This window comes from Pezoporus flaviventris, unplaced genomic scaffold (assembly GCF_033815535.1).
Source record: "Pezoporus flaviventris isolate CSIRO_AGI_PZ_B2104156 unplaced genomic scaffold, CSIRO_AGI_Pfla_v1 ptg000083l, whole genome shotgun sequence".
Lineage (NCBI taxonomy): Eukaryota > Metazoa > Chordata > Aves > Psittaciformes > Psittacidae > Pezoporus > Pezoporus flaviventris.
Window position 1 is genome coordinate 4,368,470 of NW_026892631.1, and position 121,896 is coordinate 4,490,365.

At 44.2% G+C, this 121,896-nt stretch overlaps 4 protein-coding genes and 2 long non-coding RNA genes across 10 annotated transcripts in view; 1 reads left to right on the top strand and 5 right to left on the bottom strand.

The window, feature by feature from the left end:
* Nucleotides 1-19,352, bottom strand: part of ACBD3 (acyl-CoA binding domain containing 3) — a 19,917-nt gene extending 565 nt beyond the window's left edge. Inside the window, exons 1-8 of one of the 2 annotated variants that reach the window (XM_061475510.1) lie at nucleotides 19,035-19,352; nucleotides 11,601-11,742; nucleotides 10,442-10,582; nucleotides 9,508-9,666; nucleotides 7,336-7,510; nucleotides 3,835-4,027; nucleotides 2,398-2,682; nucleotides 1-1,516 (exon numbers count right to left, since the gene is read on the bottom strand). The exon at nucleotides 1-1,516 is cut by the window's left edge and continues 565 nt beyond it. In XM_061475510.1, the coding sequence (XP_061331494.1) occupies nucleotides 1,305-1,516; nucleotides 2,398-2,682; nucleotides 3,835-4,027; nucleotides 7,336-7,510; nucleotides 9,508-9,666; nucleotides 10,442-10,582; nucleotides 11,601-11,742; nucleotides 19,035-19,290 (1,563 nt within the window). In that variant the 5' untranslated portion in view covers nucleotides 19,291-19,352 and the 3' untranslated portion in view covers nucleotides 1-1,304. Of the gene's footprint in view, nucleotides 1,517-2,397; nucleotides 2,683-3,834; nucleotides 4,028-7,335; nucleotides 7,511-9,507; nucleotides 9,667-10,441; nucleotides 10,583-11,600; nucleotides 11,743-13,148; nucleotides 13,172-19,034 lie in introns of those variants that run through there. The other variant, XM_061475511.1, reaches the window with a different exon arrangement.
* A 5,609-nt stretch (nucleotides 19,353-24,961) lies between these two features.
* Nucleotides 24,962-28,135, bottom strand: LOC133280661 (uncharacterized). The gene is made up of 3 exons (XR_009747260.1): nucleotides 27,241-28,135; nucleotides 26,806-26,901; nucleotides 24,962-25,169 (listed from the first exon to the last, which is right to left on the bottom strand). It is a non-coding gene; the product is annotated as an uncharacterized LOC133280661 (long non-coding RNA).
* Nucleotides 28,136-31,756: 3,621 nt separating this feature from the next.
* LOC133280660 (uncharacterized) lies at nucleotides 31,757-43,183 on the bottom strand. Its single transcript, XR_009747259.1, has 3 exons — nucleotides 43,043-43,183; nucleotides 33,809-34,039; nucleotides 31,757-33,376 (listed from the first exon to the last, which is right to left on the bottom strand). It is a non-coding gene; the product is annotated as an uncharacterized LOC133280660 (long non-coding RNA).
* MIXL1 (Mix paired-like homeobox) lies at nucleotides 42,758-43,966 on the top strand. The gene is made up of 2 exons (XM_061475579.1): nucleotides 42,758-43,093; nucleotides 43,175-43,966. The coding sequence occupies exons 1-2, from the start codon at nucleotides 42,806-42,808 to the stop codon at nucleotides 43,619-43,621; spliced, it is 735 nt and encodes a 244-aa protein (XP_061331563.1). The 5' UTR covers nucleotides 42,758-42,805; the 3' UTR covers nucleotides 43,622-43,966.
* Nucleotides 43,967-45,961: 1,995 nt separating this feature from the next.
* On the bottom strand, nucleotides 45,962-82,907 carry LIN9 (lin-9 DREAM MuvB core complex component). 4 transcript variants are annotated; one of them, XM_061475578.1, is made up of 16 exons: nucleotides 82,801-82,907; nucleotides 74,112-74,144; nucleotides 73,012-73,106; nucleotides 69,233-69,325; nucleotides 67,813-67,824; nucleotides 67,226-67,359; nucleotides 64,124-64,249; nucleotides 59,270-59,427; nucleotides 58,027-58,160; nucleotides 56,963-57,082; nucleotides 56,687-56,788; nucleotides 51,508-51,588; nucleotides 49,295-49,420; nucleotides 48,848-49,030; nucleotides 48,641-48,738; nucleotides 45,962-47,387 (listed from the first exon to the last, which is right to left on the bottom strand). In XM_061475578.1, the coding sequence occupies exons 1-16, from the start codon at nucleotides 82,877-82,879 to the stop codon at nucleotides 47,282-47,284; spliced, it is 1,680 nt and encodes a 559-aa protein (XP_061331562.1). In that variant the 5' UTR covers nucleotides 82,880-82,907; the 3' UTR covers nucleotides 45,962-47,281. The 4 variants fall into 4 exon arrangements, with proteins under 4 accessions (XP_061331562.1, XP_061331560.1, XP_061331559.1 ...); XM_061475576.1 differs by lacking the exons at nucleotides 67,813-67,824; nucleotides 69,233-69,325 and having other exon boundaries at nucleotides 67,226-67,356; XM_061475575.1 differs by lacking the exons at nucleotides 67,813-67,824; nucleotides 69,233-69,325.
* Nucleotides 82,908-88,724: 5,817 nt separating this feature from the next.
* On the bottom strand, nucleotides 88,725-120,597 carry PARP1 (poly(ADP-ribose) polymerase 1). The gene is made up of 23 exons (XM_061475581.1): nucleotides 120,457-120,597; nucleotides 117,049-117,211; nucleotides 116,119-116,237; nucleotides 114,876-115,090; nucleotides 109,769-109,865; nucleotides 108,027-108,143; nucleotides 106,995-107,171; nucleotides 106,449-106,590; nucleotides 104,805-104,945; nucleotides 103,879-104,121; nucleotides 103,059-103,127; nucleotides 101,917-102,049; nucleotides 100,852-101,047; nucleotides 99,462-99,590; nucleotides 96,110-96,193; nucleotides 95,203-95,325; nucleotides 93,978-94,106; nucleotides 93,146-93,244; nucleotides 92,464-92,616; nucleotides 92,067-92,194; nucleotides 91,653-91,714; nucleotides 90,446-90,560; nucleotides 88,725-89,091 (listed from the first exon to the last, which is right to left on the bottom strand). The coding sequence occupies exons 1-23, from the start codon at nucleotides 120,574-120,576 to the stop codon at nucleotides 89,010-89,012; spliced, it is 3,036 nt and encodes a 1,011-aa protein (XP_061331565.1). The 5' UTR covers nucleotides 120,577-120,597; the 3' UTR covers nucleotides 88,725-89,009.
* Between the last annotated feature and the right edge of the window lie 1,299 nt (nucleotides 120,598-121,896).

Here is a 121,896-nt window from a genome sequence, read left to right on the forward strand (position 1 = left end):
CATCATTTGCCATGGAACTGTACATGCTGCAGCTAATCAATGGAAGTCTTACTGCAAGAACTCATCTGAGAAACCCAAAGTAACCGTTTTCTTCCAGTAACAAAGTGCATTACCCACACAGAGAGCACTTACACAAGTCATCACCCCCTGGGGTACAGGGCTCCAAGGAGAGTGGATTCTTACTGCAGCCTTAAGCAGCCACCTGCATTTTTCCACTATACAAAATATGAAATGCCCCAACCAAACCATATGGAACTGAGATTAAAGCTACATTATTATCTGTATGTGCACTCTGCCTTTCTGCAGACAGTTACAGATTAAAGCAGGAAGCCTGCACCCAAGTATCACCAGCTCAGACTAAAACGGACTGGCAGTGATTTCCATAGTTAGTGCAACATTAACTCCTATACTTTATCAAAGTGACTTACTGCTCTTCAGATGCACAACGCGCTTATTCAGGTCTTACAGAAACAGACAAACCAGAACATTGTGCAGAAAACTGGTTTCAGGTTTGTAGAGATACGTATTTTTTAGTCTACCCCATTAAAAACCCACCAAACTTAGAAACAGTTTGTGCCCTGGTTCAAAGTCAATTGCCTCAAAGAGTTACTTTTTATTCTAGGGTTAGCAGCGGGGCAGAGAGATTAAGGTTTTCCTTGTTACATATACTTTTAATTGTCATTCAGAAGAGGTTATTTGCTGTACTTTCAGGATGCTCTTCATCCTTATCTTAGCCACTACACTGGTTTCAGGAACTGAATGTTTCTTTGATGAGGACAGAAGCGAGACAACTTGTTTCTAAACTGCATCAACTTAAAAGTTTCAAGTTTTAATGGTGTAAAAATCTGACATTCAATTACAGTTAAGAGAAACTTGCTACACAGCAAACTGCATCCAAATCTACCAGTTACTGATGGGACTTTAAATGAACTGTTAACAAGTTATTCAAAGCATCCAGACCTGGAAACATCAGATCACCCAGCCAGTGAGCCAGCAACTCCCTCCCCCTTTTTCATGAGGGTTTAACAAATGCAACTGATGCGACCTTAGCACTGGAGCCAATGACTTCCATTGGTTAACTCCAATACCCAAAAGAGCTAGGGAGATCCTCTGTTAAGCCCAATGCAATATGCATTAGTGTCATGGAGCAGGAAGATCCCAGTGTCTACTTGTTAGAAGTTCACACAAACCATACAGATACAGACAGGATAAAACACAGACTCAAAAGGATCCATTATGCCTGAAGAAAATTCCAACTAAAATGACATCTTCTGCACAGCCCAGCCTCAGACACAGCCACACCTTTATCTAGTATAATAAACTCTGTAGTAAACTGTTTTTGACCTCCATAGAGAGTAGGAGTTGTCAAATTTAAGAAGATAAACTCCTCTCCCTGGGTACTGGTGGCTGCCAGCATACACTTCTTCGTGACAGTCTCGTCTGTACACAGGCACTATTTCATCGAGCTGAGGCTTGTTGGCATTCTTTTTGGCTTTTTCTTCACTGCTAGCATTTTCTGCAAGGGCAAAAAAAAAGGTGTCAGTTAACATGGGTGGAACCTTTACAACAGAAAGTCAGACTGATCTGTGGTGCACAAGACACTCTTTGTTAGTTAGAAACCAGTTGGGCCGAAGGGGTTCATACAGAGGCAGTGGCTAAAGCATTCAGAAGCAGGAGGCACAGTGAGCACTTTATCATGGATTTTACAGTTTGATATTAAAACTCTCCAAAACCAAAGCTCGGTCAGTTTGCACAGATGCCAAACTGCATGAAAACTCCAGTTTTCATTCAGACAGTACCCAACACTGACTGATACTGACCCCACATACACACTACTGTGATTACTCAGGGGTAACATCCAGAAGGCCACAGCTTCTTGTGTTAGAGCAATTCCTTCCAAGCACGTCACTTGCCCATTTCAAAATGGTTTTTCCTGGTGGTATTTAGGCTCCCTCATAGGCAAAGGCTGTGACCTGTGTCCTGGCCACTACCAGGAACTGCTCTATTAAAAGCTGCCCTCTGAAGCCTCAAGGGAACTTCCTCCATAGAAAAGGCTCATGAAGAGCAGGGCAGGATACTGCTTAAGGTTTTCAGCATGCAGATCCACACTATGCTCTATTATAGCAAGGGTTTCAATCTAGGTTACTGAACAGCTGAGCTGGACACAAGGGCACACTAAGGAGTAAGTAAAGCTTAGGAAAAGGATGTCCCCACCCTCAACTGCTTTAACTGTGACCACATAAGGTAACTGAAATTACTTCCAGAATTGCACTTCCTATTGCAAATTGAAGAGAAGATTCCAACTAGATGGAAGTTGGGGGAACTAGGACATCAGTTATGTTTTCCCCCATGGCAAGCTCTGCAGGACTGGAAGATCATATAAATAAGCACACTTACCATCTTCTTCATCCTCATCATCACTGGATTCGCTGACATGCACACTGACTGCAGTATTAGGGGAGTCTGTCCATTCAAAATACACCCCAAAACCAATGTCATAATTGTCTGTAGCAAACTCCCAGAAGAGGTAAGAGCCCTCCTCATGAGTTGGTACTCTAACTGTAACAACTTCTCCTCGGCCCACTGTGATCACAGAGTCTGCATCCTGCCGGATTTTCTCCTTGAAGTCTCTTATCTGGGGTCGTGTCCACATCGATGGGGCAGCTATCACTGGAACAGAATCTGGAGAGAGGGGAGGAAAGACTCCAGTTAAGCTTTGTTTCAGCTACTTATGCTGCATGCTTGAGTGTGCCTTAGGGACACTTGAGCACCACAAGCATCAGAGTTGCTTCCAAGTTATTTTTACTTTTATTTCCTTAAGAAACACCTTTTCATGGTTGAAACTTGCACAAAATGCAGTGCAAGTTCAGATATGACACTGCACATTCAAATCCTACCAGTTTACCCACCCACCATACTTAAACCAATAGTGCTTACACAGAAAACTCAGAAGACTAATTTACTGTGACAGGTGATGGGGTTACATTGCACAGAACCCTTCACTGAAAGGAGTTTTAATGTGACAGAACCAGAGGTGGTATATTTGTGTAGAAACTGTCAGATCCTGACTAAAACAACTGGACACCTCATTAGACAGACAGGGACCATGCTAGTGTTGATTTCATACTGGGATCCAAAAAGTCTCTAGGGCTTGCAGCAACCTCACCTAGTGGCAGGTGTCCCTGCTCACAGCAGGGGGGAGGCTGAACTAGATGAGCTTTAAGGTCCCTTCCAACCCAAGCTGTTCTATGGTGTTGATTCTATGCTGATTGTTGATGAAAGTACAGAGGTAACACTCAGAAATAACAGCAATGAAAGCGCTACTAGGAGGCAACTTTTCCTGTTCCCTTTCCACAGCTTCCTAGGAGCTGAGGAAGGTGGGAAATGGGGGGGGGGGGGGGATAGCAATCTGGACTGTATGTAAGTAGGGCAGCATTCAGAAAGAGTAAGAAGAATTCAGCTTTATTTTCATCTGCAAGGATAAATCATTCAGTTTTGACCAAGTTCAAACAAGACCAAACATTCTATATTACTGCACAAAATGCCTTTCTGCTGTAACTTTCATACCCCTTTCCTTCAAGTCAAGGGTAAAAAGAGGTTCTGGATCCCGTCCACTTGGCTTGAAATGCCTTTACCGTGTCCTCTTTCTCTCCTCACAAAGGTGAGTTTTGCCTGTGCAATACTGTACTCCCTTGAGAGAGCCTGGACCCAGGAATCAAAGCTAGCTTTTGCATAACCCAATGAAGCCCAGCAAAGAGCCACAGTAACCATACTTCAGATCCTAAGAAGAGCTTTTACTATGTATTTTTAATTAAGGAATCTAGACAGCCCTACCTTTTGGTCCATTTTCCAGTGCTTCTTCCAAAACCTCTGGATCCAGCTCCTTTTCAGGGCTGTCTGCATGGGTACTGGCCTGCCCGTTAATAGACGGGGTGTCCCCTGGGGCAGGTGAATTTGCCTTCGATGCAGTAGTCAGGGGTGTCCCTGTCGATGCCACAACCACCTCCTGCTGTTTTTGTAAGGCTGCCTAAAATGACAGAAATTAAGTCAATAAAACCAAACCATCCCAAGATACCTTCTGTTGGAAGAGGGAGACAGAAAGACACTTGAAAGAATCTCCCCCTACACCCCAGGAAGAGGCTCAACACAAAAGCCCATAAGCAGCTTCCATTAACCACTGATAACTACATCTACTTAGTATCTGGGGAAGTGAATTCACTCTGTTCTAAGCTGGTGGACGCAACCTGAGCAAAAAGATTCAGCCTCCAAGTTAATCTGGGCACACACCACAAACACTTAACTGGGGAAGTTCTGCATTTCAGTAATTCCTAGAACATTGCTTTCAAAATCAAAGTGATGACTTGTTCGCTGGTTTTTAGCAGTGGGCTCAAAGGGTTCTAGCCCGAGCTCATCCAGGTCTGAAAGAGCTAGAAGTATTTGAGGTCTATTAAGTACTGCCAATTTGTGACTTAACTTGCTCAACAGGGCTCTCTATCAAATCCACAAAGGCAGTTATTTGATATGAAAGCAGGATGCTCAAGAGCCACAACGACTGCAAGTGATCTGGGAGAGGAGTTATTAAAGCTCAGAAGTGCATCTTTTAGAACATGACTCGCGTACACTGAAGCTCTTTAGGTGGAATTTATCATGCTGTCCCTGTACAAAGGATTAAATACACCTAAAATGAGATTATACAAGGTAACAACCATCCTTTGGATTTAAGCAGGACATATTACCCCTTTAGCTTCAAGGCTTATTCCCCTGCTCCTAGTTATCAGTACAGAGCGATTATACATGTTTCTCTGTGGGGACAGGGAAGAGGTATAATTCACAGTACCATTCTTTAAAGAATAACTTAATACACACATGACTTTGATGAATGAACAGAACATGGTATGAAGACAGTACAGTCCAACATTAGTTAGATTTCAAAGCTGAGCAATTGAACCGGTGCTGCCCAGATCCACTTTCTACTACAGTTCTATACAGTGAGTCAATGTAAAGTGGCAAAAATTTTTCTAGACAACTACTGCATACAGCCCTTCCAAAATTAATGGCATCATAAGCTGATCCATAGCAACTATGACAGAACAGCGCTTTTTAACTGCAGCCAAGGTGGCTGAGATACAGTGATCCAAAAAAAGAGTATTCCTCAGAAGCCTTCAGGAAAGTCTGAAGCAGAATTAGGTAATTTTAGCTCAGTTGCATGCTGCTTTTTCATCCTTTCCTTTACAAGAGTTGTCCAAGTAGAGACGTGAAACATAAGCTTCACTACCTAGCAGACTTTCTATCTTGTAAGCCACTATAAAGGAAAGGCTGTTTTGCCCAGGTCTTGGAGGACATCAGTCTTCTGTAGGTAGAAAGCAGACAGCAATGACTGAAAGAAGCAGTGCCTGATAGCAGTGAGGAAAATTGGCAGCAGTGTCTCTGACACCTCAGTCTCAAGGGAGTAGTATCAATTACAGAAGGGCAAGACTGATGAGGCTATAGCTTTTGCTTACCACTAGGACACCAAAGCACTGGTACTAAGGTGTCATTAAGCTTCAGGAGTAACTATAACAGTGCAAGAAGCCTCTGACTTTCCTATACCACTTCAACTGCACCAGATCACGGTTTGGCTTGGAAGGAACCTTTAAAGATAAGCTTGTCCAACCTGCCTGCCAAGGGCAGGTACACCTTTCACTAGATCAGACCGCTCAATATTCCATCCAATCTGATGCTGAACGCTTCCAGTGATGGAGCATCCGCAACTCCTCTGGACAACCTGATCCAGTGTCTGGCCACCCTGACTGTAAACCAGATTTCTTCCTTATGTCCATCTAAACCTAAGCTCCCTAATTAAAATCACTGCCCCTTGTCCTGTCGCTGCAGGCCCTTGCAAAAAGGTCCTTCTCTATCTTCTTTATAAGCCTCCTTCAAGTACTGAAAGGCTGCAATGTCTCACCGGAACCTTTTCTTCCCCAGGCTGAACCACCCCAACTCTCTCAGCCTGTGCCCATAGGAGAAGTGTTCCAGACCTCTGAGCATTTTTGTGGCCCTACTCTAACAGGGCTATGTCTATCTTGTACTGGGAACCCCAGAGCTGAAAGCAGGGCTCCAGGTGGGATCTCCTAATAGCCTAGTAGAGGGGGAGAATAACCTTTCTCCCTCAGCCTTCTGGCCACGTTCCTTTTTATGCGGTCCAGGATCCAGTTGGCATTCTGGGCTGCAAGAGCCCATTGTCACCTCATGCCCAGTTTTTCAACCACCAGTATCCCCAAATCCCATCTGAAGGGCTGCTCTCAATCCCCTCATCCCCAGTCTATACTGATACTGGGGGCTGCCCTGACCCAGGTGCAGGATCTTGCACTTGGTTGAATTTCATGAGGTTCCCATGGGTTCATATGGCTTTCTTCCTTGGACAGTTCTTCGCTGAGCACAGCCACCTCATCAGAGCACATTATGACTTAAAATTCAGTAACTAATTTCCTGTTAAGTCTTTAGCTCAAGAACAACAGATCTCAGGCTGGCAGCTATAGGCCATTTAAGATTCAGGTCATGCTTAGAGAGGTCAGACATACGAGAGTCTGAATTCTGGCTTACATCTGCCTAAGACAGTTACAGATGGACATCTCTGAACTTTAAAATAGCTTGAGAAGTGAATACAGCACTTTTGCTAGAGATGCAAGATTCCCCTCAACAGAATTAGCCTTCTAAGCTGAAGCAAAAAAACCCTGCAAAGTAGTAATGTGCTACCTCCACCCATTGATACCAGAAATATAAAAGTTTGTCCTCCCACCCAAATCACGAGGGAGCAACGTGATTAGATACTGACGTGAGACAATAGATGCAAAAGGAGGGAGAAATCAGTAGTGCTCAAGTTGGCAGGGACGAGCGCTCTCAAACCCAGCAGTGACACGACAGTGCTGCAAACATGTTCAGCTGGAAACACATGGCTGACCAAAGACTGCTGCTCTGCACAGATCTTCAGGGGTGATACGTACACAGAGAGTCACTGGAATAGCTTTGTTCATGCTCAGGTGCACTGGTATGTTACCCCCATTAAATTACACACACAATCGATGCTGCAGCAGAGCGTTTCACATTTGGTCTCCAAGAATAATATTGAACCAAGTAATTACTAATGGCTGCTTCAAGTTTTCTTAACTAACTGCTGCTGCAGAAAACTACTTGGAAGGATCAAATAATGGGGCTCTCGTGTTTGAATCTGAAGCAACATTAGTCACTAGGACACTACCTCCCCTTGTAGCAATTATCTTTTCAAGGAGACAAGTAAGCACCCCCCAGAGACAGCCTGGAACACAAAATTCAAGTTTCTCAGCTGCTTGGCCATACCTGTTGCTGTGCAAGCTGGACTTGATACAACTGCTGCATGTACTGTTGATAATGCTGCTCCTGGAGCTGCCGAATTAGGATCTGCTGCTGTTCGTAGTTGCCCGGATACTGCTGGGCTGCATACTGCTGGAACTGAATGGCAGTCTGGGAGTTCAGTGCTGCCATTATCTGTTGCCTAGATTGGTAGGAGGAGAGTATGAAGATTACCAGCAGCTAAGGGTATTGGGGAAATCCCTGTATTTAAGTCATTTAAGTGGCCTCAAAGACAGCTAATTCAATTCCTGCAAAACCCAATTAAGACAAATCTACATAATAGAGCAGAACCCATAGCCAAAGCAAATGTGAACTTTGCAAAAAAAAAAAAAAGCTGAGAATAAAAAGAAGGGAGCAACAATTTTTACCCAATGCTTGAAGAAACAAAAGCTCTTACATAATTCTCAATCTGCAGTCTGATCAAGAGGTAGTGCTACAAAAAATGCATGACTAAATTACTCAAACAAGCAAGAGAAAAGACCCACATTTGGTTTCTCTAGAAAACATGCAGAAACCATCCTTCTAGCAGCCCTTCTGCAGGCAGTGGTAAGGCCATACCTGGTGTGGACAGCACAACAATGCTTTCTGGTCCATCAAAGAACACACCACATTACTATCTTAATTTCCCAGGACATCATGCAAACAAATACGAAAAGTGTGACTGACTGTGGCCTAAATCAGGAACAAAGGTCCTGCCAAACAGGGCATCTGCACCTGCAATGAACTCAACTGCTGAAACTTCAGGAGGAACACATAAGTTACTTGTGCACAGGCTCAGTTTTGCTCCTCTTTCCAAAGGGCTAACAAAAACTCTACAGTAAAATTACTAGCTCGCTCCAGGGTTTGTCTCGCATGTTATATCCACCAGTGACAAACTATCAATGCTACAAAAGAAGGAAGCAGCATCACACAAATGCAGGTGTAATTCTTTCCTCCCCACTCTTCTTCCTACGCCAAAAATCATCCTTTAAAAACTCCAGAATTAGACTGGTTTAGTATACTAAAGGGCAAGGCTCAATTACTCTTCCCCAAATGATGATCAGTTTAGATACACTTGGCCTGTATATACATACCCACATTCCTTTACTGTCTCAAGTCTTTATCTCTGTAACCTGCTACGATCACTTAATACACATCTGCTATTCATGTTTAAAATAAAACTCTCTTAACTTCAAGGCGTACGTCAGCTCTTGTTACCTAGCACTGTGCAACAGTTCCTGTTGTGTTCTCTGTTCATTTATGTCTGTATTTGACACTCCTCTGGCTCTCACCATGTTAAACAAACAGCAAAACTTTTGGACTAATTATTTGCTCCCTCCTCAAACACAGCAAACACAGGATCTACTTCAGAGCCACCTCTTGAAAAGACATCTTTCTTGTGGAAAATGGTTGGTTACTGAAGAAGCTTTGATGATACAATATTTTCTTAAATATTATGTGTGCAAAGCTAGATCCACATTTTCAGCACATAGAGATGCGATGGGAACAATGAAATGTAACTAGAGCTGTACACTCTAAGTAAACAATTTAATTCAGGCTACAAACAGAGGTTTAGTGCATTTGACCATGAATGCTGCATCCCTTTTAGAAAGGTGCTAAGATCCAGTGATTGCCATTGTACAAATGAGACCTGCAGACACTTCACATTTCCTAGAAAAGCAGTACGTTTAAGGACATAGTGTTGGGCTACCCCATTAGGAAATTCCAGCCATGCATTCAAAACACCCCACTGAACTGCAGTTATCCCTTTTTCAAGGCTCCATCTCCTGGGAGAGGATAGAAACTTTCAAGTCACAGTTCAAAAAATGCTTCCAGCTGGACATTTAACTCTGCTCGGCTGAGTGCAGCATTAATCATTTAAGAAGCAGAGCAACAAGTTTTCATGAGGTGCAGCCCTTGAATCCAAAAACCTCCAGAGCTTCTCTTTAAACAAAGCTTCCCTGGCACTTTGATCTGAGAAGGCTGCATACAATAACGTGCAAGGATAATTATTCTCTACATACTATGACCCTCTCAGCTAAGGATGAAAACATCACTGCCAGACTCGAGTGCTCTGAACTTCAGATATTCAATCCTAGCATAACTATTTAAACAGTTAATACAGTTGTCTCAAGTGTGTTGCTTGTTTCAGCTACTCACTTCTGTTGTTCCATGCGAAGTCGTTCCTCCTCTATTCTCCTCCTCTCTTCTTCTTCCCTTCTAAGTCTTTCCTCTTCATCTCGCCTACGTTTTTCTTCTTCTTTTTGTAAACGCTCACGCTCTTCCTCTTCGCGCCGCCTTCGTTCTTCCTCTTCTCTTCTGCAACATCCACTCAATAAGCTACTTCAGCATTCCTACAATCCTAGGATGAGTTATTTTCAACATGCTGTAACCTGCCTTTTGCCTACCCAATAAGGTTTTTCGCCTGGTATCATCTCCTCCCACTTAAATTGGCCTAGAGAAGCGTCTTGTTGGACACAAGAAGAAAACATATCACTGCTTAGTTTTACTGCACTCCACAGTATGACAACAAGTGTAAACTCTGTATTATAATTTGGTATTTAAACCTGTTACTATACTATCTCTAGCAGAGAACAGTAGAAGAAAATTGCCTGGAAAGCTTAAACACATCTCCCAAGCTTTAACATCTGTTCAATAAACACACGGATACCGTATTTTAATAATCAGACGATACGTAAATGACAGTAGAAGATAGCCTTTGTCAAGCTGTGAGCCCATGCTAGAAGAGGAGTTTAAAGCACATGACAGTTTCATGTTCTGTGTATGGTTAGTCCACAGGCGTATTGGTGCAGACACTGGGAAGTGTGTACTTCTCAAGCAGATGACAGTATCAGCAAAATTAAAACAACTCTTTCTATTCTAGGAGTCTTCACCTCAGAGGCAATCATTCATTACTGGCAAAGTAAAAAGGCTTAAAAGAGCCTTTACCACTGCTCTAAGTGGTAGCAGAGCCACCTCAACCTCAAGCCCTTCTCTTCCCAGGACAAATTCAGCCTAAGCTAGCTGTGATACTGTCCATAGGTCAAGAGTTATACGCTCCATATTCTCCAACATCAGAGGACTCAAACATTACCTTTTCTTTTCTTGTTCTTCTTTCTCTATCTTGTGGGAAGTGACATACGTTGAAAACAAGTGACAGCACCTATTCAGGAGCTTAACGAATTCTGTCATAGCTTTTTGCTTTGACATGTTTCCAAGGGCAGCCCATTCCTTCCTGAGAGAGAGAAATCAGCTGAAATAACAGAAGGCTCAACTCTTTTGAAGTCAGCAATGAACTCTGAGAACCCAGCAAAGCAAAAAAAGTTGGGAGACCAAGGACCAAAGTTTATCATACGCAGTTTCAGAGCACCAACAGCTTTCTCCCCAAAGTGCTCTCCTCTGCCTGCACCAGAAGAACTCCTTCAGACAGGCATAACTCGGTGCTTAGATGAAATCTCATACATGCCGTCAACCCTACTTAGAATTCTGAACTACATCCAAAAGCTTCCCAGAAAACAAATGAACCTGAAATACTTTTCTACCCTCCATCCACTCTAGTTTGAGGGAAAGAATGCATACGTTTTACTGGATGAACAAACATGGTAACAACCACTGATTATAGCGCTTCAGTTAGTTTAATGCCAACAGCCTGGTTCTTCCTAATGGAAAGCTACATCCATCTAGGCAAAAGCAGTGCACTGGGTCCAGCTCCAAGAAGCCAGTGCTGCGTTGCACATTACCTTCCCACTAGAAATAGCAACAATGAACACTGCAAGCACAGCCTGAACAAGCACAGCAATGCACGAGAGACACTGGGAGTGGCCAGATCTCACAAAGGTTTACTCAGAGTCTGAAGGCATCAGGTATCTGAAATCAGAAGTTATCTTTGGTGAAGGCTGCTACCACTGGTGACAGGTTTGGTGTGCTGTAACCCTGGTGTGGGGGTTAGGATGAAAAATGGCCCTGCACATTAATGCATAGCCACGAAGCCTCACACTGCTGTGAGAAATTGGACTGTCAGCACAGCAGCTTTTCCTAATGCGGTTCAAAAAACCCAATAACCTTCTGTTAGCACCTTTACTGAACTGTGACTCAGATTTCCAAGATGCATTTGAAGAGGCCACTTTCGCTTTCCACTACCATACACACGTATCGAGGCAACCCACATACTTGTCTTCTTACTGCGGAAACTGGATGTCATCTTCAGACAGGAAAAGCAGAGTTAAGACCAAGAAGAGCACCAGTCCTTTTACCTTCTATCATTCCCCAGAACATCAAAGAATCCAACTTCAGGGCAAGTGTCAGGGTTGCAAGGTCCCAGCAGAACCTGCTTGTGCAGTGCCACAAGTTTGAGTTTTTCTTCGTATGTTGGATGAAAAGCTTTGCCATCTTTTTCTGTAGGACAAAAACCAAAAGACAGTTTCACTGTTGTGATTAATTGATTAGGCATGGGACAGCAAAGAACATTTTGTATAACCACCACCATTTCCTTCATAAAAAGAAGAGTAAAAGTCAAGTCACAAAAGGTTAGACAAATTCAGATGAAGTATAGACCTGTCCAGAAGAAACATACCTACTTCAGCTGCTGAAACTGAATTGTGATGTGTTTTTCATCATACCATCCAGTCACACTTAGCTAGCAAGTTATCACATAAATATTTACGATAATTAGTTAAGCATCATACCACATGGATCTATAGCCCTGAAATACTTAAAAACCTTAACTGAAATCAAATGTCTCTGCCAAGTCTGCTGTAGAGTGGCTAGGAAGGGGTTTCCACAAAGAAAGAAGTGATGTTAACGTTACAGATTGCTCTCCTTTCGTGTTCTTCGCCTCAATGGGAGTGGAAAAAGCAAGCCTTCAGGCAAGGAAAACTGCAGAGAGGGAAAATGAGAATTAAGCGAGAGCTTTCCTTGAGGGAACTGGATTGCTGCACTTTGCCAAGGCAGCTGGAATAAATGAAAAGTCTTAGAGGTGACTCCATCAGCACCAACGTGCATAGAGAGCTCCAGCTGCAAGACACAGGCAGCGTAAACCTGAACATAATCAGAATTCCAATGGCTCCACTACAACACCTTCTGAAGCAGATCTGGTTAGATCCTGCCAGGCACTTACTGGTAAGAAGAGACTTGCGTTGATCTAAAATTATACATGAATTAGTCAGCTAGGACTTATCTCAGCACATTTAAAGTGTCAAAACAAATCACAGGAAAAAGCACCGCTACACGTAATTACACTGCTCATTAAGAAAAGACCTTTTTCTTGAGCAAGAAAACAAATAAATAAGCATAATCTCCTTTTGGAAGGGCTGAAATGAGGGAGTTATTACCAGAGGTAAGCAACAGCCATTTCACATGACTGTACTACTAACTGCTCCCCATGAAGTCAGGAACTGCAGGCAGAGCTGCCGCGCGTTTCCAGCTCTCCTCCGGAACAAGCTGTTTACAGCCCTAAACTGAACAATCCAGCTCACACCTGAATTCTAGGGCTGACATTTACATGCAGCAAAATTGCTCAGTTGATGCTTGTGAACAGAGTTATTAGGAGGAAAAGCAGCAAATCTCAGAGCGAAAGAGAAGGGGCAATACCTCTATTATGGCTTACTGAGAAAATCCAAGTGAATACTTCTGAAAATCAGAAGCCAACCCACAGAGAAGGTGTTTACAGCAAGAAGCTGTATTTTCGACAGACCAAGTTCAGCACATTGCTGGTCTTGGATAAAACATCAGGATGAACCACACCATCTGTTATGAAGCCAGAACCAAAGAATTAGGAAGGTAAACATTTAATTACTTATTACCCATTCTTAGAGGACCACTTCACTCTTCCAGAATCTCAAGCATTCACTCTTCTCCCACTGTCGCACAACTTAACAGCAAATATAGCTTCCAGCTTCAAAAAACCAGAAGCCTTTCTCTACAAAAATATCTACTTCCAAAAATACCTGGTGGGGTGGAGAAGAGGGGGTTGCAAAGACTGAACCAGACTCTGCTCAGTGGTATTCAGTGAAAGGATAAGAGCAACAGACACAAACTGAAATATGCCCCATCCCTGGCAGTGTTCAAGGCCAGGTTTGACAGGGCTTGGAGAAACCTGGTCTAGTGGAAGGTGTCCCAGCCCGTGGCAGGGGGCTGGAGCTGGATGAGCTTTAAGGTCTCTTCTAACCCAAACCATCCTGTGATTCCATGATAGGAAATTCCACTTAAGCGTAAGAGCGATTGGTTGGTTTGCTTTTTTACTGTGAGAGTGCTCAAGCCCTGGAACAGGCTGCCCAGAAAGATTCAGAAGTCTCCACCCTTGGAGATATTCAAACGCCAAACAGACGCAGTCCTGAGAAACTGGCTCTGAATACAGGGGGCTAAATTCTACACTCTTGAGAGGTCCCTTCCCACCCCAACAAGTCTGTGGTCTTTAAGAGATGCAAATCTTCGTGTCCAAATCTCTCCCTGGGTCTCAGGTCTCCTGCTCTCTGTCTTTTCCTTAACTCTTCACACTTCATATTTAACTGGGAACTTGCTTATTAGGTAGCAAGCGCTTCCCTTAGCCTCAGTGAACAACATGCCCTTTGAAATCATACTTCATATCCTGGGGCAGTGTGCTTAAAAGCCAGTCCATCGATAAGGGTACTGCACTGAAGTTTTCCCAGGCTTCTGAGCCAAGTATGTATCTCAAGGGGGTCCCTATGGCATGATTTACCTTGCACAACCTGCATACCTACAACTGTCTGCCAAAACCCATAGCTATTTGCTATACCAGACCGCTACCTAAGCCAGCTAACATCATCAGTACTTGAACTTGCTTCTGAAGAGGGTTAAAGGGAATAAAAACGTTTCCCATGCTGTACACCACATATCTGCACTTTCACAGAACAGAGAAGTCAGACCTCAAGCCTTAACTCTAAAGAGAAACCAAAAGCCTACATTTACAAAGAGTGGCAACCCAAGGGAAGAACAACAAACATGCTAAGTAAGAGAGGAAAATAGACAGATGAGAAAAAGTATGAGACAGGCATTCAGCAACTTGTAGATAATGCAGATTAAAAGCAGACTCTCAGCAAAATATTTGGAGCCGCTCAAGAGAGCGCAGTTGTACATTAGCTATTTTTCAGTCGAATTCTTCAGCATGAACCACAGTATATAATCCTTTCAAAGATTTGGAATTGTTGCTGTTAAACCGAACCAGAGGACCTGAAGCCATCTGCAGAGTCAGATATGCCAAAACCAGCATTAGTGAGTCCAGACAAGTAGAAGCGCCAAATTTATTCAAGCATCCATGAATGTCCCATTTAAGTATTACCCACACATCTAATATAGCTGCCAGGAAGCTGAAGAACATCAAAGAGCTCTGGGGAACACACTGAGAAATCCAAAGGATGTGCACAGCAGTAGTGTGGCAACTATACGTCCCTCCCTATGCCACTGCTGTGTCTGACCCAATAGGGTCAGAGAATGTCTCAGCTTTCTTACAGATCAGAAGACTTCTTTTAGCTCAACAGAACCCAGCAGCATGTGCTCACAGCCCAGAAAGCAATCCCTTGACAGTGCCTTCTTTGTTTAGATGCCTGCAAAAGAGAGATCCACTGAGGGCAGCTCAGCTGAAGAACCCTGAAAACCAGTACTTAAACCATTAACGACCCTCCTTATGCTACAGGCACTTCGCTGACCACCATTTGTGTTGGCATGCAAACACAACAGAAACTGAAGCTATAACTAGCAATGAAATGCAGATAACAGAGGCTTATGTCACTTGGTGGCACTGCACCATTGACATGAATTGGTATAAAACCACACATTTAGACTCAAGGGAGTTTAAGAAACACGCTTAAGAGACTGCATCATGTTACTTCTAATAACTTCAGGTTATTTCTTCCCCTGTAAGAAACATGGCACAACATGCAGCAGTTTCCACTCCCAGCTCCACCGACTGCACTCACTCTAAATGCCCAATTCCCACGGGATGGCATTCAGCAGCGTCATCTAGAAGCAGCTAGAAAACAGTTTGTGAACTGCAAGTTTTTCACCTTGTAGCTCGTAAAAGTAGAAGTCTCACATTAATGCTATTAACTGGTAAAGTTTTAACGAGCAAGACCAAAACTGAGAAGCAGGAGAACTGAATCACTGCCTGCAGAATCCAGGACACACCTACATTCCTAATTCTCCTCTCCTGAGGACGTTCTGCATCAACCAAACCAGTTACCAATTGGCCTTTCCAATTAAATGTGATCACAGCTCAACTTCACATCAAACATAGATACGTTACAGGGGTTCTCACACTGAAAACAAGAGCCTGCTTAACTCATGAACTGCAGTCATGCCATCAAATTAATCCTGAACACAAAAGTGAAGTCAAACAATTTAGAACAATGTATTGCTGAGGTCAAAGATGCATTCTTGTTAGGATAAGAGGAAGTAACTTGGGGCAGTCAAACAAAATCAGAATACTTAGCATACCAGGAGAGCTTTTAGATACCAAAATGATATGGTTTGCATACTGTCTACTCAAATGTGGTGCACTGCAAATCACTTCAGACAGTGCATGAACACTTCAGGGACTGTCATACAGGAGAGGTTGAGTGCAATGGTACTTCAACGACAGGATGTGGAAAACCATAAAGCCATTTGGTACTGGAAGAGATTTGCTGTCGGAGCTGTGCAAGGCACACCCTCCTACAGCAGGACACAGCTCACACCTTAAACAACTTACCTTCCCTGGCATAGCTCCTACCACAACAGGATAAGCCACCAGCGACACTTCTGTTCTGCCAGCTGCCCAGGACACATAATTACAGACAGTCCAAGAGAGAAACACATGCACCCCTCTCAATAACATGCCTATGTTCTCCACTATACACTGGATCCTGCACAGTGGAGCAGCTTCTTAATGCCAGCCAAAATGCCGGTTGACTTGAGCTAGGCTTGAAGGAGCAGCAAGGGAAAGAGTGCGTATTGTGAGGAAGGCTCTTGTTTTCTCACAGAAAAACAGACTGAAACACTATTAACCATCAATTTTCTATGCCTCTGTTATTCTGAAAAGCTTTCTTCACAAGCCATTATGGATGGTACAAAAAGCAAGCACACATCTCCTGCACAGCCTAGGGCCTGATGGTTGAAGTGACCCAGGGTCAAGCATTTTAGATCTGCTTTTGTCTTTATCAGAGACAGGATGAAGTAGCTTTTGAGTCTCCTCAATATCTTAGCCTAGTTTCATTTGTGTTTTTCACATTGTTCATGTGCACTCCCACCCTGTCTTTGTCTTCAAGCAATTCTGTTACATGCAATACACCACCACAGACAAGTGTTAGCAGCCATTCTAATACGCAAACCCAAAGTATTTTATCAGATTCGACTTTCCTAGGAAGAAAGTGCATGATGAGTTACATCCACAGAACTCAGTCTGCCCAGTGAAGCAGAAAGGAAGATGCTTAACTAGAAATTGCTGCTTACCCTCTGACCTCACACAGGGACTCCTCTAGTATCCCAACCCAAGCTCCTTCCACCCCAGTCACCACTGTTAATCTAGATACTACTGCACTGCACTGCCCTGAGTCACTTGTTTGCTCTGTAGTAGCTGTGTGAGTAAGTAACACCATACACTGAGGCGTGGATATGAACTAGCTCTAAGACAGAGTTTTCCAAAGACACCTCCCCTCTCCAAACCAGTATGGTTTTCAGAAGAATGATCAGAAACAAGATCTCAGCATTGATCTATCAGCCACGGGTCAACCTTCAGATCCCCCATATGCTGCTCCTCGAAGAAAAGGAGAAATCCGTACTTGTTCCTTGGCATCCACAAGGCTGCGAAACAACCATGCCCACTCCCACAGTTGTTCTGAAACAGGATGCATGAAAACCATTTGGAAACGAGACCGATTATTTTCAGAGCCATGCAGATATAGAACAAGCTGGCAGAATCAGTGATCTGAACTATTACAAACCCCTGTAACTCACCACCACAGCTATAAATAAAACCCCTCGTGTTATGCCACCTTCAGCAAAAAAAAATACAGATGAAAATACAAGCAACGACTTCATGTGACTTATCCCAGCCATAAGGAAAGAGGAACGAGGTCTTCATTTGGAAAGTCTGATAACTCCGTACGGCATGGAAAATCCCCTTCTTCGGAGCAAAGCCATGCTTTATAAGAAATTGCAGAAGGTTAAATGAGCAGCAGTAAGTTGAAACATACTGAAATTAAGCTTTTAATAAAAGGAAGGCAACAAAACCCCCACGGCTGAAACAACAGAGCCAAAAAACTGAAACCTAAACACTCCATTGAAGAGGAGACAAAGGTAAAACGTAAGTGCCATTAACACATGATACCCAATAGGCAATAATGCAGATAAGCTCATTCACAATGTGTAATTTTTACACTGTAAATACAGGTTCCAGTAGAATATTAAACCCAAGACAAAACAAGACCACAGCTGACCGAGACAAGGGATTTGCTACTGCAGAGCCATTTCCTTAAGCATCATGTTTTAAGAATAAACGCTCATTAAACGAAAGCAGAACTCTTTCAAGCAGCTTGAAAGGAGAAAGAGACAGAAATACAATGCTACCACAACCTGATCCCTGGTGGCAGCAGCAGCTTCTGGCACAAAAAAAGAGGAAAAACATGAAGACCCTTATGGATCTTCTAGTTTAAAAGAAAGTACCTCTCTACGTTAGTGTGCTAATAAAAAACCTGCTTTGCAGAAGGGCATCAGAATAGGGTCAAAGAACGAGTGTTCACGAAACCTGCTTAGAGCTTTAGAAGCTCCTAACCACTGCCAATGTGCAAGTCAGCCAAAGTGAAGAAAACAGACAACTCTGTCCTTGCAGCACGGTGTCCACCTGCCAGTGTGCTTGCCCTCAAAAGAGGCAGCTCTCCTGCAGGAGTCATCTAACAACCGACCACCACAAGAGTGGCCTCTCCAAGTGCAGGCACGTCGCTGGGCTCCCAGCTCTGCGCCCCGTGCTCAGCGGCAGCTGCCTGAGCTCCAGCAGTGACACATGGCTGCGAGGTGCTCAGATGCTGCGGCACAATGGAGCGCTAGAGTGAAGACAGCTCTTCCGTCGAAACCACAGTCCATTTCCTCCTCTTAGGAAAGCAAGTGTGGCAAGGTCCCTGCACAAACAAACCTGGCTGCAGGGGATCCCGAGACAAGCGCTCCAGCTCTACACCCTGGGTGTTTTATGGCTCCCTTGCCCGGCTGCCAGCTGGAGTCCTGACAGCACTGGAAGCAACGAAGAAGCGAGCATCCTGTGGATGGCACAGCACCTCACGCCAGCACCCGGGCTGTCAGCAGACCCGATGGCACTCAAAGCGCACACTCTTCGCCTACGCTTACACGGGTTTTCCTCACATGCCACAAGCGAGGATTCCTCCTTTTTGCTCTGTTTTTAGACAAACCCTCGGAACTGCCTCCCCAGCCCCACGGAGCGGGCACACGGCCCTTCCCTCGGTCCCCTGCTCGGTCTCACCTTCCTCACCAGGAAAACCGCATCCCCACAGGCCACCTCCGACAGCCGTGGCACGAAGCTCGCCGCAGCCCGCTGCGGCCCCGACCCCCGGGGCCGCTTCTCCCTGGCTCTCAGGGGACCCGGGGCTCCGGCCCGGCGGGCAGACGGGCGACGCCGCGGCTCAGGACTCAGCCCGGTGCCGGCTGCGGGTGTGCGGGCCGGGCCGCGCCGCGGGCGGACTCACCCTTGAAGAAGCGCAGCGCCAGGCCGTACAGCTCCTCCAGCGCGAAGCCCCAGCGCCGCTCCAGGCTCAGCGCCGCCTCCTCCGCCTCGCCGCCGGCCTCCGCCTGGCCCGGGGAACCGGGGCCCGCTCGGCTCCGCCCCGCCGCAGGGTCCCCCTGCTCCGGCCGCGCTTCGCAGTGCGGCACCTCGGCGTTGGGGCTCAGCGTCAGCCCGTCCACCGACACCTCGAGCCGGTCGGAGCTCAGCACCGCCGCCATCCTCCACCCGCCCGCCCTCCGCCTCCCAGCTCCGCCGCGGCGGCCACGTCCCGACTTCCGCTCCCCTCCGACCCGGAACATCCGCACCAGCCCCTGCTCCCACCCCTGGGCTATAGCCGCTCCCAGCTCCGCCCCTTGCCGGTGGCCGGTTGCCGGCGCCGCAGCCGGTTGGTGCCCGCCTGAGCCGGGCCCCGGGGCGCCGTGAGGCCGGCCGGCCGGCCCTGCAGCCCCTGAGGTGCACTGTGCCCCCTCTCCGTGCTCCCGGCGGCTGGAACTCGGCTCCCAAGGCCCGGGTTACACCCGCGGGTGTCGGCCTGCCCTAGCCCGTCGGGAATGGGGCTGGAAATAAACCCATATCCTAGCGTGCAGGAGAGCACGTTAGTGTTTGGGGTGTGTGTGGGGAGAGAGTCGTGCTGTTTGATTGCTTTATATAAAGGAATGATGATTTTTCCGCAGCAGGCCAAAAGGCTTCGGTAGAACGGGGGTCTGACACTGACCCCCCTTGCTCCTCTTGCAGGAAACAGGCTTCAAGCCTCGCACAGGAAAGAAATGAGGCAGAGAAAGGGAAGAAGAGTGTAAGGCAATCTCTTCTCCAAGAGCTGTGTCTGCAATTAGCACACTCCCTTGTGACCATGAAACACCAGTCGCTGTGACACCGTTACCGTGTGCTGCGCGGCGAGGCAGTCCTCCCAGCCCAGGGGGTTTATTCCCAGAGGCTCCTCACAGCGTTTTGGGAAAGGCTGCATTAGCACGAGGTGATTTGGTCCCGTTTCCCACCCAAACGGAGATGGAGGCTGTGCCTGCCTGGTGGTTCCCAAAGCCGATGCAAAGGAAGGGACCTGTGCAGCTCTGCAGCCTTCACTGAATGCAGCCCATTGCTGGGGTTATCTGCAGTCAGTCACACCGCCCTGGAGTTTATGTACCGTGCAAGGGAGCTCCAGATCCATCTGCTAATCTCTCAGGAATGCTGAAGAGATTTTTACTGTCACGCTTACAAAGTGCTTTGAAGCCTCTCGGTGAAACGGAGAAGAAATGTGAAGCTTTAATTTAAAGTACTCTATTTCCCATTAGTATTTTGTGAGTGAGTGCCACACAGGGTGCTGTTGACTACAAATGGGGCAGAATTTGATGCAGATGATAAATCATCTAAGCTTCAAAAGGCATTTTACAACCAATTGGAAATCTTTTGTAGTTCCTTCACTAGCATTTTGGTTTGGTTTTGTGGTTGGGGTCTTTTTTTGATTGAGGACGCTGGCACAGGGTGCCCAGAGAAGCTGTGGCTGCCCTATCCCTGGCAGTGTTCAAGGCCAGGTTGGACAGGGCTTGGAGCAACCTGGTCTAGTGGAAGGTGCCCCTGCCCATGGCAGGGGGTTGGAACTGCATGAGCTTTAAGGTCCCTTCCAACCCAAACCATTCTACGGTTCTATGACCAAATATAACACTGTCTTCTTTGCCCTCTGATCTGACTTCTTGGTGCTATCTCATGCAGCACACTTACAGCAGGACGGATGATTTTTAACTCCTCACACATGCCTGCTTTACAAGTCTGTCTCTTCGGCATCAGATCCACTTTCATTTTGTTAGTCCATTTCTATAACCACTTACATTAAAATGTCTGTTTTCAAAGCTTTGATACGACGTGTTTTCTGCTTGGCTTGAGCAGTCTGCGCTTCATAAGTGTTTTCTTATAGCATCAATTCTACGGTTTAATCCTTTGTGAGATTAAAGTTCCTGCTTTAACAAACTGAACTCTTTATCCTAAAATAAATCCTTTGAGTAAAAGGAACTGAAGTTCTCACTGATCCCTATTGGATTTTTTATGTTTCACCAAAACAGAAGGAAATATTTACTTCATTTTATACACTAGCAAAACCAGCCCTTAGTCTGCCTGTGTGTTTGGAGGCCAAGCTAAATCCAGGATGCTCCACAAGCATCTTGCTTGACAAGCTGATTTTGGGAATACAGAAAACTGACTTGCCTCCTGACAGGCTCTCTCCCATAGCAAACATGAGACTATTCCTTTCTTCTTGTGCCAGCTTTGCTATTCCGTGCTACAGACACGCGAGCTGGTGCCAGCGGAGCAGGTTTCTCCATGAAGTGCAGCGTAGTCTCTTGGAGCTATCCCAGCTGGAATGTTGAAATAAGACATCTCCGGTAGCGTTGTGCCTGACTGAAGCATGGCCAAAGCACAGCGCTGCAGCCTGCTCTGCCTCTGTTCAGAGAGCCACCAGGCAGTGCAGAGCTCTCTGCCTGCCTTCCCATAGCACAGCGGTCTGGTGAGCACGGAATGATGTGTTACATCGACTTCCCTGTTTCATGGTGCTTCCAAGTTGCATTTATCAATACAGAAACTTGCTGTTACGCAGTGGTGTCAGTAAATGCTGTGATGTGCGACTGGTGGGCAAGCTGTGTGCATGATCAGGTATAGGGAGGGGAATAGGTGTGAGATGATACATTAGGAAAAAGAGAGGTTCAGATTTGGAGAGGAGTCAGGAAGTCCTGATCTGGGATAATGTAGTAACAAAGTGTTTCCCAAATGATGGTGACAGAGAGTTTCCAATAGCTTGAGAACACCCTTAGCTCAATTCACGTGCTGAGTTCAGCCAGTAAATTGTTCATTTATATCTTGTGAGAGCTGGTATTGCATGTGAAAAGAAACACAGAAGAAATACAAGTCCCAGAGAGGCAGTCTAGTCCAGCAACAGTGCCCTCCACTAAGAAATGTAGACCTAGAAACTTTACATAGAATAAAGCAATTCTTTAATTGGAGCTGCTGAATGTTTTAACAGTTAAATACACCAGCCTACTCACTGCAGTTACACAGTGAACCGTGAAAATGTTCATAGAGGACTCGTCTCACTTAAACAACTCTTCTGCTCTCCATGGTGTTTGCAGGTACCCTGCCTCTCAGGCACCCATGGGTGACTCCTGGGTGCTCCCTGCGGTGGTGGCTGGCCTTTGGAGGAGTTCCACTGGTGTGCTGGTGGCTAACAGAGAAAGGAGCCCTGCTTTGTAAGACGTGGCCTAACGCTGGGTTTGCTTGAGCAATGGCTGCTAAATACTTGGTTATCTCAGGTGAACACCCCCGAGCAGCTGGGCCTGGCACTGTGCTATGGGCTCAGAAATGCAAATCATTCACTATGAAAACACTGCTATCAGCTTCTCAGGCACGGCTACATTAAATAAACCAGGTGTGAAGATCACTCCCAGCCCTAGTGCTACTGTACCAGCCCAAAGCTGGGAGAGAGGAGAGCGGCCTGCCTGGGAGGAGAGGCTATGTGTATCTCTGGGAGGGGGACCAGCTTATTGGAACAATTACATTCCCCAGGGTTTGGCAATTGAATTACATTTGTAAATAGCATCAGGACTTACCTTGTCCCAGAATGTGACAATTCTGTTCCTCTTTTTACTGTCTTTGGTTTGCATTCATCAGAGTTGGACTGGCTGAACAGACCAGGGCCAGAAGGAAGAAAGTGTTCGAGTTCTTTTACTTTAAATTACTTCATCTTTGTCTGTCTGTCTGTCTTTCCTTAAAGGATGGATACGAGGTGTTTGGTAAGGAGCTGTGCTTACACTATAAAACCACCCATGGATGCACCGGTACAGCATAGCAAACTCCCAACTCTACTAGCAACATGAAGGAAAACAAATTTCATTCGTGCTTACGTCTGTACCTTGCTCTGGCTGATATAATCTAGACTAAAGAGCATATTTTTTTCCCCTTATAGTACTTTTGATCACAGTAATTTCATAGAAATTGATATTTTGGGTGGTTTTTTTTGGAAGCCTGTTGGAAAATAGTCTTTGTCCCAGGGGTTACAGCAAACCTGCCAGTGTTGCCCATTTTGGTCACTCCTCAACCTCACCTACCACAAAGGCCAGGGTGACCCTATTGTATGTATGACAGACAGCAGATCTTCACATGTTCAGGACACATTAAACTCGAGGATGACAATACAACCATGTGCAGCAAATTGGGTTTGGACCTATTGAGATTGGCTGCTCTGGACAACAAAGGGTATAATACCACCACAGAATTCACTGAGAGAAAATTCTCTGAAGGCATTTAAATCTCTCCTTTTTCATTACCACTTGTTTATTCAAGTGTCATATGTCTGTGGAGAAAAATAAGCCAACTCAAGGTTTTACTTTTCTACTTCCCAGTTAAGCAAGAGAGCACTTGGAATCCACTTGTGCAAGACCTCCACCATCCTCTCTGGATCCTCCACCATCCTCCTCTGGATGGAGTTGTGTCAGTTTTACTAAGAACTAATGAAAGCTCCAAAACTAGGTAAGAGTTAAAAAAAAGAGAGAAAGGTGGTTTCCCAAGTAGAAACCTTTATGCAGTTTGGGTAGATGCCTGGAAATAACCACAACTCCATTCTCCTTGTCCATTAAAGCATGGTCTAATCTGGCCTGGCACCCAAGAGCAAACAGCGCCGTGTGCTTCATGTCCTGTTGGACAACTCTGATTGTACAGATAGTACAGCTGCAGTTTTGCAGATGGCATGAGGCTCCTTCTGGAACCTCCCTGCAGCAGGGTGGGTAATAGTTGTCTGCTTTGGAGCTAACACCCTTCACTGTGCTGCTGCCGTGCATTTGTGGTGACATTGACTTCATAAATGATTCCATGAGGTGCAGAACAGCAGTTAATTGGGAGTAGGGGCTGGCAATGTGTTTTTAGCCATGTCAGCGAATGAAATGGGGTTTATTGACAGAGTGCTAGAGCAACTTGTGAGGAAACATACACATGCTAAAGTCCATCTTCACTAAATATTCCCATTTTGACCGGCAGCAAACAGCCCATAGCACGGACCCAGCTGCACCAGCTACAGGTGATCATAAAAGAACAGCTCAGTGTGATAAAACAAATGGTATCAGTTTTGGTATCTTATGCTGATACGGCTGAATCTGCAGCACCATAACTGTGCAAACAATCACGCCTTTTACAGGCACACAAGCCGAGAGCAGTAGTGCAGCACCGTTATCAAGGAGTCTTTGCTAAACAAGAGAGGGCCAGGAATTGGAGCACTTCCTGAATTTAACCAACTCCTCTAATAAAGTAATTTTACACAAGAGAGAACAGGGAAATCGATGCAATTAGCAATAGCATTTCTGGCTATCTGCCCAGAAGGAAGCTGTGAAGCAACAGCCACCTGAATGATTTCCATCCGTGTCAATGCAGAGCACCTATGGATGCTCTTTTAAAACACCTCCAGAAGGGAGTGGTGCCTCTGGGTCAGGGTCTGACCCCAGCTAGGATGGGTCCCCAAAGGAGATGGCACAGCCTTGCCCTGAGCTCTGGTGTTTCAGACACATCCTCCTCTGTGGTGTGCCACATACCAGCTTCTTCCCTCCCGTGTCCTTTCCTTTTGGCTTCATTTTCAAATGAACGGTATCTACCTTCTGGCCTCCAAGCTGCCCAGAAGCATGGGAAATGATAGGCAGAGGGGATTTCTTTGTGAACTTGCTGGTCCTCCTGCCTGTCTCCTGGGAAGAGCAGGGCTATGTGTGTAGGACCTGGTGCTATTCATGTCACTCCTTCCAGTCAGCAAGCAGGATAACGTACCTTTCAAAAGCACGTGTTAAACCTGCCCCTCTTCATCTGATCATCAGATGCACTCTTTAATGCAGAGCATGCAGCTGCTTCCCATCTCTGGCTCACTTGAGTTTTTTTTTCTCCTGCTTTGGGTTAAATTGAGAATGAGTTTTCATGCAATGGCTGCTGTCAGAAGGAGCTGCCCCAGTCTGCTCCCAGTCACACGCCACACACTCCCATTGACATCCTTGTTGCCAGCTCTTTGGCTCGTTGGACCTCTTGGCAATCTCCTTCACCTTATCTAACAGGCAAACAACCATTTGCTTCCTAGGCTGATTCTCTGCTGGAATAGAGAGCAAGCCTGGTTCACCAAGGGGTCAGGAGAGCACTGGCGGCAGCAGGAAGGCAGGATGGGAAACAGGATGGGAGCAGGTTTTCTTTTTGGGTAGCTTGCAGTTAGAGCCATGAGCTAATGCCAAATAGTGGTGGATGTTCTCCATTCACAGCTGCGTTCTCCTGCCGTTCCCCTTGTGCTGAGCCTAGCAATGGGGTGGCTTCAGGGTGAGTTGATTCAGCTGGCTGATCTGGCTGGAAACTCCTCATTTTCATGGCGCAGTTCACCTCTGTTACCGGCCAGAGGAACAGATTCACCCTGTGGCCACACAGCCGTTAGATGCAATACAAGGAAAGCAATGCAAACAGGAAACAGGCAGCAACTAGCTTGTAGATCAGCTCAGCTGTAATGCCAAACTGCAGCCTATGGAGCAGCCACACCAGCCCAGCCACTCTGCTGTTCCTGCAGTCCTCTGATCACTGGATAGTTTGCTTCCCTACCTGTGGTCCTCCACTCTAATGAGCAACTTTCCAGTGCATGAAGTGTATTTTTATCTCCCCTATTCTGTGTGAGCAGAATTGCACTCCAGCAGGCAATTTCAACCTCTTCGGATATGTGGACTGCTAGTGGAGAGACAGATCCTGCACAGCAGGACTGAATCTATTGGCTTCCATTCCTCTGTGGCTTTTGTGGACCTTGGAAGTTGCTCGCAGTGGCAACAACTGTAGACTGACATCTACAGCACAGAACAAGTGCTGAGAATCACACAGGTCCCATCAGCCTGGCAATAGTGTTTTGACATCATTTTCTTCTCTTGTTTTATTTCTTTTGCATCAAGGATTATGAAATCAGAGCAGGTTATGGACAGCTAGGCTGGTGAGCAAAAATGGAAGCTTTGAGCTAAAACCTCCACAATCCAGTTTCCTGATGGACAGCACAGGACAAATAGCTGAGCCAGGACTTTCCGTTCTCTCTGCCTGTGAGGAGGCTGTCCTCACAGGAGATAAGAGTAACATCCTTTCTTACAGAAATAATGCAAGATCCGTTGCTGCAAGTTTGTGCAGAGGCTGCACTAGTAACAGTTCCTCTTGGAGAGACTGTGGCTCCTCTCCCGATCACTGCAGAAGGCTGGGTTCTGATCCAACTGGGTTTCAGCGGCAATACGTAACTGAAATGCAGCCCTCACCCTCTCTTTCCCTCTCTTTGAGCTGGTTTTATTCACTGATCTGGTTCACAGCCCAGACCTATAAGCAATCACAGACTCATGTAATGGTTTGTGTTGGAAGGGACCTTAAGAACATCCAGTTCCAACCCCCTGCCACGGGCAGGGACACCTTCCACTAGACCAGGTTGCTCCAAGCCCCGTCCAGCCTGGTCTTGCACACTGCCAGGGATGGGGCAGCCACAGCTTCCTTGTGCAGCCTGTTCCAGCTCCTCAATACTGTCACAGTGAATTGAGTCAGTACAAGTGTCAGGGTTGCGAGGAGAGCAGTGTGAGTGAGTGTGATGGCAAAGGGAGGGTTGGACAGGATCGCCTTAAGCTGCCCAACCCTCATTTTTTATCAAGCCAGAGTTCAAGACTGGCACATTCAGGACACCTTAAGCCCCTTTGGCTTAAAACATGTGCAGTTTATTTACACACCTTCTGGTTAGTATCTTGCTGATGCTTGAGAGGAATTGCTGCTGATCAGGTCCTATGCTTAGGGAGACGTGAACCCTCTTCCTTTCACAGGCTTTGCTGCAAGATAATGAAGTCTTTGAATGAGGAAGGTAATGACATAATCATAGAATCACAGAATGGTTTGGGTTGGAAGGCACCTTAAAGCTCATCCAGTTCCAACCCCCTGCCGTGGGCAAGAACACCTTCCACTAGGCCAGGTTCCTCAGAGCCCTATCCAATCTGGCCTATATATTAACATATAATTTACAGTACTCATGGAGTCACCCACTGGGGACCTCATCATGTATCTCCTGTAAACCAGGGGCTGGGATGACTGGCACTTGAGGGAATTTCATCAGGGAAAACCAGAGCAAGGATTCCCAAAGGAAAAGCTTAACCAAGGTGTTTACACCTTACCAGCCAGCTTTCTGAACTGTATTCTCAGGAGAGAGGTATCTGAACGCCTGATTCAGTGGTGATGTGCTCCTACACACCAAGCCTAAAATAGCAGAGGTTAACGACACTCAGAATGCCAGTGCGAGGCCCCCGAGATAAAACGCTATCATGATGAAAGGAGCAATTCTCTTGCTTCCTTCCGTCTGCAGGATCTGTACACGCTGGCCTCCACTTCAGGAGCCTTACCAGTGCAATTCTGTGAGTTAAGAGCTGGCTCTTTTGCTGACATAGTCATGCTGATAAAAGCCCTCGATTAGCTACAGCTATACAGACACGGGCAGGAAGAGCGGGTCTTTAACCTCACCAAGACACTCACAGCAAAAGGAGCTATCTCCAGTATAGACAAACCCGTGGGCTCAAAAGTATGTGAATGTAGTATCTCCTTTTGTGTGCTGTTTCTATTACAGGCCTCCATAGAGTGCCCATCATTGGAATCGTTGAGTAGCCTTTACATAACAGCAAAACTACACTGGCTAGAGAACAGGCTCTGATATTCCCAACAGCAACTGACATTTCTTTCCAGATTGAAACACAGGGAAGGAATTCTTTGTCAGATGGAGTCCCAGACATCACTAGTAATGTGCCCAGTAGCCCGTTAGCCACAACAGACAGCAGGTTCTTGCTAATCCCCGCTATTCACAGAGAGGGCAGCAGCAATCTGTGCTGGTTGAACCTTATCGCTCTGGTGCAAGATGCCACATTCGGGTCAGTAGCTATTTGTTCTGAGCCCCTCACTACACTTTGCATGAACAATGTCATTATCTAACTCTTCATAACAGAACGACCCAGTGCCCAGGCTTTAAAAGTCAGCTCAGGAAGGGGCTGGTCCTGATTCAGATGTCAGCTCTATCATCACATTCACTGCAAAAAGGATCCAAGTTTTCAATTCACTTTCTTTTATATTAGCAGGAAAACATCTGTTTTGAAAGAAAAGTAAGTTTGTTTTTTCCCCCCCAGTGACACATTGCAAGATCCTGCCTTCTCATGCCTTGCAGGAGTTAGTTTGATGATTCCTTCTGACACCCTAAAGCTTCAAGACTCTACAAAGAGGTAGTGAAAGGATTAAATGAATTACTTGGTCACCGTGGAAAGTCACGGAGTCAGAACACCAGGAGCCTGAGGTTTCTATGGCTATTGTACGAGACAGACAGCTTCATCTTGTCACCTGTGTAGGACTGCAGCACTGTTTTCTTTACTTCTTTGGACAAATGGGCTCATGGCCAATGATTTATCAGTCTTACTTCTAGAAGTGTGGAAGCCACTTAGCTGTTGCAAAGCCTCAGACAAATGTAGACAAAAGCTTTGCAAGAAATCTCAGCTGTCCCCGTTTAGAATGGAGGCTGCTCAACATCTAAAGAACTGAGCTCTTGGTTATCAAGGGATATAGTAAAATCTTCAATAATCTGCAGACTTTCAGAGAACAAATAAAGGCTCTGGCTGGGAAGTTACTGAATGCCCAAGGATTTCCAGTACTCCGTTTCCTAGGTGCCATTAAAAATCCACAACCTTAAATCCCTCAGCAACTCAGCTTCCCCTGTGATACCATTACGTCCACATGGCTGGACACAAAAAATGTGCCAGCTCGTACCTGAGAGCACAGTGCTACACGCTGTAGCACGTTAAATTAATCTCTGTCTGCTGACACAAGTCACCCTTCTTCAGCATCACTTTATTTATACAGCCATACAGCGTGTGCGTGCTAGTGCCCAGAGTCACGGCCGAGCCCGTCCCATGCGGGATGTGTTTCCATCCCAGCGGCTTTGCCTGATGCCAGATCATTCCTCACATTGCCCAACTGTCCTGTCACCTTTGGTAACAGCCGTGCTGGCAGCCAACCATTTCCTCGCAGACTGGTGAGCTCACTGCTGCTTCAGACCTGTGTCAGGGGAGTTTAAACAGCGCTTAGGAACAGGCTGTTCTTCACTCACACTACAAAGGCTCTGTCTGCACTACAAAACCAAACCCAACCTGCCTGCAGCACTGCAGCCACTTTGCACTGCGTAGTCTTGTCCAGGATGCAGGAGGGACCTGGTGCTCAGGCTCTGTGAGGCAGGAGGGTGCTGTCCCTCAGCCTGGCTGGTCCCCACTATAGACCCCACCAAGGCAGGGCTCAGCCCAGTGGGATTTCAGGCAACCACTACAGCAAACTGGGCACTCGTGAGACTCACATTGCTACATGAAGTTCTACTGTCGTTCACTTCATAGAATCCCAGAATGGTTTGGGTTAGAAGCTCATCCAGTTCCAACCCCTGCCACGGGCAGGGACACCTTCCCCTAGAGCAGGTTGCTCCAAACTCCATCCAACCTGGCCTTGAACGCTGCCAGGGATGGGGCAGCCACAGCTTCCCTGGTTCTGTTCCAGTGTCTCCTTCAACCTATTCCTGTGTTTCACTATCCTCACAGTGAACAGCCTCTCTCTGTTCATTCTAGATTCATAAATCATGTTCTCTTAAACAGTCCTGCTGTTAAGGAAAATTCTGGCCTGCTTAGTGTGTTTTCAAATGTATGTGGCCACAATCAGCTGAGGACAAAACCAGGTTTCAAATGATGGATAATACTTTGCTGGACTTGCCCCATGCAAGAGCTTAGATTGTAACTGGAAGTGAATACCAACCAGTGGAAACGCCCGAAGGAGAGGTCTGCTGCCCTGTTGTCACTATGTAGGGATTGCTGATAGCACATAGTCAAGTGCTAGGTGAAAGTCAGGCCACATTGAAAAGCCAGATAAAAATACCTTTCCAGTAACAAACTGCATACAATCACCCAGTTTGTTTCACCTTGAATTCCTCCTGCTGTCGGGGGACTTCATGTCCCAAATTCCTTGAACTATATAATAAGATGATTGCTATAATGTTTTACTTTGGTTGTGTGCACATGAAATGGGGCAGACTGGTAATACACCAGAGACTGTGCAGAGCAGCAGCTGTTACACTTCCAAAGAGCATTACTGAGCTTTTTATAGTTGGCTGCAGTTGACATCATGGCTAAATAGAGTCTCACTCTAAAATATATTCCACCCAGCCTATGCAGCCTTAAAGCCATGCATTGCTGGAAGGAGATGGGGTCACAGGAAGCAGTGCAATGCCAGCATGGAGGTAAAAGCCTGGGGATGTGTTTCCTTCTTTTTCTGTGTCCATTAGAAATGCTTTTGAAAGACTGATTTGAAAGAGAGAAGAGAGTATGACAGCGTGAAACCTCTCATCTCAGGACCCAGCATTCAAACCTGGCCCAGGTCAGTGGTGGTGGTCCTAGCGAGTTTCTAGGGGTTAGTCCTTCACAGATGACTGTCCAGACCAAAAGAGACCAAGTGCTTCTACACTGCTACCACCAGTGCCCCTGTGATGCTGCTGGAACCTGTGTAAAAGCAGCTGCATGGTAAAATCCATTGGTGAGGAGCATCACACACCCAAACCCCTTCCTAGACCAGACCAGCAGCTTGCAGAGCTTCCAGGAGAGTGCTTTGCACCATACTCACTGTTGAGAAAATAATGGAACTGAGTTTGGGGGAACCTTATCCAGAACTTGAGGGTATTGAGGATAATGGTCCCCAAGGATGACACCTGCAGCACAGACCTCCCAAATAAAACCTCTGCATTGCTTTAAATGCTCGCAGCATGGCACACCACTGCCCTGAGGACCTTCTGCAGTAGCACAAGGGAGAACAGTTTGGGAACAAGTCGCATAAACCTGAAGATGGGGACTCACCACACCAATTCTGAGCAGCTCCTGCCTATATGCTGCAATCTCTGTAGCTAACACGAGGGGATTAGGGACTGAGGAAGGAGTTTGGGCTAGCATGGCCCTCCACACTGCAATGCTCCATGAACTCATCTGATCTACTACAGCATGTAAAAAAACCACATACTTCCCCTGCCTGCTAGAGAGGTACAGGATGAGATATACAGTGTGCTTCTTCCCTATACCTGCCTGGCATTTGTGTCCAGATAGCAAAGATACCAGCCTGTGAAGTTGAAATCACACCTACTAATCCAGTATTTTCCCCCAAAGTATCCAAATTGTTGCCTGGGTTCCCTCCAGGCTCCCTTTTCTCTTTCCATCATCTCATCTGTTGGCTGATAACAGATGTGATGGTATCAGGACAGGAGCAGCCGCTGTGACTGCTGTATGTAACTGGTTCCATTCCACATGGGATATTCAAAAGACACTTTTGGCTCAATTTCTTTCAAGGGTGCTGCTCAGGGGACTGCTCATGTGGTACAAGACATGCAAACGAGGGTACAATAAGATAAGGGAGACTGGAACATTGCCAAATGAAGGTTTAGTGCAGAGGTTTCACCAGTGCTGATCGTATGAGCTCTAGACCCCAGAACTTCTAAATCCACCCTGTGTTTGCGTGTGTCTCACTATCTATACTACTGTGTTATTGGGCATACTCCATGGGAATGGCCTGGGCTTCCTGCAGTACCTTTCACACGCACTGCACCTCCCTCTGAGTCTGTGATGGAACAGCGTTTGGTTTTCAGCTATGGCTTCCCCTAAGATCCTAAAAGACCTCATGGGGAAACGTCCATGTGTTTCTCTTTCCCTGGTCTGCTCTGTTTCATCCTGTAAGGACCCACCATCCTGGCAAGAAGTCCATTTAAAAGGCCAAGCTAGGGATATCTAGCCTACCTTCTGCAACATGGGAGGAGACGGAGCATCACCGCAGTCCGAGAGCCTTCCGCAGGCACTAGTTAGATGGCATGCCAAAAACGTCACGGGCAGGAGTTACTGGCACAGCCCCTCTCACAACCTGTTTACCGGCTCAAGGGAGTGATGGCACAATCTGACCTTAAAACCACATGCACACAAGCCTCCTCTATGCTGGAGAATGCCCCATCCTCACAGCCAAGTGCATCAGCACGTACCCAAGTGCAGCAGCCAGGAATGATCAGCACTGCCTTCCCCCTTCCAGAATGCCACATGAACTTCTCCAACACGTGACACCAGCAACCATACGAGTCCTCCCCAGCCTCACCCCGAGGTTGTTGCTGCCCTCTTTATGCTGTGCTCCCAAGTGGCACTCTACAAAGGGACCAGCAGACAGTGTCATACCATCTCCTCATCAAGGCACATGTAGCCCATTTGCTTCATGCAGGGCAAGTGAGAACGGTGCCCTACAGCATCCTCACGATGCTACCAGTGCTGCCCTCTGCCCTTCTGAGCTGTAATAAAACACAGTTTTAACAGAAAAATCTCTATTTTAACAAGCACTGCTTGTTTCCTTCAGGAAGGAGGTGCAAAATAACACTTTGCTGTAGAGCAGCAGCCACACTAGGAGTATTTTGTTAATAAATAATAGGTCATCATCAATAAATAGGTCTAATGGAGGCACATCCTCACTAAAGAAGTGCCAGCCAAAGCAGGTACACTTCTGCTGCGCCTATCTGAGGCACTGCTAGCTAAGGTGTACTCAGCTTTCCCCTTCCTACTCATACCAGGCTCAGTGGTCAATTCCTTAAATGGTCCAAACATCACCCAGAAAAACAATGGCAATTATCTGAACTCTGGCTATTCTGCAAGTGCTCCAGAGAGCACTTCCTTTGATGATTCATGATTTCTCTGGGCTTACATGGAGAAAAGCAGCAACCCAGACCCACAGACAGAGGCAGGAGCGACTCTCCTTTTGTTGTGAAGAAAAAGTAGATCATTCCTACCATGTGATGTGGTTCATGGTGTCTGCATCTGCTGAAAACAGCAGCAGGAGGTTGAGGAGTGATCCTGGGAAGTGTGGACAGGGAAAAGCGATCAGGCAGCCCTGCAGTGACCCGGTCTGCTGCAGCTCTTTGTGCACAGGCCTTTTACATGGTCCTAAGTAAAACTCTCACCTGAAACCAGCCTTTCCACATTGGTCAGCCAAAGGAATCTGGTGAAGCTGCAGTGCTGTTAAGATTAGTTAATGGCCTGGAGAGCAGGAAGCTGGCACCGATTCTGCTCTGGAACAAGGATCTTCTAGGAACAACCCTGTGTGTCTCTGCCAGCGTGCCATGCACATTCCCTTCAGCAACAAGGCAAGTTACAGTGGTATTTGACGTGTACGTTTGGACAGCCCAGGCTCGGCTATACCCTGTTAGTAGCAACATGTTGCTGTGGAAAGCTGAAATGCAAAGACCACCTTTGAGATGAAGGAGGTCTGGACACTTTGTTAGGATCATTTACTGCTTTTACCATAGTATTTCTTGGGATTGCGGATTAAGCATCAGTAAAGAAGAACTTTTCTCTTCCTTTTTCACAAGGAGACACGTGGAAAAGATGAGGGGTGATGGGTACAAGTTACTTCTGGGAATATTCCAACTGGGCACATAAGGAAACCTTCTCCATGAGAGCAATCAGCCACTGGAATAATCTCCCCAAGGAAGTGGTAGTTTGCCCAGCATTGGACAATGTTAAGATTCAGTTACACAGGGTGCAGGGACATCTAGTGTAGGTCATGCTTTACCTAGAAAGGTTGGACCAGATGATCCTTGAGGTCCCTTCCCACCTGGGATTCTAAGATGCTGTGAACTGATGAGGGAAGAGTGCAACACACAGGGGTTTGCTGTGTGGGTCTTCATGTCTCACAGGTAGAAATTATCCTGGTCCCTGAAGTAGGAGCCTGCTCCATGCAGCCAGTGGGAAGATGACCATTTGTCTGAAGAGATGCAAACCCAAGCTCTGTGTGCAGGGAGGATCAGTCTTCAGTCTGCCAGGATTTTCAGTGTCAGCAGGTCCCTGCTTCTCCTGCACTGCTCTGTACACGCCAGCGCTCCTGCTGCCTTATCTGGTAAGAAATACAAAACACGGAGGAAGGACAGTTCAAACAAGAGATATTAATCAAAAGCAACTTCTTATCTCCTCAGTTCGGCCCTTTGCAGACCCTGACTTCTTCTATCCTGGCAAGATCTGAGAGCAATACATCCTTTTTGAGATGCTAGACAACGACGAATGCTGCTGCGCTGGCACTGGCCAAGACACCCAAGGTACAAACCACACAGGTGATGTTATGGTTGACACTGGTATTGTGCCCAGTTTCACAACTTCCAGCCACTGGCATAAAGACTTTGCCTACAGCCAATGCTTCAGGCATTGACAGTGAGCCCGAGGGTGGGGACAAAAGACAACAGCAGCGGTGGAACTGCAAATAGAAACCTACATTACAACACTGCTGCACTCTTTCTTGACCACTCAGCCTTGCAGCAAGCTCTTATCACTCCTTTATATCTCCTCTTACCTCCAAGACCTTAAGACAGCCTACCAAGTGTGAAGATATGGCAGCAAAGGAGGATCGTAAAGATACAGGGGATGGCTAAAATGGCAGTAGAGATCACTGCCTCCTGGAGTCACTCTCGATCTGGGATTGCACTTGTGTCATCTGGAGTAACAAATGTATTGGCTCTTTGGCACGTGTCCAGTGGCCCAGAGAAACTTCCAAGGGGGCATGGAAGAAAAACTGCCTAGAAGAAAAGTCTTAAATCCCCCACATAATATGTGTAAGACAAGCCTGGTCAAATGCAAAAGAGAGGGGAAAGAATCACGGGGACTAAAAGATAATGGAGAAAGAGATAAAAGTATCAATAAAAAGGAAAGAGAGGAAGACCTTTAGTCAACAAAGGACTGAGGAGGTGGCAAGGGTGCGCCCTTGACAAATGGGGCCAAAGTCAAATAGGAAAATAACCCTGCCAGAACTAAAAGCAGAGGAGCTGAGGTTGAATCATAGGGGAGGCAGGGACATGGCCTAGAGAGTGCATTTGTGGAGAGGAGCGAGGCAACATGTGGGATATAATGGGATGGCTTATCTGGGGTGGTTGAGGCAGGAGGATGGGATAGTGGGGGAGGAAGGTGGAGGTACTTTTCTATGCTTCTGTGTGAGTCAGACACCAGAGAACTGTGCTGTGGGCTTACACAAGAATCAGGATAACACGCAGAAATAATGCCTACTGGGTTCGTTGCGTGGTTTTCCCTTTCTTACTCTTTTCTTCGGTGTGATTTTAAATAGCAAGGAAGTATGAGTCAATTGGAAGAGTGTTACTTCATCAAATGGCATAGTAACTGCTGCACTCCCCTGCTATCACCACCCCAAACTGATGATTTACTGCTCAACTGCAAATCCCCAGCTCAGGTGGAACTTCCCACCTTCACCTACATGTTAAAGCTGAAAATCCTCCAAACCGTACAGAGGCCTGAATATCTTGCAAATGAAACACCCCCGAAAAGAATGCTAGAGCAAACCACAATCGTCTTGCTGCAAATGGGAGACCAGCAGTCCTCTGTCTGCACAACTAACTAGAAATGATGGGAAGCATTTAGAATGAATGATAAAACTGCAGCCAGAGCACTGACCTTGGCACAGGGAAGTCAGCTGAAGAAATCTCCAGTCCATGCCACTCAGAGAGGGAAAACTTGGGGAGTTTAATAGCACCAGAGCAGCCAGTTGTAGAGAAAGACAGTGGATATGTGTTCCTATTGTAACAGGCATCTGACCTTACTGGGTCTATGTATTCTATGTATTGCCTTCTGGTTTTGAACCGTCAGAGCAAAACTTGCTTCACGTTTGGATCCTTTTCTCAATAACCATGAGACATAAGCTTTAACAACATCCCCCCCCCGAAAAAAACACCCCAACAAGAAGAATAAATTAAATTCTCATAAAACCCTGTTAATTTCAGCAGCTCACACACTCAGATACCAAACACTTCAAGACAGAAACAGTGACTGTCACTTGCCAAGTCAAGGGAGAAAGAAGACCTCGCCGCGTGCAGGGGATGATGATAGGGGTTTGAGCCTGCCAAGGAAAGGTACAAGACAATGCTTTAGCACTTCTTGCTAAGGCCAAGGAGCCTAAAAAAGGGAAAGAGGGGACTGTTTGGAGCTCTTCTTTCTGTTATTCAGTGCTATTGAGAGAGGATGTGGTCTCCCCTGCCACCCTTGCTGCATGTGCGTATTCTGGCTGCACTCTGGAAAGCCACCTCTCTATGGAGGTGCTGTAAGAAAAGGAGGTAAACAGGGCCTTGCCTTTTTCCTTAGCTCCTCCTTATCTTCTTTGTTGGTTTTTGGGTTTGGGGTTTTGTTCATCTGTAGATAAAGAGTTTTTCCCTTTGCTTGTACAGCAAATCAATTAAACAATACTGGGCATTCACATAGCCTAGTAATTTTATATATACAGCCGTCTGCATCAGCAGTTGTTATAAAGTTCTTCATTAAGGAAAGTATCTCTAAGAATGGGGTATGACCTCTTTGAGAGCATGCCAATAAGCAAAGCAATGTGATGAGCTCTATTAGGTAGAAGCTTTAGGCTCTCCCACAGTACCAAATGCTATAAAATCAGAGAGGGCACAGAGGAGCATTGCAAGAAGGAATAGTTTAAGCCTAGGGCTTGCTGCCACAGCACTGTTAGTGGGACTGCTTACTCACTGCAGGGGCAACAGCAAGTCAGGTATACGCACACTGCCACTGACAGGGCATCTCAATATCTCAATGCTCAAAGGCAGGCTGGAGTTTAAGTGTCTCAATTCAGCCCTGCCCTTTCAATCAGCCTCTCCTTTCTCCATGTAGCTTTCTCCCTATCGCCCTTTCCTTTCCCTCTTCCTACCCCCACCATTTGCTCTTATCTCTCTCCCACTCACAAATCCTTGATCTTCCACTCCCTGCAAAGGTAGGGAGCCAGCTACCAGACAGATCTGCTCTTGCCCCTTTGCTACCTCTGGGTCCTCTCTGAACCCGGGCATCTCACCCCAGATCTGTTCCTGTTGGGATTTAGCAAATGCAGCCCCTTGATCTTTTCATATGCATTTGCTAGGTCCTTACGCCTCCCCCACCGCTGCTTCCTTCAAGGCTTTCTGTGTGTCTGAAGCTCTTATCAACTCCTCCAAGCAGAATACACGAATGGCACCACCAGGTCTCGAAGTCACGTCTCACACCTCTCAGGAAATGGCTTACACCACCAAGTCACATCCCCCTCCTAAGCGCATGGCTAAAGTCACAAGACACTATTAATTCCTTGTTGACAAAAACAAAGAGAGACAGCAGTTTCATTTTCAAAGGAAAACAGATCATGCATCTATAGATGCAATCAGATCCTAGCCCGGGAAGACAGTCTTTTATGTACATGACCCATGAGGTGGAAGTTTCTGTTCTCAGAGAGAACAGAGCCGCTTGCCACATCACATTTACTTTAACACTGTGGAAGACCTGTGCATAGAGCTGTTGGGCAAGATCAGCCCTTTACTTTATGATCTGAAATACCTGGTGGCACTGGCTGCATGAGCAGCGTCCTGCGGTGGGGTTTGATGTCACCAGGCTCTGACACCACTCTGGCTCTCAATGCCATGGGCTCCATCGCATAGCTTTTACCTGGAGGTACAAAAGCCCTGACAGTGGCTCAGCCCAGCTGCTTGGTCACAGGTCAGGATGCAGAAGGAGCCCTCTACATCAAATAAGCTTCCTGGGCTAAGCAGGAGGGCAAACCCCCTCTTCTCAACACAGTGCTGGTCCCTGTCTTAGGGGAGGGTGGGATATGCTCCAGGACTTCCCTAGGAGCAGAGGGTGCTGTGCAGGGTCAGACAGTGAGGACTTCCTCAGCACCCTGCCAGGGCTCTGGTGAGGAGGAACATTCAAGGACACAGCTGAACATCCAAATGGAGCAGGCAGCTCAGGTCTCTCAAGAACAGACCCCAAGACATCTGCAGACTACGCTGAAGTGAGGACTATAGGCAACCCACCTTCTGAAGCTCTTCCTTGTTATAGCCATGAGGCCCAGAAACACAAGCACTATAAAATGACAACTGTAAATGAAAAACATGACATCACCATGAGACCTCAGAACTCTACCTAAAAGCCTGGCTGTGCCTCGGTATATATATAGATCTTGGTGTGTGTAGATTGGGAAGACCTGATAAACCTCTAAAAGCATTTGGAGGCTGTAAAGAGCTTTGTCACAGTGACTGGAAGCAATCAGAGGGAAATTAAGAACTCATCTAAAGATTTCCTTTTAGGCAGAATGAAAAACCCTCAGAACCTAAGCCTAGCGTGCATTAATGATTTTTGCTATCAGGTCCCTGCCAGAAAAGCTGGAAATTACACGGTATTTCCATGCCAGCAAATGTGTGCAACCATAAAAATGTGTCTGGTCTACAACTAATTTTAGTTGTGAGATAGTTCTATGGGCATTGCTGCTTCATACAGCTTAAACTTAAGCTCAGTCTTAATAGCAAAAAGGTGGGTTTGTTTTTCCTTAAACTTTCTCTAAGTTACCAAAATCAGGTTTGTGTGAGCGCGGTTCCTTTTCTGGTCAGGCTCCGAATATAGGCTTTGACCTTGGTGGATGGTTCCAGTTAAAACGGATGTAGAAATAGAGCTCTCCAAGATACCAAGTCTTTGCGAGGAGACAAGAAACTGCTAAATTTGCACCGTTACAAGCCTCAGTCTTGGGTTCAGACACCAAAGAATTCACATTAAAGACAACCTTCAAAAAGAAAGCAAGCTTTCTTGGAATGAAATGATACTGTGCAAGTGCCATCTCCATGCAGAGTCCTAGAAGGACCAAAGTGACACGACAAGTCAGAGGAGTCTGAACACAGCAAAGGCTGCAGTAGTGGTTACAAACCACGGCATGGCAAACCCCATCGTGTCTCACCCCTCGAGGGCTGAGCAGCAGAAGTGCTGGTGTGTGTTAGCTATGGAAAAGGGTGCGTTTGTTTTGGCAGCAAAGACACGACTGAATGTCACACTGCCGCCTACTCCTGCTGTGCGTTCTGGGATGCTTCCCAAGCCCCAGCTCCCCGAGTCACGTAAGGCAGGATCTCAATCTGCGCGTTTAGAAGATGACTTTGTGGCCTCAACAGCCTGAGAACCTCCCCGAGCTCAATATGCAAAAGGCTGGAAAGCCAGAAGGGCAGAAAACTCTGCACAGGGCCCATCTCCCCTTCTCCAAAATCTGTGTCTCAGAGCCTTTCTTATATCCTTGCAGGCAGCTGTGATACAGAATCATAGCTTAGTTTAGGTTGGAAGGGACCTTCAAAGATCATCTAATTCAACCCCTGCAATGAGCAGGGACATCTTCAACCAGATCAGGTTGCCCAGAACCACAACCAGCCTGGCCATGGATGGCACATGATAGCATGATCTCCACCTGAAGCTTGAAAACCATGCAGGTACAGACACATTTCATATTGCGAGGCTCTCCCAGCACGGACAAAAGCATAAGGAGCATCTCTCTTGACAAATATGGTAAAGATTAATGTGATTACATTACTCCAAAGGAGGTTATAATCTCCAATTTATACACATAGTCTGCTCTTCCCCTTAGAGAGAGCTATCTCAATTTTAGCCATCTGAATTTTAACAAGCAAGCCACTTCTGGGCTTATGTCACAGCTTCTGTGTTTTGAGGGAAGAAGTAAAATCTTCCTTTGTGCCTAGGCAGGACACAAATAAAAGCAAGTGTGTGGAACAGGAAGGGACAGAAGTCTGAATGTCTTCCTAAATGCTTTCAGCTCTAACCTAGGTATAACTCCACGCAGATGCTGGCACCTACAAGGCATTGGAAACCTCCTTGTCAGACTACAAGAGGCATAGCAGGATGCAAAACTTCTTGTGGAGGAAAAGAAACTCCATACACTGTGCTTTTTCCTTGTGCAGGAGGCACGCAGCAGCACCTCTCAGGCATTGCTTTTAGCACATCGGTGGGATGACATTCTGTGGGAGCTTTAGAGAGGTGTGCCAACGTTGGGAGGGGAGAGAACTGGCAGAAGCAAGCAAAGAGCTGTCTTTCAAGTTGTCCTGCTTGCATAGGAAGAGCCAAAAGCATCCTACTCTGATCCCCACCTAAGAGCACACTCCTTTACAATTAGAGCACTATCCCCCTTGTCTTTCTTTGATCTTAGATCCCTTTCAAATCAAGCCAGTACAGAAGGGTGGCCACTAGGATCCCACAGAAGAAATTGGTGTGCGATGCTTTGAGCCCCAGGAAAGGAAAAACTCAATTCCTGGCTCTGGTCTTACTCCAGAATTGCATGTACTGCTGGTATGTGGAAGACGACTCACCACCAAGGTAGATCAACATGCTGGTGTTAAACAGCCAGCCCAGAAAAGGAAACTGAGGCAGAGGGAGCGGAATCAAACAGAGGTCAGCACCAGAGACATACAGCCAGGCAGCACAGCCAGGCCTACCTACTGCTGCCTCCACTACTCACAAGTAAACAGCTGGAACAGCTGCTTGAAAGTGCAGTTGTCTGCAGATGGGTAATTCAATGACAAGAGAGTGAACCCCATGTGCTGGAGGCTGTGTGTGCAATTCTGGGCTCCATTAAGGGCACTGAACATTCTGGACACACGATTCAGTCACAGTAGCACAGGTTTACCCACCTTGTTCTATAGAGCTGCAAAACACCGCCTTTTTATTCTGTATCGCAGTACTGGTGGTCAAACTGCACTCCTATACAAGATCAACTGCAGCAAGTTTAGTATGTAGAAGTCATTTTTCTTACACTGTAACTGTAAAGTAGACTTTTTTTTGTTGTTTTTTTTTGTTTTTGTTTTTTTTTTTTTTATGGTCTGTAATTGTTGTACCCGTGTTTCTTAATGCCAGCTTTCAGGCCTGGGAAACATCTCCATTCATTTCCTCATCAGGGGAAGCATGTTAGCTGCCCTTACAAGACAGCTATTGGAACACCCCTGATAACCTAAACTGCCAGGGAACTGAGAATGCTTTTGACCCAAGGATGTCACAGCAGTCAGAGATCAAAGAGTCAGCCCATTTCCAGATTTATGAGTTGGGAATAGGTCTATTAGCTCCCAGTACTCACTCTTTCCTGAGTATGGATTCACATACATTGATAAAGTAGTTGTCTGAATGGGAAGTCTGACACTGAAAACCACAACGCTCCTGAAGAGCCTGTCTCTGTTTTGTCCTCTTCTAGCTCAGCATCAGATCCAGGCAGTAGCATTCCAGAAGCACCCCCAGATGGGATCCCATTATTTCCCTCCTGCTCCGCCTGACAGCGCCCGCTTGCTTGTACAGCCATCCACATGGTGACCCATGGCAGGGAATCCCAGGTCTGGAGGAAAAGAGAGAACCCTGCTGTTACTGTACAGTTGATTTAACTTGGATTAGTTCTCTGACCACACGGTGCAAACTCAGAGACACCTTAGCAACCCACCTGGCTAAAGGGAAAGCAGCAGGATGGCGTGAACAGTGGGGGGCCTGTGGTGCCAGCACCTACTTGAGCTTGGGCTGCTGCTGCTACTGCTCAGAAGAAAAACAACACATGTACTTGTGTGAAAAACCCCCAGTTCCTTGAAAAAGCTGCGCTCTGTCTAGCTACTTAATCCATCTTCACCAAACCCTAAAGTCAATATCCCTGTAAGGGCATAATTCAAAGCAGGATTAAATCCCCCCAAAACCTAAAGGATGTCACCTCTATTCTGCATTAGATAGGGAAGAAAAGTCTGTTTATGTTTTTCAGCAAAAGATACATAAAAAAGAGCAAACCACTCATCAAATAAATGTAATATGGAGCAATTCCCTTTGGTACCACCCGTGGCATCTAAATCTGCACAGAATCTGCAGAGCAACTCAACCCTCCCCAAGTCTTTTATTAAACCCTAAAACGCTGCTGTCCGTGCTTTCTGCATCACCATTCACTTGTGCCCTCTCGTTACACTGCTGAGAACCCTGCACAAGTCTCATGTTTCTGACCATCACCTGCATCCTACAGGTTCGTTTGGGAACTAACGACTCAGAAACTTCATTAATGAAAGCACACGGACTGCTGCACGTGTAAACGCGGAAAGGTGCATTAGGACTTATTAAAACCGGCTTTTAATGATCAAAACACCATTCTTTTTCACACGATTCCTGTAAAGCAAAACGGGAGCAAACCATTTTTAAGGCACATCCCATTGCAACGTGTGGGCAACGTTTCTGCACGAGACCTCTCCAGCTGGGAAACGCTTATCGCGGAAGCGCCAGGGCTGTGCGAGCAGCGGCATGCAGGCGTTGGCAAGGGGATGCCACCAGCGCCTGCCTCTGCCCCGTCTGAGCCGCTTGGGGCTGCCGAGGTGCGTTTAGCTCGCATCTTAAAGAGATGTTTTCGCAGCAGGCACAGCAGGAGGCCGCGCAGCTCGCAGCCGAGCGCCGCAAACAGAGCGGCCGCGGGGAGAGATAACCTTTGTTTACTCCGAGTCTCACACTATGCGGGAGCAGGAGCCCTCCCTCGCCGAAGCAGACAGCTGCTGTCGAACACCCACCTCCGCGCCAGCGGCAAACACCGTAACCGTATAGACCCCGGTGCTGCGTTAGGAATAACCCAGGCTTCGAACCTCCACACACCACGCTGTTCGACCCAGTGTTTCGCGCAGGGCGTCGGGGGCCATCACCCACGGGTGCCACCCCAAGCGGGCACCCCACCAGCAAGCACTCCGTGGGGTGCCCCGGCCCCCCTTCCCCTCCCGGGGCTGGGCCTCCCCGCTCGGAACCCCCGCCCCTGCGGAGCCCCCCTCCCCGGCTATAAAGGCGGCGGGGCAGACAGAGCCCCTCCTGGCCCGCAGCCATGGCCGCGCTGCGCTTCGGGGAGCCCCCGGCCGAGCCGCCCTCCTTCCCCGCAGGCAGGTGGCCGGTGGGCGGCGGGCCCGGCTCGGCCTCGCCCGCCCTGAGGGCGCTTCCCCCGGCGGAGCCGTCAGAGGGTGCCCCGGCGGCCTCGCAGCGTCGGAAGCGGACCAGCTTCACGGCGGCGCAGCTGGAGACGCTGGAGCTGGTGTTCCAGGACACCATGTACCCCGACATCTACCTGCGGGAGAAGCTGGCCGACGCCACGCACATCCCCGAGTCCCGCATCCAGGTGAGGGGCGCCGGCCGCGCCGCGCCACCCGGGCCCGTCCCTGCCAGCCCGCCCGCCCTCACCGCCGCCCTCTCTCCCCAGGTTTGGTTCCAGAACCGACGCGCCAAGTCCCGCCGCCAGCGGGGCCCGCCCCGGCCTGGCCCTGGTCCCGGTCCCGGCCCCGCTGCCGCCGAGCCGCCGCCGGGCTTCCCGCGGCCGCAGCGCTTCGCCGCCTTGCGCGGCCCGGAGCGGCCCCGCTGCGCGCTGCCCGGCGCGGCCCAGCTCCTCCCGCCCAAGGAGGCGGGATCGGCCCCCTACGAGTGGCCGCCGGCAGCCGCCTTCCCGCCGGGCCCCGGCTTCGACGGTTTCCAGCCCGGCGGGGCCGAGGCCGCCTCCTTCGCGGGGTCACCGGCGGCCGGGCCCTACCCGCCGGGCCGCGCCTTCTGCGGGCAGTACTCGCCCGTGTCGGACGCGGAGGACACCAGCGGCTACTCGGAGTCGGGCTCGGAGTGGGAGGAGAACGCGCTCGGAGCCTTCCGAGGTCTCTGAGCGCCCGCGTCGGGGATTAAAGCTACACACACCGCCGGGCTTGAGGCGAAGCTCTCCCCCGCCAGACCCCGTCCTGCGGTGCCGCTGCTCGGGCGGGGAGGGGGCACCCACCGCGCTACCTCACCCCTGCCTTGCGACTGTGCACTTTATCCGGTGGTAACCGATTGCACCTATTTATTTAAGAGACACGGGTCAGGGCCGTCAGCTGAGGGCATCTTTTTACGCTGTATTTAAAGGTTGCTGCCAGCACGTTTTGTATTTCTATTTTGTGTTCTTTAGTCAAACAAGCTAACCGAATCCACTGTGGTTTGGGGGTGGGAGCTGATCTTAGGAGTAGGATGGGCTATAGGGATATTTTGACTGAGGGGAAAAAAAAACAACAGTAATAAAAGTTTACATTTTTGCTCCCTGTGTAAGCCTGTGTGTGTACCTGGGGTAGGGACAGGGCTTCTTACCTTGGTCAAGGTGGGGTAGGGAACAGAGGCTGTAGATATGCCACCTGCAGGTTCTCTTCCCAGGTCCTGGAGAGAGGGCCACGTCTGGAGTCCGTGTGTAAGAGACCTATGGTGCCTGCAGGACAGGTTACAAACAATGCCTTAAACTGTGTTGGTATTTGCTTCGGATCTGCTCTAGACAACCAGACCCACCCCTGAATGAGAATGTGAATTTATGGCTTAAGTCATACAAAAGGCAAACCCTCAAATCGTCGTCTTGCTGAGACAAAAGCCTCAATTCTGCCACTTAAGCCAAGGGTAATGTTAGATGACAGAAAGCAGGAGTATTTTGTCAACACTGTAAAGATTCTTTAGCTCCGAATTAGAATACTGGGGACCACACACGGAGAAGCTGTGGCTGTGATCAGTAGGGGCCGTATGTCTGCACCGAGAGCACCAAAATCAGCAGTAAAAGAAGCCTGTCCAGTAAGTCAGGCAGTTTATTTAGGAAGGCTGTATTACTATGTATTTATTTTGAGGGTAAGGCCAGTTCTGCCTGCCTGCAAAGGAGTACTTCAGAGCAAGTTGTAAGACTCCAGTTACGGAAGAGCACAGAACATACGACCTGTGCACTGATGGTGGGAATACCCTGCATTGAGAATCCTGCCCTACAGAATAAGGTTACCAATGCACAGAATCCCTCAGTGTCACCCCATGACATACCTGGGCTTGTGACACCTGTGACACTGAGCCATGGTTGAACTGCAGGCTTCGAAGGGTAAGTACCATTGCAGGATTGCTGATTAATGTTCTCCCTCCAAAACCAGAGCTGCCCTTAAAACATGGAGTAAAACCCACCAAACAAATCAAGTTCAGCCGCCACAAAGCGGGCTTGGGTGCCTAAGGAGCTGTTTGGTAGGGGTTGAGAAGCATGCACAGGAGCAGGAGGCAGAAAATGAGATAACCATTTCTAGGGGGCACAGGGTAAATTCAGGTTACTAAGAAAGCAAACCTGTTCTGCTTCTGCAGGCTTGAACTGCACTACAGTAGTTGCAGTGAGTTCTTGAGATCCCTACTATGCTTAGGTCACATTCAGCAGGAACAGTCATATCTGTTAAGTGTATTTGATCAAAACTCAGCATTAGCTCTGACCAACATGCCAGTAACCAAGGAGAAAGGCAGCCTCTTGAAGAGGCATGAATGTTCACGTTGCGTACATGAGCTGGCCAAACAACATGTGAAAGTACATGGTACATGGATATGCTTATCACAAATTACCTACCTTCCTCCTGTTGTTGGAACTAGATGGTATTAAGGTCCTTTCCAACCCTGACGATTCTACAGTACTGCCCTGCAGTGATTAAAAACACCCCACAACACCACAAAACATGCTGGAATTCATGGATTCATTTAAAAATCCACATGCAAGATCTGTCATACCTACAGGAGCAGGGTTACAATTGGAGTGTGGTGGTCACTACAATGTATTCTGTATCCAGTTAAGAAATAAGCTTGTCATGAAAAGCAGGTACCCAGCAGCATCACTCCCCAAACTGGCATGATACTAAACCTATCTGCCTGAAGTTAGGCTCTGGCACCTTTCTCTGTGCACATAAAAAGGGTGGTGGGAGGTGACCTGCCTGCCTTCTTTACCAGAGGGTAACACTACAGAATGATGGGCAACATAACAACAAAAGCAATTGCAGGGAGCACCAGTGGTCTATTGTGTTAAGAGAGGTAAATTTCCACAGGTAACTTGGCAAAATTAGTGTTTAGCGTTATTTTGCAATATCCCTGGCAAAGTTCCTAAATACCTTTAAACACAGCTAACTCGCCTTGTCCTCATAACATTTCATTCTCAGCAATTAAAGTTAACTTCTCTTAAAAGAAATGACCTGAGACCATCTGCAAAAAAGTTTGCATTTTTGTGAAATATATCAACTCTCATAGGTCAATTTATTCAGAGTTACAAATTTCATTGAGAATAAAAGATTTATGCATTTCTCTTAATTAACAGAACAAGTTTAGCTAAATAGAAACTCTGCACTAAAGTTTTGCAGTGGCACAATACCAACACAGAATACAGAAGCATCTTTCAACTATACAAAATTTTAAAATTGAAAATAATCCTGTTTACATATTCTTTATACATTAACATATAAAAGACCTCATTTAATGAGGCATCTAAAAGAATCAAAAAACCATCTCTACAGCTATCTCTGAAAATCTGTATCTGGAAACAATTCATTACACAGAAGCTTTACAAGACTATTTAAACAAACCAATACACACTTTTTACAAGTTTAACATTCCAAAAGGTACTCTGTAGGCAGGTTGTCACTTTTTGCAGTTTACTTCACTGGTTATCTTCCATTATAAAAGCCTTTGTATTTCTGTATCTGGTGGGTGTTGGTGGATAACCAGTCATCTCATTTAAAAATTGTGCAAAACAAACAAAAATTTGGAAAAACAGTATGCTTAACCGGTCATTTATAGAAAATACCAGCTAAAGCACTTACTTTGCCCCCTCTGAAGGGTAAAAATCTCTTCCTGGAGAGTTATCCGTTACATTTTTTACATTCCTTCATCAGACTCCTTCTATAAGTTACGATAAATTAAAAGTTCCAACAAGCCACTGACTGATCCATAGGCCTGCCCAGCATCCTCAAGTTTACAGCTTCTCTTTGCTGTCTGCTCCGTATCCTGTTGCTGCTTCTTTAGATGGGGAACACAGCCTGTGTTGTACCCACATTACCCAAAGGCTGAAATGGCACCTCCCATACTTACACAGAAGCCTAACAAAGACCTGCCATGTGGCTACTAATGTGAGCCATTTCCTCTTCGTCACTTCTAACATACCAGGAGAGAGTCAACAGCAAGAGGTGTGCAGAACTCATCTGAACTTTTAAAAACTTAAATTCAATTTAATTTGAATTTAAGTTCAAATTATAAGAAAGTATGTCCTCAAGCTTATTATAATAAATGCAGTTACTAAGAGATTACCAGTTAGCAAAACTACTGTATGTGAATAACAAACGGATAAATCTAATGTAATGCTGGCCAGTAATGCTGGTTTTCTTAAGAAGCAGATAGAATATATTTTAAAGGGTCCTTTGTGAGAGGTTTTTTCTTTCCCTTATCTTCTGGCAGTTAGGATATTTGGTGAAGCCTATATAAAGGAAGAGGATTTTCCAGAACTACTTGCTGTACACTTGAAGGAAAATGTTCAGTCTCTGTTGGTGTTATTAGCTGCAAAAGCATGTAGATTTCCCATCTGGCTCAGACCACTCTGAATATGTGCAACATGGATCTCAACGTTATTCTGAAAACAACTACAGGAAGAAAAGAAGGAGGAAAAGAAAGTGTTAAACCCCATATTTAAGAGTTGTATCTGAATATTTTCACAGTGAAAGTCAAGGTATGAACACACCCAAATATAAAACTTCAGGTGAATTAGAGTAGTACACACTAATGCAACTTGATAGAGATACAGGTACATATAGTGTTCGTACAAACAGCTGCATGAAATCAGCAGTTACTGATTTGGGTACCTAAAAGATGACTTTAACATGGCCAGAGTTGTTTAAATAAAACTATTATGAAGAGATCCTAAAATGCCCAAAATAAGTACAATGAAATGGAAACATCACCACCTTCACAGTGTAGCTCAACCTTTGGCTGAATCCTTTCCTATGTGCAATTTGCAGTGTTGATTATAGAGAAGCTTTGTTTTTACTACTGAAAAATGCTAAAAAACAGCATTTCTCAGGAATTATTCTTAAACCAAAAGGCCATCCTACTATCTTTTGCAAACAAAACCAAAACCAGTAATTCATGTGTGCAGCCTCCCCTTATTATGTAGCAATAAGAGTATGGAGAGTATAAGGAAATACTTAGCATTTAGATATAATTTTCCAAATTGTGTAATTTAGAAGCGTTATAATTATACATATAAAATCCTGGCCACTCCTGCTGGATGCTGCAGTGTGCTCCAGACAAGTATCACCACATTCTTGCTATTTTTACACTGCTTCCTCAGGCACCTGCTTGTGACAACTGTTGAAAAATGGCCCATCTAGAGTAGATGGGCCTTTGATCTGGCACAATATGGCTGTTCATCTGTTTCTTCGTTTAGAATATTGCCAATGGAAGCTGGTCAGAAGCTGTAATTGTCTCATATGCCAGCTTTTGGTATTTACAGATAAGAGGTTGAGTAACAATGCAAAAGGAATACTGAAATGGTACTGTTCTGTGGTTTAAAGAACTTACTAGTGGGATTTCAAAGTCTGAAAGCGTTCCAAAATAACTTATTAGTTGTCATAAGTGACTGAAGAACAAGAGTCTAGTTGTTGTGGCATCAATTCTGCACTTTTTATTTTCTACTCAGGTTACTTCACTGATAGGTTCAAACAGAAAACTGCTAATTTCACACTCCCTTTAAGAAACCCTCTATTAAATGGGACAATTCCTATAAGCTACCAGATTAAAGATCTTAATTATAATCAATATTCACCTCTAAAATACAGTAAGAGTGGCTTGCTGGCATAAAATGTGTAATTAAGTATTAAATATTAAAAAGTAATACCTGATATTTGAGTAGTCTATTGAATTCTTAATGTCATTTAATGAATCTGTTAGTGATTTAAATTCAAAGGAATTCAGATCACCTCCTTCTGCTAGACACTGTAGGAGAAGAAAACAAAAGGCGTTCTCACAGTTCGGCACAAAGAAGCTGTCAGAGCTTTAATACTACGTAATTTATGGGAGAAACCATTTTTTGCAAACATTTTACCTTAATTTGCAGTAATATTGCTGTAAGTCGAGAGATAAGATCAGTTAAGTTTTCACTCTCAACACAAAGCTGTCCTGTTGTTGAGGAATTTGCTTGCCTGACGATCTCCTGAGCCTCCTCTTCACACCTACGCCTCAGATCTGTTGGCTGGTCGGCAGGCTGGAGGCCTTGGTCAGGAGCAAGCTGCACAGATATAACAAAGAGAAATTAAGAGTAAAAATCTCCTTTGCATTTGATGTATGTGTGAAATGACAAATGATTTAGGAGAGTTTTCACAGGTGAACAGTGCACAGTATTTTTTTCTTCATTTATTTCAGCAGTAAACTACTGCTAGTTTAATTTCAAAGTGACCCTTATGTACACTTTATTCCCAGGAAATTCTGACTTTTTTTGGCACTTAGGTTAAGCCAACCCAACAAATACATACAGATTCCAGCAAAATCTTACCTCATAACAATACTGTTGAACTTTATGCAAAACTTTGTTTAAGTCTTTGTTCAGTTGTTCTAGATCTAGAACAATAGTTGCATATCTCCTCTGAAACTCAATGCCTATTGGCATAGAATAGGATTTCTGTGGAAAAGACAAAGCCTATTAAAGTTAATGCAATACTATATATTTATATCTTTTGATATAGGAGTATATTTCTATTTGTTTATCCAAATGGCTATCAGAAAGGTGTTTACTGTATTATGTACATGGAAACTTGTTTATAGCCTGCAACCAAGACTAGTACAGTGACGTCAAGATGCTTTCCTATTAATAAGATCTCATTTCAAAAAACTGAACTGGAAAATGTGCATCTGTATGTATTAATAGTTCCTCTAAAGGCATCCACTGCCTCATGTATATTTACTTTTACTGTCAGATAATAATGGACTACATTCAGTTCTGCTTTTGGTCAGTTCCATTTATTTCTATATTGGACCAGTCATTAAAAAAAGCCTCCACAAGAGGACTGTTCTAAACCAAACAGTGCTGTTATGCTAACAATTATCAAAATCACAGTCGTGTGAATTATCAGTCTGCCAATGAAACTCTACCTGAATGAACTCAAAGGATACTATTTTATTCATGTTCACGTATGTTATTGATGTTCAAGTGGATGGGTGCCAGAAAAAGATTCTTGTTCAAAGGAAATACATTTTAAGGGAGAAACAAGAGATTTAAAGGAGATACTCAGTGGCACAAACGTAGATGGGATTTCCAAGGGACAAAGAGGATTAGAAGTCAGGCTAAGAATACGGCCCAATAGGGAAGGTATCACATCCTCTATTTTTATCAGGACAGCCTTGAATAGCAATGGAGGTTGCTTTATGATTGCTGGTTTACAAAGGAAACAGCTCAAGGGAAGAATTTCAAAAGTATCTCAAATCCTTATGCAGGCTACAGCTGAGCTCAAATAGATCAGATTTGATATTTATTTCTAGATCCCCTTCCTCCCTGTTGCTTTTTCGTTCTTTCCATTTTTTGGAATATCAAGGAAAATAACAATAGTTAATTTGTGGCTTAGTAGCTGAGTGACACAATATCTGGATTCTTGTCAGAGGAAGGCTGCTGTCATTCCTTTGAATTTCCTTATCTATGCAAAAGTACTGGTATCTCAATAAAAACAAAAAGGTTTTAATTTCTTTTATGAAAAGCTGGTAATTTTTCAGGTAGAGTTATAGGTCGCAATGGCATGTTTTAGTCTTGCTTCTTTTTTGTATCTATTGTTATTATGCAAAATTAAAAACCAAAACATTTTATGCACAGGAAAAAATAATGTAGCACCTGAAGTGATAACAAGATTTTGAAGAGCAGCATCACAGCATAAAAGAAGAAAATTACAGAGACCTAGGGATGGGGCAGTAGGAAGCAGGATAAAAAGGCACACGTGCACATGATCACTGAAGGGACAAAGAGGGAAATCTTACCACAATAAATCAAATCCTTCAACATTCAAGTGTTTTACATAAAAAAAAAAAAAAATCAGCTTTTTGGTTTCAAGACATAAAAAGGCTTCCTCTTCCTTTCCACAAACCTTCAGCCTGCACGTTTTAGAGACAGCTGTCTGAATGGATGCTAGCAGAAGGTTGAGACTGATAGCTTTCCACTTTCAAGTTGATTGATAGCCATGGGTGGTAGGAGAGGCATTCTTACCATTTTGGTTTACTGACTGATGATTAGATAAAGCCTAGCAAGAAAAAACTATTCTGCTGCTGCTAATTTTACTCTAGCTGTTCTGGTATTGTCATTTTAAATGCCTGTGAAGGGCACTCAGAGCTTTACACAGAAAAAATCTCTGAATTGAGATATTGTTTTGGCCAGAAAGCTAAATAAATATCTACTATCCACAAAATAAAACTATGATGAATGTCTTGCCACATAAACTTGTACCCAAGATTCTCAAAGTGCATAGTATTTCCTTTCTCTGACAACTGACATGACATTACTGATGTTAATATTCATCAGTTTCCAAAGCATAATGCTTTCAAAGGAGAGCCATATTTGAAACAACTGACCTCAGACTTGTCTCTAAAAAACATAATTAAAGATTTTCACATTATAGAAAGCAGTAAAATACAGATTTTATCTAGATTCTAGTTTTAATTGTTATCTATTTGCATTTGCTGTTAAAGCATATCCTGCTTTGAGAACTGAAACGAGAACATTCTCACCAGCTTTTCTGCTTCTGTATTCATCTCTCTCAATTGCTTGATGTGTTCCTTCTTGATCATAAGGATTTTCGATAACCTGGTCTAAAACAAAGGAACTATTTTTAGAATTAACAGGTCCTTAAGCAGTTTATAAATGCTGTAGACATTAAGATAATAAAACGTGTGTATCTTTCATCATTTTAGATTTCGCAGCTGCTCATCAAGTTAAGATGCAGAAATAAAAATTAATGAAAATTAAATGATGGATTTTCCAGAGATTTTTAAAGCATTTTTAAGTGTCCTAGATTGGAGAATGCTAAAATCCATCAGCTGAAATTCCCTATGGGAAGACTAATATAATTTATGGCCAGCTAGAGGCTGAAGAATCAAGACTCTTCTTCTGCAGCCTGAAGGAAAGTGAAGGCTATTATCATCAAGTACTACAATTAATATCACTCACCTCACCATACCTTTTTTCACACAGTTCTCAGCCTGTTCTCACAGCTGTGCCCTTGACTGAGCACCAGCCCTTTGTGTACACTCTTGCAGTTAAACCTGGTATAGAGATTGGATCTATTTTATACTGAACAACTCGGGGCTTTCCATTTCCCCCTTTCATAATGGGAATACCCTGTTTCTCCTGCCTTTGGGACCTCGCAGGCTGAAGTGGAAATCACAGGAAGTGCTCTCAACACACACATCACTCCTAAAACTATTCATACTCTCTAGGGCCCCAAGAGAAATCCTAGCTCCACTACAACCAGTAACAGTTTTATTACTGATGTTACAGAGCCAAGATTTCAGGTTTTATAAATTTCATAGGGGATAACTGCATCCTAGCAGTGGAACATGTGACTGGGAAAAATAAGGATTCCTAGTTCAGCATACAATCTGCTTGTATATAATCTCCTTTGTTGATTTTCAAGTTCAGTCCTAACGCAGCCAGGATTCCTGACCTCACAAATCCTAATAGAAAATTATTCCAGGATCTCTTTCAGCTAATTATGCATATTCTTGGAATTTCCATGTTAAACACATTCTTCTTGTTCATTTCACAGTAGTTTGTTCTGCTGAAGCTGTTTTTCAGCTAAATATAGGCTCTCCCTCCTTGTATTTATCCCTGTTTATTCAGAGACAGTAAAAGCATCTCTTCTGCACTGTTCTTTCACCAAACTAATCACAACCCAAGTCTTTCCAGTTTCCTCTCCCATAAAAGGCTATTGATCTCCCAAATTTGTGTATCTTTCTGTACTTTTATTCCATTCACTGCCATCTTTCCAGTATTCCATGACAAGACCTGTAAACTAAGCCTGTAAAACCACATCAATACTTCTTTCTACACAAATACTTTGCCAGATGCATCTTACGAACGGATGGCAAGCCATGGTCAGACACACAGAGGTGATACCAGTTAGGCTACCTATCACTCTTCCAGTTCTATCTGCTCATTTCTGTCCTTGTGCTGTCTCCCAATGCCTGTGCTGAGTCAGCACTTCAATTTTTGCAGCTACATGAAAAACCCAAAAAAAGTTACTCATCAAGCTCTGCTGTTGTCACCATCCAGCAGCTGCCTAACACATCTAAATCCTTCTCCTTCATGAAGCTGGTGAGCCCGCAACCTAATGCGGAATATATTATTTGTCACCAGAGTTGCAAGTTATTTGGTGCCTAACTTCTATTTTGATGTCCAGACATATTCCAGGATGCAGGGCCCTAGTTCTCCAGTTCATAAGCTTGGATTTTATATTACAGTCATCCTATTCCAAGATATACTCCAGTGATCAATATAATCTGATTCTTTCTACAAGAAACTCTGACCTCCCACTGTGTCTGTGATGTCTACCAACCTTTTCTTGTTGGCACATTTTATTAAACAGATTTGCATTTTCATTTGCCAGTATCATCAGTGAATAGTTTAGCTCAGTTTTATCTGCCCTGAGAAATTCTTGGCTAACAGCTCTATTTTCAGCACAAGTCATCCTGTTTATGTTATAATTTGTAGTTCCCATTAAACTGGAAATGAGTTTTCAGTAAGATGCTTTTCCACATTAAAAGAGATGAAGGAACAACCCAACCAGCACGCTCAGACTCATACTTTCGACTGCATTTTTTAGTCAAGGGCGCATTTATAAGAACACAGGCATATTAAAGTGTGCAGTAAGATACCAATTCCCTTTTCTGCATGAACACGCTCCCTCTACTGGACACGCAGCAACCCTGCAGACAAGCTGCTCTGTCCGAGATGGGCTCCTTCCCAAAGACGAGGGGTGGGAAGCTGCAGCAGAGCGCTTGGAAAAGCATCCTCCAAATTTTAATAGTGACTAGAACGTAAGACTGTAATCTATCGACTCTGACCTACATTACAGCCTATGAAATATTTAAGGCTACATTACACATTGCATGTAAGCATGAAAGACTTTTTGGTTTAAATTTCTTATTTATTGCTGGGTTTATTCTCAGTATCATAATGTTAATTTTTGAGCCATTCTTCTCCTAATACATGATTGTCCATAGTAAAAACCAGAAAGAATAGCAGTCTCTGATAACAAAAAGTACACGCATAGAAATCAATATGAAGATTTAGAATCATGGAATCACAGAACGGCTTGGGTTGGAAAGGATCTTAAATTCACCAAGTTCCAACCTCCTGCCATGGGCAGGGACACCTCACACTAAACCATGTCACCCAAGACTCCATCCAGCCTGGCCTTGAACACTGCCAGGGATGGAGCATTTACCATTTCTTTGGACAACCCATTCCAGTGCCTCACCACCCTCACAGTAAAGAACTTTAGAAAAAACAAGACTCAGTGGTGTAGAACTATGATTAAAATAGTTGTTACAAGTCCCAGTGTTTGCTTACAACTGCAAGTTTTAAGTAAAGAGAATAACCCTAACATTTATATTTGTCAGTGTCTCCACATGAGTTTGGCTACACTTCCTTTTGTTCCAAGTTAATTTCAAAACCCGTAAGAAGAGAACTAAGGGGCTGGGTTGAAACCTCATTCAAAATGCACTGCATTTTTTCCCTGTTTTGTCAAAAATGAAGTTTTCCTAGTAAAATGTTCATTCACGGCATCATAAACAATTGCCAGAAAGTGTTCTTTGAATCAGACATTTCCTCATCATTTACTTCCTGAATCAGCATCAAATCAGAATGAGGGCTTTCACCTTTTTACTGTACCAGTGTATATGAAAGGCTAGAACATCTTTAATAATCACCTTTAATGTAAAAATACACCTGGACTGGTGGATGCAGTGGAATCAATAATCAGTATTTAACAGTCTCACGTATTTCACACCAAATTTCAGTACCAGCCTTAAACTTCTAATAAAAAAAGTTGAAGATGCTTAAGATGCTTGAAAATAATGCACGGTCCTTTAATAAATGGTTTTGGGGTATTTTTAAGCCTTGTGATCCTTCATCAAAAACCTGCATAAAGTAGTAAGCTGCTCACATAAATAAAAGCCAAAACTCTGTGGCTTGATTTTGTTCAAAGTCTTTCAAAAATCTTCAAGCAATAACACATATTAATGGGGTATCTTTGTAAAATGCCACCATTTGTAATGCAAGCAAGAGACCTGTACTTTTAAAACTCGGATTTCGTTATAATGAGTAATAATATACCACCAAATGTGACTGAGAAATCACACGTTTTCAAGTTTAAAAAATACAGAAACAATATCATAAACAGATCAACTTAACACACTAAATAGCTGCAAAGCTCAATACACTGTAACTACCCAGTTTCATCAGTCATTCTCAGTGACTGAAGGAGAATAGCTGCAGACACAATTTAGCAGCACAAACAGTACCTTTTGGACCTTTCCCAAAATCAGCTTCATACAGTAAGTTTTGTCTAAAAGACTGAAGAGAGCATTCTATTAAATAAAGTTAATTATGTTGAATGGCTGAAATACCAGTTTCATGTGAGCTACAGACACAACTTGATTCTTTTGACTGATTACATATACTTTAAAATTTGAGAAGTGTCTAGCAATATTATTTCTTAGTTATTAGTATTCTGAACTGAGATCATTCCCATCTCCTTTAGCAGGTTTAAAACAGCTTTAACTGGTAAAGAATCACAGATCTTAAGGTAAGGCAACATGAGGATGATCAGGGGACTGGAGCACCTCCTGTATGAAGACAGGCTGAGAAAGTTGGGGCTGTTCAGCCTGGAGAAGAGAAGGCTGCATGGAGACCTCATAGCAGCCTTCCAGTATCTGAAGGAGAGCTATAGGGATGCTGGGGAGGGACTCTTCATTAGGGACTGTAGTGACAGGACAAGGGGTAACGGGTTCAAACTTAAACAGGGGAAGTTTAGATTGGATATAAAAAAGAAATTCTTTCCTGTTAGGGTGGTGAGGCACTGGAATGGGTTGCCCAGGGAGGTTGTGAATGCTCCATCCCTGGCAGTGTTCAAGCCCAGGCTGGACAAAGCCTTGGGTGGCACGGTTTAGTGTGAGGTGTCCCTGCCCATAGGAGGGGGGTTGGAACTAGGTGATCTTAAGGTCCTTTTCAACCCTAACTATTCTATGATTCTATAAGCAACTACATTCTTCCATCATGCTGATGGAACTTATCTTGCTTTAATTAGAGTTTTGATGCTCAGTGAATCTCAGCTTCCTAACATTACTTGTCTGTGCTCTTTGGAACCCATGTACAAAAATCACTGAGGAATTACTCCATAATGATGAAGACAAGAACATAGTTTTCTTATCTGTAACGTGTATGTTTGTTTTCAGGGAGAAGAGTGCTGCTTTTTGTCTCCAAAGGGGTAGATATTACATAATATAAAATACAATATTATACAATATACAGTAACACAGATGGCCAAACGTTCTTTGCAGAATGTCACTATATTTTTAATAAACAAAGTCTTAACATAGTCCTAGGCCTGCAGGTAGAAATATCATCTTTTTTAAGACCAAATGGTAGAGCTGGGAAAAATAAGACACTTTTGGAGACAGAAGCCCCTCCTGTGGTCTAAAGAGTAGCATATTTCAAAGCTTATGAACAAATGAGAAAATTAAGAAGGGGTGAGGGGGAATAAAACCAAATACTAGTAGCATCTTCTCAAAAGGCAATTTGGATATCATCATCTCTCTCATAAATCAACAGATGCTCAGAAGAGTTGGCAGAATAAACACAAAAGGACAATACACAACAAAATTAAGAGATGTTCTTAATGCTTACCACTTGAATAAGGAATTCTACTGGAAAACCTCCTAGCGTTTCACTATCTGTGCCTGAAATTTTGTTTTTCCATGAAGACTGTCCTAATAAAGGATCACTGTCCTACACAAAACAAAGAACATTTAATTAATAGCTTATTTTTAGAAGGTTTTGCTAAAGTTTTGATCTTGCTGAATAACCTCAGAAAATTCATCCCAACACCTGCTGAAGGTAACAGCTTCAGCATGTATCAGGAATTACTTCAATGATTAATATTACATGAAAAAAGTAACTTACTGTAATTGGAGACTGGAGTGAAGGTGTATACTGCAATCGGGGAGGGGTCATAAAGAACCTTGAAGGCCGTTGTTTCTGTCCAAAGGCAGCAATTGGCATGGTTTCATGAGGCTCGTTACTCTAAGATACGAAAAACAAGGATGTACTTCAGCTATCAAGAATTTTGCACCTCTTTTGGAATACGTAATTTATTTCTGGAATCTGAACTACCCAAGCCCATCCATGACCCAACACAGCAATGTCAAAAGATTAACGTTATGCTTTGGGCTAGCAGGAGCTTTAAAATTGTATTCCATTGCTGGAGTTTTCAAAATGTTATGGCATCATACCAAATACTTCTAATCCAAAAATTATATTGGCAAGTTTCAGACAAATCATGGCTGAATCATGGAGTTCAGCAGAGGCCCCAAACTTAGGTCATGAGTGAGACTAGACTAATTATGGGCTCTTAGCAGATTCAAGACTATACAAGATACAAAAGAACAAAAGGTCCTCTGAAAATCTTGCAGTCTAGGTCAGACTGTTTGGAAGGAACAATTCCTGGAGCTCGTAAATTGGTAGGAACACCTATGACCTATAACTCCAAATTGTCTGACCAGAGCAATATCCCCACAGGTGGGTGTTGCTCATTACCATAGAAAGTTTCAAAATGAGGTTAAATCAACTCGTAATACTTGCTTGCAACTACCACAGGCCTTTCCAGACTGTGGCAAATCACAAAGGGACAGGTTTTCTTGAACCCTGTCAGGATTCCCTAGCAGAATTTTCTTTGGGATCTTACATTACTTGTTATATTTCTTAATATTAAACTCAGGCTATTGTAATAACCTACAATAGTAGGTCTAATAAACTATTCCCATTTGAGACATTATGTTTTTATCGTAGAGGGTTCTATAAAATCATAAACAGATGCTCATTTCCCTGGAATTTCCCATGCATATTATGTCTGTTTCTATTTATGAAAATAAATATATTTTGAATTTTCTTCTTTTTGATTAAAACATACCATTGTAGATTTTTATATTTTATTTCATACTATTTTAAAATGTGCCATTAATACTTACGAGAACTTCATAATCTGGGATTGTGTGTGTTCCAAGACCTGCCCTGTCAAAGGTGACTCTGTAGGTAGCATTAAGGGTGTCTACAGCATCTATCTGCCCAGTGAATAATCCATCATGGACACCTCGCAAACGTGCTTTAGATAAGAAAAAAAGAACAACAAACCAAACGTTATGATGTTCTGATACCACTGAGAAAAAGACTTAATACATCTTTTGGAAGTAACCCTTTATAGATATATTTAAAGGCCACACATTAAATGAGAAAAAACATAAACCCAGAAAAAGAATTGTATGCAATAGAAATATTATCCAAATGTTTGTCAAATTTATTTTTCCAAGTCAAGCATTGCCCAGATTTAATCCTTAGCACTACACTTGCGGCTACACAAGCTGCTATTTAATACCCAACACCTTTTGACAGACAAATTTTGCAGGAAAAACTCAATTTCCAGATGATTTTGCATACAATTTCTCTTTGAGTACTTTCACTGATGGCTGCATATTGAGCAAAAGACAATGAGGAACACAGCTCATGGATACAGCTCTAGAAGTGCGAGAAGAGGCAGTGTTGTGCATGCCTGCTCTTCAGCAAGAATTAAAGGCAGTGTTGCTGAAGAATGAAAAAAGCAATGAACAGTAATGGCTTGAGTAGGAAATACCATGCTTAAGTGAAAAGCATCAGGATCACAAACAGATAGGACGGTAAAACTCAAGTTTTTATAAGATCAGACAAAACTTGTGGAATGAGAACTTGTTGAATGTTTTTAACAATATTCCTTCTTCAGTTGTGTAAGTTTTTTTCAGTATGGCAATACCATGTTCAATATACAAGCCCAGCTGTATATACAGTATCAATTGTGTATCTGTTTCAAAACCAACATCTTTGTATTTATGGAAAAATAAAAGCTTAAGCTGTAAATTAGGTTAGATTTTAACCTCTCAGACAACACTCAGTTCTTTGCAATTAAGCACAGCTCTCTCTATGATTAGATAGATATACTTGAAAAGAATAAATCTACAATTTGAACCACAGCAATAATAAACTATTCATACTAACTTTGTACCTCAAAACCGTATCGCTGCTTTAAAAATACGAGCTAATCCTCACATGCACCTTCTCAATGAGTTAGCAATAAACCCATGCAAATTGTGATGTGTTAACTATGTGCACTAAGTATATTATGGTTTACTAAAATCTTTGCAAAACATTTAGGTGGCGTTTCACTTGTTTTGAAGAAACTACCTGTAACTTTTGTTCCTATTACAAGCGGTAATGGGATTTCTTCGGGAAGATCTTTGAACTGGGAAATGTCTGCAACTTTCCGCTGCTGCAAAAGTCTTATTTTCTGTCGTTTCTGTTTTAACGCTGATCTCTCTTCCTCAAAGAATGCAGAGGAACACCTATAATACAATTCAGTAAAAACTATACTTAAATTCAGCACTGAAAGCATGCATATGTGAAGACACATCAAGTAAACAGGCATTATTTACAAATCAGGGAGGGGAAAATGAAAATGCTTGGGGTGAAGTGCTCAAGAGAAAGGAATTCATTGAATGGATTTAGGCAGTCTTATTCCCCAGAATTAATCACTCCTAAAATAACAGTTTATTTAAAAATAATACTTCAAAATGCCAGCTGTTGCATTCTGGAGTATATAGTACACAATATCAGAAGAATATAGCTTTTAAGGACTTTTTCTGCTTATAGGGATTCACCTGGTGTCACAACAAGAATAGAGCAGGTCCCACATTCAGTCTACTCTGAATACCTGTTCAGTGCATGTGAGGAGGACTCACTGTGAGGTCTCTGGCTGCCATCACTTCCTGATACACAGTAGATCCCTTTCACGTGTGCTCATTATCTCAGTTAAGCTATTAAAGGGCACCAGACTGAGAACATAAAAGGGCATTTCTCCGTCTCATCTTCTTATGTCTGTACAGAGTACAACTCGGCCACAAAAATCTCTCTTATGCAGACGAATTGTTCTGAGATTGATCGTAGTAAATGTACAAACTTGTCTGAACTTGGGCTATTGTACAAAATCAGATAGTCTCTAGCAGTCTCCTCCATCACTTTGGGGGGGTGTGTGTGTGTGTCTTAAATGTAATCTAAAAGATGGAAGACTTACTCACAAAACTGTTACTTGGTTTTATTAATTTTCACTTTTAACCTACTGAAAGGGCATGATGCATGAAGGAGATACCGAAAGCATAACGACATTAAATTAAGGACTCGACCCTATCTCTCATTCCTTATTAAAAAAAAAAGTTTTATGATTCTTGTGTCAACAGAAGAAGTCATTTAGGAGTGCAGATGCTATTGCAGGCCTGCTTAATCACAGCAGCAGTTCTTTATCAAACAATTTACTCCTTTGTTAATTGCTTTACTGCAGTCAAATCCAATTTAAACATTTGCCATGGAACTCACACAGTTATATATTGATTACTGATCCTATTTTATGGGGTTATGTTAGAAGATATTGACAACTCCTTTACTAAGCTCCCCCTTTGACACTGCAAATTGTTTTTTGTTTTGAATCCCTTCAAGATCTTCTTTAGTTACTTATCACTTAGTACCGAGCAGTCAGCTCCTACCTCCACATCTGCTTCCACTCCTCTCATTATATGCCAAAAGAAACATTCTTACATTTTCTTCTGTATGCACCTCACTTGGAGAGTTCCACAAAGCCACTTCACTATTCTCCAAAATTTCTCTTCCTTGCAATGCGTATGGGAAGTCATAAGCACTAAACTTCCAGGACACCGAGACTACTTTCTTTCCAACTGACCAGCAGTCTCACACTCATTTGCCTGTGTGCATACATCATTTGCTTTTTATCTTATATATGGCTCCGAAGATATATAGACAATTAACACAGTGAGATCTTAGTCCTAAGCAAGACATTAAAAATAAGAAAAAAGAAAAAAAAGAATGAACAGGAACAAACTGAAGCTGTGATGTACTTCTGTCAGGTATGTGCACTAATACACTGCACTGAAGGTTCCTTTACTAGGCTTTCCAATCTCTCACAGTAAAAGTCATCACTAGTCTTTGTATAGTCTAGAAAAGTGCGTGGTAGCAACTGCAGGTGCACGTCCCACTCACCAGTTTACCACTGAAGAGCACAATGTGTTCACCTGCAGTTGGGTATTGCCTAATGATCCTCAATTAAGAGCGTATCTGGAAAGGGATATTGCAGAGAGAGAGTGATGGTGGTTGGGAAACTTATGCAAAACTTATTTGCATAGTCTCATTTAAAGATGCCATTTGCTTCATATTTACAAGTATGAAATAATGCTCGTCATGGGCTAGGAATATGAAGTAGCAAAATGCAGGTCAGAGCTTTCCAATTCCATTGACTGGAGTAACTAATTACAGCAAGATTAAAAAAAAAGGGGGGGAAGGGGGAAAAAACCCCAAAGCAATATAGACTTTAATATTAGTTCTTCTAATCACATCCAGGTTCTTGCATCAGGAACATCCATTATCGCCTGATGTTCTTTGACCCCTGCTCTTAGAAATACAAATTCAAATGCTGCTATACTAATCACCGACCTTAGAAGCTCCCTACAATACCAACTACTATTTTACTGCTAGCTCAGACATTCTTAAAAAGTCTCTGTTCCCAATGCTGTAGATCATGGATGTAGAAAGTACTTTCAATGTATTTCTTGGCTTCTGTTAAAGGAAATCTCCAACCCCACATCCCCCATATGCATTTAATAAAGGTTATCCCATTTTCACGCCACTCCTATGAAAAAAAAAAGAAGATTAAAACTATGGTACAGATCACATTGTAACCTCTTTCTTTTCGATTTCTACCTCAGTAATGAGAACTTGAACAGAGGAGTCATCACCATCATACAGTGGCAGGACAAGCATATCTGAACTTAATTTCATATCCATTTCTATTTCACAACCCCAATGAAGTTTATACAGAGTACACAAGACTAACTATTACCTCTTCCTTTTCTTGGAGCATATCTTTCCCCACAGTCTAGCGGAATCTTACAAGCTTTGCAGGCTCCCATGAAGAATACTGTTGTGCCAATCAACCCCACTGTTGATGGTGTGATAGGACACTTAGTGTAGCAGCAGACATAAGAAAATATTACAATATATTTAAAACAAATTAAAAAAAGAAAGAGACGATGACCATGTGCACAGCTCTCACACAGACACTACCATCCTCCGCCATCAACACTGTGGATGCAAAATGTCTTAGTTTTAATTGCTTCATGGGAACATAGCAGTATTGACATGATATTTAGTTTACTGGCATATGATGAGGACAGACAGAAGACATTTCTAACAGAATAATAATGTATAAAACCAACTTTGCTCTAGAGGCAGATGAAAATTACCTTGAAAAAGGTTCCAAATTATTCAAATGATTTGGAATAATTTAAAATCTGTCAGAACTGTTAAGGCCAAAGACCACTATGGGCATACTGAAAAAGACTGTCAATATTTGATGATTAAAGAAATGAAACGCAAACAGGGATGCTTATTTTATGTTGATAAAAAGCAAGAACTCAAAGTTTTGGTTAACAAACAAAACGAGGCAATATCCAGTCAAATATTTGTACTTCAGAATTCAGGTAAAACAAACTTCTGCCTATTTAGACCTGTGGTTCCTTAGGCATGAATCAGTCTTCTTAAAAAATAACTTAATAAAAAACTCCAAATCAAGCTCACTTCCAAAAAAGAAAGCAAGCAGTTTTATCTTTGGTCCAACAGAATGCTGAATGAGGCAAGCTGATCTTTCATACTGGTACCCACTTTTGGCAAAAGTCAAGTGAATAAGTGATGATATAATCTCCAGATACACCATTTCCCTCTCAGTGGGAAGCATGATGATAAAAGGAACGAAAAGCTATCTCAGTTAAGCTCAAATGATATGAATGCTTTTCCAAAAGGACCTATTTTAAAGCTGGCTCTGCTGTTTTCCCTTGACTGGCAATTTTTAAGTTTTGTAAAGTTGTTTATAAGTACAGGAGATGAAATAGCCTCCATCAATCAAAGTATAATCTGACACTGTACAGTGATCCATGAAATGAATTCAGTGCTTTAATGTATTTTCATAAACAAACCAGTCTTATTTCTGCAACACTACTTACACATTTGTCTCTTGATCTTACACAATGCTAGGATGGTTGAGCTTGGGAGAGACCCTGGAGGTCCCCTGCTCCAACCCCGTCCAGCAGAGACACATGCAGGAGGCTGCCCAGGACATGTCCAGACACCCTTCAAGTATCTCTAAGGATGGAGATCCTATCATCTCTCTGGGCAACCTGTGCCAGTGCTCAGTCACCCTAGCAAAAAGAAGTATTTTCTTATGTAAAGACTGAATCTCCTGCTTTTCAGCTCCTGCCCATTGCCTTGACCTATCTCCAGACAATGCTGAAAAAAGCCTGGCCTCATCTTCTCTATGCCTTACCTTCAGGTATTTCTACACAGAGATGAGATCCTCCCTAAGGCTTTTTTTCTTTAGGCTAAATTGTATTAGGCTAAGGGTCTGTAAAAAGGCTGAACTGAAGTCAGTAGGTTTAAGACTGGAGAATTTTAAATTAGTGAAAAAATTATGCCCTGCATTAAATTCTGACTTCATTCTATACAATGTAAATATTTCACGGGTGACTATCTCCTCTCTCCGTTTTGGCAGCCAAGCCAGGAAAAGTCAATGATCCATAAAATGGTATTAAAAATAACAAAATAGATGAAAATGTGCACTTGTTTTCCCCATGGAGAGCTAGTTATAGCCAGGAAAAAGGAAAATCTTGAAAAATTGGCCTGTCTTCTATGTCAGGAAGCACTGCAGCCTAGAAGATACAACAATAATTTCAACATATCCTAGCTTGGACACTTAGTTATCCAGATTGGTAAGAGAACTTTTCAAGTACAAGCTCATGAGAACTGCATAGACTGGCCACATGCATATATGTAACAGAGGGTATGTGGGAGAGTGGGGTGTGTGCTCAGAGAGCTATTATTTTCCTTTACTGCTTGGATGCAGAAGTATTTTAAAAGGAACAATTCCAGTGACATGAAAACTACATGTAGTTATTAGCTGAAAAGAAGAAAGAAAGAAATTACCTCCGTGGTTTTCCCATTAATCGTCTGATTTTCCCCCATTCTACTCTTGTCAGTTTTCTGGTTTTCAAATTTGGAAAAGATTCTTTCAGGCAGACACAGAAGTCATTATCGCCTTCAAATAGAGGTCTGTTGAAACATAATTGTCCTCTGTTAACTACACTTAATAAACTTTTGTCATGAGATTCCAAAACCCATCCATTATAAGAAATACATTGAAAACAAAATGTATAAATTAGTTGTATAAACAAGACACTCCAAAGGACAAATTTAACCTGAAATAAATTCAGCTGAAAACAAAGACAAAGTTTCCAGGAGTATTATTCTACTTGAGCCTTACTATCAGTCATGTTTAAATATGTTCCTCTCTTCTTACTATGGGGAGACATGTATTCTTCCTGTTTTGGAATGTATACAAAGGCACCAAATGAAACTTCAGCAAAGGCAGTGCAGTGCCATGAGGATACTGCAACACACTGAAGGAAACCATAAAGTTGCGGTGAGGTGTTGAGAACAGAGGAAGCGACTTACTGGAATATACGACACTCAGATTTCTCAGTGATACTGAGACAGACAGTACCTTTTTCATAAATTCATTCAATTATAACCCTGATTCTCAACAGAGGGTTCCAAAATACAGGAAACTGAGCCAAGTTGGCATTCTCCACAGCTACACACATAGGACTTTTATTGTATCATACCATGACTCCATGATGAAGCAGAGGATCAATATTACAGAAGTGACAGTTCAGATAACCTACCTACACAAGTTATGAATTTCTCTTTGATGCTATGATCTGTCTGTATCCGTCTGTTTTATGACTGCCTTTTACTTTGTAGTACTACATCCTTCTTGGGCTGAACAGACAAGGGAGCAGCAATGGCTATACCCATTTAATAGCAGGTTAATCATTAAAGACTATGTGCAACTGAAATAAATCTCACCCAGTGAGAACAAAAGAATAACTGCATCCTAGATAAAGCCACTTTTCTCCACTCTCTGCAGGGTGCTGGAGTTTAGAGGGGAATATCCTCAAGCACAGAACAAAGAGGATCTTGGAAGCCACACTGCTTTCAAGTGAGTATGTGGGTTGGCAGTAGAGAGGAAAGGTGCATGGACACATGGAGACCCAGGCAAGAATGGAAGAGAATATTTTCTCTCAGCAGTAGGAGGATCTGCAGCTGTGGCTTGAAGTGAAAAGGAAACCACAAAGAATGATCAGCAAGGCTCAGGAAACAGACAGGGGGTGCATAAAAGAGTTTTACTGTTGCTAATGTAAGATACCTGTGTAAATAACAACTGGTTTGGGAAAGAGAATCTGTATTTGATTGGTTTTACTATCATCTGTCCCTAAGCAGGGAAAGTGTAAATCCACAGCATCCACAAGACTGGAAGCTCTGGGAAATGGTATAAGCAAGCTACAGCTGCATCTTGTTCCGAGTCTACGATCACTGTAGGGGTAACTAGCTCTTTAGAAGTCTGTGTGTGTCAGAAGTCAACAGGATTGTCCTCTGCAGCAGCACAGAAAGAATCCAGCTGAAACAGCTTCAATAATCTAATAACTACAAATGATAGCCATAGAGATTAAAACATTCTAAAAACTTAATAGCAGACGTGGCATTTAAATTGAGGATTTCAATTTTGGATGAAACAATTTGATTAAAATATTTTGAGACTTGTACAGAGAGCCATATTTTTCAGTTGACAGCTCTATGCTTTAAACTTTTTCTTGTTAAATCTAGATCATATACCACTCAGAACAACATACAAAGTTTTTCTTCCAAAGATATGTAGCTTCTCAGTAAACTATATTATAATATCTTAACATGATTATATCTTACTTAGCATTAAAGCATACATGAGTAAATTCCAAAGAGGTTTTCACAATTGCTTGCTAAACTCAAATTCTAATCTACTGACAGACTTAAAGTTCCACAGACAATTATTGGAGAATAAATGTCTCAAAGTTCTTGGATTGTTGTAAAAATCATAATTATACATGTCACACATTAAAATTAGTACTAGGAATAAATAGGGTTTGGGTTGTTTGGTTTTATTTTTTTTTTGGGGGGGGGAGGAGTTTTTTGCTCAAATAAGGAGCATGTGAAAGACAAATTCCTCTTTCAAAGGAATTAAATGATGAATTTAAAAGTAACTAAAATGGACAGGTAATTTTTCTACTTGTGGTGAATATATCCTGAAACATTTTTCTGTTGCTATGACTGCCTTCTCAGCTAAGGAAAACAGCCCCAGCAATCATGATTAAAATAGGAAGGAAAAACAGTAATTATTTTGCTATGAATGAATTCCAGAAAAGAATGCTTGATAACTCTGAAGCTATTCTTTAAAATATTACATACTAGTGTTTCATCTGTTAGTCAACTGGTGTAGATTTTAAGATTCCATTCATCAAAAAAGATTTTTACATTTTAGAATTTTTAGGTTTTCATGGTTAGGGACTAAAATAAAATGGATCTTTTAAATAATTGGCACCATTTTGCTAGTGGTGTTAAAGAGAACAAGTGCCAAAGACTCCGAGGGACAAATTGCAGAAACAGTCTAAGAGACAGAGTAGGAAATCCAAGAAGGATGCCAATATGTAGACAAAACCTGAACAGTCACAAACCAAACTCTGTTAGAGATCACAACAAAAAAAGGATGATGAAGAAAAAAATATTCAAAATCAATGTTTACATCTTTTAGGGAAGCAGCACCTTATGAAGCAGCAGTCTCCTTCCCATCCCCCGTGTATAACATTGATCCAAGGGTTGAAAAAAGTCCAAGTGTTCTGGTACCTTCATGCCTAAGAGGCTAAAAACATTATGAATAAAATCTTGTATCTGGTAGAGGCAGAGGTGATAAAAAGAAGATTATTTCCATGAAGGATGGCTCTCCATAGAAGACTATCCAAGGAGGTTGCTCATTATTAAAACAACAACAAAGAAACAAAAATCCCAAATAACAAAACAATGACAATTTTCAATAACTAATGCTTTAAGAATAAACTTTGGAGTATCTAACTACTATATGGAAATTTGCAGCTGAAGGTCAGAAAATTACTTGATTCTATACTATTAAGAGACAATGATATAAAACAAACATACTTATCTATATTTGAATAGAACCATTCGTATATGCACCACTTGTGAGCTTTGGGAAGTTTGAGCAGGTTACGAAGCCGCAAACCAATCTTCTGTGATGCTTTCTTGTCTGGTGTTGGCATTGTTGTATTAAACTTCTATATAGTAAGATAAAGGAAACAGTTAAACGCAGTCTAACATTGTTAAATATTCAAATGATTACACTAGATTCTCTTGACAAAAGTTTGCACATTAAGAACTCTTATATTTTCATCACACATACTGTTTCATGACAATGTTTTGTTGCAGATCTGTAATAATCCTTACTGCATTATATCAGCAGCGCATCAACTGAACAGATGCAAACTTTAGGAGGATCAATACAGCAGATTATCTCCATACACATATCTCTTCTAACACAAACATTTTCCAACACTGGAACTGCATTATTGGTAACAGCAGCATGGCACTAAAGTACACACAGGCTTCCGAAGTTTGAGGCACCGCTGAACATGGTCTCTAATAGCATATGTGATGATGTGGCTCAGATACCAGCAACACCAACTGCCTCATTTGCAGTAGCGCTTTTACTCTTGCTAGCTCTTCTTAACCTGAGGGTAAAGCTAGCACAGAAATGTGACACAGCCAAAGCTTTGAGCAGTGCCTGATTCACAGAAATCTGCAAAGGAAACTAGCATGGACATAAGCAAGTTTTGACTTCATTTGAAAGCTATTTTATAAATTGCAGAAAAGACACTGTCTTGGGTTACATGCGTAATACATAGACATGTGTATAAACAAGAGTGTATAAAACCAATTCCATGCTTTTGTTCCAGGGTTGGCTGTCTTAATGACAGACAGAAAAACTTACTTGCAACAAAATCACAGCTTTCGAGAATATTAGTTTAACTGAGCCCCAACACCGTAATCAGTTGTTAACCTTCCCCACATGCTCAAAAGCACTTTGACCTTTAGAAGCACCAATAACGGGATAAAGCATAAGGCAGGCCCTTGCTGGCTCCTGCTGGGTGTAATCACTATTCTACATACAGGTCCCCATTCTCTCACTGGAACTCCAGGAGACAAAGCCCAGCAGGACAGCAAGATCTGTGAGCTACAGCAGCTGCAGCCCCTCACATGTTTATCTAGCAACTGCTGGACCTCATGAACCAGACATTTAAGTACAAACCAACAGGCATACAGCGTTATCCAGCCCTTTCTACCATTAAGAAATAATGAATAGAGAGAAATACCATGGCCCTCATCTCTAAGTCTTCCCTATTTGACGCTGCAAGGTACAGTTCAGAATACAAATAAGACCAGTATTCAAATAGGATTTTTAAAGTGTGTCAAATTCAGGGTTATAACGTGAAGGTACAGAGAAGTGATCTGGAAGACAAAGGTACTAGAGCGCCAATTCTTTGGGACTAAGAGATGTTGCCCTGTCTAACATAGCAACCGAAGGCTGAGAAAAATAACAGCTATCCTTGATACAGCATGAAAAAAGCAGACAGTCAAGTGGGAAAGTAGAAAAAAAAAGCTGTTTGAACTGGAAGACATCATTAGAGGATCAATAAGGTAATAGATGACCATGAATCCATTTAGGCTATAAATCTATAGCAAGTTCCTAACTGTTGAAATATATTCGTTCTACAGCAGCCTCCTAAATGATATACTCAGTGCAAAAGAAGTAGAGAGTTTTTAACTGAAGATGAGTAAGTTTATGCAGACTACAGGAAACAACTGTTTGTGGGATCAAGATTGGCAATTAGTCTGGAATCCTTAGCACCGCATGCTTATGTCCAGGATCAAAAAGAACAGATACTCTCATAAACTGAGGAACACACTTGTGTGAAGTATAAATCTGTTTTGAATTGTGGCTTACTCCTAGCAACATCTTTCCTCACAAGAATATTCATAAACTGATAATGCAACTTGAGAAGCAAATATATTCTGATTTTCAACTAACACAGATAGGCTTGTTGCCCTGTGTGGCAAAAATATCCGTATGCATGTAGATCTCTCTAGAACCATCACAAAGTTCTGATTTCTTTTGGGTGACCTTATGTTTATTTGCCTGTCATCTTCACAGAAGAGCTGACTCCATTTTGAGTTTCTGAAGGGCTGCATGTATCAAAATTAAGAATGAGTTACAAGAAAAGTAATCTAATTTCTCTGTTCATGCACAGAATTCACAGTGAGAGAAATTGAATGCCTTTTCTCTTGCCACCTACTGGTTTTAAGGCACATGGTACACAATAAATAGTGCCTCCTAGCAGTTGAAGATCTAAGGGCTGAGAGAAGAAGGAATGTAAGATTCCAAGCTTTCCAGTACTAACTATAACCCATTACTATACTGCTGGCCCAGTTCCATGGAAGTATTTAGAACCTAACTCCCACTTGTTTCCAGAGGAGTTAGGTGTCTAAACACTTGTGTATCTGAGCTTGCTTTGATTATAAGCACATCTGTTAAACAGTTTGTTCCAAATTATGGGTCAAAAAAAGCACTTATTCAAACAACGTATTTGTTCTGGTATGTTCTCAGTAAAAAACATTAGCTGGATATAATTTTTTGGAAAGGATTTGTTTGAAGTCTAATAAAGCGTTGTGGGTTTGTTGTTTTTTAACTCATTGGAAGTGCCTACACTGCAAACTGCCAAGATGAAGTCTGAAGAAACTAAAGCTTGAATAAGTTATGTAAAAATATCAGAAGAGAGAAGAATTTAGAATTTATGCTAAGTAAAATTGACTTGTGTGCTAATTGACTATGGCTCAAATAGAATTAGAAGGCTGACTGAATGCAAGAAACCATATTGCAAATGTGTGTCATGAAAAAAAACATTTCCATTTAGTTATTCCTCAACATTTTAACCTATGACAAAACACTTGTATTTCAACGAGGATGAAAGAGTAAAAGCTGCTTTAGTAAGCTTTTCCTTCCAGGAAGACTTTGTGGCCCAACACAGGAGCCAGCCACAGCTGAAATATGTCTCCTTTGCAGTACTGCACCCTGTAGCGTTCCTTGTACTCCTAACTATTTACAAAGGTGATGAGTAAAGGCAGAATAAATGCAGATTTCACTTCTTTCAGTACAGATGGCGAAAACACTACAAATTGATCTCGGCATGTCATCTGTTACACAATGTGAAGAATACTGATGACAAATACAAGATTTAGTAAGAGTCAGAAACAAAATAAATCACAAAAGTAAAATAAATTTCACTAACAAGCATCTATCCTTAAGAAAGATGTTTAATAAGTCTGTGACTGATTACAGTATCTATTTGAAAAGAGTTATTCTCTATTAAATTCATCAGTGGTAGCAAAAAATCTGTCCTATGCCATGAGAACAGCTGGAGCTTTCCAGGGAAATGCACCCTTCTTATTCTAAACTATATGTATTTTATAAATATAGCCACATAAGTCTATTTCAGCAACAGTACTGCTATGTATGCACTAGACACCTAAGCGCATTCAGCACACAAAAGAAAATATCCATTCCTTGTAGATGTTACAAACCAGGAAAGAGACGTACACTGAACAGAGGAAGGTAACTAAATGGTGCCCACATCATATTAACAGAGTAATTCGTTTATCATATTGTTATGGATGCTGTTTTTCTCTCTTCACCTACATAAATCAAGTTCTTTTCTTTATATCTCCCAATTCACTAACCTTAAGAACAATCTTAAATTTCAATCACAATGTCTTCATAGGTTTTTTTATAACATCTCTACCATCCCTGACAAACCATCACCCTAAAAGAGGTCAGAACTATTCTAACTTCTGAGCAAGAAAACAATAAATACTGTTCCAACAATAAAAACTCTTCCAGTGCAGAACTCTGGGACTTGCTCATCACAGCGTTCTGCCCACAGGATGAAGAACCAGGTTCAACAATTTTATTTTAGTCTTGACATTTGAGATGCTGGTTCCAGAACAGTATTTTTCTCCTAAACGTCTACCTAGTTCTTCTTGCTTTTGCGAGATTACACATGACGAAAAGCAACACAGGAACACAAATGCAAAACCAATCTAAACAAAACTTAAGAGTTCCTTCAACCTTATGTTAAGGCTATGATCTGGATCAAGAGAGCTATTTTACAACACTCAACAGAAGCTGCCAAATTCTATTCCAAGGAGCTACCCAAACTGATGAGAGTGTTTCATCAGTCTGGATTGCCACTGCCTCACACGAGAATAAAATAACAAACACGGCAAAGAGGTATCGTCCTCGTGAGCTAAATAGGTCAGGCATTTTTGGGAAGATTTTTCAACCAAGAGTACAACAGATCTGCAAAACTTGTAGTGTTCAGGGAACTCAAACAAGTACAAATGACTACATCACATCTCAGCAACATGGGCCGCTGCTAAGACGTGAGACTATGCTCTGACCCTTCTTCCAGCTTTCTACAGAATACTGAGCCGCATTCAAAGTTCAGCTCCTTATTTTTAATACCTACAGCCAGCATACTAAAGATTGACAGGAGTTTTCACACAAATGTTATGCCTACTGACTTTGATTCTTCAGCATATGTGATCTTCTAAGATACGAGTAAGGCTTGTTTCTGTGAGAAGATGAGCATTCCTGGGGAAGAGCTGAAAACCGTGACATAAACCTCTGCAGGAGGCTAAGGGCCATCACAAAGCTCTAATCCTCTTATGTCCTCTAGCATGAACACATAGCAACATGCATGTATATATATATATCTGCATCAACCCTAGCAAAATAAATACCTTTCTCTTTGTTTGTCTACAGGGAGAAGGTGACACAACAAACTACATACGACAGCTATTAGTCACACAGCTTAATGTACTACTGGATGCTGCTCTGGTGTTTTGACTGTGCAGAGCAGGCAAGCGCAACAGTTTTCAAACATAATGTTTCCCTTCCAATAAACAAAGGGTTCACAAAGATAATGATTTGAACAAAAAGCAGATGATAGCTGGCAAACTGCTTGCAATTGCTGTAGAAGACAGCAACACTGGAAGAGTATGGGAGGAAGATCTACCTAGCAATTGAGACGGTATTTCATGTACTCTCCAGGGTGTAGTATAAAGAGCACATGGCATTACAGATGTAAACAAGGCTTTGGGTGCATTATAACTGATGGCAAAACCAAACCAAAAATCACATGATTTGGAAAGGTAGAGGAGGCTGCGAACACTCAAGAAAAGCTTGAATGTGATACAAGGGAAAAAGAAACAACAATGGAGTACTTCAAAAAGAGAAAGGGAAATGGTCAACCCAACCACCAGACACATGCCCTTGGAGGCTGTGGGCTCATCACCTTTCATTCCTCTACCCAAGCTTATTCTTTAACCTAAGGTCTCCTGTGGTACCCCTCATTTCATTGACATTCCTTTGTTTATATGAATATCTGCCCCCCAGAAGGCACAATGATGGAAGCACATTATGACATTTTCCCTTGCTTTCCTTTACAAGTCACTTTTCAGCCATAATTAGAAGTGAGGTATTTAATGACATAAAACAAATGGTTAATCAGAATTAGTGATTCCTAAGTTCAAGGTTGTAGACACAGTACAAACATTTCACACAGCACTTGCATTACAAAAAAGAAAGCAGATGACCTTGAGACATCTTCAATAAAGTCAGCAATGTAATTTGATCATTCATTTACAAAGCATGTTTTCAGCTCATACTCAAACTGCACAGACTGCTTGGGAAGGACATAGTTTAACATATAGAAATTATGAAACTAAATCTCAGCCAAATTTTTTACTCCTTAAATTTGACTTACTCAAAGGTATTTTACCAATCTTGAAGTTGTCTTTTTATTGCTTCTTACCATTTCTGCTGCAGAACCAGCATTCTTGCTTTTCCAAATTGGCGTTTTCTGCAGAGAATTGTACTTTTCATTCCAAGAACTGGATAAACTTCCCTCTGTTGTGAAGAAATCATGTCTTTAATATAAATATATGTATGCTTTAACATAACTACTATCCAAAAGCATCATCACCAATGTATTTTTGTTACCTGCAACATCATCTTTGGATTCAACCACAAATGGATTTTAGATTTCAGTGTTTTTATGAAATCATTCTGAACACTAACTGGAAGAGATTTTAAGTACAAGGAGAAACATGAACAAAACATTTTGTTCCTCCTGGCAGCATTTCAAGATTCTTTGAAGCCTCCTTTGCTGGTATCACTTACTTCCAGTGCCAGGTTGACACACATCTATAGACAGCCGTATAGCGTCTCTAACTGAAACCTGGAGAGGGTAAAGCTCTACAAGACTTGACCTTCTTCTGGTTCTAAAAATGATTTAAGTAGGTGCACACCAACAAGTAAATCAAATTTTACTGAAATAAACCTATATTAGTTACATATTCAACACACCCATTGTCTGTGTAACAGAAGTCTTGTAATAGATGAAGAATCTGCCCAACAAGGTTCTAAGTCCTCAAAATTTGTACAAATGTTCATATAGACAATTTCAAATAAAAAGATGTAAGAAACAGATTTTTTCTTTAGCCCATAACTTCCTGACAGAAGACAAAACTGAAATTCCTTCTTACTGTAAATTCCATCACATGTACAGTTGTCACTAAGAACCCTCCCATCTCATCCTCAAGAGAGGAAAGATTACCTCAATCTTCTCATCAAACCTGATGCCTAGGCAGCACTTACGAATTAAAAACACATTTCAGGAATTCCACTCAGAAAAGCAGTGTCTAAATACACCACAACATATGTAGTTTCAACCACCAAGAATTATTAGCTTATAGAACTAACAACTATACACAATAAAATCAATCACATTTCAAAAAAAAAACCAAAACCCAAACCTTCCTCAGTGTTATTTTCTTGAACTTTTTGAAGCAAGAAACTAAATGCACCTGAAAGACAGACTGGGTACAATTAAACAGCACATTCATTTCTTACCTTTCAAGCTCACAAGTGCTTTCGCTGAAGAACCTGCAATGCATCAAAAAGTCCACATAAATCATAAGTTATTTCAAACCATACAACCTATGCAGAGTCTACCCATTCTTAGTTTACTAGGCAGAAAGTAGAATTTAACATTGAATCTTTCAGGGCAGAATGAGCGAACCCAGTGCTCCCTCCATGGCACTAAATACAGAATTATATGTTTATTACCCAATGAATCTTGAAAGCATATTCATGTTTTGTGGGTTCCCCCCTCCCCCTTTAGTTTCACATCTACAAAACAGCTTCAGATGCTAGCACTTTTGTTTAACATAGCAAATTGGTGAAAGTGCGTGCCATTTGGGATGGAGAGGCAGAAGCAGGGCCATCAGGATCATCAAATGGATGAGATACTAGCTTTTCAGCATGGACCGCTATTCTGAAAGATCTCAAGCACTTATGAACATACAATCATTTTCCTCTATCAATCAAGAACAATCCATTCAGTCAAGGGTGAGTATGTCTACAGCGGAAAACAAAACAACTCGGCAAGAGGCAACAAAGCTTTTATGTGTCAATCTCATAGCTGAAGTGCCTGAGATCCTTTGTTAACCACCAGACTCAGATGCTTCACCTGTGAAATGATGGTGGATCAGCAGAGCAGGGCATTAGTTGACTGACATCAGAAACAACAGGTAGAGAAGTGATGGTCGGCACAATGTTACTGCACTACCTAACTAGCTTTATAAGATCACCACTCCCAAACAGCATTAGTTGCCAAGCAGTTTTCCACATGGGATAGTTAATCTTCAACAGATGCATGCTAGAATAAGGCTGCTCATTTGTTTTGATTTAACTTGCAACTAAAGTAATGTAACCGGAAAAAGGCATTTTTATTTAGGAATACAAGTGTCCAAATAAGGAATTTCTGATCTAGGCAAGTTCAAAGTTAAACTAAACTATTTTAACATAACAAGCTGCAGAAAATTACTAACACCAACAGTTCTGTAGCTTAACATCTCAGAATATATGTAGGATATAAAATGACAGTGTAAATATCTATAAGCTCAATTTTACCTTGGAGGCAACAATGATACATGGGGTTTCTTGTCAAACTCTTCTATACTGATTTTAGGGGCTACATACATCAGCACGAAACTTCATGGAATATGGTACATCTCCTTGCTTTTTCCATTTAGCATATACTACCAGGGCCATCAACCCAGAAACTAGGATGATCTTCTAAGCAATAATGTGTTACAATAAAAAATTATCAATATTTAATACAGATTTCAGAAACTATGTAAAACTATATAAACTATATTTCAGAAACTATAAAAACTGCAAAAGTGAATCAGGATAGATTAAGTTTATTAAAACTATCCAAAATTTTAGTTTAAATATTTATTAATTTATAGTGTTCCAGCCTCACATTAAATGCCAGTAATTTTGTACACAACTGTTCTGAATAACTAATGTATTATCATAGGCAGTCTTTTTAACCAGCATTTCAATTACAGAGATTAAAATAGAATATGCACACTTGAATGTACATAATATATGCTTGAATGTAAATACCTATTATGACAATGACAGACTTCATTTCTGCAAACATCAAACACCAAAACCAAATGGGTGGAAAGGAAGAAGTAAGGCCTATGCATCACTTAAGGTATTACAACCAAAATGTACTTCCAAGCTCCTCCAGGTTCAGAGGATCATGGAGGTGACTTTCTTAATACTGAGAGTAAAAAGAACCTCAGCCCACGGAGGAAGTACATCCAGCAGTGGCTCAGGAATTAGCAGACCTGCTTTCAGTAGCCTACACTAACATACTATTCAAATGCAAACTGTACGATTGGCTTAGTCTTGCCTTTAGCATCCTACTGAGTATTGCTTTGCATATGTTAGGGAATTCATTACTCGAACGCAGTGTTCACACTTGACTACTTTTGAAAAACCAGGGAAGTTTTCAGAACTAGAACTAAAGACATGCCTTACTGTGATAAAGGCAAGACTCTTCAATCTTGTTCTTCCCAAAGAAGGTCAAGATCTGCACTGATCACAAGTATCCACACAGGAAGATAATTCAGACAGTAAAATAGCTTTGCAGCCTTTCTTCAGAAGGAAAGGCATAACTAGTTCTATTTGTCAGAAAATGGCATGGGGTAAGTTCAGGTTAGCAATGAATGCAAAGTTTAACAGATCTGATGTAACTGTACCAAGAAAGGTAATGTTGAACTCCCTACTATTAAAAAAATCTTTAAACCAAGCTTTAATTGATTTTTAAAGAGAAAACCATAGGTAAAAAGGAAGCATGGAACTGATGCACAGAAATTCCAAACAGAAGTGTCCTAGCATGCTTAATGAAGAACGTAAGATGATTATAATGGCCTTTTCTGGCCTAAAAAATACCTGTAAAATATGTGCACCACAGATGTGCAGTAAAAATAACTGTGTGCTAGATTCTGAGGCATTTAATAGTATGGTAGCAGGAAGCTCATTAGTAACTAAGAGTCAGGAAAAAGCGTATTTATGTGTTTTATAACACTTTCAAGAAGCAATATTCATGAAGTCCATGTAAAACTGAATTTAAAAAATATTAAAACTAAATCAATATTAAAATAACCTTAAGTCCACTGAGTTTGGCATGATAAGGATCCTGATGCTTTCACGCTAGAAACCAGATGAGTTCCAGCGGCTGCAGGGCCTGGTGATGGACAGCTCCCCTCGCCCTGAACCACAGCTCTGCGTGCTCTGGCTGTCAGGAATCCTTCCCGTAGGCCCTGCCTTCTTCTCCTAGCACAAGGGAGCACGTACAGAGGTTTGCCATGAAGAGAACCTAAATACCCTCCTCTAACTGCTCTGCAAGCAGTATGGAACACTTAAAAGGAACGCTGGGAGATTGTATTTGTAATGTGGAAATAGGCTTTGAAGCATGGGAAAAGAAGGGCAAAAGCTTTTCTCCTTTTCAATAATTAAAGTTGAGTTCAAGTTTAAAATCAAGCAACTACTTACTGCCTCCCCTCATATGAAAATATCATAACTGAACAGAAGAGGTGAAGCATGACTACAATTCAGTACAGGCACTTACGAATGCCCTGATGTGTATTTTCAGTACCAACATGAAGCAAGGCAGTTTAAATACAGCTTCTCAACAGCTGATCTTAAAATTTAAACAGGAACACACACAAGCACATTACATTTGTAAAAGTGTTTTCAGATTCTTTTATAATGAATTCCTAACAGCTGATTTTTGAAAATAAAGGTTACAAGTAACCACAGGGATGTTCCATAGCTACTGATTTTACTAATATGTGGGCACAAAGGGGCATATTTCAAAATTCTAGGATCCAGATCAGCAATTATACAATGTAAACCCTCTCCTCTTCAGATCATTACACTATTTTTCCTAAATTCTGCACAAATGAGCAGTTATTTTAACACTGGTTGCATGACTACCTGAAAAACCTATGTAATTAAACTACATTGCCAGCACTACACATGGTGTGATGGGAAACTCATGGAGAAGAAAGGAAAACCACGAGCCTTTATTATAGATTGAGTCATTAACCCTCTGAGAGATCACTCATCTACACAAGCTCAGCACAAGTTGTTCCAGCATCTCAAACAACTGGCCACTAAGAGGATAGCTTATTTAGGAAATCAGGGGTTGTAGTGATACAACAAGGGATAACAGGTTCAAACTTGAACAGGGGAAGTTCAGACTGGATATAGGGAAGAAGTCCTGTGAGGGTGATGAGGCACTGGAACAGGCTGCCCAGAGCAGTGGTAAATGCTCCATTCCTGGCAGTGTTCAAGGCCAGGTTGGGCAGACTCTTGGGCAACATGGTCTAGGGTGAGGTGTCCTGCCCACAGCAAAGGGCTGGAACTAGATAATCTTAAGGACCTTTGCAACCCAAACCGTTCTATAAAAACCATGTATCAGGGATAAAAGTGGCTGTGGGGAACTTGTAAACTCCCCCAAAACCTGGGGCTTGTTGAAGAGGTAAATGCATAAATGAACAATAATTTATTGCTTCAAGAAGGAATCAGTATTTCCCTCGTGTTACAAGCCCATTAATAAACTGACATGTATTTTGTCAGCTTAGAGAAGGCTCTGAGGAGAACTTACAGTCTTCCAGTACCTTAAGGGCCTACAAGAAAGCTGGAGAGGGACTTTTTACAAGGGCATATAGTGACAGGACAAGGAGGAATGGCTTTAAACTGACAGAGGGGAGATTTAGACCAGATATTAGGAAAAAAATCTTCCCTGCCAGGGTGGTGAGGCACTGGCACAGGGTGCCCAGAGAAGCTGTGGCTGCCCCATCCCTGGCAGTGTTCAAGGCCAAGTTGGACAGGGCTTGGAGCAACCTGGCCTAGTGTGAGGTGTCCTGCCCGCAGCAGAGGGTTGGAACTGGATGAGCTTTAAGGTCCCTTCCAGCCCAAACCATTCTGTGATTCTGTTTCCAAATCCTTATTAGCTATTGGATGGAAGTCAGTTTTCCAGACACGTGAGCCCTTTTACAGGACTTGTGCAGACAGTAACCACAATACCAAAGCCCTTTTTTTGCAACACTGCATTCTCATGATGGACAGTATACTGATACCATAGGAACACACAATTTTAAAGGTACGAAGCACAAATGATCCCAAAATTATTGGGTGTGGGTACTATTTAGCAGCCACGAAACTGATCTTGAGCCTTCTCCCAAATGCTGTAATTTGATGTAGTTCTCAAATCCCTCAAACGTCCGGAGCACAGCAGTGCTAGGCTCATGACCCCTAAGGAACGGATAATGAAAGTGGCAAGAAATGTGCCACATCCCTCCTCCAGCTACCCAGGAAAGCATCAGAGCTGAGTAACTGGCTGTGCAGGGGCAGGGGGACTGTGAACCACACCATGAGGCTGTGCTAAGAGTAAAGACAACGGCTCCATCTCTGGCAGTGTTCAAGGCCAGGATGGACAGAGCCTTGGGGCACATGGTCTAGTGTGAGGCATCCCTGCCCTTGGCAGATGGTTGGAACTGGATGATCTTAAGGTCCTTTCCAACCCAAACCATTCTATGGTTCTATGATTTCTACACGAAGTGTCTCCCCTGCTGTGACCCCTTATCCATGGGATAAAAGGCCATGCAGAAAGATCCTTGTCCCCCTTCTTATGCCTGTCCTAACACACAAGCCCCTAAAAACACCACCAGCGATGTCTACCAGTGGACAGTATTTGGCAATATACTGTTTTCAGTACCTGTACTGCAAAAGATACCTATCACTACTTCAGTCTGGCTTCTTTCTCTGATTCACCTGCCTCTTGGTGTTTGCCTACATAAATCACAGTAACACTGCACTCTGCAGTAACTCAGTGGTTTACTCCTGGCATCAGCCCCATGCTGCTGATCATTTAGTAAGGTAAGCATGCTTTCACTTCCATCACAAGTGGCATCTCACTCTCACTGTTAGAGAGCTGATTCCAGGTGTCCTCATTCAGACTCGCTTGTGCAAAAGCAAGCACCAGGATACAGCTTTGCTGTGCTGCTGTCCACAGAGCTCTGCCACTACCAGAGCTAGGAAGGTCTTCTAGTCACATTTGTACATGATTTCTGTTTTACCAAAATCTCACCTTGGCTGTACTGCATGTACTTTATAACCAAGTAACCCACAAATCAGATTGTTATGACTAGTAGCAAGAGACAGGGCAGCATTATGTACTCTTTAATACACTCAACTGTTTTCTGAGACAGAGAGAAATAGCTGTCTAGTTTTCAGCAGGAAAACTACCCACCATTTACCTCCACTGCAAAATTACCAGGAGGTGGGGGGGGGGGGGAATGCATTGACTAGAACTAGTCACTCATCAGGCACTAGCCCAGCAGTCTGCAGAAACAAATTTTGGCCTTAAAATATAAATCAAATTATTAGTATTGGAAGTACTTCTGCAACCGAGATCTTTCATGTTCTGGAATTTGCCAGCTAGGGGATTTGCACAGAACTGGTCTTTCTTCACAGTGTTTTGCTCCATCCCAGGTTAGTGTATCACACTCCCCTGGCAGCACGAGTAACAAAACGCCTCAACTACAAGAGCCACACATAAACTTAAGACACTGGCACCTCCATTTTTTACGTTGTCAGTGTGAGCTCTCTTATCCATTTCAAAAGGACAGAGCATCAGCTCTAGAGAAGAATGAAATAACAGTAACTTTAGCAGATAATATAAGCACATATTATGAGACCCAACTGTGCATTACATTCTTCTCCCTCCTGGGTTAAGGAATATTCACCGCCCAGCTGCAATACTGAAATTGCCACAGGGCAAGTAGGTGCTATCAGAATACTCTGGGAGAAATTCCAATTCATCAGGTTTCTATTTTGAAAACGAAACTGCATAGTTCCTACCATACTGCAGAATCCCAGTTTTCTTGTCACCAAGTATGCTGCATTTACCTATAATTCTTCTTACATGAAAAACCAGTTATGGTCTCATACTTTATTACAAGCTATGCTGGAGAAAATTCCCAGGGACGATACATAGATCTGAAAGCCTGTTAGCCATTAACTATTCTAACTTTTTTAGAAACTTATTTTTACCCCACTATGGAAGATGCCAAACCCAATTTTGCAATGCTTACTTATTGTCCTGTATAAATTAAGTTGCAGACTGAAAGCTGCATGAAGTCAGTGTTAAATCAGTCAGGACTAAGTTTACATCTAAATACAGGACTGGAAAGAACTACATGAGGCTACAGTTACAGTTCACCAAAATGGGAACAAATAGGAATGGAAGCACAAGGCAAACTCTCTTTGAAACTTTCACATTTTTAGCTTTCTAGTTCACCAACACTACAGAAAATATGAAGCTCCCTATTTGATGTAAACCCAAAAAAAATATCACCTACTTGAACCAAGCTCCAGTAAATACAAACCTTAGAGGTAAGGTTAGCACAGGAAAAGCCCGTTACCTTCACAAACACATACACTGTGTGTCCGCTTCACCTGCCTGGCAGATACCATAACGCTGACACTGCTGGCAAGGGTCTGCACTACAGCACAATCCCAAGTGAAATTGAGTCACACGCTCTGTTCTAGTACCTGTTCCAGGTGGAGCAACAGACCTGTCACATCTTCCTCATGCCACTGTAGGCAACATAAAGGTGGCAGAGCTGAAAAGTGTTTGTTTTTTTTTTCATACTTTACATTAACTTCTTGACACACAATGGTGCCCACCTTGGAAGATGCGTAAGGTAAAACAGTAACTTAAACACTGTCCATTCTAGTGCACAAGTAAAGTTGATTCAATAAGCAATAAAACGCAGCTCATTATTAATTATCGCTGTTTCAGTTCGTCCATGACTTGTATTAATCAAACTCTAATACAGTACAGCATACATGACTGGGCTGTACCAAATTGAGAGTGTTGGTTCTATCCTTAATTTATGAAGATCCTTCATAAATCTTTTAACATGACACCAGCCACATAGGCACATCATAACCGATTTTTCTCCTGACAGTTGCTGGAGTTGTAACAAAGACCCTCACAAAGTAGTCAGGAAGATTTCACCTCCAAGTCACCTCTCTTTGAGAATGTTCTGATATAGAAATAGTTGGCATAATCATTAATTTGCATAGTGATGCACAGAACAGTGGCACTAAAAATGTAAGTCTATCCTGTTGTATGTGCATGCATTGAAACTATTAAACACCTTTGTTTTAGCTTGGCGTGTATCTACAGTTGCTAAGAAGTCATATCAAGATAGCATGTAGAGGCATTTTACATTGAATGATTTCCTGCTCTATAATACTCAAGAACCTTGTCACACATCCACATCCACAGCAACACGTGTCTCTTTTACCTAGACCTCAGTCTTCACCTGCTCCTCACGTGCACTGAAAATGACATCCCCACAAACCCTGTGTATGTGTATAGGTCTGTGTGTACACAAGCACGAACGCCACAAGCAGGCATGTATTTTCATACTGTCTTCCTACACAGCCAGTTTTCGCCTAATGACACACACAACACAGGGTCTCTGAGCTCTTCCCTCCGCATTTATCAGTGCCCCCTAGATGCAATGCGCACGCCCTAACCCCCCTCCCCGTCCTTCAGGGGTACTCACACTGTACACAGCACACACCATAAACACATAAGCCCTCCTTCCCCGTCCGCAGGACAGAAGGGACAGGAGCACCAGGCCACTCGGCCCTCCCCGGGGTACGACGCTCCGTGCCCCGCACTGCCCTCACACCCCCGCCGGGCCAGGCTATCAGGTGCGCCCCGCCCGGCCCCGCTCCCCGCGCCGCCGGCCCGCACCCCGCCCGCCCGGCCGGTGACTCGCGGCCAGCACCGCCGCCTCACCCGGGCGGGGCGGGGGCGACCCAGCCCCAGCACCCCCGAGGGCAACGGGGGTCGCAGCCCGGGGAAGTAGCTCCCCGCCCGCCGTCCTCCCCGCGCCACCGGCTGGGCCGAGGCCTCACCCGGGAGAGGCGGCAGCGGCGGGGCGACGCCGGAGACAGGGGGAAGCCGGGCCGGCCCGGTTGCCAGGGAGGAGGCTCGGGCTCCGGCCCCGCACAGCGCCCACGGCGAGAAAGGCAGAGAGGCGGGGCGCGGCGCGGGCGTCCCGCCGGCAGAGGGGGAAGGCGAAGGAGGGTAGCGCGGGTCCGGCGGCGCCGGTGGCGGGTGTGGGCGGCGGGGGCAGCGGCCGGTACTCACTCTCGTCAGGCAGCTGATCGAACTCCGCCATCTTGAACGAGCCGCGCCGCTTTTTCAAAGGCTGCCTGGCGCGGTGCATTCTGGGGGAGGAGACGGGGCCTTGCGCGGGGCGGGCGGACCGGGCGCGTGCGCGGCGGCGGCGGGCGCTGAGGGAGCCCCGCTGCTGAGGGGAAGGAAGGGGCGGCGGGAGCAGCCATTGCGTGTACCCCCCTCAGCCCTGCACCGCACCGCACCGGTCCGGCTTCGGGAGCTGGGACAGCGCCTGGCGTACAACGCGTACATTGCCCCCGCCGCGCCGCCTGGGTGCCGGGCGGCTCGAGGCTGTCGCTTGTTGCAGAGGGTCACCGCTAACTTAAAGGCTTTAAACAATCCCCGGGTTGCACCGATCTTCCTTCATTAAGTGATGTTTTTATTTTCTGAGCTGTGCCCGTTTGCCGTGTCTCTGCTTTCCTTAGCTGATGGCTAACCGCAGCGACTGCAAAGGTGAGACTTCAGAAGCAGGCTGAAAACCCAGCGTGATCGACCCTGCCCTTGTAGGCACGGCTCGTAGCACCCCCGCCGAAGAGCCCGCTGAAACACCGAGTTGAGGGCAAGGCCTGAAGGTCAAGGTCTCACTTGTTCTCACCCAGAGCAGAGCCAACCCACCACTGGCAGTGGGTAGCTGTGGCCTCACACGCTCCCTGGCCGGGTCTGCCTTCTAATGCAGTCACCCAGCCACCATCGCTGAGAGCTGTTTGGAGGCCCCAGAGCTAGCTGCTTTGTGCTAGACACCCTTAGGGCTCGGGTTTTTGTGTTCAGAGACCCTCAGCTCTCTGCACCACAGGGAATTTGTAAGCTTCTGCACCAAGAAATCTAAGTGGGGAGGTATCACTGCAAACCACAAGCACCTTAAATGCTTACGGACCACACTTTGGGTTGGGCTTTGACAACAGTACCTACCACTACTTATACCAAACAAAACACCTTGTATTTTATATATATATATGTATATGAAATGCAAATTGAAGTTCAAAATAACAGTCTATATTAGTCAAGTCTAAATCTGTGTCACGTATTGCCAACAGCACTGTGGTGTAATGCAAAATGGATGCTATGCCTGTTTGCGTGGATTTGACAGCATGCAGGTGAAACCAGTGATTCTGCAAAACACAGAAAATGTGGATCTGGGGACATGGAATAGAGTTTTTAATTTGTGTTCTTAATTTGATAATGAACGCAATGACTGGGCACTCTGGCAGGTTGAGGGGCAGATATAGGTCATCTTGTTATACAATTAAAATAAGAATAATAGAAAAAAAAAATCAATGCTGCCCTTGAGCTTAAGAGGGAAAAACGAGTTTCTAAGAGAAGAAACAAACCGAATAAAATCCTTTAGAAATGTCCCCAGGGCTTTTTATGTACATTGTAGAAGAATTGTTAGGGTTTGTGGCTTGTTGTTTTGGTAAAAAGACAAAGCATTTCCACCCCCTTTCCCACGTCTTTTTTAAAGGCTGCTAAACCAGCCTTCCCTCCCCTTAGTCCCCAAAGGGCCCAAGACATTTCAGCCAGAGCTTGCCATACTGCACCACAGCACAAAACAAAGCCACTACAGTTGAGACACAAAGCAGTGTAGGCGTAACACTAAGCTAGTAAGAAAGAGCAATGGAATAGTGATCTGTGCTATTTCAAAGGCAAAACCCACACAACATTAATCCCTGTGTAATTTTCCCCTTTAACAAATTGCCTCTGCCACCAACAAAGCCTGATATGGACCAGACCTCCAGGCTTAGGTAGACAGTAATGGGTAACACCACCAGCAACTGCCTCTATTTCCTCAGACTCCTGTTCTGAGGGCTGTATGTTAAAGCTCAGCTAGAAGTGGTGACGCAGACTTCAACAGCTGACAGAAGACACGGATCGTCAGCACAGTTTTTACTGCTGGGCTTTGTAAATCTCGTCATCAGGTCTGCCTGTGCTGAAAGTAGTGGTTGCCCAGTGCCATCCTGATGCAAGAGCTTTCACCAAGGCAAAGAAAGGGTTGTCAGGGAAGAAGAACTTTTACAACACAATCACATTTTGCAACAGTCCTTAGAGCTTAGATTTCTACAGGGGAGAGGTAAAACAAACCCAAAAAACCACAGTGCCTTTCAGGGCTTCTTTGGACATTATGATAGAACTAGGAAACAGATTAAAGAACCAAGAGAGACTTCCCAACACCTTCTGCTTAACATCTTAAAAACTACTGGGTCAGAAGGTACAATTCAGCTCCCAGCAACAGGACACTGGGTATTCCTGCCTTTCATTCCAGCAGCTGCATTTGGAAAACATTTAGCAGAAGCCATTACCACCTACTGTGCTGAAAGCGTAACAATTGACACATATTATGAGGATTCCTGCTATACAAGACCTTTCACATCTTGGCCTTTTATGAATGATGCAGTATCTCTACATTCTGGTTTTCCATTTCTCCTGCTTCCCAGTTGCACAAACATGACCCTGTGTGACAAAGCCACAACCAGTGCTGTTGGACAATACACACCCAAAGTTTCAGTGCATCCTTTCACCATGCTGACACACCTGCACTTTGAACTTGTGTGGAAATGACACAGCTCTTCTGACAGACAGGCAGAGGAGCCAAGAGGATCTGTGCTCATTGCTAACAACCTGCCATTAGGTGCTGCTGACTCACCTGCCTTGCACAGATGGACGGAGATCTTTAAACCTGCTCTGCTCATGCCATTTGCCTTCCCAAAGGGTCATGTTCGGCAACTGCTCTTAATGGTGTGCGCCAAAACGCTGCAGAAAGCACCTCCACGCTCCCATTTCTCCTTAATTACTGCAGATGATATTAAGACATGGGTTACACCACCTACTAATCAACGTGTTCACAGTCCTGTCAGCACAGCGCAGGTAATGCTGTGTCCCAGAGACGGCTAGGGTGTCATTTTCTCATCTCCCCTAGGCAGGCACTGGGATTAGGAAGAAAAGCACAGACAGCTGGCAGGAGAACACGTTCTCGTCACTGAAGCACATTCCTGTGAAGTCTGAGCCTTGCTGCATTGATCACATTATGGAATTAGAATTTGTAATGAGGAGGCAGGGGAAGCAGTAGTTTCCCCTTTCAATTGCTGGGAAGCCATTCCTTCTCACCTTCAGACCGTACTGGCATACCTCTCCCTGTGAAAGCGACCTGCAAAGCCCACCAACCTATATGCTGCCTCCCCACTGGAACAAATGGAAACCAGCAAGTCATGTTGGCTGGGATCTGCACCTGCATTTCTCCTCATAGGTGCCAAAATGATCATTTCTGGAGAAGCAGGCTGACTATATGAAAGTAAAAGGTCACATAAGGCTCTTGGTCAGATGCATGTACTCCCCAACAGTGGAAACTATTTTATATGGGCATAACTATTACAGACTAAGTTAGAGACCTCACCACATATATAGAAGTAGTTAAAGTAAAATGCTAAGTGGGATATAAACAGGCCACAAAAAAAAACCAATAGTTCAGCAAAAATTATGTTCCCAGAACACATAGAGGGAGGTCTGGAACAGTCTTCCAGAAGGCAAGCTGAAGCAAAGACCTCAGTCATTACAAACCCAGCATAATTCATTTAAGGGTAAGTACAAGACTGAATGGTATTGAGAAAGTTTGATGTGCCCAGAGGCCTTTTTCATATATGAATTACTTGTTAGTTTGGGAATTTTTAACCCCCTTTCCACTGATTCGAGACACAAAGGGGCATGTGGGGATTTCATTAAAGGCTGAACCAACTGATATAAAGTTTGATTCATGGCTGATGTACCAGGTTGGGTGACCTGTGCTGTGTTTTTTTCTCCTCAGCCACTTCTTTCCTGCATGAACTCAGGCCTAAATCACAAGCAGTTTACACTGACTGCCGATCAGTAAGCCCAGGCTGGCATTCTTCAGTTTACACCCCTCATACAGACTTCATGAACTATCATAACATTTGTGAGCCATTGTACAACAGAGTCTCCAGCCATGCTAAATGGTTAAGTATTTATAAATTGCTTTTTGTAGCTGAACTGTAGCTCAGAAATCACTCCTCAACATACCCCCTCTGGAAAAGCAGAGGAGGTCATGGCACCTCATGTTTTGCCAAGAAATGGGACTACCTACTCATGAAGCTCTGCTTCATGCACATCCTCCAAAAGTACCACCTTCAGTGGTTATCACTACGCTGCTCTTCTCAGCCTGGCCCTGGGGACGAGCTGCCTGTGTGCTGGGTCACAGCAGCACCAGTGCCTCCTTTCAGAGGCAGGGCTGCCTTGTGGTCAGACAGGCAGCAGAAGCAGTGCCTGAATTCCCATCAGATTTCACTGCAGGACAGTCACATCAGGGCTCTCCTACAGTGCCCAAAGGGGAGCTGCTGCTTCTTCATTAAAGTCCCGTCCCATGGCATCTTTCACTGCTGTATTTGCAAGGTTAGACAGATTGGGATATACCTGCTCATGCTGCAATTGTAACTGAGCACTACATATACCCCTTGCACTTGTCTGGGTTGGAGAAAAAGGGAACTTTGAGCCACCTATGATACAGTTTGACCGAGGGACCATCAAAAACATCTTCCTTTGATTCCTGGTTCTAAACTGTAAGCTGTGAGGAGAGCAGGGAACCAAAAAACAATCTACCTCACAACTGGACTGAACCAGTTCTCATGTTAACCTTCAGAGACTGAGAAGATTATACTTAAGTATACTGAGCAAACCTTTCTGTTGGAAGCAAGACAATCATTAGCCACTTGTTAAACTACTGAAGAACCAGAAGATAAGGGAAACTCTCTTCACTTCCTCTCAAAATCCATTAGAACCAACCTCAATTGATTCCTTTTTGTTGAACTGTCCTAAAGCCATACCCAGACTTACCCAGTTCTTCCACATCTTCTCTCCCCAGCAGCAGCTTTGTTTTCCATTTACTACTCCTCATCCTCCTCTCCTTCACGGATCCTGAAAACATCTGCACCATTAGCAAGCACTCTGGCTTCAAACTCCTTTTTCAAAAGGCACTGGGACATGACAACTGTTTTAGGAAACAGATCTTCTGTTTCCATGCAGGTTACTGAAGTCTATAAAGCTGCAACCATCAGAATGAGCTTGAACTGGTCCTTTTGGGAACTGTCATAGTGCGGATACTGAATGCACAGTGCTGCCCCTGGGGATTAGCCAACTTGCCCTAATAGCTCAGTAATTTTTGCAGAGAAAGGACTGATGTTGCTGTATAGTTAAGTACTCCCATATTGCTCAATGACTTACTGAAAGTGAGAAGTAAAACACATCACTAAACATTGAAATTATTAGTTTATATGGACAAGACTGGGAATTCAAGACTGCCTGCAGACTGGCAACAGACCTCACTCAAATTCATGATGAGCAAAGCTTGAGCCCAAACTCAACTTACAGCTTCGTTAGGACATGACTCTACAACAACCAACTTACATCACGTTGAAGGTAGATATTTAAAGGAGGTTTATTGGGCTAATACTAAATTCAAACAGCCACAAGTCCATTTTCCATGTTTACCACACCAACTGTTGACAGATGAAGTCTCACTGGAAAGTCCAAATTTTCATCTTGCCACGACTTCCTGAAACATGACTACAGATTTCAATATCTGGCATTTGATCTTGAGAGAGAGATATCATGTTTTAAGAACATTCTGCCAAATACATTTAAATCGTGACTCAAACCCAAAACAATGTGGAAGCTGTGAAACATAAAGCTGTTAGTATGAAATTAGCTTTTATTTTTTACCTCAAAATAAGTGAACATTTCTCATTTATTCCAATGAAAACTGAAAAAGAGTATCTTAAACAAGAGGGAACCTTAACAGAGCAAATACCACAAACAACCTCAAGTTCCTTTAGTTGCTATTGCCCAGCTCTGTTTGTCTAAAACACAAGCTTAATTTTTTTTGGGGGGGAGGGGGGGGGAGAGGTAAGTTTGCTCAATTAAAAGAAACACTTGAAACCCCCCAAATTAGAAGTGGTATATAACAAAACCAGGTACTTGTTCTCATCACAATTCAGGTCCATGTGTTGCCACATGTTTATATAAAACTTTCACTAAGTGTTGTACTAAATAGGACTTAGTAACCCCTTCTGCAGGTTAGCTCTTGGTGTCTTGGGACGAGAAGTCAATGCGTAAGCATGTCAGAAGTCAACGCTATAGTGTAACTACAGTATATCTCTAACAGGGCTTCTAAATACTGTTCACCAAAGTGATGTCTTATAGTTGAATTTCAGTTTCAGCAGGTACTTCAGATTCACCTGAGCAACGTCATACACAATATATCTGGGAAGAATGTTAAGGAATAACCACAGTTGCTGATACTGGTAATAACACAGAAAAATCTGAAACCACAGTCAAACGTCACCTTTGCACTTGTGTTACCACACAGCTGCCCATGTGATTAAGCAGTTCTAACTGCTCAAACCACAGATCTTTAAATTTGACTTCTCTCTGAATCTGAAAATGTTTTATGCAATATTTAGAAACAAACAACTAACAGTAACATGGAGAATTAAGGATAGTGCAGCAGGAATCCTGAGTGACAGACAGGTGAAGATTAGTTTTTGCCAGCCAGAGCCATAACGCACATCATCTCTTGCACCATCTAAACAATGGAGCAAGGTAGCCTAGATGAGATCTGCAGTTACAGACCTGGCATCTGCAGTTATAATTGCAGCTCTGTTGCTGCTTTCCAGCACAAAGTCATTAATGTCCTTTTAATTTCCCACTAAACCCCCCCCAAACTGGGATCACAGAGAAGAGCTCTACAATGGTTGGCAGGGCTTGCACATTCCATCACTGCATCACACTGTCCCAGCTCATCTATTTCTCAATGCTTTAGGGGTCAAACTTACCTCCAGTCCCAAATTCAGGTGAAAAGCATCCCCACTACATACAGTGTAAACCAAAATGAATACACATCATGTTACCTCAATTAACTAGCTCAATAAGAGAGAAAACAGTTTCTGCACAACTCAGAGGTTGTATTAACAGGTTATCTCTGCTTCACTAGCAGTGAAGAGACTGACCTGGGACCTTAGACATCATATACCCTTATGACCATTGAGCACACATTAATTTGGGGGCATTTGCCTACAAAGAGGCTTAAGGGCTGCATCTCTGATGGGCATCTGAGGTTTACCTCAATACTTGCAAAGGGTCTGGGGAACATAAAGAAGCTGTGTGATGAGAGACTCCCATTAAGCCACAGAGCTGGCTCCATCATCTCCTCCTGGCCAAGCTGGCCAGCCACAGCACCACAAGGAAGAAACCGGACTGCAGAGATGTGAAACCACAGGCTGCATTCCCCCACTCCTTGGCTGGCATGTCTCTGAGCAAGTCACTACTGGGCAGTGTTGCCTGGCCACTCCAATGCCTCCAGGTACTGGGTCCTGTTGTCTCAACAGCTATTTCCTACGTGTATTCTTCCCTCTTTTTGCAGGGTGACCATTTAAGTGTGAAGACTGTAAAATCATCTCCCTTGGAGAAGAGACTAAATTGTTTGTGAGCACTCCCAAGCAGATCTAAAAGAAGCAAAACCACAGTGTGCCAAAACTCCTGGGTAGCATTAGTGAGGTGCTGCTAAACTCAGCAACACTCAAACACAGCGTGCAGCCAACACAATAGCAAAGGATACTCATTATACAGAAGACAGGTATCATTAATTCCTGTTGAGATCCCATTCCCTAAGGGAACCTCTACACCACCAAGGGTGGTAGTGGCTGTGGGATCGGGTGCTGTTTTGCCCAAGCCTAGAGAGGGAAAGAACATTAGTTACAAATCTAGGATGCAAACGCAGACTTTGCACATACAGAAAATGACTCATCAGCCAAATATTACTTCACATACATTTTCAAATGCTGATCAAGCGCAAAGTGTGTCTTAAAAAGACTACAGAGAACACAGCCTGTTTATTCAGTTCAGCATCACCAGACTTTTGGCGGTCATGCTCTGCTATCTTAAAAGTCCGAATTTCAGACTTTTGGCTGTTTAATTGTCTAATCTGTATGATCAAAGCTAAACCAGAGCAGACTTAAAGCTTTCACATCCTAGGTCCATTACTGGAAACATGCACATTGTAGCATTTTCAGAGAAATACAGCAAACCAATTCTCATTCTCTTCAAACTCTTCGATACGAATCTGGTTTGACATCCATAATCGTGTGAGTAGTATGAAAAAAAATGCTAATCACATTTTATTCTATTTTGGACAACTGATTTTTAAGCCTCTCAAAATGAATAAAGAAAAGCCACTCATTACTGAATGTTACTGTCCTCACTCCCCTGTTTCAGAACAGAAGACAGTCACGCTCACCATTTCTTTTGCTTGAATTAGAGCTAAGTCTTTTCTCTCATCTTTTTCAGGGTAATACACTGACACATATTGCAGATAGAAGTGTAATGAGAACAGCTGTTCCATCTGAACTTCCATTCTCAGCTTTTCCCTTCTCTCCAAGCTTCTAAGGCACTTTGAAAGCTAAACAATTATTCTTCTGATCTATCAAACTTCTCATCTTTCTTCTAAAATACACAGTATTGTTAGGATGAAAGCGAGTAAAAAGTCGAAGAGCGCACTTTACATTTTCTCTTGTGTAATATCAAATGAAAGATTCCTCCTGAACTCCAGGCAACACATTAACTTTGGTCGTAACATTCAAAGTGCACCAACTCCCATCTCAAAACACCACATACACATAATAAAGATGCAACTCTACAGCAACATTATGCAAACTCTTAAAGGAAGTACAGCTCCTAAATTACTATAGTTCTCTTTGCTAAGCAGAGAGCCATAATGTGAGTTTGCCATCAATAACAGATTACTAGTGGCAACTACTAATGCTTACCTTTCACACTGTGCTTTCCCTTGGGCAATTTTGTGATGTGAGAAGCATTCTTTAGCTCATACCTGGACAGCACAAAGAACACAGAATAGCATTTTATATTTGTCTTAAATTACCTTGGTGAAAAAAATCACATTTCAGGCTTCAGTTTATTGTGAGTTAATATAAAGTTGATTCAGATTCTAGTCTTCTGGACTTAACAGCCTTTGTTACTAATTTTAATTATATTGGCATTTGATATATATTATTCATATATAAAATCATACATATATATCTCAAGCACAATATTCTAAGACCTGTTAAAAATGATGTTTCTCTCCACCCAGCACCAAATAGCTCTCATTTTAAGAAAATCAAAGTCTTCTTCGAAGAAATAACACATAGTCTTTCTTCATATACTCTTCATAAGTTACTTACATATTTCCAAGGGCAACTTCACCCAGTAGTATTAAGCCTATGGGATCAGCTTGAGATGTGTGACAGTAGTTGGCACTCTTGGATACCATGTCTGCAAAATAGATGCCCTTCCCAAACATGTAGCCAGTCTGCAAGCAGAAAAACAGAAACCCAAAAGATTGGGACAATAAAACACAAAGGCAGCATTAAATCCACCTGGGCTCCCAGCAGAGCAAAACTGCAACTCAAGCTCTTGTGGGCACCAGTCAGAACCCCACTCTGGACACAAAGTGTTGTCTGCATGCTGGGAGGTAACACTGTGCCCGCCCCACATGGAAATCCTCCCATTTAGATTGCCTCTGACTGCGACCACCGCTGGGCACAGGGATGTAGGAGCAAGAGAAGCTGTTTCACATACCACAGGAGCCTCAGGGGGAGCTATCCGGAGACCCTGGGAGAGGATACCAGCGAAGTTGGTGGTGCGGGAACCATGCCACAGCAACTGGCGATTGTGAAGCTGCTTAAATGGCTTGTAACGCTGGCTCTCCCCTTCACGCTCAATCCTGAAGATCTTCAGGTCAGAAAGGGATAGAACAAAAAGAACAACTGAGCAAATAAAGTGTTACCTTCACGGATCTAAACCATCCCATCCACAATACACACTAATCTGCTAGGAAAATTGATCTGGATGGTTTTAGTACTTGCAGTTTGCTATGTCACGTTAGCAAAAAGGAGGCAGCATCAATCACACAGTACTTGTTATTGATTAGTTCTCTGCCTGCCCTCTGTATTTTCATTGAGACCATAATTTTCTGAGAAGTCATTAAATGAGCTAAGGCTCAATTTGAGATGATTACTCCTCCACCTCCTTTTGAGGCCAATTAAATGAAAACAAGAACACATCCCCAAAGAGACCTCAGTAAGCTTAGATTCATCTCTGCTTAGGCTTTTTCTATTCAATAGCAATTGGCTTATCAAAGTATCCCTTCAAGAAAGGAAACTGGAAAAGCTACTCAAGAATAAAGGCAAACAGCAAACCAGTAAGTCAGCTTAGAAGAGTTCATCTTCACAAAATTAAACCCCAGTACTGCCCAACTTACATCCACAACTTTGAGATCATACGCGTTGTGAGTAGCAGCATGAGTATTTTTCACATACTGTTTAATAATCTTGGCTTCTTCTGAATCTTTGTCAACAACCTGCAAAGAGGCAAACGAGAGAAGTTTCTTTAGCATACAAACTACCAGGGTTCTTACAACATGAGACATCCATCCTATGCTTGCAACTCTCCATTTTAAGCCTCTTTTGTAGTTTTGGTGGAAATATATTCCCAGCTAGCGAAGAGGTACAGGTATACAGACAGTGTATGAGACAGGAAGGCACCTCTGGAAACTGAGATGATTTTCAACTCCCCTGCTCAAAGCTGCAGCAGCTGGGTGAGGTTGCCAAGGACCGAGTTCAGTCAGGCTTTCAACACCTCCAAGAATGGAGCCTCCACAGCCTTTCTAGGCAACCTTTTCCAGTGTCTGTTTACTGTGAGTGGTCAGAGAAGAAAATACGAACCAAACACTATCAACAACAGAAGCTTTTCTTTTGTTTAAATGCAGTTTCCTGTATTTCAAATTGTGCCCTTTGCCTCCTGTCACTGGAAACCACTGAAAAGAGTCTGCCTCTGTCTTCTTTACTCCCTTCCCCAACCAGACATTCATAAACATTAAGAAGATATCCCTCAAACCTGCTTTCTCCAGGTTAAAAAGCTCCAGCTCTCTCAGTATCTCTTGTACAACACATGCTCTAGTCCCTTAACCACCACAGCTGTCCTTCATTGAAATTATGCCAATACATCTGTCCACTTACAGTTGGTATGATTTGCTATACTCCAAACTAACAGGATATCAGCTTGTAGTCAGTCACTCATTTCATTTCCTTTACCTTAATATCAGTTCGAAGTTTTTCATAGTTGATGTCAATTGGGTCTTTATCTCCATCTTCATTTCCACCTCTGAGAAGGCTGTAAGCGACCTCAATATCAAGCAAGTTGTCCAACATCTGCACTTTGGCCTGGATAATTTCAAGAGGTTATTTTACTTGTGCCTTTGACATGGTCAGAGAAGAATCACAGAATAGTTAGGGTTGGAAAGGACCTTAAGATCATACAGTTCCAACTCCCCTGCCATGGGCAGGGACACCTCACACTAAACCATCTCACCCAAGGCTCTGTCCAACCTGGTCTTGAACACTGCCAGGGATGGAACATTCACAGCTTCCCTGGGCAACCCATTCCAGTGCCTCACCACCCGTACAGGAAAGAATTTCTTCTTTATATCCAATCTAAACTTCCCCTGTTTAAGTTTTAACCCGTTACCCCTTGTCCTGTCACTACAGTCCCTAATGAAGAGTCCCTCCCCAGCATCCCTATAGGCCCCCTTCAGATACTGGAAGGCTGCTATGAGGTCTCCACGCAGCCTTCTCTTCTCCAGGCTGAAAATTCCCAACTTTCTCAGCCTGTCTTCATACAGGACATGCTCCAGTCCCCTGATCATCCTCGTGGCCTCCTCTGGACTTGTTCCAACAGTTCCATGTCCTTTTTATGTTGAGGACACCAGAACTGCACACAATACTCCAGGTGAGGTCTCACAAGAGCAGAGTAAAGGGACAGGATCACCTCCTTCGACCTGCTGGTCACGCTCCTTTTGATGCAGCCCAGGATACGGTTGGCTTTCTGGGCTGCGAGCGCACACTGAAGCCTGCTCATGTTCATTTTCTCATGGACCAACACCCCCAAATCCTTCTCCCAGGTACCTCTGGAATACCCCCCTATTAAAGTCTATGTGAATCACTGGTCATGCACTGCTCTCTAACAACACAACAACCCTACCTTTTTTCTTTAAACATATATATATATACTTAAAATATATTACAACACACACACACATACACATATTTAAGCCGTAACATATAACTTATCTTCCAATACTTCAGACATATAATTGTTTGTGTACCCACATACATGCACATAAACAAAACAGTATTCTGAAGAAAAACAAGCTTAACCTCATGACATTAAAGTAAGACTTAAAGCCTCACACATTCTCTCTGCTGGATGCCTGGTATCAGACCTGTTCCCTGCACACAACATACTGTTTCCAGTCGATACCTGAATGTATTCCAGGTTGTTTAGGAGAGGTGGTTTCTTCATCCCAAAGTCATGAGGAATCAGAGTATAGAAGCGGTTGGAGAGGTCCAGGATCTGGGATTCTGAACCACTGTCAGAAACTGCCTAGACAAGACAACAAGCACCAAAGAGTAAGACAAGTCTCCGTAGCAATAGACACACAAGATACTTGAGGACTAACACAGAAACAGCAATACATATAGTGCTAATGCTGAAACTCTCACAGGACTAAGAAGAGCAATTCTGTTTGTTTTGCATGCAGTAAGTCACAGCACTTGCACTGAAATACACAGAACTTCTGGTATGAGAGAAATCTAGTGGGGATTATCTTTCTGGAAGGCAAAATAAAGGCTTCTGGATATGGAAGTGGTGCATGTCCTTGGTAAGATTCTGATCTACTCTAACAACTGAAGTAAAACTTCCTGTACCTCTGCTTTGCCAGGGAGCCCATGATAAAAAAAAAGGGACTTGCTGGTACACTTTTACAAGCAGCACAGGCAATACCATGTAGTAATTCTTGGAATTGTCCAGATCATGATGTGTAAATACAGTAAATGTCATCAAAGCAGACCCTTTCCTGTGCCAATTTAAGCTTTATTCTCATCCTCTAACAGACTTCTCTGGGGTGGAAACACCAGCTCCATTTGCTTAATTGCCATCTATGTCTGGCTCAGCCTGAAGTTCGTGCTACAAAGGTGTGAAAGGTACAAGTACTGCCCAAACTCGTACAACAGTGAAGGGAACTGACTGCCTACCCACAGAAGCCACATCCTCTTCTCCAGCTAGAGAGAGCACAAATCTTTATACACACAGCTCAGCATTCACCCCACACTGAGCCCAGAACAACTTCTGAATTCCCTCTCTGCTCTAACATCTCTTTCATGCTCACCTGCTGAACCTCATTGAGGATGGAGTATGCACTCTGGATCTGCCTCTTGCTCAGTTTTCCCAATGGCATCTTCTGCAGGTCAATCTGATGAAGATTTAAATGATTAAACTAGGATTTCATTACATTGAAACTACAGAATTCCCTCACTGGTTTCTAGGGAGCTGATCTCTCCATCCTGGTAGGACTGACCACACATTTCAGACTTGGTATTAATCTCTGTGGATCCAGGGATTATGTCAGAAGGACAGTGCATGATACTGAGAAGACATCCCGTATACAAAGGAACACTGCAATAGGAAACTGAGCATACATGCTAGAGCAACACAAAAATAGCATACCAAGCTTCTGTTTTGAAGTTTAATATTAACCTGGTGTCAGATGCATTCCTCAATCACTTCAATAACCATATGGTTCAGGCTGGCAAAGAAACAAACTGAATGAAGTAATTCTTATTCCCAAGATCATAATCTTATTCATAAGATACAAAAACTTTACCCAACAGTTATCAAGGGTCAAATGCAAAGAGGCTGCAAGATGCTTCATATTCATTAATGGAAAACAAGCAACCAAAAAGAAAGCAACTAAGTTAAAAGTGATGTCTTGGTTGCCTGCGTTTACCCACTGATTTAATTTATATGTTGCTTTTGTTTGTGTATTGATGGATCTTGGAAGAGTTTTGGATTTGTATTAAATCCCTGCATAGTTAAGGACCATCTGAATGCACAAACATTTGCCAAAAGTCAAGTCCAATGGAGTCGTTTACAAAGATCATACATACACCCTCTGAACTCTTGACAGGACTCACCATCCACCCTGCAGGTCAAACTAGCTTTTACTTAACTTGATAGGTTTAAGATTCGGCTCAAGGACAGAAGATCCTGTGAAACCACGTATATGGCTTACTGTCCAGGTAAGTTCCACGTTATTTATTCACTGTGGAGCTAGGAAACCCAGCAAATCTCCTCTTCAAGCTGAACTCAGAAGGTTCTTCCAAGTAACACAGCCTGGTGTGAAAACCCTGAAGTGATTTTGCATGGAGATTTCCACACTGTACTGGGCTTAGAACTTTAGCTGCTAAGCATACATAAAGCCAGATACTAAGAAAAAACAAGATGGACTGCAAGAGAGGAGACACTTCAAAACTGACCACGTTTTGGGCACACAAGACACATGAAGCTGAGATTAAAAACCTAATGAAAACCAACCTGCAATAGACTTGTAGCTCCCAAACTTTTGGGGCAAATTCTTTCAGGTTGAGTGCCATACATCCATTTATTAGCTGACAAGTCAAAGTGAAATGGGCCATTTAACTGGGATGTGCAAATAGCTGCAGACACCTATACTAGCTGTTAAGTCATATAAACATATAAACTAACACACAGATGCACTAACACATAAACACTAACACCTATAAACTAACGCATCCCCCAAAAATGTGATTTAGGAGAAGTACATCTCCTACAGACCCCACAAACAGCTAGAGGGTTAGAGCTTGTGTCTCCTTTGACTCATGGGAGGTGAACAGAGCCAGCCTCTGAAATAAAGCTAAACTGCATCCAAAGCTTTATCATTAGAGGCATCAAAAGAACACAGCAGCCAAAGGGCTGGGTCTAAAATAGCAGCACTGCAATTACTGCCAGATGCACTGAGGGCAACATGAGGAATTAGCTCCACATCACAGACGTGCGCACCAATATGTCAGGGAGAGACTAGGGAGATGTTTGCCTTCCACCCAGGCACAGCACTGAAACAGACTCAGCCCTCTGGCCATTTGATGTAAGGCAAAGACAGAGAATTGCAATAAACTCCTGTATGCTCAGGGAGGTAAAACTCTTGAAAACTGTATTAGATGCAGGAAGAGAAATGCATCAGATAAATCTATTGTTGTTTAAGGGAAAGACTTAAGAGTTTGCTACAGTTTTGGGAGAGTGGGAGTGCCTGGATGGAATGAACTAGTTGAGACCAGGCTGATTAAAGGAACCAAGTAGCCATTTCCAGAGGATGCACAGAAACCTCTAACCAGGAAAACCATTATTTCCTCTAACAGAAACCAGCTGTTTGGCAGCAGCAGCAGCACAGGAAGATAAATCTAATGGGAAGACAGGCCCATCTGGACTCCCAGGTCTGCTATAGATCTGCAGATGGTGTGAATTAAGACAGTATCAACAGAGTTCTACAAAACCAAGTTACATAAGATGATGATCAGTTCAGAGTCTTCAGCCAGTTCCAGCTACAAGGAATTATTAATATTTCAGAAGACTTTGATGTAAAAAACCCACTGAAGATACACAATTAACCCAAGGGACTACAAAATGTTGGGCAAGCCATCTGAAAGCTTGAAGATAAGCTACACAAAATGGAGCAAAGCCTGTTCTGAAAAGTAGATACACCAAATACTGATACTGAGGGCAAACAGCTGCTTAAGTATGAAGTCTTAGGGCAGGATAACTAAGCTGGCTGAAGAAAACTGGAATTTGTTATTTAGAATTAACCCAGTTTGAATGGCTGCAGTAACACAAACTGCAGGATCTCCAAAAACCAGTAAAACACTTTCTATGCAAGGAGAGACAGATAATGCTACCAGGTGACTGACTCTCTGAAAGCTTGTTAGAAGCACACATCAAGGAGTGTGGAAGAAGGAACAGATGAAAATAGGGTATTATTAGAACAAACGAGAAACACAACAATAAAGGAAACCTGAAACTGGCCCTGTTCAGAACAGGATCTGGACTTTGTAAAGGCACTTCATCAGTGCATGTATCATCTGGCAGGTCTTCTCAAGTCTGACCTGCATGCTCATTTGCTACCTAAATTAGTGGTAGTACTGCCCCTCCACCTCAAAATATGGTCCACCACTCACAAAAAGAGAAGTGCATCAGGCCTCACGTCATGAGCAACCTGGTTATCTGTTAGTACCTTAAGTCTTAAGGGCATTCACTGAACAGTGGTCACAATGTATGTGTCGCTGGGAGGAAAAACCCAGCAAAACCCACGAAACAGCCCCAAAACAACCATCACCCAAGGAACAAACAAACAAAACCTCCAACCACATAGAATGACTGCTGATCCCAGGACCAGCAGATGAGTTTCTCATAGGCATTGCTAAACTGAAGACACCGATACAGACATTCCGCACTGAAGAACAAAGAATGCACCCCTGTTTTATGCGTGTATCATAACTAAGTTATTGCTTCCAGTGCTTGGCAAATTCTGGTCATGCTCTTGCCCTTATTTTAAGGCTGATCTAAAACTCACACTGGCTTTGGAGAAGTATGATGCATTGCAAAGAACCTCCTTCCAGCTGTGAAAGTCTGATGGTCGGAAGTAAAGGCACATGAATGTGTGTACCCACCTCAAATTCCACCATCGCTTTCTTCATGCTCTCCACGTCAAAGATCATCTTAATAAGGTCTTGGATTGGCTTAGCCAGTTTTGATTTTGTCCCAGCACCTACTGTCAGTTTCCTGACAGCTTCTTCATCCTGGAAGGTAAAAACAGTGCCAGAATTAGCAAAATCACAAAGGATAAAAGTAACAGGCTGGCTGCCATGGTAACAAAACCAATTGAGCGTATGCATACTATGACTAGCCTGAAGTTCATGGGAGCGTGGGACATTGCTCTGACATTTTGGAACAAAGTGGGTTTAAAAATCCACCTATTCAGTAATTTGGCACATGTTATTTCAAGAGGTGTAAAACACAAGTAGAATTAAGGGAATAGGAACTTTCTGTGCATCTCTGCTTCACCTCAAGCAAGGGCGTTAATTACCTTTTCTGGAAGCTTTCTGCTGCATAGAGACCTTGATATGAAAAAATGACTGTTTACTTTGCTGCTTTCATGACAAAATAGAGATGTAATAACTACTTCCACCGAGTTTTTGTGATAAAGTCTGTCACAGATGAGTACAGGAATCATCAATTAGCCATAATACCATCTACATGCTTCCACGGGTAGAGCAATAAAACATCTGCAGATGCTTCAGAATACCACTGTACACTGCAGCGTAACAGCCACTTTGCCATTGCAACAGTCAGATTTCCAGAAATAAAGCTAAGCATTAAGTACTTCACACTGAAAGATGACAGCCAGTAATTTGGCCAGAGAAAAACGCAATAGCTGGAAATACATTCTCTAGTTCTTATGCTATTAACAGCATTCAACTATTTAATCTGAAATCGGTTTAAGTTATGGGTATGCCTTTAAATAAACACACAAAACTGCAGTGGGTAGAAGGAACAGAATTCTTATTTAGCTTAGTTGTCTAAATAGCCAAATCTTACTGGCAAGGAATAACTCCTCTTTCTCAGCCTGCTCATTAAGTGCACTAAGCAGAACTCTGCATAGGAGCTGCTTCAGCATTTGGATGGATTTTGGATACAGAGGACATATGAGAAGTGTCTATTTTAACTAAAGGAAAACAGTGTTTTCAGACAGGACGTATGTGAGATGGCTGCTGAATTAAGTTCAAATTAACATCCTTAAATCTACAGAGCAAACAGGAATGAGCACTCAAGGGACTTCAGACTTGACAATGGAAATCTACTTAGTTTCCCAACGTATCTATTTCAATGCATGACACTCACTGATCTACAGCCTTTTCTGTAGCAGAGAAGATGCAGTAGTTGCACCTGCACTTCACTGCTCAGGTTTGTTAAGTGTGACCCAACAGGTAGCGCAGAACACAACAGCCATAGCAAAGCAGCTCAGCAATGCTCCGCTGGGTACAGGGACATTTCAGTTACCTGTCCATAATCGATTTCCAGCGGGTAGAACTTCTTGGGATATTTAGTGAAGTTCTTTGAATGCCAAGAATTGCCAGTTTTCTCTTCATACAAATTCAGGAAGTGTTCAACAGCATCTTCTTTTGATGGCATCTGCTCCAGCTTATTACTCCCGATTACAGTGCCCACACGACCCCAAGATCTGAACACCCAGTATCTAGAGAAGTGAAACACCAGATAAACGTAGACATAGGGTACCTCTAGCTTCAAATCTCAGTCCTAATGAAACTGATCCTGCAACAACCATGCATGCAAATCAGCCATTTCACACCACTGAGTTCATGGAAGACCTTCTCTATCAGCGACTGCAGAAGAGCAACACAGAGCGTACATCCAAAAACAGGTGTGAAGAAGTGCCCAGTGTTAACACATCAGGCCTGCAGCCCCTGAGCATAAATGAGTGCACAGCAGGAAAAGAGAGAATACTATCTCTTCAGTCTTGAATGTTTCACAGACACCAACCTTCAGACTATTAGGGTCATATATGTGAAAACCAAACTCAACGCATCTTTAAGCCTCAAGTCCCAGAGCTCAGATTTTCAGAGAACCCATAAGTAACTCAAGTATTTGTGTTACTGACACCACCTTGGTGCTGCTTCTGTATTTCAAAGGCAGCCACCCTTGACTCCACCACCCTTGGAGGTGAATAAGCTCCACCCTTGTCACAGGTTGCAGGAATGAACACTACCACATGCAATTCTACAAGCTTATTCACCTCCAAACTTTGGCTTTGTCAACACCACAAAGAAATGTCTCCACAGAGTGCAGACATCTCCATGGGTAGTTTGTTTTTAGTTGTTTTGTAGGTTTTAGTGGCTTGAGGGAGTTTTTTGTGGTGTTTTTTTTTAATGAATATGCCTATCTATACTTCCTCACAAACACATTTTCATAGAACCCTAGAATGGTTTGGGTTGGGACGGACGTTAAAGATCATCCAGTTCCAAACCCCTGCCATGGTCAACGACAAAATCCAGTACTTACTGGAAAAAGGTGAACAAAAGTCTTTCTAGATAAGACTAAACCCACCTGTTCTCTCTGTCATCCTCCAGCAGCTGCAGTTTGTAATAGGAATTTGTTCCCTTCACAATATCTACAAGGCCCAGGGTTGCACTAAAAATCTTTCCACCTTTTTCAAAGACATGAGCAGAATCCTCCAAACCTACAAAGAAATAAATCAGAACACAGAGGAAGTTACCACTTTAGGTCTTTCTCCTGCACTCGTGCTCACCCAAGTGTTTCATGAAGTAGCGTGACTCTTAAGAGAAACACCATAAGATTGGTGATCACATGCTCATTCAGAACTACTTGAAGCATGTTTTCTTTTTAGTAAGTGGTGAGCACACACTTTCAAATACACTGAAGTGAATATCAAGCCTAACTGGTGGGGAAAAGTAACTTTTTATAAAGGACCATCTAACATCTATGTTTAACACTGTGTGATCGGATGAAGGAATTCTCAAGAGAGGTACAGCTCTGCAGGTGCCACATTAGCAAATGAACTGAAAAAACAAAGGCTGGCCTTGGATGCAGCATGAATTCTCAGAACAACATCCATGCACTGTATGTTTGGAGAACAACATCAGCTGCTCCCTGAAGAGTCCAGGGACAGATGCTCACACCAGACCTATGATCTCTGCCAGCTGCACCTTTATGCACCCCACTGACAGATGCTCCTGAAGCTGAACAAGGTCCACACCTTAGTGCAAGTGGTCCTTCTAAAAGCTGCTCTGGAATATCCACCTCTGGATGCCAAACCATATAGAATCATAGAATACTTAGGGTTGGAAAGGACCTTAAGATACAGTTCCAACCCACCTGCTATGGGCAGGGACACCTCACACTAAACCATATCACCCAAGGCTCTGTCCAACCTGGTCTTGAACACTGCCAGGGATGGAGCATTCACAACCTCCCTGGGCAACCCGTTCCAGTGCCTCACCACCCTAACAGGAAAGAATTTTCTCCTTATATCCAATCTAAACTTCCCCTGTTTAAGTTTGAACCCGTTACCCCTTGTCCTGTCACTACAGTCCCTAATGAAGAGTCCTTCCACAGCAAAAAAAAACATGTCTTCAAAAAAATCACTTTGTTTTTACGGAACCCTTATCCTCCCACAGAAACACACATCCTGAAGACTCTGTGCAGGAGCAGCCACTGTTATCACTCACCAGAATCGGGATCTACTGCTGCTCCACCCTTAACTGTTAGCTTCATTTTCTTTTCAGACTTGCTAGGTCCTGCAGAGAGAGTTTTTTTTTTCACTGGAATCAGCATTTAAATCCTCCATTTGCATAATTATCACCCTAAGGAGACTTTAAATTGGGTTCCCAGTACATGAGCACAATGACTCCAATGGCATTTTTTACCTGGCTTTAGCAGCTAATTCACAGCCCCCACCCCACCAATTAAATGAAAACCAGGATCTCCCCACATTCTGTCTCCTTCCTCCTGGGTGGGCCTTCTGCTTCCCAAGGGATGGGCCATAGCATTTTTTCACCTGCAGAGCAGATAAAAGTCACGTCTGTGGTTGTGTTTAGGTGGACTTCAAAAACCTTACGGGGCATGTGGGGTGCTCAGTCCCAACGGAGATGGTACTGCTCTGAGATACATACCAATTGTATGAGAGAAACCTACACTTGGAAGACACGGAGAAGAAGGGATTCCAAAAATAGGCAAGCAGATCCAATGGTTCTGTTCACCATCCAGCATTAATAATGCAAGCTCACTATGGCATTGGTCAGGAGTGCCATTGGTGTTGGACAGTTTTGCTCCTCTGTTAAAAACATGTTATGTTCTAAACCAAGTAGAACAAAGTGTCACTGCTCTGGACCCCAGTATCCTCCCACCTGAAGTCTCATGATTTAAACTCATTATGAGAAAAAGGGCAGAGAACTCAAGGAAAGGGCAAGGATAGGCTATACCCAGATTTGCTTTGTGCATGCACAGCACTGAACAGGCCTGTGGAGAAACAACTGCTTTGTTCATCACCTTGTTCCTCTTTGACCTTCCCAGCACTTTTCATGCTTGAGGGCTTGCTGCACTTCCCATCCACAGCCATTTCCTCCTGCTCCATTTTCACCTCTGCACCCCAAGGTGAAAGCGCATGGAGAGAAACGAGCTCCTGAAAGTCCTTGCTGGAGGATTTCACATCCTGAAGAAACCCCTCTGAGACCACACGGACTTTGGCCTCCTTCACCTCTTCCATCTTCTTGCTCATTTTCTCCACATCCTCTGCAGGGGCAGGGTGGGAAACAGAGGGAAAGAACCCATCAGTACATCAGTGGGGTTTCAAACTTTAACCCTGTAACACTAGTGGAAACACAATTCCACCACATTTTGGATTCACCATGTAGAGCAAAATCCCCATTGTCTCCAAACTGCAGCTTGGACTACAGCAGGAACACTCCTGTTTTACCTGGCTGCTCTGGCAATCCCCTTCCTGGAGCTGGGCTGGGGCTGGACAGTCCTGGCAGGTAGAAGCAGATCTCCTACCTCAGCAGCCAGTTTGCACCTCAACACCAACAGGGAGCAAGAGCAGACCCCAAGCTGCCAGCAGAGAAAACGACTGCCATCAGGCTCCCACAGTCCACAGTAAGCTCTGCAGCTTCTCCAAGGCAACCATGGACACAGCTCCCAGCACCAGTCATGCCAACAAGGGTGGCCTGCATACAGACCTGAGCTGCTGCAGACCCAACAGAGCCTGTCGGCACAACCTGCAGGGTAACTCGCTAGGTAAGTAAAACCAAACAGCACACATCTGTCTTTACCCTTCCAAGCACACTAGGGCATGTGTGCACACAAACCACTCCCATAATCCAAACACTGATCCCCATACAGCTCTGAGGACACATGTGTTCCGTAATCCTCTCAGCTCCGTTACCAGTGCTACCAGTAACCACGGCATGGCTGCTCACTCTGTGTGCTGATGCACAGCGTGGCCTTGTTAGCTGTGGTCGTCATCTTTCCCCCCAGGTCCTCCACAATACTCTTCACCTCCTCCTTGTTCTTTGACAGCTTTCCAAGAACCAGGATCTTCATGTTGGTCAGTGGTTTGTCTAGGGTTCGGAAATAACACAGCGTGTTAGCAACAGGCACAGAGCTCCCTGGACAAGGAACAAGCACAAAGGGTCAGCATCCCCACACTGAGCACTGTCAGCCCAGCTGGCAGGGACGCAAGGGTCCAAGCAGGTCCCCTTCACCACAGCTCAGCACCCACCAACAAACAGAAGGGGTGGAAGACAGGGAAGCGGCATATGTAGGCACATTATTTGCCTGACAAGTTTTTGTTTGTTTTAAATGTCTGCTTCAGCTCTGTGCTACCAGACTGTCCTCTGCTTCCCTCTTCTTTTGATGCCTGGACAGCATGGAAGAAACTCGCTGCAAGATGAAAGCTCCTGCTTCTTCAAAAGGAAATCAGTTTTTGAGGGGCTAAAGAGAGAGAACTGTCTCTCAAGCAACAGTGTTCCTACACTGCAGCATGTTCGAGTCTTGATCTTACAGACAGTACAAGGTTGTACCATGCAAACTCCATAACAAGTCAGGAGCAAACTGGTAGCCATCTGAGGTGCCATCATGTCATCGTGTTAACACTTTGCAATGCAGCGGGGTCCAGGACATGGTAAGTAGAGTACATCTGCACTACTAAAAATAAATGCTATTAACTCTGGTTGACCAACTGAGAGTTTTGTTTCCTCTTCTTCCTCCAGCTCAGATTAGTTAGGTTGCTAGCAAACAAAGTAACCTGGTTTTAATTCTGGTCAATGTTTTGAGTTTAGTTTTAGGGCACACTGGAATCAGAGCCAAGACCTGGGTCATGTCATTTCCATCACTAAAATAACATTATGTGGCTAAAATGAGCTGTGCAGAATTATTCCCACCCTTTTCACCAAGGAACAATACTCCCCTGCTCTCAAAACTGTGGCCAAGGCTATCAAGGCTGAATAAGAAAGAAGTCAGTATAGGTTGTAGTGGAGAGGCTACATCATCAAAGCATGCAACTCATTCCAACAGCCTACAGGGAATTTCTGGAGTCCAGGTTTTTGTGGGCTGGAGAAGCCATTCCTGTTTTGCGTAACAGGAGCCAGTGACTGGCAAGGCCAAATCCCAGTGGAGGATTTAAAAAACAAACCCGAAAAACCTTTTGCCCTTAAAACCTCATACGATGTGGAACATGTGGTGTTATGGAGGTCCCTGGGTGCTCCTCAAGAAACCAAGCAAGAAGGCATTTCACAGCAGGTCTTCCCTGGGACACATTTGGCAACACCAGCCTTTAAGTTTCTGATTCATTTCAAGCATGTAATTTGCTCACCACCACCAAATACCCAAATGAGCTGTTAGAAAACAACCAGCACCTCAAGCCCATGTCCCCAGGCAACCCACCATATCAGGGTCTCCCTGCCTGAGGAAGATAAAGCAGGTGAGACCCTGCTCTGCTGTTCTTCATTTACCAGAAGAGCTCTGCCTGCCTGAGGGCAGGAGAACAGCATGCCTGGTCAGGCTGGGAATGGCATTACACACCATGCTGAATGCCACTGACCCATGCCCAGGCAGCTGCTCACCTCTGGGTGCAGACACAGTCTCTGACAAAGGAGCAGATGCAGAGGGAGGAGGCACCGAGTTTGCAGGGGCAGCGTCTGGAGGAAACACCCTGTCCTGCTTCTTACACTTGAACTTCTTCAGGTAAGGAATTTCCCGAAACTCCTGTGGGATGGAAGCATAAGTAGGGCTTAAAACCAACAAATACTATCATAAGATTTAAGGGTTAAGTTGAGGACTGGCCAGATGTTGGCATTTACTGCAGGTCTTGGAAAGTATTTCTGAGACATTCATACTGGTAGGCAAATACCCACTGTACTGAGTGAAGTAAGAGGGTAAATGATGGGTTTCAAATCAAATCAGCAACGTTTCTTTCAATTTAGTGTTACTCAGAAAAATATGATTTAGCTATGCATTAGCTGCCTGCCCCTGGAGGGGTGTAGCTGTTACAGGACTGCCACACTGCTCTCCAGCATCCAACACTGACTGCTGCTTATTGATCTCCTTACGAGGGGTAGCATCAGTTAAGAAACATGCTTCAGATCATCAAATCTGGAGTAAACACCCACCTTTGGGATTACCCAGTCTTTCCTGTTGGGAGTCTGCGTTTTAGCAACACACTTAGTCCAGGCAGTGATATCCCCTGAACAGTAATATGCGTCACTCTTGAACACAAACTGCCCCTTGCACTCCTCGCAGGGAAGCAGAGCTCCAAATGCCATCCCATCTGCTACTCGGTCCAAAATCTAAAGCAACAAAGAATACAAAACAGGTCATGGCAGAAGGAGGCTGGAAGCCCATGTACTACATTACACTGGGATATACAGAAAAGTAACTGTCAGGCTGCTAGCACACAGACACAGATGTCTCCAGTGCTTGCCACATGCACAATGCACATAAACCAAGACTCTTACCAGCACCAATTGATTTTATGACGTGAAGTTTCCCAGGTCACAAAGTATCTGCTCAGACCCCTCCTATTCAGATTCAACATTCAAGGAAGCTGTGCCAGAGCAGCCAAGGAGGAGGTGAGCTACTGCATCTGAGCGCATGAGTAGGTAGGTGGGAATGTAGGCTCAGACAAGTCCTGCTTTTCCTGCCTAGAGAGGATTTCTTGGCCATTCTGAGTCTAGACACTTCCCACATCCCAGCCCACGCTCCTTACCAAGAGTCTTAATAAATACAAATACTTCAAGTGATGTGTGGCTCCAAAAGAGAGAGCACTTTCACAAGTTACACAAACTGACTGGTTTTAGAAAAGATACCAGGAAGGAATTTGTGCAGGTTTTGTGTCTTTTTGCATAACTTAGCAGTTGAGGGAGGCAACATGAAGTGCCATAAGTAACCTGCACTTGAAGAGCCAGCAAAAAACCCCTAACATGGACCAGAATAGAGGCACATCACTGAGATGAAGGTGCTGAATTCAGCATCACACACAACCACACAGCCCTTCACAAGCAATAGTAACAGCAAGATCATCAGCGTCCTGGGACAAAACGCCTGGGCTTTCTGTATCGTTACGTTAGGAACGGGCTTCAGGCTTGTGGACCTTGCAGCCACACTGGTTTGGGTCAGCTTCACCGATTCAAACCCCAACTCACGGCATTCTCCCCTGAAGGAACTTCCTGCTTGTTGGCGATCAGCAGCTCTTTGAGGTCGTTCGTGGAGCAGACCTTCCTCAGCTCATCCTTGATGCCCCAGATCAGCTCTGTCTGCTCCTGTTGACAAAATCCAGCAGCTTAGCTACGTGCAATCGACTGCTTTCTAAGAACACTCCTGAAACTGCAATATGCAGACAAGGTTTTAGCAAGGCCAGGGTATCTTAAACACAGACTGTGAGATGAAGAGCACCAGGAACCAGTAGCTCTCCCAATAGGGAGAGTCACTTATTTTACCCAAAAAACTAAATAGGTTTTTAAAGCCACATGCTTCAGATTTCACTATGAATACATGAGCACACTGCAGCTTCAGCAAATACTATCTCAAGATTACATGCAGAAGGATATCCCTATGGGATTCTGTATAAATCAAGGCTTCTCCATCACGTACATGTGAAGACAAGCCAGAGAGTAATCTTTGTCCCTCTATTCCACACAAGAAGGTACAAGTGATACTAAGACAGCTAGCCATGTTTTAGGCAGAATGGAATCCATCTTTCTATCACACTTTACCCTTAGCAAGCTCTCAACAGCCTCAGCAAACCTCATCGAACTGGTTGACACTGACAACAGCGGGGATGCAGCTGCATTTGAGCACTGCATTAAAACAAAACCCAGAAATGCCGATCAGCACTTCTCTTCTTTTAAGCCACCTAAGCATAAGAGGAACCTGCAGCAGGGCAGAGGAACCTGCACATTCTCTGGGGCCTTTCTACAAAAGGGGGAAGGGCTGGGCAGCAAAGCAGCATCCCAAAATATCTCGGATACTTTCTGCATGTTATTTGTACAGTAAAAAACGCAGTCTACCCTGGAATAACTGGTTGACTGTGTTAAATGGTTTAATTTTCAGTGTTAATGACCGTGCTTGATAAAGTGCTGTAAAGAAAAGTTAATCCTGACCCACAAATTGCCTTCATCTGTCCTAAACATCTGCACTGCAGCAGCGCAACCTTGATAACGGCTCAGCTAAATTCTGATGCTAACTCAGGTATTGCCACACAACGGAGAAGAAAACTTTGGTTCACAGGCACACACCATTTTTCTACAGCTCCATTAAGATTTCAACTGCAGTAAAAGCAGCTTGCTCATTTTTTTCTTGGAAAAAAAAATGCCAAGCTTTCAATATACAAAATTCCAGATGTTCTATGGGGAATTCTTCCCACGTTATTCTATAAAGTGAACAGTAAGAAGCTGTGATCTGTCACATTTCGTACCTAAGGACTGAGCGCAGCTCCCCAGAGGGTGAAAAAGATGCGGTTTCTCATTAATCTCGTTCATTAATCTCGCTCAGCATGCTACCTCTGTTTACAATGAGCTGTTTAAGGGCATCTAACCTCTTCTGCAACAGTGCTTGGGCTCAGAGCTTCAGCCACCACCACCAGATGATACAGGAAGGACCACAGAATCAGCCTCCCTGAGAGAGAAGGCACTTAACCTAATCTATCCAAATCCAATAAGCACAAGTCCTGGACAACTTCCGGTGTTTCAGGAGAAAGCAGCAGGGTGAATCCCTTCAGCAAAGCCCTAGTGACAGGGCACCTCCTGCGCCAGAACACAAGGAATGGCTGTGCTGTAACTGGGCACACGGCAGAGCCCCTGTCTAGGTGCCACAGCTCTTCAGCTAGTGCCTGACACCACGCTCCTCTAATGAAGCAGTTTTGAGGATGTGATCAGCTAAAACTCACCTTCAGCTGTTTTTCCTGCTTTGATTCTTTCTCTTTTTCTTTTTTCTGTTTCTTTTTTGTAGTCACATTCCCATCTACCTCTTCTCCTTTTCTCTTTCTAACAGGGAAAAACAAAACAACACACACGAGAGGAAGTTACTTAAACGCCTGTCCAGTAATTATCAGAGCTCAGTGTTCCGATTGCTGCTATTTGCAGAGGCTTGAATATGCTCTGTTTTGGCAGGCAAACTCATTTCTCAAATTCCTCAGTGCTAGACTGCAGACTTGTACTTGGCTCTGCAACACGAGCTGCCTCAGTCAGCTCAGGTACGCTTCAGGAGCTTTTCCATGGGGTAATCGTAGAGCACATGGAATACTGCAACATTTTCAGGTGTATTCATCTACACCTGTATCAGTTACACCAAAGGCATGCCTAAAGATCACAGCTCTCCAAATATGAGGTGTAGTGATGCGGGCTGAAAGACTACAGTGTCTTTCAGCTGAATCAACAGCTTGATTTTTCAGTTTAGACAATCCCTATTGCAATGAAGGACAGCAACCATTACAACTTTAATAAGACAGCACACTGGGAGACCAGGTATTTCTCTGCTAGGTCCTCTTCAGGCTGTAATGAAGTCAGGTCAGGAAGTTTCTCCTTGCAAAGCACTGCCAGGCTGAGAGCAGTTTCACGATGTACTACTGTGCAGTTGCGTCTGAGGAAACTCATTTACCAGCTGGGGCTCTAGAGCTGTTCAGGGAGAAGAGAAAACACTGCTCAACAAAGACTGGAAAGAAGAGGAAGCCAAATGAAAACTGGGGGACTTTGGCAGACTTCAGAATGACAAGGGACCTCAGAGGAAGATCATTTACATTCCCAGAGTCAGGTCATCCCCTTGGTCTGCCTGGCTTCAAGATACATCAATATCAAACCACATCAGCATGTTCCCCCCTCAGGAGAGGATAATGGGAAGTTTTGCCCCATCAGAGGCAGGACGGACCTGTCACTGGAGGCAGAGCATGAACATGGCTTGGACCTCACACTTCATTTCAACAGAGCTGCTGTTGTTATGAAACATCAGCCAGGTTTCCTCTCAAGAAAGCGTCCGTCTTAACTTTATAAGCTGTGGCTGATGGTTAAGCCATAAAGTTGACATTCTCAATTGCTCTCTGCTTACAGTTTTAAACACTTCACTTTCTAGTTAGCACTAACCCTGTATGACAGTTTACTAGCTATAAAGCTGCAGGAGGATGTCAAAAGGTCCTCTTCTTCCAGACACTCATGCCTGAGAGACCTGTACGTTCTAGTAAGTGTCCTGGCCCTAAGACTGGGATAAGTTCTCATTTTATCTGCGGTGGTCACCACCTACCCTCACATTAAGGCGCACTCAGAGGACACAACAGTCACAGTATGCTACCAACAATTGCTTGTGTTCTCAAGCAGGCAAGCAGGAACCAGCATCGCAGGACTGGATACAGCACACACACAGCCATGTCTTCAAAAGCATCCATGCCAAGCAAGTCCACTCTGCTCCCCAGCTGCAGCCCCTATAAGGGCAAGACCAGAGCATCACTGAGCCCTGCCACAAGGGCAATGACTTCTACATTTTTAGAGTCGTGGGTACACAACACAATGTGGGAAGAACACATCAGCCTGAATGCAAAGTGCTCTGCTGCACCTTCCCAAGCCACGAGTAATAACCTGAGTACTTGGGGTGGGTGCCCAACTGCTGTGCATCTGCGGTGCCTCTCCCTCGGCAGGCTGCCAGCGCTCACTCCCGTGCTGTAACTTGTCTCCTGCTCTCCAGAAGGAGGAGAGCCAGCACACCAGCCTCTGGAAGGCGATCATTCTGCACAGGGGCCCCAGGGAATGCAGCCAAATTCCTGCAGGGACTTGCACTTCTGGCAGCTTTCCCTTGGAGTCAAGGGGACAGCGGGTCGCTCTCCCGGACACAGGGATTACTGTACCTGTTCCAGCCACTTGAACAAACTGCAGAGCAGGAGGGATCATCCTGCTTGCACGGAGGCATAAAACCTTCTCTTTTGTCCCTGGCTGTGCCCAAGGCTTAAAGCAAACACTAATCAATTTATACAGCCTGGAGAAGGGAATGGCAAAGCTGAATTCACCTCAAATGAAGATGAATTTCCCCCATATCAGCACATTTTAGAACAATCTACAAAACACACACTCACTGACACACACCATTTTATCTTCTGTCCTTGGGACCAAACCCAGGAGCTGGGCACTACTGTATACACCCTTTCTCTGGCTGGGGAAGGGACAGTATTCCCACATTCAACAGGTACGGCCCAACAGCTTGCTTGGTACTTACCAGCCAACAAAACCTTCATGGAGGATACACAACTACAAGATTTATTCCAGCTTCTGAGAAGATGAAGAGGAAAGTGAACTATCCCGCTCTAGCCTGGCCCTTCCTTAACATCATGTTCATCTCCCTGCAATGAAAATGATGGCTCGAAAGGACAGTCACAATGACCCTGGATAAAGCAAGCAGCCAACACAGGTAGGAACAAGAACTCCCCTCCTTGTAATGCACAGCCAGACTGCTGGTGAGTACTCACCCTCTGCCTCAGGAAACCCCTGCAGTTAATCGGATGCTGCATGACGTACCTCCAGAATGACACTGCTCCTGTCTGGGGCACTAATCCCACTCAAACAAAAGAGGCAGAAAATACAGGAAGGAGCTGTAATGCCACATGCTACTGAAGAAGCACAGTCAAACGGAGCCTGCAAGCTGCTACTTCACTCCCTACGTCAGTAAACAGGCACTCTTTCCACAGAGAAGCTACTGGCAAGGACACAAGATCCTCCTTCCTCAAGCTTGAAAGTGCTGGTGCTCAGGCACAACAGCCCATAGTCCAGGGGAAGGTCAGCATGTCTCACCTACAGATGACCAAGGAAAGGAGCCAGGATCCTTGCAGGACACCTTCCCATTTTGCCCTCACCTCACTTCTCCCATCTGCAATAGGCACGTCACACTGCCACCCTTACAGACAGGGCAGTCCCAAAGCTGGTACTCAAGAGTACCAGCTAGACATGCAGAAGCAGCATACGAACCTGTACGTGTCACACCTGAATCGCAGAGACACCCAAGTCACGATATAATCTGGACGCAGCACAATCAGAAACATCTTTAAAGATCACTTTGAGCATCTCACCTGCAACAGATCCCTTAACATCATTTCTGTCATCTGACTGAATGCATGAGATTACTTATCTGAGGTAACTGCATCTCATTCAGTTTTCTGGGGTGTTTCATCTGCTCCAGAACTGCTGTGCTTTCTTGGCAGGCACTTGCCAGGTAGGAGGCACACCACCCCTCTCCACTCATTCTATTTACACTCTCAGTTTTTTAACAGACAACTGTTTTTCCGATTGACCCTTAACACCCTTGGCTAAAGCACACAGCCCAAACAGCAAAGTAGTGGAGCGTAGGAGACAGCCAGCACCTTCACGGTTGAGGGGCTTGTTCATGCAGTGCTTAGAAAGCAGGAAAGATGAGACGTCCTGCTGCTTTTCTGGCTTTAGGTCCTGGTTCAATCACCCTACATCACCACGCTGAGCTTTCTTCCATTGCAATTCTAGGCTTTTATTTACACAGTGACTTGGCAAACCACACTGTGCCCTGTCTTTACAAATGCCTTCACATTCTGCAGGGCATCCCAGAAGTGGCCCAGAAAAGGGAGAGTCAGGGCGGAGAAGAGAAACACATGCACAGTCAAATCCCTAGAGCTTTTCTGAACAGATGGGAAAAAACTACGAATAACCCTATGAAACTCACACACTGTTCTAGGACAAAGCAGAACACGCACCTTGGCACAAAAAGCAAAGGACTGCTCGAAAAGCTGCAAGTGCATTAAAACCCTGTACTTGGACTTACATGCTGCAACAGACCCAGAGGTAAAATGGTTGTATGAAAAGACAGCAGCAGGCTGCCAGGCAGATGCAGACAGCTTGTCTCAGTCTCATGAGGCTGAACTGTAGAACCTGACCAGCTCCTGCAGCACTGCAGGACCCTCCCCACAGCACCCGCACCACTGCTGAGTGTTCTGGAGCAACTGTTTGCCAACCAAGAACGAAGGGTGGAAGCTGCAGCCTCTTAACAACACACAGATCAGTCGATGTGCACTCTGCCCTGTTACCTACAGCTGAGGATGGAACTGATACACACAAGGCTCTGAACAGCACACCACGACCATCTGGCACACATCTGGAGGATCAATGCTGACAAACACTGCACAGATTTGATGTGGTTATGGCTTCTCAGACCCCGACATCAGTCTCACTGGACCGTTTCACGTAAAGCTGAATTCAGTCTACAAGGTGCATGGAGAAACCCAATGTTTTACAATGACAATGTCTTTCCTATTTGTAGGACCCAAAAACCACCTAACATTCCTTCCCCAGTGCAACACTGGCTTATGTTATGAATCATGACTCCAGGCAATGTCACTTCAAAAACAAGTAACAAAAGCGTTCATTAACAGAGAAGGATTGACCAAAGCTAGCAAGTCACCTGGAAGCGCTTCTCTGTCAGTACAAGTCCTGTCAAGAACCTCCACTAAGAATTTCAGTGTAAGCCAAAGAAATTTCAGGCATACCACAAAAGATCCAGCAAACAAAAGCATCCAAGTGTGAGCATCACTTGGTCAGTAAACACCATTATCAGATTCAGTGCCTGTCACAGATCAGCAGCTCATAGATAAGAGCTGTCAAATCAATTCTCAAACAAGTGATTAGAGCAGAGAAACCATCACTGATAACAGCATCACACAGGGAGGCACAGAGCCCAGTATCCATTTGTATTAAGCATGCATTATTTTATGGTTGAAAGCCCTACATCAGCTTTCCAAGTCACAGCTGCTGGTCTGTGCATTTTCTCAAGGCAATCACAGAAGGCAAGAGGACTGCAGGGGGATGATGGGCCATTGCTCCCAGGGATGGGGAATTTGTCTGTTGTCATCTGCCTAAGGTCACAGGAAGGACCGAATCCTCCTGCGACCAATATCCTAACAGAAATAACGGTGTAACAAAACATTCGCCATGGATGTATCTGAAGGCAATCAATGGCTCCTCCGCACAATGCAATCCCTTACACTGCCCACATACCCTTCACTCTTGGTAGCTGGGAGCTGCTTCTTCAGAGTTTCTTTATCTTCAGCTTTCAGGATGCTGAAGCCCAGGAGCTGGGTGGCCCCATACACTGGGAGGAAGCCCAGCTCAGCCCGGCGGCTCACAAAGCAGTCTGGGTGGTACCAGTTATCGATCATTCCCAACTGCGGCTTTTCAGGATGCACCATCTTCTTGGAAATCCGGATCTGGCCCTGATGGAGGTTAAAGCAACACAAGAACAGTTGTTAGGCCATTCTAGAAGGAGCTGGGTGTTAAGAAGTTCCCAACATGATGCTTCCTAAACACCCGTAAAATAGCAAGTTCCTCTATCAAGGCCTGCGACTTTTGGCTCAAGCCCTTTCACCGCAGTTCCTCTGCTTGCTTCAATACCCTTTGTAGGTTGAACACACAGCTTTTTAGACAGTTTTCTGTTCAAAAAGCACTGAAAAGAGGTAACCCTGTAGTCTTTACTCCAACTCCCAGTGAGCTTGACCAAGCAAAACTCACATGATCAAACCCCATGCAGGCACCTCTGAAACATTTTGTCCCTACCTCTCAAGCACCAGCCCTAATATGATCTCACCCCATCTTACTGCAAATTACTTTTCAGATGCCCCATGAGTAGTTGTATTGGGTGCTTTTAGACTGCCATACTTCATGCTCCAACAAGAAAACATCTACACAAGTCAGCAATGTGTCTGCAGATACGAGCATACCAACACTGCTGTTTGGTCCTTACCAACTCTACCCAACTGGTCTATTCAAGGCTCACAACTTCATTTTGCCAACTGTCTTTAAAAGTAGAGCACCAAGACACGTATCAGCTACAGGGCTGCATCACTGCTTTTGTCTGCTTTCCTGGAGTTAGTATGGATATGCTGCACACAAACAGAGCTGGTCTGGCTAAGGAGGAGGCCAACATCTTTGCAGTGCTGCAACAAGCAGGAAAAGCTGCAGTCAGCAGCAGCTCTCTTGCCACAGAAATGCTGGTGAGCAGTGTTCCAGTCTGCTCTAAGACCCAAGTGAAAGGAAGCACGAGCAGGTTTGAAGCCAGGCTACAGCGCCTGAGGGATGCCTTTACTGTCAGCTGTGTAGGATACAGCTGCTCCTCAGACACAGAAATGCAGCTCTGCGAGTGCTTTCCATATGCAGGAGAGACAGGAAGCAATTACAAAAGTCACTCTTTGAATTGGAAATGGTGGGAGAAAAGACAAGAGATAGAGAAGAAAAGTCTTTTTACCTTTTCTATTTTCTGTTCACAGCCTTTGCAAGTGCTCCTGTTAGACTTGGCATATTCTGCAGCAAAGTCATTTAGGCTCTTGTCAGCTTTGCCACCTCCTTCCTGCTCCCCTCCTTTTCCTGGAGAACAAAGCAAATACAGAGTTCGGCTTTAAAAGGCATTCCCTTATCTTCTTATTCTGTGTCCCAGATTGTTAGCAGTCTGGATTAATAAACCCGTGTTCCCTCAACTCATCTGTCAAGAATGCGTGCACAGAGCAAGGTAAGCACTCCACGTTCAAAAGTGCTTTTATAATAGAAAGAGTTCTTCAAAACAGCCATGTCACAACTGTACAGGACTGCTTATTTAGTGTTTTTAAAAGACTTTCAAGGGTGCACAGAGCCAAACCTTTTTACTTGTTCCCTGAAAGTAGTGTAAAATGAGATCTTACTGAAGACCTGACTGTAATGGGAGTCACAAATAGCTCTGCTGCAAAGCAGAACTCCTCTTCCCACAGCCAGTTTCCTTCTGCATTTCTACATTTCAACAGGCAAACATGAATCTACAACTGAGACACAGTGAGTTCCCCGCCAACTCACCAGTTAATGGTGTAACAAATTCAAAGTGCCACTGGAACCATACACTGCAGTGAAGGTACCACTAAAACAACATACTTATAATAGCATTTGTTAAAGAGCTGAGAACAAAATACACCAATTGTGACAACAAGAAATACTTGGCAATACATCTGCCAGGTGACTTGGCTTTTTCCCCCTCATTGATTCAACATGATACTGCCAGTGTCCTAGCCCTGGAACACGGAGACACCACCCCAACTCTTCCAACATCACTTGCTGAAGAGACATAGCAATCAAATAACCACAATAACGGCTTGAGAAGAGGGAGCATGGCTCCAGCTGAACCTTCAAACACCAGGAGACCTCTGCTTACCTCCTCCAGGGCCTCCAGTCTCAATGGCTTTCTTGATTTTCTCCTGATCTTCCCACCGGAGCTCTGGGAAGCCGTCAATGTCTGCATGGGACACGATTCGAGCCCGCTTCCAGAAGCAGCTGTAGTGGTGCCAGTGAGGGACTTTGCCATCAAACATGGGAGACTAGGAAGAAAGCACATTGTGGCAGGATGAAGGAATGAGACAGGATCAAGGAGGGGAAAACAAAACAAGATAAAAAAGACTGAGTAAAGTGATTTCTATATGCATATATATTTAGGAGATTGATACTATTTAGGACAAAGGCTAAGAAGAAAATCTAATATGACAGACAAGCTGCTGGAGAGATCCCAGATGGGACAGACATGGATGAAGCATTTACCTGGCTTAACCAGTTCATCACCCTGCTGCTTAGTCCATCTGTTTTACTCAAAACAGAAAGGTCATGGCCTCAGCATATCCATACCAACACTGAGCAGACAAGGAGAGAATGAGAGCATCTGCAGGCATGAGCAAAGCAAAACAGAGGATGTGAGAAAAGTAACAGGAGTCACAGCTCGTGGCTCAGCTGCTACAACCCCTTCTGAGGCTGCTGGCCATGCTCAGCAGGACCTCTGAGGGCATCACACCATCCCTTTGAGAGCTGCTTCCCCAGCAAGGTGATAGGGTCCATACCCTAGAGCCCATCAACAAGCACAAGACAGGAAGAGCAGCTCCAAGGACTGTGGCCTCAAAAAATTCCTGAGGGAGCTGCAGGAGCCCAAGGCAAAACTTCATGGAAACATCAGAGTCCAAGAGTCCTGGATCAGGGCAGAAGCATCACCCAAATGCTTCCCAAAAATGCAGGTCCAGAGCACCCTGCCTTGCACCAGCCTCATCGTGGAAGCGCTCCACTTGCTCTTGCCTCACACACATTAAGTAACAACCTGGCATCAATCACTCTGGAGACCCATCAGACAAAACAACCGTGCAGTGGTTTGGCTCCAAGTAACACACAAACAACTGCTGTACTAATAATACTGACTGCTGTGTAATTATTATTAGCAATGATACAGAACTAATGACCTAGGAAAGCATTCTACATATCACTCACCAACAGGAGGGAGATCTCCAAGCTGATAACAGCATGTATGAGCAGGAAGAATAAGGAAAGGGCTCTGAAGACCACAGCATGGGACTAGAAGAGCTGGGAGCCCAAAATACAACTGACCATCAACCAAAACCGTAAGAGGACATTGGCATTTCCACATGGACTCTTCCCACAAGCCAGGATTATCAGTTACCCTCATAGCAACATGGCAGCTCCCAATGCGTCTGGAAGTCACAGGCAGCTCTGGCACTGAAAGTTGGAGCTCTGGGCTCGTGTTTGGAGCTCTCCTGGAGTCCCTCATGACTCTGTCCCTAAACAAGGCTTTGGGGGCACAAGGCACTGCAGGTCGTAGAAAGGGGCAGACATAGCTCAATCTTTAAATCAACCATGCAAGCAGGGAGTAGATCTTTATATGGGAAATGAAACCTCCAAGTGAGCTAGACCTTGTTTACACAACTTCTCCCAGCTCACCTATCTCTAGACCATAGTTTCCTAAACAAACTAGGGAAGAAGGAGAGACAGATTCACTTTCACAGTGCACATGCAGATAAGAGACACTGTTCAGCTCCAGCTGGAAGGAAAAGTGGAAGCTGTGCTAGTCCTGCAGAGCCTGGGTGCCAAACACTGAGCATGCCACTGCCATTCAGAGCTCTTCACTTGAGGAACCAAAACCAAACAGTGGTTACAATAGAAATGGCACCCAGGTAACGACTGTCTGGGCATCCCTTTAATTTCTTATGCATGATTTGCAGACCTCAGTGCACTGAAGACAGTGCAAAGGCTGCTCTGCAGGGGATTTCCCCAAGAGGAAACACGGGGATATGTGCTCTGGCGAAATTTGGGTCTCTGAGGAGGATGCTCAGCAGCAGGGCGTGAAAAGTGCTCTGCCAGCACAAGAACTGGCAGTGGGTAGAAGCAGCCCTTTGCAGAAGTAAATTACAGGTGGTTGGTGCAAGACCAGCAGCTCTGGGGAGATGGCTGGCCAAAAGGCAGTGGCTCTGTGAGAGATGGCACGGTCTCAGCAGCCCCCAGGAGATCACTCAATAAAGCTAACCCTACGAAATCACACTCCATGAACATGCTGCGCTCCGGCACGCTGAGGAAAGGCCACAGCACCTAAACTTACTGGGGAAGACAGGAAGGGATAACAAATGTGAGGGAACCGGAGAAGCAGCAGTGGGAGCTGGGGAGGGGATTGGACACTTCCATAGTGCAGCAGGAGAAACAAAAGAAAAGGCATCAGGAACACGTGTGAGCAAACGCTGCAGCTTGGCACGGAACGGCTCCACATCCTTCCCAAGGGACGGAGGCTTTGGGGAACAAAAGCAGAGGAAGGGATTTCCTCAATGGGGAAATCAGCGCCTGCCTCCAACCCGGGCAACTCAGGCAAGGGGCAACTGAGCCCTTCACCTCCAAGCGCAGCCTCTCCCGGGGGCACAAGCCACTCCCGGCCGCTGTTCGCAGCCACTGCTCCTCAGGCGATGGGAGCCCATCTGCAGGGCTTCGCTCCAGCGTCCGCACCCCATATCCTTGCTAGCTCTCCATAGATACACGTATCGGCATCGTTTATCTTTCACCAGACACTGCGACACACACCAGATTCAGCCCGCTGCGCCTCTGCACCACCCGAACGCTGCAAGAGCTCCTTCATCTCCCTCGCCAAGCAGAGGCCGAGGATCACCCGACCGGGAATGGCGAGGGAGGCTGTGCTTCACTCCTCCGCGCATCCATCCATCCATTCATCCATCCATCCATCCCCCCAGGGGAAAGGCGCTTGCCTTCCCTGCAGAGACACCGATTCCCTCCCCATCTCGCACCGCAGGATGCGATTTCAGGCCGACCAAACCGGCAGCCTAGCTCCGTGCACGGCCCCCAGCCCTCCGACGCCAGACGGGGCCTTTCGTTTTGAGAGGAAACCCCACCACTCTCGCCCCCAAAAGACAAAATAACCCGAGGACGGCTGACAGCGGAACACGCCTCCGCTCTCAGACTGCCAACCGCAGCACAGCCCCGCTCCGTGCGCTGTACAACCGCATCACACCGCCGGCAGCCCCAGCCTTGCCCCGCTTCAAGGGGAAACCCAGGTGGAAGCACGGAGCCGTCCCCCCGCTCTAACGCGTGTCGGGCTCGGTTGCTGCGCCCCACACGCGCGCCCCGCGGCTCCCACGACCCGACAACGAAACACCCCGAGCGCTCCCGGGGCACAGAACCACCGAGACCCTCGCTCGGCCTTCCCCGCTCCGCGCTGCCAACAAAGAGCGCCCCCGGGCCGCCCCTCCGCCACGCTTCACCTCCAGACGCCCTCCCCGCCGCGCGGTACCTGCACCATGAGGGCGAGGCGCAGCGAGTCCTTGGCGATGCTCTCGCCGCACTTCTTGCAGGAGGCGCGACCGCTCTTGGCGTACTCCGCCCGGTACAGCTTCTCCGCGGGCTCCGCCATCGCTGCCGCACACCGCGCCTCACCGCGGGGGGGGGGGGGGGGGAGGTAGCCGAGCGCCGAGCGAGCCCCGCCGACGCAGGGCCCGGGCGGATCTGCCGCTCGGCAGCTCGATTCGGCGCGCCTGGCGCCGCCTGGAACGTTCGGGTTTGGTACGGTGTATCAATGGGGGGTGGGAGCGGCGGCGAGTCACGTGGCGCCCCCGTGTCGGGCTCCGCGGGGTCCTATAGCCCGGTCGGCCCTTGGGCTGAGCGGTCCGTGCCCGGAGGCGAGGCCGGCCGGGGGGGGTTACCCCCGGGGAACGGCAGCTCCCATCGCTGTGGATCCAGCGGCTCCGTAAGCCGGCGTGGAATCGGGGGTTCGTGGAATCGGCTCCCCCCACCGCTCCAGGCAGAGCCTGCAGAGGAGAGCGGAGCCCCCAAGGCTTGCGGGATCCGTGCTGCCCCTCAGCCTTTGCTGGTCGCACGATTTCACTCAAGGCGGAGTTCCCTCGAGTTTCGCTGGGATAACAGTATGGGTGCTGGAGAAAGCAAAACAGAGCTCTTCGATGAGTTCAGTGTTGTCTTTTCTCGCTCTTACGGCAATATCCTCTAGCATCAGCAGAGGGCATTCATTCCGTAGATTCGCTGGAGAAAGGGAGAGAGCACTGAAATTGTTCCAAACCCTTGATATTTGTCCTTAGTTTTATAACGATTCTGGAATTAGGGTTCAGCTAAAGCATGGTCCCGGGTGGGCTTCAGACACCTCGCAAGTATCTACTGGAGTTGCACACCAGCATCTCGGCAAACCTGCGTGGCCCGGGATGGTAACGCGTAACACATCTCTAATCCTTCACTTCCCACCTCCCAGGCTGTCACACGTTTGCTATGAACAAAGGAATCCTTCAACCTCCTGTAGCCAGCAGAGTGCCGGGGATGGAAGGCACCCTGGATGCATCCCTGGGGAAGGAGGAAGAAACTTAAATCACTGTAAATCACTAGATGGTGCTGCGCACACACCATCAGGTACAAGCGCTCACTACAGCAGCCTTCGTTATTTCTAGTTACTTCCTACAGAAGTTCTTGCAGCAGACACAGTGGATCAGGGGTGGATCAGTCCCACACTGGAGAAAAGTGAAAGACCCAGAGGGCTTTGATCTAGAGGATCTGCCCAGGAGCTGGAGGTGGCTGCACCCCATCCATTACCTGCCAGGGGCTCTGCCCAGTCTGAAGGTGAAAAGTTGCATTGACCCATTTCAACAAACCTGCTGCCATCCTGCTCCACCCAAGGTTTTCCATGAGAAAAGCAAATTACGCACAAGGAAGCGTTGACTCTGTCCTGAGC

Excerpts from the sequence above, each read along its gene's own strand:
- LIN9 (XM_061475578.1), bottom strand. The coding sequence starts at position 82,879 with ATGCACCGCGCCAGGCAGCCTTTGAAAAAGCGGCGCGGCTCGTTCAAG. Across the intron at positions 69,326-73,011 it reads CTGGTTCTGCAGCAGAAATG|CCCTTCAGAAACTCAAAATG; the intron begins GTAAGAAGCAAT and ends TGATACATGCAG. Across the intron at positions 51,589-56,686 it reads TAGAATTCCTTATTCAAGTG|ACCAGGTTATCGAAAATCCT; the intron begins GTAAGCATTAAG and ends CCTTTGTTTTAG.
- MIXL1 (XM_061475579.1), top strand. The coding sequence starts at position 42,806 with ATGGCCGCGCTGCGCTTCGGGGAGCCCCCGGCCGAGCCGCCCTCCTTC. Across the intron at positions 43,094-43,174 it reads TCCCCGAGTCCCGCATCCAG|GTTTGGTTCCAGAACCGACG; the intron begins GTGAGGGGCGCC and ends CTCTCTCCCCAG.
- PARP1 (XM_061475581.1), bottom strand. The coding sequence starts at position 120,576 with ATGGCGGAGCCCGCGGAGAAGCTGTACCGGGCGGAGTACGCCAAGAGC. Across the intron at positions 106,591-106,994 it reads AAGACTGGGTAATCCCAAAG|GAGTTTCGGGAAATTCCTTA; the intron begins GTGGGTGTTTAC and ends TCCATCCCACAG. Across the intron at positions 95,326-96,109 it reads TCCTCAATGAGGTTCAGCAG|GCAGTTTCTGACAGTGGTTC; the intron begins GTGAGCATGAAA and ends TGTCTTGTCTAG.